The following is a 144,179-nucleotide window of genomic DNA, read 5'->3' as shown; positions in this document are numbered from 1 at the left end:
CACCTTGATATTCCTCATTCTCTGGCGCTGAGGAGGCTTTATATTATGTGAACTGATAGCCTGCTTTGTCAAAGTGGCCGAAGGATACTGGTTGCAAAGCCTTGCCCTGAGAGAATGTGACCAGCTCAAGATGCTGGTGAAATCCTTGCCGGCAGGACCAGCTCCTGACAGAACAGCTCTGCACTGGCTTCCCCACCCTTTTGGCCTTTCTCTAACCTTTCCCGAAAAAGGTGGGGCTGATAACAGGTAGTCCAAGCCCTACAAAGCTCTCTGCCCCCGTTAAGTCTCTGCAGTCCTTGTAACAATAAGGTGTGGTGGTTGAGAACAAAGCTCTAGTCTCTGCCACTTTACTAGCTTTGTATCCTCTCACAAAGTTATTTTTTAACCCCAGTTTCCTTATCTATGAACGTGGGATCGTGATACTTACACGGTGCAGAGTTGCAAGAAGCAATAAATGAGCCACTGGGACATGGTAGGGGATCAATAAATATGACACTTCAAAAGCAGTAGTGGTGTGGTTTCTCAAAAGCAGTTTCTCAAAGTCATGGGTGAATTCAAGCCCTCAGGCCTACTCTATGACACCCACAAAAATAAATACAAAAACAAAAAGAAAAGGAAATGATGAAAAAACAAACTTTAAATTGCCTCATTCTCTTATTTGCCCTTGGTTGCATTCTAAAACTATCTCCAGCAGGTTTCAGTGTCCTTTTGCTGCCCTGTTTTTACCATCCCATTGACCTTGGCTCAGAGGGCCCTCCCACATGCACCCTGGCACACAACAGTTAAATCCTGCCTCCCATTACATGAAACTCCCACTGTCTCTGTGGCTTTGGTCAGCAGACACATTGGACCGGCCCTGGGCACTGGCAGATCACACTGCTACCTTCAAAGGATGATTTGAGGAGGGCAAGAAGAACATGCACTTCCAAGGTTCTCCCCCACTGGTCTGCTACAGAGCATTTCTTTTGTCCTTACTGGCCTAAAGTGCCCAGTGTGAAACCTCCAGTTCAAGCAACATTGTCCCCCATAAGCTACTATAGAGATGTTCATTTATCACATGGACAGCAAAGGAAAGCCACTTCCCTTACTAGGGAACCAGTAAGCCATCAATTCCCCAAAATTGGTCAGACTGGTGCATTGAAAAGGGAGCCAGGTGAAGGAACTGAGCTTTGGGATGGGGAAGTTTTGATGGGACCCCAGGGAGAAAACATTTTACTGCATGAAAATCAAGCAGCTCTCCAACCATAACTAGAGGGGGAAGAATGAGGGCTCAACAGCTGGGGGCTTAGAAGGTAAGATGCCCAAGGTTGTAGGGCTGAGCCAGGGAAGGTCAACTTCTCCCACTTCCCCTTCGTATTGCCCAGGCTCTGCCTTGCAGAACCAGAAGGCAGCAGCTGTCTGGCTGGATATGCATATTCATGGTTGCTGCAGACAGAAAGGTGTGAATATTTTAAACCTATGTTTTCTGTTTCTGTCATGAGCTTGAAATCTTTTGCAGCCAAATTGCAGAAGGCAGGAAGTTTGAACGGAAAAATCATTACCTTCTTGGGCTTAAAGATTCATAAACTTTTTTCATCTGCAGGGACTGTGGGGTAACTGATATCCAGGGAAAGGGGTAGGGAATACTCCAAGTGAGGTTTTTGTCATGCCCCTGTGGTGGGTCACCTTATATGGAAAAAGAAATAAGGGTAGAAAGAACAATAGTAAACGCAGACAGAACAACACAGGCTTTAAAAATTTTTCCAGTTCGTGTATGTGTATATGTATGTATGTATGTGTATGTGTATATATATAGATATAATTTTATTTTTTGAGATGGAGTCTTGCCCTTGTCACCCAGGCTGGAGTGCAGTGGCATGATCTCGGCTCACTGCAACCTCCACCTCCCAGGTTCAAGCGATTCTGCTGCCTAAGCCTCCTGAGTAGCTGGGATTACAGGCACCCGCCACCACGCCTAGCTAATGTTTATACTTTTAGTAGAGACAGGGTTTCACCACGTTGGCCAGGCTGGTCTCAAACTCCTGACCTCAGGTGATCTGCCTACCTCGGCCTCCCAAAGTGCTGGGACTACAGGCATGAGCCACCGTGCCCGGCCTAAAGTTTCTCCAGTTCTAAAGTCATTACTTTATGTTAGCTGAAGCACTTGAATTATCAAACATAATTTTTATTGACTTCCACAAATGCCATTAACATTTGGCATATTCCTCCCCAATGCTTCCACACCTAAAAATAAGAAGAAAATAAGGCAGGTAGATATGTTAGGATAACAACCCTCCTCAACTGCCAAAATCTCAGTGACTTGAGAGATAAAAGTACCTCTGAAGGAAATTAAAATATTTTACCCCATCCGGACATGATGGCTCCTGCCTGTAATCCCAGTACTTTGGGAGGCTGAGGCAGAAGGATCACCTGGGCACAGGAGTTCAAGACCAGACTGGGCAACATAGTGAGACCCCTGTCTCTACGAAAATATGTATATATAAGAAAAAATATTTTATGCCCAATTATATTTCTTTATTTTCTTTTGAGACAAAGTCTCACTCTTGTCCCCCAGGCTGGAGTGCAATGGCGTGATCTCGGCTCACTGCAACCTCCCCTTCCTGGATTCAAGTGATTCTGCTGCCTCGGCCCTCCCAAATAGCTGGGATTACAGGTACCTGCCACCATGCCCAGCTAATTTTTGTATTTTTAGTAGAGATGGGGTTTCACCATATTGGTCAGGCTGGTCTAGAACTCCTGACCTCAGGTGATCCACCTGCCTCGGCCTCCCAAAGTACTGGGATTACAGGTGTGAGTCACCACGCCTGGCTGCCCAATTATATTTCTATGACATATTTTGAAATGGCTGTGGCTTGGCCATCCTGACAGAAGTGGCCTTTAAAAGCTGTCTTAAGTGGGGAAATTTTGAATCTGTATGGAGTCTCCAAGAATGAAGCCCATCCTCCCCTTTCTATCTGGATCTGGATCCCCAGATCCAGAAGAGATTGAGAGTCTGACACCTTTAAAGTCTAAAATGAAACTTTAACCATCTATTCTCTCTGAAGGAGGCTTCATTTGCATAGCAAGGCCACCTTTGCTAGCCAAGCCTCTACTCCCCCTCCTATAAACTTTTTTTTATCAGAACCTAAGCCCTTATTATTTCTGTAATCTCAAAATGGTATCTATGTTTCTGTAACTCATTGCAAACTTGGGTCTTCATTCTGAAGGCTCCTGTGTATATACATTAAATAAATTTGTATGCCTCTTCTCCTATTAACCAGTCCACCTCATATCAGTGATTTTTACCAAACCTTTAGAGGGCCAAGAACCTATGGCTCCCACGCTTCTCATTTCATCCAAGTCCAAGTGGGATGCCATCGCTCAGGTGCTTGTATCCTTCCAGCAGATTCTCTATATGGAACCAGCCAATAAGGGAGAAAAGAGGGATCATAAAGAAGGCTCTTCTGCACTTAACCAGATGTGACTCAACATTGAAACCACCTGAATAAAAATTACACCAGTGAGAGAATTATAGCAGTGGGGGGGGCTCTCATTTAGCCAAGTCCCCTCTTGCCTTTAGCCTTCAAGCTGCCCTTAATTATTCCTGGATTTAAGCCAACCTGACTTTGGGAGACATTTCACTTATAGTTTAAATGATAATAGCCCTTCCCCAAAACTCAACTGCCTTTGTAAAGTTAATGAGAGACTACCAGGCTAGGAGGATACAGGAGCTTGAATTCTGCTAAGGTGTAAACATAAATGATTGCTGCTATTATTCCAGAGTTGAAAAGATATGCAACTTCCCCAATTACTCCTACAAATAACATCACTATTGTAGAACCTAAGATTGGCCTTTTAAGGTGTCTTTTCCGGGCCAGGTCCAGTGGCTCACTCTTGTAATCCCAGCACTTTGGGAGGCCGAGGCAAGGAGGATCATGAGGTCAAGAGTTTGAGACTCAGCCTGACCAACATGGTGAAACCCCATTTCTTCTAAAAATAGCTGTCGTGGGAGGCAGAGGTTGCAGTGAGCTGAGACCACACCATTGCACCCCAACCTGGGTGTGGGACTCCCTTTCAAAAAAAGGAAAAGAACAAATGTCTTTTCCGGTTTTTTATACGTCTGACATCGATGGCTCCATCTGGATCTGCCAACCACTCCTGTGGCCCCACCCAGAAGCAACTCAGCACACAGGAGGACAATTTTCCACACCCCAATGATTAGATCCCTGATCAATCAGCAGCAAGCCCCAGTTGTCTAGCCACCCCCACCCTTTTCCCCAAACCACCTTTGAAAAACCTCTAACCTGGCAGAGAGTGGTGCCTCACGCCGGTGAAATCCCAGCACTTTAGGAGGCCGAGGCGGGTGGATCACCTGAGGTAAGGAGTTGAAGACCAGCGTGGCCAACATGGTGAAATCCTGTCTCTATTAAAAATACAAAAATTAGCCAGGCATGACGGCGGGTGCCTGTAATCCCAGCTACTCAGGAGGCTGAGGCGGGAGAATACTTGAACCTTGGAGGCGGAAGATGCAGTGAGACGAGATCGCGCCACTGCACTCCAGCCTGAGCGACTGAGCAAAACTCTGTCTCAAAAAAAGAAAAAGAAAAGCCCCTAACCTCCAAACATTGGAGGAGACTGATTTGAATAATAATAAAACCTTGGTCTCCCGTTCAGCCAGCTCTGCATGAATTAAACTCTGTGTCCGTTGCAATTTCCCTGCCTTGATAAATCAGCTCCATCTGGGCAGCGGGCAAGAGGAACCCACTGAGCTGTTACATCATCATTGTAGCTTACATTACACTGTGGGTAACTGTGGCCCAAACTTAATGCAAAGGGGCTGGAAAAACATAATGCAGCTGTGTGCTGAAAATGGATTGGTGAAAAGAAAATGGATTGGCAAGCACCTAGTCTCTCCCACAGCAAGTGACATTAACTTTGGCAGCTAGTCAGTTTCATATTTGGTTTTTCTCTTCATTGGCACAATATATAATGCAGACATGGCTGGATTGAGCAAGATTGATGTTCACAGGAGCCAGATAAATCATCTTCCTCTAGATTGACAGATATTTGGCAGTTGGCTGTCACTTCTTATTTCCTGACCATAGCAGTTACAGCTAATTAATCGTGACACTCCTTCCCTATAACTGCAGTCACAGTCACATAACCCTTCTCGGTATAGAGCTATGGACAGTCAGAACCAATGGATCAAAGTCAGCATACAACACAAACCTATTGGCATCTCGATTCTCTTTACCCCTTACACTTTATAGGTGAGGAAACTGAAACCTAAGGAAGTAAAATAATTTTATTATTGACAAAATTATAGTGAGTTCCTACTATACACTAGACACTCTGCTATGCTCAAGCAATGTTACTTTAAACAAGAAACAGGCCTTCCTTCAGGAAGTTAAGGGAGAGAAGGAAGTCAGATTGTTAGAGTAGGCAGTTAGGCAGATGTGAGCAAGGCAGGAGAGTGCCCAGCCCCTCAACCATCACCACCAGGTGATGGCAGTTGTTACACTGTTTCGCTAATGTAGTCATTAGTTGCAGCTGGTGGCAGGGAACAGCAGTCTTGCAATACATAGAAAACACCTGAAACTGGTGATCAGCAGCTTCCCCTGATAAGATCTCAAAAATTGGGTGAGTGGGCTCAAGTATGTGCACTAAGAGGCAAAAGGGTGGAGTTTAACAGGTATATGACCTTCCTCTAGCAACACTGGACTAGTAAGGAAGAACGCCCCAAGTGAGGAAGTGCACCACTTCAGTAACCACACTGAGCATGCGGCCCCTCCCAAGTGCTGGCAGGCCACTGTGTATGCGGACAGCCCACCCCCGGGGAAGAATCAGAGAAGAGACACAAGACCCCAGAAGCATGCCAGTATATAAAACCCCACGTCAGAGGTCAAACCATGGACTTGACTCTCTCAAGTCGCTCGCTTGGCCCTCTTCCACGTGTATTTCACTTCCTTTTGTTCCCGCTCTAAAATTTTTTAATATGCTTTCATTCCTGCTCTAAAACTTGCCTCGGTTTCTCCCTCTGCCTTGTGCCCCTTGGTCAAATTCTATCTTCTGAGGTATGGATTTGCTGCTGCTGACAAGATGCGTGGACAGGAAATTACAATACAGCGTAACAAGTGGAAAGAAGAGATGAAGGTAAGATGCTATGAGAGAACCTTGAAACCGCCTTTGCGAAAATTGTAACGGTGAGAATATTATGACAGTCACAGAGATCTGACCTGACTGACTCCATCTTGCCTCTAATTGCCAAGCTGTCCTTGTTCATTCCTGGGCATGAACTTAGTTTATAGTTTAACTCTGAAACAAAGATGATAATGGCCCTTTTCTGAAACAAACCCTCTTCTTGCCTGGGAACCAGACTGCCTTTGTAGGACAAACAAATTAGCCACAAGATTAGAAATTAGGGTTTAGGAATTACGCAGCCAGAGGCCACAACATTCCAAACCTCCCTAATTGCTACCAGGGATAACAGCACTATTGTAAAACCTAAGATCAGGGCTCTAGATACTTTTCAGACCCTGCATTTTGATGCAGCAGATGGCGCCACCCAGACCAGTAAACCGACTCCTCTGGTCTTGTGGCCTCTACTCAAAAACTGACTCAGCACAAGAGGACAGCCTCGACTTCCTATGAGTTTGTCTCCCACCCAAACAATCAGCACTCCCCACTCCCTGGCTCCCTACCCACCACATTATCCTTTAAAATCCCCAGTCTCTGAATTGTCAGGGAGACTGATTTGAGTAATAATAAAACTCTGGTCTCCCATTCAACCAGCTCTGTGTGAATTAAACTCTTTCTATATTGCAATTCCTGTCTTGATAAATTGTCTGTATCTTTCCAGTGGCATATTAACCTGTTGGGTGGCTACCTGACAGTGGTAAATGAAATGAATTATTTTGATCCTGATAAGGAACACTTTATTCAAAAGACTACTGTAATGGGGTTTTGCAGTAGGGGAGGGAGATTGGGCACAACTCCAAATACGACAAAAACAAAAGTGGGGATTTTGGCCAAGAAGCAGGGCAGAGGCATGAATGAATGGGAAATCACTAAGAGGGTAGGATAATTCTTGCTAAATTAACCTAATGGGATTCTTGCTAAAGGCAGGCCAGGGTGATCAGATATCGAGGGTGAGGATTCTCTATAAACTTACTGTCTTAGTTCGTTTTGTGTTGCTATAACAGAATACCACAGACTGGGTAAGTTATAAAGAAAAGAAATAGCTGGGTGCAGTGGCTCACACTTGTAATCCCAGCAATTTGGGAGACTGAGGCAGGAGGATTGCTTAAGCCTACGAGTTCAAGACTAGCCTGGGCAACATAGTGAGACCTTGTCTCTACTAAAAATAAAAAATTAGCCAGGCATTGTGGCACACACCTGTGGTCCCAGCTACTCAGGGAGCTGAGGCAGGAGGATCGCTTGAGCCCAGGAGGTCAAGGCTGCAGTGAGCCATAATTATCCCACTGCACTCCAGCCTGGGTGACAGAGCAAGACCCTGTCTCAAAAAAATGTAAAAAAGAAAAGAAAAGAAATATTTCTCACAGCGCTGGAGGCTGGGAAGTCCAAGGTCAAGGGGCCCACATCTGGTGAGGGTCTTCTTGCTGTGTCATCCCATGGCAGAAGGTGAAAAGGCAAGAGAAGAGGCTAAGCTCAATTTCTTTTTTTTTTTTTTGAGACGGAGTCTTGCTCTGTCACCCAGGCTGGAGTACAGTGGCACGATCGTGGCTCACTGCAACCTCCTCCTTCCAGGTTCAAGAAATTAACCTGCCTTGGCCTCCTGAGTAGCTGGGACTAGAGGTGCATACTGCCATGCCTGGCTAATTTTTGTGTGTGTGTGTGTGTATTTTAGTAGAGATGGGGTTTCACCATGTTGCCCAGGCTGGTCTCGAACTCCTGAGCTCAGGCAAACTGCCCACCTCAGCCTCCCAAAGTGCTAGGATTACAGGCATGAGCCACTGTACCCAGCCTGAGCTCACTTTTTAAATAAATTCATTCTCATGATAACAAAAGCACTCCTGTGATAACAGCGTTAATCCATTCATGAGGGTGGAGCCCTCATGACAAAATCACCTCTTATTAGTCCCCATCTCCCAACACTGTTACATTGGGGATTAAGTGTTTCCAGCACACTAGCTTTTGAGGACACATTCAAACCACTGCACTGACTTAACAAGATTCTTGCTAAAACTCAGTGATGTGAGTCCAACAAGGATGGACTCTGAAGCTCAAGGCCTCCAGGATTTAGAGGAGCCTGACCAGAGTTAGGTCCAGGAGGGATCTTTTGCCAGTAGTGACAGCTAACCTAGTCATGATGAGAGAGAAGCAAAACTTGCTGGGAGAAGCAAAACACATCTATGCCAAATCCTGAAACATGGATACACTTTAGCCAAGCAGAGTGTAAAATTGGAAGATAAGAGCATCTCAGCCAGAGGAACCCACCTGTTCAAAGGCCAAAAGTAAAAATAAGGATGGCACACACAGAAAACAGCAAGAGATATAGCCTGGCTAGAGCCCACGGTGTACAGAGATGGAATTAAGGGTGTACCAATTAGCTATTGCTGTGTAACAATCCATGGCAAAACTCAGTGGCTTGAAATAATAATAGCATTATTGTTGCTCATGAGTCTATGGGTCAGGTGAACAGTTCTTATTTCAGTCAGGCTCATTCATGTATTGGCAGTCGGCTGAGAGCTGGGCAGGCAGATCTCTCTTGCATGCCTAGGCATCAGCTAGCTGTAGACTGGTCTAGGATAGCCTTGGCTGTGACGACTGGGCTGTCTTCCAAATAAGCTCCCATTCTCCAGTAGACTAGCCTGGCCTGTCCACATGGTGGTGGCAGGGTTCCAAGACAGAGCAGAAGTACTCCAGACCTCTTGAGACCTAGGCCCAGAATTGACACAGGACCACTTCCAGTGTATTTTAAAAGTCAAAGCAAGTCACATAGCCAGCCTTGAGTCAAGGGGCAAGGAAATAGCCTCCACCCCTTAATGAGAGAAGCTGCACAACCATTTTGCAAATCATGTGAACACAAGGAGGGAGAATTTGGTCTTTTTTTTTTTTTTTTTTTTTTTTTTGGTGCCTCCAAATCAATCTACTGTAGAGAGAGAGGAGTGGCAACAAGTCAACCAAGAGAGATGGACAGGCTCAAATCAGGAAAAGTCTTGTTTGCCAGACTCAGGAGTTGGAGAGGAAATGGGGAGCCATGAAAGAGTGACATGATCAAATATCAACTCTAGACAGGTGTTGCTTTAACCCAAAAGGTAGTTGACCAGATTGAACAACATAGTAAGATACCATCTCAACAAAAAACATAAATTAAAAAAATAGCCAGATGTGGTGGTGTGTACCAGTAATCCCAGCTACTCAGGACGCCAAAGCAAGGTAGGAGGATTGCTTGAGCCCAAGAGTTCAAGGTTGTAGCAAGCTAGTTAGTGCCACTGCACTTCACTCTGGGTGACAGAACAAGACCTTGTCTCTAAAATAAAAAATAAAAACAGTTGATAAAGCCCTGGATAATGGCAGGAGAGATGGAATTCAGTCATTAGATTCAAGAGAACCACAGATGTACTACCTGCTGTGGGGGTGAAATAGGGGAAACACCTAAGGTTGCATAGCTGGTGAGTAGCAGAGGGAGAGTAAAGCAAAGCTTAGCCAGGTGTGGTGGCACGCACCTGTAATCCCAGCTACTTGGGAGGCTGAGGCAGGAGAATTGCTTGAACTTGGGAGATGGAGGTTGCAGTGAGCCGAGATTGTGCCATTGCACTGCAGCCTGGGCAACAAGAGCGAAACTCTGTCTCTAAAATAAAATAAAATAAAATAAAATAAAATAAAATAAAATAAAATAAAGTAATAAAGCAAAGTCTTCTACATCCCAATCTGATATCACTGCCATTCCTCTTCTGGGTGCAGTATTTTAAGTTCAGGGATTTTTCCATCCCTCTCCTATCAGTTGCAGTGTTGCCTTGGCCATTTTCTGAATCTGTCACCCGGAAACAGACACACCAAGGCCATTCTAAGACATAAACCTCATGGAGATATAAAGTTCAGTTTATCACAGCTAACAGTCAGAGACCTAATGCCTTTAGAGATAAGGAAATAACAATAAACACTAATAACTAGCATGTCTACCTGGCGCGGCTTGGAGAATCATTAACCATTGTTAGATAAACAAATCTTGGCTGTTACCCACCTACATCTATGCTTCTCAGGGTTGTTTATGTGAGAAGCAGCTCAGTTGCAAATCAACACCTGTCATTAGGAGCATCCATTCTTTGACTTTCAATTTGGGTCTCATATTTGAGGCCAGTTTGTTCACTCTGCCCACAGCATCTTAATCATTACTTTGGCACCTCCTCCCAGCCAGCCAGCTGTGCACCTCGGTTCAATTTCAACTGCTCTACTGAACGACTTCTCCATAGTTCTTCACAGTGAATCGCATGTTTGCCAAATAAATACTGCCTGTGTTCTATGTGATCATTGCAAACACACCTTCCAAATCAGATTAAATCTACCTAATTGATTTTACACATCACGATGATAAACAAAAACTACTTCTGTTTATAGTAGAAATTTGCACCTCCACCTTAACTGCACAGCACTTTTCTGTAAAGTGGCTCAAAACACTTCGTGAACATTATTTCATTTAATATTACACCTTTGAAGCTAGGCACGAACCAGATTTCACTACTCCTTTTTATTCAGGTCCAGTGTGTTAACTGATTTGCAAAGCTGGCCTCAGTAATTCCACCCAGCCCGAGTATATACACAGGCAGAATTTGTTTCCCCACCTCGTGAATCTGGCTTGGCCTCATCACCTGCTTGAAGCAATAGAATACGGCATAAGTGACATTGGGCAACTCAATAGGCTTTGCAGCTTCTGGTGTGGCTCCTCTGGAGCTGCTGCTGTGTTAATTAATGAGAACCTGCCAGACATCAATAACAGCCTGTCAAGCCGGCCTTCTGGAGGATTAAGTAAGAATGTGCATGCTAAGCCCCCGGCACATAGTAGGTGTTAGTTTCTTGCCTCACTTTCTATAGCAATCATTTTTATCTAGAGAAGGCTGGAACTAAATTAATAACTTTTGTATATTTTTTTAAAGAGTAAGAGAATAGTTTTTTCCTTTTCTTTGCTCAGAAATGTATTTAGAACCTGGTGTGATGATGGCCAGTTGAAGTGTGTCAAATATGATTACCATCTGAAGGACAGCAGCAGGGTTCTTCAAAAACCCTCTGCCCCTTACTGGGAGAAAGGGTTCACTTTGTAATACATTCGCAAGCAATGAGAACAGAGAGTACTTTGAGTTCTGAATACTAAGTATAGTTCAAAAATTCAACTCATTGGAAAGGAGAAAGGAAAATCACAGGTTTTACAACAAAGTCACTTTTCAGGTTCTCAGAATCACTTGAAAAGACCTATTTTACTGTTTGCCTGACAAACTCGAGTTTTTTGTCCTATGGCTGCTAACCACATAGGTCTCCATGGGTCACCAGGGCCTCAGAAGCAGAGGGACTGCATTGCCTTAGCAGGAAAAACCAGTCAAGCTGGTGGAGGGCAGTGCAGCAGGTGGCAACTTGCTTCCTCCTTGGAGTTTTTTGAGGCTTACAAGGAGAAACGGGTGTGATAGGTGGATGGGGTCATGCAAAGGGTGCGGTGACATTCTCTTGCGAAGACTGGGTGTGTGACAGTAGCAGCAGCAGAGTTGATAACAGCCAAAAATCTGGATAGCCATTAATAGAAAAAGATATGGTCATGCTAAAACATCCGGACCACCATCAGGAAATGCAATCATCCAGGCTCAGCAGCCTTTCAAAGGCACCCAACCGAGACTCTCCTTTGTGCGCTTCCATTCTCTGGGACCCTGCCAGTACATAGGGTACTCTCGGTACTAGGGACTGAGCGTAGACAAAGAAGGAAGTGACAAAGTCGGTAACACCCACAATCAGGTGTTTCAGCTAGGGCAGTGGGGTGGGGAAGGTTACTCCTATGCCAGTTTTCTTTGGCATATGACTAGGAGCTTGCCAATACTTGCACTATAATTTATAAATTGAAGTCTATATGAAAGTTACTTTAATGAGTAGGTGACTCAATACTTCAGGTTTGAGCAAGGTCATATGCTTTTATTTATTTATTTATTTGAGACAGAGTTTCACTCTTGTCGCCCAGGCTGGAGTACAGTGGCACCATCTCGGCTCACTGCAACCTCCGCCTCCCGGGTTCAAGCGATTCTCCTGTCTCTGCCTCCCGAGTAGCTGGGATTACAGGCACAAGCCACCATGCCGAGGTAATTTTCGTATTTTTTAGTAGAGATGGAGTTTCACCATGTTGGCCAGGCTGGTCTTGAACTCCTGACCTCAGGTGATTCACTCGCCTCGGCCTCCCAAATTGCTGGGATTACAGGTGTGAGCCACCATGCCTGGCTCTTTTTTTTTTTTTTCTTTTCAGATGGAGTTTCGCTCTTGTTGCCCAGGCTGGAGTACAATGGCAGGATCTCGGCTCACTGCCACCTCTGCCTCCCAGATTCAAGCAATTCTCTTGCTTCAGCCTCCCAAAGAGTTGGGACTGCAGGCTCCCACCACCATGCCCAGATAATTATTGTATTTTTAGGAGAGACAGGGTTTCACCATGATGGCCAGGCTGGTCACGAACTCCTGACCTCAAACGATCTGCCCACTTTGGCCTCCCAAAGTGCTGGGATTACAGGTGTGAGCCACCGCGCCCGGCCCATGTTTTTATTTTTCTAAATCCACCTTACAGCCCCACATACTGAGGTCAGTGAGAATTGCTACCATGCTAATTGCTACCATGTCTGTGACTTTCTCTTTGAGCATGGGTGCTGATGCAGTCCGGGAGAAATGGAAGCGAGAGTTCTAGTCATCAGTCCCTCACTGTCATTACTATCACCACTGCTCCTTCTAACTCACACACCGCGGTTGAGAGCTGCTCCCTCCATGTCTTGGTGCTGGCTGCTCTGTGTTCTCCTTCAACCTTCCTCTCCCTTGTTCCTAGGCCGCAGGAGCCACGACATTTTTCCCAAGTGCGCCATCTACACCACCGCCCTCTAGCCAAGGGACTGAAATGCTCTGTACAAGAAGCAGCCTAGATTTCGGACACCCTACAAAGAAATTCACTATCTCTATCCCTTCCCAGTATCTAGGAAGGGACTTCAATACAGCCTTCCTCCTCTCATCTGCAAAATGAAGAAAATTGTTGGCTGGGCGCCGTGGCTCATGTCTGTAATCCCAACACTTTGGGAGGCGGAGGTAGACAAATCACTTGAAGCCAGGAGATCGAGACCAGCTTGGCCAATGGTGAAACCCTGTATCTACTAAAAATATAAAAATTAGCCAGGCATGGTGGCATGCACCTATAATCCCAGCTACTCGGGAGGCTGAGGCACAAGAACTGCTTGAACCCAGGAGGCAGAGGTTGCAATGAGCTGAGATTGTCCCACTGCACTTCAGCCTGGGTAACAGAGCAAAGCCATTTCAAAAAATAAAAGAAAGTCTTACATCTGTAATCCCAGCACTTTGGGAGGCTGAGGCAGGTGGATCATGAGGTCAGGAGTTCGAGACCAGCCTGACTAACCTGACCATCTCTACTAAAAATACAAAAATTAGCCAGGCATTGTGGCACGTGCCTGTTATCCCAGCTACTCAGGAGGCTGAGGCAGGCAAATCACTTGAACCCAGAAGGCGGAGGTTGCAGTGAGCTGAGATCACACCACTGCACTCCAGCCTGGGTAACAGAGCAAGACTCTGTCTCAAAAAAAAAGAAAAAGAAAAAGGAAAGTTGTTGGCCAGGCGTAGTGGCTCACACCTGTAATCCCAGCACTTTGGGAGGCTGAGGCGGGCAGAACACCTGAGGTCAGGAGTTCAAGACCAGCCTGACCAACATGATGAAACCCATCTCTACTAAAAATACAAAAATCAGTCGGGCGTGATGGCACATGCCTGTAATCCCAGCTACTATGGAGACTGAGGCAGGAGAATCACTTGAACCCGGGAGGCAGAGGTTGCAGTGAGCCAAGATCGTGCCATTGCACTCCAACCTGGGCAACAGAGTGAGACTCTGTCTCAAAAAAAAAAAAAAAAAAAAAACCAAAAAAGTTGTCAATGTGTCATGCACCTATGGAGCAGGGGAACCCACAATTCAAGATTGCCTGTCTTTCCTTAGAAATGGAAAATTTACCTATTCATGCCTTGGTCCTGATTCTACCACAATGAGTAAAGCAAAGCAAAGCATAGGTTAAATAATTATTGACAGTCTGCCAGTCTGCCAGATATAGAAACATGGCTGTCTCTCCCTCCTTCCATATATTTGTCTGTTCTCACATCCCTATAACGACATACCCAAGACTGGGTAATTTTTAAAGAAGAGAGATTTAATTGGCTCACAGTTCTGTATGGCTGGGGAGGCCTCAGGAAACTTAACAGTCAGTGCAGAAGGCAAAAGAGAAGCAAGCACTTTCTTCACAAGGCAGCAGGAGGGAGAATGAATGCAGGAGTAACTATTAATACCAAACATTTATAAAACCATCAGATCTCATGAGAATTCACCTGGTATCAGGAGAACAGCATGGGGGAAACTGCCCCCCACGATTCAATTTCCTCCACCTGGTCTCTCCCTTGACACGTGGGGATTATGGGGCTTACAATTCAAGATGAGATTTTGGGTAGGGACACAGCTAAACCATATCATCCCACTTTTGGTAAATAACAGTAAATCTTTGTTGATAGGCATAGAAATGCAAAGTCGCTTACACAAGTTGTTCACGCTTTCTTTGCCCGTGCCAATATGGCCTCTAAAACAGTAAATTCTCAAGGAGTCACCGTCACGTTTACTTTTTAGTATAATTACAATATGATACAAAGCTAGGCTGTTGTTTATAATAACTAGTAACTATCATCATCATCTTGTATTACCATTTATTGAGAGCCTATTTTGCGGTAAGCATTGTATCAATATCTGTGCATGCGTTACCTTATTTATTCTCAACAACCCATCGAAGTAGGCATTTTTATCTCCATTTCCCAGTTGTAGAAATACAATTCAGAGAGATTAAATTGCCCAAGATCATTAGCTAATATGTAAAAGAACTGGGGTCAAGAACATGTTGTCTGGCCAGCACAGTGGCTCATGCCTACAATCTGAGCACTTTGGGAGGCCAAGGCAGGTGGATCACCTGAGGTCATGAGTTCAAGACCAGCCTGGCCAACCTGGTGAGACCCCATTTCTTTTTTATTTTATTTTATCTTTTTTATTTATTTTTTATTTTTTATTTTTTTATTTTTATTTTTTTATTATTTTATTTTTTTATTTTTATTATTTTATTTTATTTATTTTATTTATTTTTTATTTTTTAGTGAGACCCCATTTCTACTAATAATTACAAAAATTAGCCAGGTGTGGTGGCAAAAATTACTAGTAATTACAAAAATAATTACAAAAATTAGCCAGATGTGGTGGCAAAAATTACTAGTAATTACAAAAATAATTACAAAAATTATCTAAGCATGGTGGCACATACCTGTAATCCCAGCTACTCTGGAGGCTGAGGCAGGAGAATCACTTGATCCCAGGGAGGGGGAGGTGCCAGTGAACCAAGATCACACCATTGCACTCCAGCCTGGGTAACAAGAATGAAATTCCGTCTCAAAAAAATAAATAAATAAATAAACAAAATAAAAACACGTCCGATTCCAAAGCCCAAGCTTGGAACTTCTATGATACATAACATAGTCTTCCTGCCACATATAGGAGGTATCCAAATGTTCCTTACTAGGACCTAAGGGATCTAGCCCCTCCTGACCTCTGCAGACTATGTACTGTCACACATCATAGATGAGGTCCATCAAAGAACTTACAATGCCCTGAACATGCCCTGCTGTTTTACACTGCAGAGCCTTAGCATGTAGAGTCCCTCCACCATGATCACCTGCTCCCTACCCCTTTTGCTATGCAAATTATTCCCCTCACACAAGTCAGCTGAGCCATGAGCTTCCCTAGGAAAGCTCCCCAATCCTTTCCCCAGGCTGGGTTTGTGTCCTCACTCTGGGGCCCCCTTGCACCCTAGGCATTCTTCAGTCATTGTCCTTACCACATTTTATTGTAGCGTTATATTTCTTGTTTAGTTATCTGTCCTCCTAGACTTTGAGAGCCTTCAAAAACAAAATCACACACACATACATATATACATATATATAATCTCCAGCCCTTAGTACATCAAGTGCATCACTATTACATGTTATCTACTCAATAAATACTTGCTGACTTGTATTACCGATGATGTGAAATATATTTCCAATGCTTATGCTTATCTAAAAGTATCATCCACTGCTTTCAAACCATAGGTAAAAATAGTAACCATTTAACTCAACCAATATTTACCACCAAGTCACTAAAAGAGCAAGAAGGACACTTAGAGAAAATTTAGTTGATGAAGTATATAGATGAAAAAATTTGGATTGGGAAGCAAGGATCGGAGTTCAAGTCCCTCTTGGCTACTTTCCAGCTCAGGCAAATCTCTTGGTCTCTCCATGCTTTCTCTGGTTGGTTCATCTGTGAAACAGGGTTCATCATGTCTTTTCTACTACAAATGTTTAGTGTGAAGTTTGAGATGATGTTTATGGATATTCTTTGCATACTGAAAACCTTATAAAAATAAATTTTTTTTTCTTTTTGCTTTTCATAGAGTCTGGGACACGGTTAATGTTCAATAATTGCCATTAAAATAAACTTGTGATTATACTCTTCATTTCCTGGTTGAGCTATTGGAGAGCTGATTAAGTAACTTGCTTAAGATTCCTTATAACCATAAGACCCTAATTAGCAAAAATTTTAATTTTTTTTTTTAGAGATGGGGTCTTACTATGTTGGCCAGTTTGGTCTTGAACTCCTGCCCTCAACTTAACATCCCATCTTGGCTTCCCAAAGTGTTAGGATTATAGTCATGAGCCACCATGCCCAGCCTTAAGCAAAAGCTTTTAATCCCCAGCACCAAACACAATGCCTGGCTCATGGTAGGTGCCCCATGAGTGTTTGTAGGAAGAAAGTGATGGAGGGAAGAAAGAATATCATACATCTGGGAGTGATCGAAAGCCCAGGGTGCTGATTTCCTTGTCATAGGTTTTTACTATATCTCTGCATTTGGTGCTGTAGGTGCGGTTCTCAAAGTACGGTCCTGAACCAGCAGCAGCAGCATCACTTGGAAATTTGTTAGAGATGCAAATTCTAAGGCCTCACTCTAGATCTATTGAATCAGAAACTCTGGGGTGGAGCCCAGTAAGCAATATGTATTTTAATCAGACCCCAGTTGATTCTGATGAATGCAAAAGTTTGACAATTTTGCAGGAGGAGAAACTCTTCATTCTCTGCTTATATTTGATAATAAATGGACAGAAAAAATGTGAACTTATTAATAGCTTTTAAATAATTTATTACAAAAACCTAAAATATGTTAATTATATTGTCATTTCCTGCTAACCCAAACGTTTATGATACAAGGGGGATACATTTCTGTAAAGATTGCATCAATAATGTAGTATATTTTTGGTTAAAAAATAATACTTACTGAATTGTTTCCTAGGGATAGAAGACTACATGTTCATTGCTAATAATATGGATAATACTAGAAATTTTAATGATACTTATATTGTGTGTACTATGTGCCAGGCACTATTTTAGCACTTTTCCTGTTTTGTTTTTGTTTTTGTGTGTGTTGTTGTTATTGTTGTTGTTGTTTTTAGACTGAGTCTCACTCTATCATCCAGGCTGGAGTGATGTGGCACAATCTCAGCTCACTGCAACCTCTGCCTCCTGGGTTCAAGCAATTCTTGTGTCTCAGCCTCCCAAGTAGCTGGGATTACAGGTGCCCACCAGCTGTCTAATTTTTGTATTTTTAGCAAAGATGGGGTTTCAGCATGTTGCCCAGGCTGGTCTCAAACTCCTTGACCTCAGTCAGGTGATCTGCCCACCTGGGCCTCCCAAAGTGCTGGGATTACAGGCATGAGCCACCACACCTGGCCAGTTTTTCTGTTTGTTTGTTTGTTTTTTTTTTTTTTGAGACAGAATCTCACTCAGTCGCCCAGGCTGGAGTGCAGTGGCGCGATCTCGGCTCACTGCAAGCTCCGCTTCCCAGGTTCACGCCATTCTCCTGCCTCAGCTGGGACTACAGGTGCCTGCTGCCATGCCCGGCTAATTTTTTGCATTTTTAGTAGAGACGGGGTTTCACTGTGTTAGCCAGGATGGTCTCGATCTCCTGACCTCATGATCCGCCCGCCTCGGCCTCCTAAAGTGCTGGGATTACAGGCGTGAGCCATCGCGCCCAGCCTCAGTTTTTCTGTTTTAACTAACTTATCACTCAAAACAATTCCAGAAGGTAGGTACAATTTTTTTTTTTTTAGACAGAATTTCCCTGTTGTTGCCCAGGCTGGAGTGCAATGGCGTGATCTCGGCTCACTGCAACCTCCACTCCCGAGTTCAAGAGATTCTCCTGCCCCAGCCTCCTGAGTAGCTGGGATTACAGTCAGGCACCACCACAGCTGGCTAATTTTGTATTTGTAGTAGAGATGGGGTTTCTCCATGTTGGTCAGGCTGATCTCGAACTCCTGACCTCAGGTGATCTGCCTGTCTCGGCCTCCCAAAATGCTGGGATTACAGGCGAAAGCCACCGTGACTGGCCATGGTAGGTACAATTTTTGTCATCCTCATTGTGCAGAGAGGAAATTGAGGTATGTAGAGGTTATGAAATTTGAAAAAGATCACAGAGCCAGCAAATGGTAGAACCAAGATTTGTATCCATGCAGGCCAGCTCCAGAGTCCTAAAGATAAACACTGATTACTATTATTTATGGAAATTTTATATTTTCTTTCATGTTGGTAAATATGTACATATATAAACTATATGCTGGTAAATATATTTATTTATTTACAATTTATTTATTTTAGGATGGGCATGGTGCCTCACACCTATAATCCCAGCACTTTGGGAGGTTAAGGCAGGGGGATTGCTAGAGCCCAGGAGTTCAAGACCAGCCTAGGCAATATAGCGAGACCCCCATCTCTAGCCATCCACCCAAAAAACACACACATACAATGTATTTATTTTAGCGACAGGGTCTCATTCTGTCACCTAGGCTGGAGTGCAATCGCATGATCATAGCTCGCGCAGCCTCCAACTTCTGGGCTTAAACGTTGCTCCTACCTCAGCCTCATGAGTAGCTGGGACTACAGACATGCACCACCACACCCAGCTAATTTTTAAAATGTTTTGTAGAAACGCGGTCTCACTATACTTCCTGAGCTGGTTTCAAACTCCTGGGCTCAAGTGATCCTCCAGCCTCAGCCTCCCAGACTGTTATGATTACAGGCATGAACCACAGCACCTGGTCCACATGTAAATAATTTTTATACAGTTTTTACATTTTTACATATTTCTAACAAATATATTTATTTTTTATTATTTATTTGTATGATTTATTTATTTATTTGTTTATTTTTTGAGACAGAGTCGCCCTCTGTCACCCAGGCTGGAGTGTGGTGGAACGATCTCAGCTCACTGCAACCTCCGCCTCCAGAGTTCAAGCAATTCTTCTGCCTCAGCCTCCCGAGTAGCTGGGACTATAGGCGAGTGCCACCATGCCTGGCTAATTTTTGTATTTTTAGTAGATACGAGGTTTCACCATATTGTCCAGGATGGTCTTGAACTCCTGACCTCGTGATCCGCCTGTCTCAGCCTCCCAAAGTGCTGGGATTACAGGCGTGAGCCACTGAGCCCAGCTATTTATAATTTTAAAAAGGAAGTTGAATCATATGCTGCTGTAACCTAATTCTTTTATTTAATAATATAAGCCCATTCTAATATTATTGGAACTCTAAAATAATTGTAATAGCTCTAATGAATTCTCTTCTAATTTATTTAATCAATTCTCTATTCAGATCATATTTAATTTTTTGCTTGGCAAATACCACTGTAATGAACATCTCTAAACTTAAAGTGTGCTTATTATGCACTTCATTTTTTTTTTTTTTTAATTTTACTTTAAGTTCTAGGATACATGCGCAGAACATGCAGGTTTGGTACATAGGTATACATGTGCCAAAGGTATACCTATACCTAAATAGGTGTTTGCTCCACTATCAACCCGTCATCTAGGTTTTAAGACCCGCATGCATTAGGTATTTGTCCTAATGCTCTCCCTCCCCATGCCCTCCACCCACTTTGCGCTTCATTTTTTGTTTTTGTTTTTGCTTCTAATTTGAGACGGAGTTTTGCTCTTCTCGCCCGGGCTGGAGTGCAATGGCGTGATCTCAGCTCACTGCAGCCTTTATCTCCGGGGTTCAAGCAATTGTCTTGCCTCAGTCTCCCTAGTAGCTGGGATTACAGGCACCCACCACCCCACCCAACTAATTTTTTTGTATATTTAGTAGAGACAGGGTTTCACCATGTTGGCCAGGCTGGTCTCCAACTCCTGACCTCACGTAATCCACCCACGTCAGTTTCCCAAAGTGCTGGGATTACAGGTATGAGCCACCACACCCGGCCTCATTTTTTAAACTCTCCATCATTTCTTAATATGGGCCAGCTGGACCCGATGGCTCATGCCTGTAATCCCAGCACTTCGGGAGGCTGAGGCAGGAGGATCACGTGAGGCCAGGAGTTTGAGAACAGCCTGGGCCACACAGGGAGACCCCATCTCTAAAAAATTTTTTTTTAAAAATTAGCTGGGGATGCTGGCATGCACCTGTAGTCCTAGCTACTTGGGAGGCTGAGGCAGGAGGATTGCTTAAGCCTGGAAGGTCAAGACATCAGTGAGCTGTGATTGTGCACTGCACTCTAGCCTAGGCAACAGAACAAGACCTCATCTAGAAAAATAAAAATAAAAATAAAAAAGCCCACACAAGTAATGAAAAGTAATTCTTTCCAGATAGAACATGCAGGGTATAAACTTTCTCACTTCAATACTTTATGACAACGAAACCAAATTATACCCCACTGCCCAACAGCAGTGCTATCTTATAATTACACAGGTCATTTAAAAATGCTTTGACAATTTTATTAGCTTCATATTAAGGAAACCACTGGTACTATATTATCAGAGATTCAGAGATGTAGCAATGGAAGAACTGACTAGCAATAAAATGTCAAAATATTTATGAAGGAAAGCAAAAGTTCTCCTTGAATGCAGATTCATCTCATGGGCTAGACAGTATCTAGAACGTTGCAGATGTCCTGTGAGTGAATGACTATCCAGGCCCAGATAAACAGATAAAAGATAAACAGGTAAATGACTATTCAGGCCCAGATAAACAGATAAAAATGTGAGGGAAACCAGGGAAAGGGAGAAAAAGGGTCTTTTCTAACTTTGCTGAAAAAGGCTATTCATTCCATTGTGGCAAATAACTTGAATATGATTGACATATTAACACTAGAGAGAAGAAATAGCAGAGTAATTTATTTGTACACTACCACATTCCTGAAGCAGCCTTCCAGGTGCCTTAGCATGTTTGGATCTGGCCTGTGTGTCTCCTAAATACATCTCCTGGAGAACTTAGTAGAAACCAAAATGTCTACGCCAAATTGGAGGGGCCCATGAGGTCCGCAGTAAACTAAAAATAATAGGATCTCTGTGTCCATACCCATCACAGTGGGAAGCAGAGGTGTGACTCTAATACTCCAGACCCAACCAGAGTGTCAGTGCTTGGAAAAATGTTTGAGGGAGGAGATGGGTTGGTATTGCCAAAAATTTCAAGCAATGCCCTCTTTCTCTGTGTGCTGTGTATATGGGGAATCTGGAAAATGACCCACCCAACAGCTCCCAAAGCCAAAAGACACTACAGTACATAAGTGAGGTCTTATATTCTGCATCGATGTTATACATGAAATTGGAGAAGAAAAAAATAATTGTTAAAATAGATGTATACTCCTGGGAGCAAGCAGGTCCTTTTAATGTCAGGATCTAAGGAGAGCTCTTGCCATAATTATCTCATTCCCTTTCTTGCCAAAAGAAGATTTCATATTGCAGAGACAGGTTCTTCTGGCATAACTAATCCTTCTGGATTCTGTAACTAAACTGAAAGGCATTTAAGTTGACTTAAATGCTTGAGAAGCCTAAGGTGCTGAAGTTGAAAGGACTTTAAGGCTCAAAAAATCTTAGTCTAGTATTTCTCAGTCGAGGAGATTAAGGCCCAAAGAGATGAAGTGATTTTCCAGAATCTCAGAGCAAGTTAGTGGCAAAGCCAGGACAGGGGCCACAGTCTCGGATTCTCACTCCTGCCCTCCAGCCATCCCTGTCTAGTGAACGGCACTGCCTAGACCTGCTGGCCCATGTCTGTGGCCTCATCTGCAGTAAAATTGTCTCCTTCAGACATTAGCCAACAAATATTATTTTACTCAAATGCTGCTACATTCTTTAATTGAATTTAGTTTATTTAGTTTTTGTAAAGACAAGGTCTCACTATATTGCCCAGGTATTGCTGGTAATGCAGGTATTTTGCTGGTCTCCAATCCCTGGGCTCAAGGGATGCTCCTGCTCAGCCTCTGAAAGTGCTGAGATTACAGGCGTGAGCTACCATGCCCAGGTTTAATTGCTTTCCATTCCTTTACTTAACATGTATTTTACTGGGCACTCTCTACCTGTCAATATTCTAAACAAGGTAAGAAAGTAATTAGCAAGATAGGTGCTTGCCTTCAGGGAGGAGAGGGTGAAGGTCAGGGGGAGAACAGCCTTGAAGCAAGAAACACACATACAAGATAAATTCAAGTAGTGCTGGATGCACTACTTGCTGGATGTATTGTGAAGACAATACAACGGCATGATGTAGCAAGGGGTGTGTGGGTTTAAGAAGGTTTAATGAGGGCGGTCAAGAAAGGATTCTCCGGGCAGGTGACATTTGAGGTAAAACTTGAAATATGAGTAGGAGTTTGACAATCAATGATCTATGTGAAAGTTATTTCAAGCAGGGAAGAAAATAAGTGCAAAATCCCTGAGGCAGCAGTTCCTGTTCCAGGTAAGACCGTGTAAGTACATTCCATCCTGTCTCTCCCCATGAATGTAGCTATAAAACCCAGGCAGAAAGCATGGAGCTTTCTTAATTTAAGCACCAGAAGGCAGACTGGAGAAGATTATAATCTGAAATACCACTGAACCAGCTGTGGATTTCCCTTTTTGTTGTTGTTCTGATTTCAAGACATCCTGATGCCCAGAGTTGGGCACTGGGCACAGAGAAGGTGCAAGGCAGGAAAGCCCCTCTAGTTTCAGTTTCAGGAGAGAGAAGGGAATGCCTAATGCTAAGTAGAATTAAGATTCTTCTTTTCATGACTGGACGCAGTGGCTGATATCTGTAATCCCAGCACTTTCTTTTTTTTTTTTTTTTTTTTGAGACGGAGTCTCGCTCTATTGCCCGGGCTGGAGTGCAGTGGCCGGATCTCAGCTCACTGCAAGCTCTGCCTCCCGGGTTTACGCCATTCTCCTGCCTGAGCCTCCCGAGTAGCTGGGACTACAGGCGCCCACCACCACGCCCGGCTAGATTTTTGTATTTTTTTAGTAGAGACAGGGTTTCACCGTGTTAGCCAGGATGGTCTCGATCTTCTGACCTCATGATCCGCCCGTCTCGGCCTCCCAAAGTGCTGGGATTACAGGCTTGAGCCACCGCGCCCGGCCAATCCCAGCACTTTCAAAGGCCAAGGCGGGTGGATCATGAGGGCAGGAGTTCAAGACCAGCCTGGCTAACATGGTGAAACCCTGTCTCTACTAAAAATACAAAAATTAGCTGGGTGAGGTGGCACGCACTTGTAATCCCAGCTACTCGGGATGCTGAGGCAGGAGGATCACTTGAGCCCAGGAGGCATAGGTTGCAGTGAGCTGAGATTGTTCCGCAGCACTCCAGCCTGGATAACACAGCGAGACTCTGTCTTGAAAAAAAAAAAAAAAGATTTGTCTTTTCTTTTCTCTGTTCTCTCATATGCCAGCCCAAGGCAATCCAATGGTCACAACAGTTGCAATGATAGCCACAGTAACAGCAGCGGAGGCGCCCGGGGCCTAACCTTCTGAAGAGGTGAACCATCCTCTCCAGTCAGAGGGGCTGTAGTCCTAACAACGTGGGGAGAACACCCGCTGCTTTTGTTTCTCTTGCTGTGCTCCCACCACCTGGTCAGCGAGGACAATAGCACAGTTGCAGGAAGTACACAGCTGAGTGTTGTTCTAAAGGCCTAAGGACTGAACAGGATGGCAGCAGGGACCTGAGAGGCCTGGAGATCACAGATTGGAGCAGCCAGGAAAGGCGTCCACCACAGTTGTTAATGATGGACCCCAGTTTGCTGATCATTCACAAAGAAAGAGCTAAATATAGAGAAAAGACCAACCCTATAGCAAAATAGATGAGAGACAAGAACACAGGTTACAAAAAAGAGAAATGTGAATGACTTTTAAACACATGAAAAAATCAATCTTGCTCATAAGGAGAGAAATGTGGCGTGAAGCCATGATAAGATACCATTTCTCATCTATTGGACAGGCAAAAAAAATCCAAAAGATTGAGAACATGTTCTGTGATGGCATTCTGAAAGAGATCTTTTCATTTGTCGATGGCAGGAAGGCAAAAGGGTACAATTTGTATAGAAGAGAATTGGCAAGATTTATAAGTTTCCTTTGCAGCCGGGTGTGGTGGTTCACACCTGTAACCTAGCACTTTGGGAGGGCAAGGTGGGCAGATCAATTGTGACTAGGAGTTTAAGACCAGTCTGGCCAACATGATGAAACCCCGTCTCTATTAAAAATACAAAAATTAGCTGGACACGGTAAAACCCCATCTCTACTAAAAATAAAAGAATTAGGCCGGGCGCGGTGGCTCAAGCCTGTAATCCCAGCACTTTGGGAGGCCGAGGCGGGCGGATCACGAGGTCAGGAGATCAAGACCATCCTGGCTAACATGGTGAAACCCCGTCTCTACTAAAAAATACAAAAAACTAGCCGGGTGAGGTGGCGGGCGCCTGTAGTCCCAGCTACTCGGGAGGCTGAGGCAGGAGAATGGTGTGAACCTGGGAGGCGGAGCTTGCAGTGAGCTGAGATCCGGCCACTGCACTCCAGCCAGGGCCACAGAGCGAGACTCCGTCTCAAAAAAAAAAAAAAAAAAGAAAAAAAAAAAAAGAATTAGCTGGGCATGGTGGCACATGCCTGTAGTCCCAGCTATTCAGGAGGCTGAGGCACAAGAATCTCTTGAACCTGGGAGGGACTCCAGTCTGGGTAACAGAGTGAGACTCAAAAAAAAAAAAAAAAAAAAGTTTTTTCCTTTGCATTTTTTCTTTGACCCAGAAACCCAAGTATCTGTCCCCAAAATACACTTACAGAAATATGAAAAGCTGCACATATACTATGCCAAGTATAAGCTGGCATTAATAAGAATAGCAAAAGACTGGAAACTGTATAAACTTGGCTGAATAAATAATAGCACATGCCTGCAATGGAGTTGTAAAAATGCTGTGAAGTGATATCTAAGGTATAACAACGAATGAGAAAGCAAAGCAGAGACAAATATTTTAATAAGCTACTGTTTAGATACATATGCACTTGGCAGGGCGTGGTGGATCATGCCTGTAATCCCAGCACTTTGAAAGGCCGAGATGGGCAGATCACCTGAGGTCAGGAGCTCAAGACTAGCCTGGCCAGCATGGTGAAACCTCATCTCTACTAAAAATACAAAAATTAGCTGAGTGTGGTGGCACATGTCTGTAATCCTAGTTACTTTGGAGGCTGAGACAGGAGAATCACTTTAATCTGGGAGGCGGAAGTTGCAGTGAGCTGAGATCACACCTTTGTACTCCAGCCTGGGCAACAAGAGTGAAACTGTCTCAAAAAAAAAAAAAAAAAGATATGCATGCAAATATGTATGCACTTGTAAGTATATTACGTGAACCTACACACACTAATATGCTTATATATATATATATATATATATATATTTTTTTTTTTTTTTTTTTTTTTTGAGACGGAGTCTGGCTGTGTCTCCCAGGCTGGAGTGCAGTGGCGCGATCTCGGCTCACTGCAAGCTCCGCCTCCCGGGTTCATGCCATTCTCCCACCTCAGCCTCCGAGTAGCTGGGACTACAGGCACCCGCCACCACGCCTGGCTAATTTTTTGTATTTTTAGTAGAGACGGGGTTTCACCATGTTAGCCAAGATGGTCTCGATCTCCTGACCTTGTGATCCGCCCGCCTCGGCCTCCCAAAGTGCTGGGATTACAGGCTTGAGCCACCGCGCCCGGCCTGCTTATATATATTTGAAACAGAGTTTTACTCATTGAGGAAGGGGGAATGGGTAGAAGGGATAAGGTGAGAAACTAGTCTTCTTAATATAACTTTATTTCATAGATTTGACTTTCAACCATATTGTTTAAGTGATTAGCTAATAAAAATAGAAGTACTCCCTTTTATTTCACAAAACTATTAGTTTACAAAAACTAACAGCACTTTGAAAGGAATTATTTCACATGGCTTTAGTAATCTGACTACATATCCCCAGTGGAATATCTTGAAGGAGAGAAAAAACTACAACAATAATCTTAAACTATTTTCAGTAATTATATTGTTAGTAGTAATTTTGCTATTATTATTCTGAAGCTGTTATGCTCATTGTAGGATAAAGCAAGTATGTCATTTTTGTTTGTTTGTTTTCTGGGGTTTAAAAAATTTTTTTGCTCTGTCGTCTAGGCTGGAGTTCAGTGGCTTGATCATAGTTCACTGCAACCTCCACCTCTCAGGCTCAAATGATTTTCCCATCTCAGCCACCCAAGTAGCTGCCACTACAGGTGTGCACCACCATGCCCAGCTAATTGTAGAGAAGGAGTCTTGTCATGTTACCCAGGCTAGTCTCGGACTCCTGTGCTCAAGCGATCCTCCCCATTCAGGCTCCCGAAGTGCTGAGATTACAGGTGTGAGTCACTGTGCCCGGCCATAAGCCACTGTTAATATTAAGAATCAAGATTTTCAGAATAGGAGAAAAAAATACAAATAAAAAATCAAAGAATTAACACCCTGTAATGATAAATTTTCAATTATTACAAACTCTTGCCTTTCCTCTTAAAAATAAAAAGTATTTCCAAGCTCTGTCAATGAAAAGGTCCTAGAAGTAATACTAAACCCAATGGAAATGATCACTGCTAATACTCAGAGTGTGGCATTTAAATACGATTTCCTTAGAGAAATTTTTGACTTAGCCGGGTGTGGTGGCTCATGCCTGTAATTCCAGCACTTTGGGAGGCTGAGGTGGGCGGATCACCCAAGGTCAGTAGTTTGAGACCAGCCTGGCCAACATGGTGAAACCCCCACTAAAAATACAAAAATTAAGGCCGGGCGCTGTGGCTCATGCCTGTAATCCCAGCACTTGGGAGGCTGAGGCAGGAGGGTTACCTGAGGTCAGGAGTTCGAGACCAACCTGGGCAACATGGTGAAACCCCGCCTCTACTAAAAATGCAAAACTTAGCTAGGCGTGGTGGCAGGTGCCTGTAATCCCAGCTACTCGGGAGGCTGAGGCAAGAGAATTGCTTGAACCTGGGAGGCAGAGGTTGCAGTGAGCCAAGATGGTGCCACTGCACTCCAGCCTAGGCAACAGAGTGAGATTCCATCTCAAAAAAAAAAAGAAAACAAAAATTAGCCAGGTGTGGCAGTGTGCACCTGTAGTCCCAGCTACTCAGGAGGCTTAGGCAGAAGAATCGCTTGAATCCGGGAGGCGGAGATTGCAGTGAGCCAAGATTGCACCATTGCACTCCAGCTTGCACAAAAGAGCAAGCATCTGTCTCAAGGAAAAAAAAAAAAAAGATTGACTAATGTTGGGGCCTGCCCAAAATGAAGATAAGCCTGGATATCATGTTGTAATAAAAAGCAAGGAAGCCATATATATATATATATATATGTTGCTGTTGTTTGTTTGTTTTGAGACAGAGTTTCACTCTTGTTGCCCAGGTTGGAGTGCAATAGTGAGATCTAGGCTCACCGAAACCTCTGTCTCCTAGGTTCAAGCGATTCTCCCACCTCAGCCTCCCAAGTAGCTGGGATTACAGGCATGTGCTACCAAGCCCAGCTAATTTTGCATTTTTACCAGAGACAGGGTTTCTGCATGTTGGTCAGGTTAGTCTCGAACTCCCGACCTCAGGTGATCCACCCATCTCAGGCTCCCAAAGTGCTGGGATTACAGGCGTGAGCCACCCACCCACCCGGCCTAAGGAAGCAGTATTAAAGAAGACTTGTGTTGTATCAGAAGGACTCAGTAGCTATGGTGAAAAAGCTCCCATGGCAAAAACTGGGATAATGTAAATATCAAAAAGAGCAATAACTAATTGATTGAAACAGGTCCAATGTATTAAATGTCATGAGTTCAGTTAAAAAAAAAAAAAAAAAAAAACACTACTCACTTTTGAAAGATACTAGGGAACCAACTCATTATTCTGAATACCTGTAAATAAAGAGACAGAATCAAGTATTTATCCTTGTTCTCAGAATTCTAAATAATTGATGAGGGAAAAAATCATCTTTAGAAAAGAATTCCAGTTAAAAGATATGAAAAGAAATGAGAGATTTAGAGCATGACCGGCCGGGCACAGTGGCTGATGCCTGTGGTCCCAGCACTTTGGAAGGCTAAGGCAGGCCATTCACTGGAGCCCAGGAGTTTAAGACCAGCCTGGCCAGCATGGCAAAACTCCATCTCTATCAAAAATACAAAAAATTAGCCAGGGACCGTGGCATGTGCCTGTAGTCCCAGCTACTCCAGAGGCTGAGGTGGGAGAATCGCTTGAGTCCAAAAGGCGGAGGTTGCAGTGAGCCGAGATCATGCCACTGCACTCCAGCCTCGGTGACAGAGTGAGACTTTGTCTCAAAAAATGTATATTATAATAATAATAATAGAATTAGAGCCTGACCACTTTTGCAAACTCCAAATGAGATAATGGATCTAGGAAACAATGATCAATGGCAGCTAATATTACCATAGAAAGAGACATCCCATACTATGTGCCTCCTAATGGACATTCCCATCACCACCTGTACTAGTTTCTAGGGCTGCTGTAACACAGTGCCACAGATTGGGTGGCTTAAACAACAGAAGTTCATTTTCTCCAGTTCTAGATGCTAAAAGTCCAAGATCAAGGCATAGGCAGGGTCGATTTCTTCTGAGGCCTCTGCCCTTGGCTTACAGATGGTCATCTTCTCTCTGTGTCATCATGCGGCCTTTCCTTTGTAACTGTCTGTGTCCAGATTTCCTCTTCTGAAAAGGACACCAGTCATATGGGAGTAGGACCTATCCTAATGACTATATTTTAATCAAATTACCTCTTAAAAAACCTCATCTTCAAATACAGTCACAGTCCAAGGTACTGTGGGATAGAACCTCAACATATGAATTTTGCAGGGGTACAATTCAGCCCATAACACCACCCACAAAATAGTCTTGTCAAAAACTAGAATGTGAGGCCAGGTGCGGTGGCTCATGCCTGTAATCCCAGCACTTTGGGAGGCCGAGGTGGGTGGATCATAAGGTCAGGAGTTCGGGACCAGCCTGGCCAACATGATGAAATCCCATCTCTACTAAAAATACAAAAGTTAGCTGGGTGTGGTGGTGGGTACCTGTAATACCAGCTACTCAGGAGGCTGAGGCAGGAGAATCACTTGAACCCAGGAGGCGGAGGTTGCAATGAGCCAAGACCCTGCCATTGCACTCCAGCCTGGACAACAAGAGCAAGCCTCTGTCTCAAAAAATAAAAATAAAATAAAAAACTAGAATGCGAGGCCGGGCATGGTGGCTCTTGCCTGTAATCCCAGCACTTTGGGAGGCTGAGGCAGGCAGATTGCCTGAGGTCGGAAGTTTGAGACCAGTATGGCCAACATGGTGAAACCCTGTCTCTACTAAAAATACAAAAATTAGCCAGGCATAATGGCGGGCGCCAGTATTCCTGCTGCTCGGGAGACTGAGGCGGGAGAATCACTTGAACTGGGGAGGTGGAGGTTGCAGTGAGCCAAGACGGTGCCATAGCACTCTAGCCTGGGTAACAGAATGAGACCCAAAAGCAAAAAAACGTCAAAAAAAGCAAACAAACAAAACCAAGAGTGTGAATCAAATCACGCATTCAGAACTAAATACCAGTTTACAGAGAATATAGAGGGGAGAAAAACATGTTAAACAACACAAAGGGAATGCAATCAGCAAAATTCAGAATTTGGAAAACTCTTCCTGACAATTGACCTTTCTCTATAAAAAGTAAACTGCAAGGGCAGAAAAAAAGGGCCGGGCATGGTGGCTCACACCTGTAATCCCAGCACTTTGGCAGGCAGAGGCGGATGGATCACTTGAGGCCAAGAATTTGAGACCAGCCTGGGCAACATGGTGAAACCCCGTCTCTACTAAAAATACAAAAATTAGCTGGACTTAGTCGTGCATACCTGTAATCCCAGCTACTCTGGAGGCTGAGGCAAGAGAATCACTTGAACCCAGGAGGTGGAGGTTGCAGTGAGCCAAGATGGCACCACCGCACTCCAGCCTAGGTGATGAGGTTAAATTGAGAAAGAAAGAAAGAGAGAAAGAGAGAAAGAGAGAAAGAATGAAAGAGAGAAAGAGAGAAAGAGAGAGAGAGAAAGAGAGAGAGAGAGAGAGAGAGAGAAAGAGAGAGAGAGAAAGAGAGAGAGAAAGAGAGAGAGAGAGAGAGAGAAAGAAAAGAAAAAAGAAAGGAAGAAAGAAAAGAAAGAAAGAAAGAGAAAGAAAGAAAGAAAGAAAGAAAGAAAGAAAGAAAGAAAGAAAGAAAGAAAGAAAGAAAGAAAGAAAGAAAGAAGGAAAGAAAAGAAAAGAAAGAGAGGTCAGAGGGTGCCTGTAGATCACCAGAGACTTAAGAACTATATAGCCGGGCGTGGTGGCTCAAGCCTGTAATCCCAGCATTTTGGGAGGCCAAGACGGGCAGATCACGAGGTCAGGAGATCGAGACCATCCTGGCTAACACGGTGAAACCCCATCTCTACTAAAAATGCAAAAAAAAAAAAAAAAAAAAAAAAAAAAATCAGCCGGGCGTGGCGGCGAGCGCTTGTAGTCCCAGCTACTTGGGAGGCTGAGGCAGGAGAACGGCGTGACCCGGGAGGCGGAGCTTGCAGTGAGCCGAGATTGTTCCACTGCACTCCAGCCTGGGTGACTGAGCGAGACTCCGTCTCAAAAAAAAAAAAAAAAAAGAACTATATAAACCAAATGCTAGATGTGGGCCTTGTACGAATCCCAATTAAAACATATACTTTTTTTTTTTTTTTTTTTGACAGAGTTTTTTTTTTTTTTTTTGAGACGTAGTTTTGCTCTTGCTGCCCAGGCTGAAGTGCAATGGCGTGATCTCGGCTGACCGCAACCTCCGCCTCCGAGGTTCAGGCGATTCTCCTGCCTCAGCCTCCCAAGTAGCTGGGATTACAAGCCTGAGCCACCACACCTGGATTTTTTTTTTTTTTTTTTTTTTTTTTGAGGTGGAGTTTTGCTCTTGTTGCCCAGGCTGGAGTGCAGTGGTGTGATCTCGGCTCACTGCAACCTCTGCCTCCCGGGTTCAAGCGATTCTTCTGCCTCAGCCTCCCGAGTAGCCGGGATTACAGGCATGCGCCACTATGCCCGGATAATTCTTTTTTTTGTATTTTTAGTAGAGATGGGGTTTCTCCATATTCGTCAGGCTGGTCTTGAACTCCCGACCTCAGGTGATCCACCTGTCTCAGCCTCCCAAAGTGCTGGGATTACAGGCATGAGCCACCACACCCGGAAAAACAAATACTTTTTAAAAAGATAGGCTATGAGACAATTGGGAAATCTGAGCGTTAACTGATTCTGAATTGTTTTACAATACTAAGGAATTATTGTTATTTTTAGATTGATAATGGCATTGTGGTTATGTTTTTTAAACCAGTCGTGGTCTTTTAGAGATACATATTGATACATTTACGTGGATGGTTTGATGTCAGGAATATATTTCAAAGTAATTCAGTACGGGAGGAGACAGAGGGAGTATAGGTGAAATAAAAGCAGCAATGAGTCAGTGGTTGTATCTGGGTGATGGGTACCTCGGGGTCTGTTATACCATTCTCTCTACCTTTATGTTTATGTAAAATTTTCCATGATAAAATGTTTATAAACGAATGAATGAATAAATGAACAGAAGGATAGATGGGTGATTATGTCATGCATCCCTTTGGGCAAAGGCAAAACCATTGAGATGAAAATAGGGAAGACTGATGTACTAAAGGAGCAAAATTGGAAATAAAGCATGGCTAACAAGTAATAGAAGTTACCCTTTGTAGAGAACCAGCGAGGTTCCAGGGCGGGCCCTAGGCAACATTATCCGTCTATATTTATAGTTAAAAATCTCTATTGCATTTCATTTTTATAACTTTCCTGCAGCAGGGGAAAAATGGGTCATCCGCATTTTACATATAGGAAATCTAAGACTCAGATGCCTAAAACTACAAGCTGGTGAGGACCTGAGATAGACCAGCACCCAGGATTTTGGTCTACAACGTGTATGTCCTTTCCCTTACCCCTTTCTGCATCTAGAGCTCAAAAAAGAATGAAATAATGGCAGATCCTTGAGTCAAGAGACAGCCTCAATCTGGAAAAAACCCTTCAGTTTTCTTTCTTTGTTTTAGGAGCTTACTTTGCCTTGTCTTCTATTAGTGCTTTATTTATTTATTTAATTTTTTATTTATTTGAGGCAGGGGTCTCATTCTATCACCCAGGTTGGAGTGGAGTAGTCTGATCTCCACTCACTGCAACCTCTGCCGCCCAGGCTCAAGCAATCCTCACACCTCAGCCTCCCAACGAGTAGCTGGGTCCACAAGTGTGAGCCTCTCGACTCACTGCAACCTTCACCTCACCTCCTAGGTTCAAGTGATTCTCGTACCTCAGCCTCCCGAATAGCTGGAATAGTAGGCATGCACCACCACAACTCACTAATTTTTGGGGGTATATTTTGTCGAGACTGGGTTTGGCCATGTTGTCCAGGCTCGTCTTGAACTCCTGAGTTCAAGCTATCTGCCCACCTCAACCTCCCAAAGTCCTGGGATTACAGGTGTGAGCTCCAGCCAGTGCTCTTTATTTTTGAAATATAAAAAACTAAAACAAAGACAAAAAACAACAAACAAACAAAAAGCCCACTTAAGAATGGCTCTCATACAATAGAAGTGCTTACAGTCACATTTATTCTGCAGGTTTGTTTTTATTTATTTATTTTTTATTTTTTTTATTTTTTTTTTGAGACGGAGTCTCGCTCTGTCGCCCAGGCTGGAGTGTAGTGGCCGGATCCTGGCTCACTGCAAGCTCCGTCTCCCGGGTTTACGCCATTCTCCTGCCTCAGCCTCCCGAGTAGCTGGGACTACAGGCGCCCACCACCTCGCCCGGCTAGTTTTTTGTATTTTTTAGTAGAGACGGGATTTCACCATGTTAGCCAGGATGGTCTCGATCTCCTGACCTCGTGATCCGCCTGTCTTGGCCTCCCAAAGTGCTGGGATTACAGGCTTGAGCCACCGTGCCCAGCCTAGGTTTGTTTTTATAGCAATGAATACCAAACCTTCTCTATCCTCAAGATGACAAATGTTGAGTTATGATACTGACATGAAAATATGAAGGAAGCACGGAGCGGGAAAATATGTGTGCATTCTTATCTTCCGCCGTGAGTTTCTAGATGCTCCTCTACATCAAATGAAACTACTCAGACATGATTCACTTGCACATGGTATCTCGAATAGAATATCAATCGTTTTCATTTGGAGAGTATGCTTTGGTTCTGTTTTTTATTTTCACTACCCTCTTTTTAATAATACAGGGAAGTAGCTTCATTTTAGAAAGATTTCCATCAAAACAGATAAAAATGAAAGCTTCAGCCCAGGAAACTCAAGTTCAGCTCTCCTGAAATATTCCACAACCAGGCATTACTCAAACTACTAGAATGTCAGTATTTCTATCCCTCCAGATTGTTACCTTCCTCATGAATATTAGGAAAGGAGTTTGCCTTTTCCAGAATCATCTTGACACTGCCCCTTCAAGCTGCTTATTCTCTGGCCACTCCTCCATCTACAAATGTGGTGTGGAGGGGTCTGAGGAGTAGGGCCTCTGATTTCCCTTTATCAGTCTGTGTGGAGGGGTGCAAAAGAGTTTCGGCCAGAAGCAGTGGCTCACGCCTGTAATTCCAGCACTTTGGGAGGTCGAGGTGGGTGGCATGCACATGTAGTTCCAGCTACTCAGGAGGCTGAGGTAGGAGGATCCCTTAAGCCCAGGAGTTCTAGGCTGTGGAGAGCTGTGACCGTTCCCCTGAAATCCAGCCTGGGCAACAGAGAGAGACTCTGTCTCAAAAAAACGAAAAAAACAAAAAAACAAAACAAAAAAAAACATGCAACTCATTCATGAAAAGACTAAAAAGTTCCCTTTAAAGTTATTTCCAAGCTGGGTGCAGTGGCTTATGCCTGTAATCCCAACACTTTGGGAGGCCGAGAAGGTGAATCACTTGATGTCAGGAGTTCAAGACCAGCCTGGTTAGTATGATGAACCCCATCTCTACTGAAAATACAAAAATTAGCTGGGCGTGGTGGCGCACACCTGTAACCCCAGCTACTCCGGAGGCTAAGGCAGGAGAATTGCTTGAACCCAGGAGGCAGAGGTTGCAGTGAGCAGAGATCATGCCACTGCACTCCAACCTGGGTGATAGAGTGAGACTCCATCTCAGAAATAATAATAATAATAAATTTAAAATAAATAAATGAATAAAAAATAAAGTTATTTCCAAAGGAGGTCATATACAAAGATAGAAAGGCTGACAGAACTGGAAGATGTTGATGTTTAGCTTTAAGGTTGTATCTAATCCCTGAGCTACAGTGTTCAGAGTACGCAATTTGTATACTGTGTAAATACCCTGCAGATAGCACAGTTTTATTTATTGCTTGTATCTTTTTGTGTTGCAAAGTATTAATTTGCTATATGTAATTTTTTTTTTTTTTTTTTTTTTTTTTTTTTTTTTGAGCTCTGTCACCAGGCTGGAGTGCAGTGGTGCAATCTTGGCTCACTGCAACCTCCGCCTCTCGGTTCAAGCGATTGTCCTGCCTCAGCCTCCTGAGTAGCTGGGACTACAGGCGCGCGCCACAGCACCCAGATAATTTTTGTATTTTGAGTAGAGACAGGGTTTCACCATGTTGGCCAGGATGGTCTCGATCTCTTGACCTCGTGATCTGCCCATCTCGGCCTTCCAAAGTGCTGGGATTATAGGCGTGAGCCACTAAGCCTGGCCTATGTAAATGTTTTTAAAGCATACCACAATATTTTGAAGTCTTATTTTGTAATTTCCTTATTTTTTCTTACAAGTAGTCTCAAAAAATGGAAGTGGCCCTGGCTTCTCTCAATATCTGAAAGGCCTTGAGGAAGATACCTGAAAGATATCTGAAAGACCTTCCTGAAGAGGAAGAAGAGGAGAAGGTGTTGTGGTTAACAGCTGCAACAACAGTTAGCACACACTGAGCACTTCTCTGTGCCAGGCACTGGCACGTGTCCTAACTTAACTCACATTTATTAGCACATTTAACATGCAGTAATTCATTAAATCTTCAGGACAACCCTATTTAGGCAGGAGAATAAAGGGTCTGGAGGCAGGGAACCTAAGGTCTATTCGAACTGACTTCCTAGAACTGAATCAAAAGGAAAACCCCACCTTTCTTCATATAAGAATCTTCTATCATATTCTGATAGAAGAGCACTGCCTTCCTCTCTACAAAATTCCACCCTTCCTCATAAGATATTTTCTTGCCCCAGGCCAGCCCTCTTCCTCCACCAGTTGAAATGTGTTCCCCACAGGGGAAAAATAGCCAAGTGTGAGTTTAGTCTAGAATAGCACTGAGAAAATTGGCAGGGGGAATTGTTGGTATTCCAGTTGTCCGGTCCTCTTTGGTGTCTCTCTAACATGGTAGTCTCAAGTAACAAAAGGATCAGAGGCTACTCCTTTTGCACTGCCTTGCAGATGAAAAATGGAAAGTACCTCTGACTGGTCCCCCCCTGCAACCAATCAGACTGGTTGCAGGCCTAGTCTTCATTTGCGTAGGGGTGTAACTTTGTAACTTCAATTCAGCCTCTAATTGGTCACTTTCCACAAACAATCAGACTGCTCACAGGCCAGTACTTCAATTACATTGGGTATAAACCAAGTAACCAGTGGGAAACCTCTAGAGGGTATTTAAACCCCAGAAAATTCTGTAATCAGTGCTCTTGAGCTGCTAGATCATTCCCACTCAGTGCAGTGTACTTTCATTTCAATAAATCTGTGTTTCCATTGCTTCATTCTTTCATTGTTCTGCTTGTGCATTTTGTTCAATTCTTCGTTCAAAATGCCAAGAACCTGGATGACGACTTGTAGTCAAAACCCTCCACTGGTAACACTATGAAGAAGATATCTCCAATTTACAGATAAGGAAACTGGAAACTGAGGCACGGCTAGTAAGCAGCTGTGTATCACATTTTACTGAGAGGTTGTTGGAGGAAACTAAGGGGAATTGCAGACTATGGGGAAATACTTTAAAACTATATAGAAAGTATAACTTTACAGGGAAAGTACCTAAAAGTTTAAACAAAGGGAGTTTCCTTTTGGGAGCTCTAAAATCTTAACCTTATTTCTTGATCCTCATATTCTTTTATTTATTTATTTATTTATTTCATTTTCTCTCCTTTTTTTTTTGAGATGGAGTTTCACTCTTGTTGCCCAGGATGGAGTGCAATGGTTCGATCTCGGCTCACTGCAACCTCTGCCTCCCAGGTTCAAGTGATTCTCCTGCCTCAGTCTCTCGAGTAGCTGGGATTAGGGGCATGTGCCACCCACACCCAGCTAATTTTATATTTTTAGTAGAGACAGGATTTATTCATGTTGGTCAGGCTGGCCTCAAACTCCCGGCCTCAAGTGATTCACCCGCCTCGGCCTCCCAAAGTGCTGGGATTACAGGCATGAGCCACTGTGCTCAGCAATCCTTATATTCTTATATGAGAGCACTGCCTTCCTCTCTGCAAACTTCCACCCTTCTTCATAAGAGATTTTCTTGCCCCAGGCCAGCCCTCTTCCTCCACCAGATGAAATGTGTTCCCCACAGGGGAAAAATAGCCAAGTGTGAGTTAGTCTAGAATATCACTGAGAAAATTGGCAGGCGGAATTGTTGGTATTCCAGTTGTCCGGTCCTCTCTGGTATCTCTCTAACATGGTCGGTGACAGTTAAAGATCTTTGTTCTATCATGGCCCGTCAATATTTGTTGGGTCATACTTGCATCTCCCAAACATTAACATTAATTGTCAGAAGCAGTTTCGTCTTAACCAACCCACAAGGATGTCAACAAAGGTCCTTAAATACTTCATAATTTGCAAATGTATCTTCCTCAACAATGGAGTAGGTGCTATGGAATACTATGGTTAGTCTATTTGATTCACTGTCCTCTTCCCTTCAAATTAGGATTCCCTTGGGCAGACTGTCTTCCTCCCCATGACTGCCTGGGATGGGAGGTGGGGTGGTCTTCCAACTCCACCACCATGTGAATAAGGTCATCTGAGATTTTTTTTTTTTTTTTAACATACTTTCTCTATGTTGTAACTGACAAATAAAAGAAAGACTCTGGTTAATATTCTTCCTGGTCACATTCTATCCCAGCACCAAAACTATTAACAGAGAGTTCCCTGAGGGCCTGGTTGTTATTAAACCCTGCATAAACACTTTCTTTGAGCCAAGTATCAGGCTCTGATCCTTACCCAGTTAAAAGGTGAAAAATTTCATGTTAATGTTTTATTGTGGTAAACATTACTTGGGGCTGGCCCCAAGGAAAGGAATCAATCCAGCACTATAAACAATTCAAAGGCAATTTTTAGAATGAAAGCAAGCAATTCTCTATGAATCCTTTACAATGCCCAGAATAACAAGTTAAGTGTTCCAAACCACTTTTACACCTACTACATTGCTTCAATCTCACAATAACCCAAAAAGGTCATTAGACTTGGCATCATTACCTACATTAAATAGACCAGGAAATTGAGACTGGGAGAGTTTCAGTGATTACACAAGGTTACCCAGCTAATTAATCACACAGCAAAGCTTGCTTTCGATATCCTAGTCCAACTTTTGCCAAAGCATTGAAGTTTGCCTTCTTTATATCTGTAAAACATTTTACAATTATTCCCTCTAATGCATAGTTATATTGACAACTTTTTAAATTCCTTTAGTCCTCACAACCACCCGGCGGGCAACTATTCTTTTTTTTTTTTTTTTTTTTTTGAGGTGGAGTCTCGCTTTTGTTGCCCAGGCTGGAGTGCAATGGCGCAATCTCGGCTCACTGCAACCTCTGCCTCCTAGGTTCAAGCGATTCTCCTGTCTCAGCCTCCCAAGTAGCTGAGATTACAGCTGCATGCCACCATGCCCAGCTAATTTTTGTATGTTTAGTAGAGACAGGGTTTTATCATATTGGTCAAGCTGGTCTTGAACTCCCGACCTCAGGTGATCCTCCCGCCTTGGCCTCTCAAAGTGCTGAGATTACAGGTATGAGCTACTATGCCCAGCCAAGTATTCTTATTATCCCCATTTTATAGATTAGGAAAGCTTACAAAGTTATTCACCCACACACCCTTATATAATCACACTTGGAGTGCCCTTCTGGCACCTTAGGGTGTTTAGTGTTGCATTAATCAAGATTACAAATTTGAGATCCTGGAATGATCTCTGAAACAAATGTGCTCGAAGGGAAAGGAGCAAAGGTTCTTAATATAAACCAGGAGCCAGCAAAAATTCTAGTGATTATTATTAACATTAGGAATAACTCCTGAGAGTTATCAATTAATTTTTAACCAAGTACCAAAATAATTCATTGGAAAAAGAATAGTCTACTCAAGAAGTGGTGCAGGAACAAGGAACAACTGGATGTCCACATGCAAAAGAATGGAGTTGGGTCCCTACTTCATAGCATATATAAATATTAGTTCAAAATGGATCAAAGAACTTAATATAAGAACTAAAACTATAAAACTCTTAAAAGAAATGTAGGGCTGGGCGCAGTGGTTCACGCCTGTAATCCTAGCACTTTGAGAGACCAAGGCAGATGGATTGCCTGAGCTCAGGAGTCCAAGACCAGCCTGGCCAACTTAGTGAAACCCCGACTTTACTGAAAATACAAAAATTTGCTGGGTGTGGTGGTGTCCATCTGTAGTTTCAGCTACTTGGGAAGCTGAGGCAGAAGAATTGCTTGAACTTGGGAGGCGGAGGTTGCAGCGAGTCAAGATCTCATCACTGCACTCCAGGCTGGGCAAAAGAGCAGGACTCTGTCTCACAAATATATAAATAAATAAATAAGGCAGGGTGCATGATGGCTCATGCCTGTAATCCCTGCACTTTGGGAGGCTGAAGCGGGCAGATCACCTGAGGTTGGGAGTTCGAGACCAACCTGACCAAAACGGAGAAACCCCATCTCTACTAAAAATATAAAATTAGCTGGGCATGGTGGTGGGTGCCTTTAATCCCAGCTTCTCGGGAGGCTGAGGCAGGAGAATCACTTGAACCTGGGAGGTGGAGGTTGCAGTGAGCCAAGATCACGCCATTGCACTCCAGTCTAGGCAACAAGAGCAGGAAAAAAAAAAAGTACAAATGGCAAATAAGCACATAAAAAGATATTCAACATCACTAACCATCAGGGAAACATAAATGAAAACCACAATGAGATACTACTTCACATCTACCAATAAAAAAGACAGATGATGGTAAGTTCTCTTTTCTCTTTTTCTTTTCTTTTCTTTTTTTTTTTTTTTTTTTTTTTTGAGACCGAGTCTCGCTCTGTCACCCAGGCTGGAGTGCTATGGCCGGATCTCAGCTCACTGCAAGCTCCGCCTCCCGGGTTCACGCCATTCTCCTGCCTCAGCCTCCCGGGTAGCTGGGACTACAGGCGCCGCCACATCGCCCGGCTAGTTTTTTGTATTTTTTAGTAGAGACGGGGTTTCACCGTGTTAGCCAGGATGGTCTCGATCTCCTGACCTCGTGATCCGCCCGTCTCGGCCTCCCAAAGTGCTGGGATTACAGGCTTGAGCCACCGTGCCCGGCCCTTTTTTTTTTTTTTTTTTTTTTTAACCTCATGATGCAACAGTAGATAATATGTTGTAACCAGGATGTGGAGAAATTAAAACTCTCATACATTGCTGGGAAGAATGTAAAATGGTAATGCTACTTTGTAAATCAGTCTGGCAGCTACTCAAAAACTTAAATATAGACTCCAGAGGCTGAGGTAGGAGGATTGCTTGAACCCAGGAATTTGAGGCCAGCCTGGACAACATAGCAAGCCCTTGTCTCTAAAACACAAACAAGCAAAAACACAGAGTTACCAAGTGACCTATCTGTTCCATTTGTAGGTATAAGTCAAGAGAATTGAAAACATTTCTGCAGAAAAATTTGTACACAAATGTTCAGAGAAGCATTATTCATAGTAGCCAAAAAGTAGAACCCAAAAGTATATCAATGGCTGCATGGGCTGGGTATGGTGGCTCGTGCCTATAATCCCAGCACTTGGGAGGCTGAGGCAAGAGGATTGCTTGAGGTCAGGAGTTCAATACCAGCTTATGCAACACAGCCAGAATATTTTTTAGAGATCTTGTTTCTAAAAAAAAAAAAATTTTTTTTAATTAGCCAGGTGTGGTGGTGGTGTGGGCCTGTAGTCCTAGGAGTACTGGGAAGTTGAGGTGGGAGGATTGCTTGAGTCCAGGATTTTGAAGCTTCAGTGAGCTATGATTGCACCACTTACTCCAGCCTGGGTGACAGAGCTAGACCTTGTCTCTAAAAAAAATTTTTTAATGAAATAAAATAAAAACTGATGCATGGGACAGTGGCTCATGCCTATAATCCCAACACTTTGGGAGGTCGAGGTGGTGGATCACTTGAGATCAGGAGTTTGAGACCAGGCTGGGCATCATGGCAAAACCCTGTCTCTACTACAAATACCAAGAAAAAAAAATTAACTGGGCACAATGGCACAGGTCTGTAGTCCCAGCTACTTGGGAGGCTTAGGCAGGAGAATTGCTTGAACCAAGGAGGTGGAGTCTGCAGTGAGCTGAGACTGCACCACTACACTGCAGCCTAGGAGATGGTATGAGACTCCATCTCAAAAAAAAAAAAAAAAAAGATTCACGGATTAAACAAAGTATGGATATCATACAAGGGAATAATAATCATACATAAAAGAGAAATGAAGCAATGATACGCGCTACAGCATGCATGAATCTTGAAAACATCACCCTTAGTGCAAGAAGCCAGACACAAAATACCACATATTATATAATTCCATGTATATAAACTGTCCAGAATAGGCACATCTATAGAGATAGAAAGTATACTAATGATTGCTAGGTGTTGGGGGGAAAGAGGGAATGGAGGTAACTGCTAATGGATATTGGTTTTGAAGGGAAGGTCATGATAATGTTCTGGAATTAGATAATGAAGTGGTTTCATACTTCGTGAATATACTAAAAAAAATCACGGAATTGTCACAAGAATGAATTTTATCATATGTGAATTATGTCTCAAGGCCGGGCGCGGTGGCTCAAGCCTGTAATCCCAGCACTTTGGGAGGCCGAGACGGGCGGATCACGAGGTCAGGGGATCGAGAGCATCCTGGCTAACACGGTGAAACCCCGTCTCTACTAAAAAAAATACAAAAAACTAGCCGGGCGTGGTGGCAGGCGCCTGTAGTCCCAGCTACTCGGGAGGCTGAGGCGAGAGAATGGCATAAACCCGGGAGGCGGAGCTTGCAGTGAGCTGAGATCCGGCCACTGCACTCCAGCCTGGGCGACAGAGCGAGACTCCGTCTCAAAAAAAAAAAAAAAAACTAATAAAAACATTTCAAAGAAAAAATTTGAAGAAACTGAATAAATCTGTTTTAAAAATGATACTGCTACTACTTGCTATCTTGCTTTCCACTCCCTCCCCTCCCCATAGGTATTTGAATCTGTCAGATGTTGGATTTCAATCAGTGACCCACCACTTTTCAGGATGAATCATCAAAAACGGGGAAATTCTAGGTTTGAATACCACCCACCAGAGGCCATAAGATGCAAGTGATAATCCCGGAGAACTGCCAGCACACAGGAAAATCAGTTTCCATGGGCAGACACCACTTGCAAACAAAGCAAAACAAAAGTCATGACACTTATATTCTCTAATAACAGGGTGTCACCAGAACAGATACGTAGCATTAAAAATAAGAAAAAAGTATGTTCTGAAATTAGTCAAATTAACACAGCAAAGAATGAGAATATCAAGAAGTAAGCTCACTGCAGGGAGGGCTTGTAAACAAATTGTGAACCAAACCTTGGTGACTTCCAAATCTAAACAGAAAGTCTAAAGCTCTACAAAAATTCCGTCAATACCCTGAAGACTGATTCTCAGGAAGGATTGGCTAGAATATAAATATGATATAAAAGAGAATGTACAGAAGTCCCTTTTAATCCACAGTTTTGCTTCCCACACTTTCAGTTACCCACGCTCAACTGCACTCTGAAAATATTAAATGGGAAATTCCGGAAAGAAACAATACATAAATTTAAAATTGCTCAATGTTCTGAGCAGCCATTCTGAGTAGCATGATGAAATCTCTTGCCATCCAGCTCCATCCCGCCTGGAATGTGAATCGTTCCTTTGGCCAGTGGATCCACACTGTCTACCACTGCCCATTAGTCGTAGAGAGTGTCTGCTCCTGACATCCAACCATGGATATTGTCATGGCTGGATGATCCAGGATCACCTGAAACAGACGCTCTTCCTTCTGATGATTCATCAGAAGGTCAATACTAGCCTAATACTACCCCACAAGGCCTATGACATTCACCTAACTTCATTTCATCACGTAGGCATTGTATTATCTCACATCATCACAAGGAGGTTGAGTATGGTACAACAGGATCTTTTTCTTAATTTAGTTTTTTTGCTTTTTTTTTTTTTAGAGACAGGGTCTCGGTATGTTGCTCAGGCTGGTCTCAACTTCCTAGGCTCAAGCAATCCTGGCATTGTCCTCCTAAAGTGCTGGGATTACAGACATGAGCCACCATACCCAGCCAACAATAGAATATTTTGATAGAGAGAGAGAGAGAGAGAGAGAGGAGACAGACTACATTTACATAACTTTTATTACAGTATATTGTTACAATTGTTCCCTTTTATGATTTAAATTTTTTGAGACAGGGTCTCATTCTGTCACCCAGGCTCAAGTGCAGTGGCACAGTCTTGGCTCACTGCAACCTCTGCCTCCCAGTCTTAATCTATTCTCCCACCTCAGCCTCCCAAGTAGCTGGGATTACAGGAATGTGCCATCATGCCAGGCTAATTTTTTGTATTTTTTCATAGAGATGTTTCACCACATTGCCCAGGCTGTTCTCAAACTCCTGGGCTCAAGCCATCTTCCTGCCTCAACCTTCTCAAGCGCTGGGATTACAGGAATAAGCCACGACACCTAGTCAGTTGTTCTATTTATTATTGTTGTTGTTAATCTCTTACTGCATGTGTTAGTCCATTTTCTTTCTTTCTTTTTTTTTGAGATGGAGTTTCACTCTTGTTGCCCAGGCTGGAGTGCAATGGTGTGATCTCGGCTCATCGCAACCTCTGCTTCCCAGGTTCAAGTGATTCTTCAGCCTCAGCCTCCTGAGTAGCTGGGATTACAGGCATGTGCCACCATGCCCATCTAATTTTGTATTTTTAGTAGAGATGGCGTTTCTCCATGTTGGTCAGGCTGGGCTCGAACTCCCGATCGTAGGTGATCTGCTCACTTCAACCTCTCAACGTGCTGGGATTACAGTTGTGAGCCACTGTGCCTGACCAAGTCCATTTTCATACCGTGAAGAAGTACCCGAGACTGGGTATTCATAAAGAAAAAGACATGTTTGTTTGTTTTTTGAGACAGAATCTCGCTCTCTCACCCAGGCTAGAGTATAGTGGTGCCATCTTGGCTCACTGCAGCCTCTGTCTCCCAGGTTCAAGGTATTCTCATGCCTCAGCCTCCCAAGTAGCTGGGCTTACGGGTGCCTGCCACAACACCTGGATATTTTTTGTATTTTTAGTAGAGACAGGGTTTCACCATGTTGGTCAGGCTGGTCTTGAACTCCTGACCTCAAGTGATCTGTCCACCTCAGCCTCCCAAAGTGCCGGGATTACAGGTGTGAGCCACTGTGCCTGGCCTGAAAAAGAGGTTTAATGGACTCACAGTTCCACATGGCTGGGAGGCCTCACAATTATGGTGGAAGGCAAAGGCATGTCTTACATGGCAGCAGGCAAGGGAGTGTCTGCAGGTGAACTGCCCTTTTTAAAACCATCAGATCTTCTAAAACTTACTCACTATCACAAGAACAGCACAGGAAAAACCCACCCCCATGATTCAATTACCTCCCACTGGGTCCCTCTCAAAACACATGGGGATTATGGGAGCTACAGTTCAAGAAGAGATTTGGGTAGGGACATAGCCAAACCATATCACTGTGTTTAATTTATAAATTAAACTTTATCATAGGTATGTATGTATAGGAAAAAACATAGTATATAGAGGGGTTGGTACTATCTGCAGTTTCAGGCATCTCTTGGAATATATCGTCTCAGGATAGTGGGAAATACAGTACTGCCACACTGTCAATGACCAATTTTTCTGGTAACTGCTGAGCCTATGGCCACCACACCCCCTCTTTCTGGGAACTGGCCTTGAGTCCCAATCCACAAGGGGTCACAGTATCAGGTATAGACACCTGGTAGATCAAGTTTGGATTCCAAGTGGCATGGGGAGCCATGGAATTATTTTGTGCAGATAGTAACGTGGTTGAATTTGTGATTCAAAAGGCTTTTGGAGTCCAGGTGCAGTGGTTCACGCCTGTAATCCCCGCACTTTGGGAGGCCGAGGTGGGTGGATCACTTGAGGTCAGGAGTTCGAGACTGGCCTGGTCAACATGGTGAAACCCCATTTCAACTAAAAACACAAAAATTAGCCAGGCGTGGTGGTGGGTGCCTGTAATCCTAGCTACCTGGGAGGCTGAGGCAGGAGAATCGCTTGAACCCAGGAGGCGGAGGTTGCAGTGAGCCGATTGCATGGCTGCACTCCAGCCTGGGCGACAGAGCAAGACTCTGTCTTAAAAAAAAAAAAAAAAAAAAAAAGAGAGAGAGAGATTTTTGGAGAGACAAGTACAGGTATTTGCAATAGTTCAGATATCTAGAGAGATGATTGTGGTTGACACTGGCAGCAAAGAAGGAGAAAAGTAAGCCATAAACACCCCACCCTGCCAATATCTAGAACCTGGGAGAGAAAAAAGGAAGGTTTTCCAAGGAGCCTGAAATACAAGAAGAACCAGAAGATTCTGGGGCCATGAAAGCTAAGAGAGGAGTTTTGAGAAGGAAGAAGTAGTCAACTGTAGCTTAGGAAGTAATGAAGAGAATGGCGGGTTCACGCCATTCTCCTGCCTCAGCGCCCTCCACCATGCCTGTTTGTGAAGAGGACAGCCTTCTGTTACAGGGAGCAGAGAAATGGGGCTACAGCTGGGAGAAGATAAAGGGACACGGAAGTAGCTATAGCATGTCTGTAGCTTCCTGTTGCACCTAAAATAATCTAAGAAGGCTGTGTCCTTAACTTGACATACAAGTCCCTCCATGTTGTGACCCCTTATGTTAGTCAGCGTCCCAGCAGGAAACACTGGCATTCTCAAGAGTGTAGCCAAAGACCCCGTAGTGAGGAGACAGTTTACTGCAGTGCCAGCAGGGTGAGGAAGCCAACAGCATTTGGGGAAGCATTCAGGGGTTCGCATCATGGTGAAGACATTGCCACCCAAAGCCTGAAGAGACAAGGGAAGGAAACTCAGAAGGGGAGCTGCCTGATACCAGCAGTGGCCACAGAGGGCCCAATGCCAGAAGCATGTGACAAAGCAGGTGTGCAGGGGAAGAAGTACCATGACTTCTCTTTCTTCCATCTTTGGATCCCCTCACAAAATTGGCAGAACCCTCTGGAAGCCAGAAGCCATGAGAATGCAGGTCATGGAGCTCTTAGAGGTCAGAAGTGCAAGGGGCAGGACAGAGGATAGAGAAGGGATTGCACAGGCAAATAACCAGCAGGTCCACGCTAACCTTCCGGGCTCATCTCTGCCCATCTCCCCACCCCCAGCCTCAGGGGCCTTCCTTCAGGTTCCAGAACATACTGAGCTGCATCCTCCCTGAGGCGTTGGTGCAGGCTGGTCTGTCTATCTGGAACGTTCTTTACCTCATCAACTCAAAATTATCCTTCCACTCTCATCTTAAATGTCACTTTTTCAGATAGGCCTTTCCTGGGTCATGTCCCTCCCCAATCTAGATAAAATATCACCGTTATAGTCTCTCATAGCACCTTATTCTTTTCTTCTATAGCATTCATCATGGTTTGCGATGATAGATTTATCATGGCATTATTTGTTTAATATCCATCTCCTCTATTAGACTGCAAACTCCATGAGAACAGGAATTATGTCTGTTTTTCACAGTACAATTCTTAGCAATGGGCAAAGTGCCCAAACATTTATATTTATTTAAATACTTAACGAACCTGCTCTAACACTCTTTCCCGCATTGCTGAGATCTCTGGATACAAACAGTTTAGCAGTAATGGATCTTTTTTAGTCCCTGTTACACTCCAGGTGCTATGCCGGAAATTTATGTCGCTTCATTCACTCCTCACAACAATCCAATGAGACAAGGACTCTTACTAGCCCCATTTTTCCAATGAGGGAGCTGAGACCTGAAAAGTCAAGTTCACACTTGACCAAGGTCACACAGCTCTGTGGTAGAGCCGGTTTGAATCAAAGTCCTGCTGACACCAAAGCTAGTGTTCTGAACTCCTCCCCACATACTGCACTGCCTCCTTAAATATCTTACTGTCATTTGGGTTTGCTTATATGTCTATCTTTCATATTAGACTGTGTGGGGACCCAGGTGGCCCCCCAGAGTTGGTATAAAGATTATTTTAAGCTGAAGACATTTGAGATTCAACAGATGCAGAAAGAAGCCTTCTTGGAGCTTCTCTTGTCTGACTCAAGGCAGAAACTCTACGCACCTTGCACGTATAAACGAATTCTTCCTTGCTCATTGGTTATTTGTCTGAGTAATGAAGACTGCCGTAAATTCCTTTTCTGGGGCAGCTTCTACCCCTAGGAGAGAGACCAAGAATAAATCTACCAGAAAGCCCTTCTCTGGGAAGTTTCTTGGCCCTAAAGGAGACAGAAAGACTATTCATATCTATATAGAAAAACATGGTCGGACGTGTTGGTTCACACCTGTAATCCCAGCACTTTGAGAGACTGAGGCAGGAGGATTGCTTGAGCCCAGGAGTTCAAGACCAGCCTGGGCAACATAGTGAGAGCTGAACATAGTGAGAACTCATCTCTACAAAAAAAAAAAAATATATATATATATATATATGTATACACACACACACACATACATATATATATATTTATTCCTTCTACTTATGTATTTTATATACATATATTTGTCTCTACAAAAAAATATATATTTGTACTTAAAGAAAAACACGATCACAAACTTTCTTATCTCCCATTTGTTCTCCAAAAAAACCTATTTGTGTTTCCAGGGGAAACCTACTTGTTCTTCCCATAGGAATCTTTTCTCCCTGCTCCTCTTCCCCTACTAAATTAGGTATCTAAGCCTCACATTCTAACCACCGCTTTGAGTTACTCAAGTTACTTATCACTGAGCACTCCCTCTTGTATGCACACTGTACACATAAACGAATTCTTTCCTGGTGATCTGTTGTTTGTCAGTTAAATTCACAGGCCCCAGATACAAATATCAAAGGGTAGAGGAAAAGTTTTTCCTTCCCTACAACTATAAGTTCCTTGGGTAACAAGTGTTAGTTATCTCTTTAACCCCAATGCACATTGCAAGTGCTCAATAAACGTTAAATATTGACTCCCACCAACAGAGTATGGCTATGCTGACTGACCTCCCCGCCCCACCCAAGTCTTTAGCCACATGTATTCTGTTTACTAAAGAGCAGCGGTCTGTGCATCAGTCTCTTTTGAGCTCTATTTTAGTAAGCTCTTTCTCTATAGCACAGTTCTTTTCTTACTTATGTATGTTTTTAAATATTGCTTTTTCTTTTTACTTTTTTTTTCTTTTGAGATGGAGTCTCGCTCTGTCGCCCAGGCTGAGTGCAGCGGTGCTGTCTTGGCTCACTGCAACCTCCGCCTCTTGGGTTCTCGCCATTCTCCTGCCTCAGCCTCCTGAGGTAGCTGGGACTACAGGTGCCCGCCACCATGCCCAGATAATTTTTTATATTTTTAGTAGAGACAGGGTTTCACCATGTTAGCCAGGATGGTCTCGATCTCCTGACCTCGTGATCCGCCTGCCTCGGTCTCCCAAAGTGCTGGGATTATAGGCGTGAGCCACTGCGCCCGGCCTTAAATATTGTTTTTTCAAAGAAATTGTTGTTTTGTGTTTGAGACAGGGTCTTACTCTGCCGCTCAGGCTGGAGTGCAGTGGCGCGATCACAGCTCACTGCAACCTCTACCTTTCCAAACTCAAGCAGTCCTCCTGCTCAGCCCTCCGTGTAGCTGGTACTACAGGCATGAGTCCCCATGCCTGGCTAATTTTTTTTTTTTTTTTTTAGCTATGTTGCCTAGGTTACTCTCAAACTCTTGGGCTCAAGTGATCCACCCATCTCAGTCTCCCAAAGTGCTGAGATTATAGGTGTGATCCCCGCACCCGGCCTAGAGCACAATATTTTTATTTTTTTATTTTTGAGATAGAGTCTTGCTCTGTCACCCAGGCTGGAGTGCAGTGGCGCTATCTCGGCTCACTGCAAGCTCTGCCTCCCAGGTTCACACCATTCTCCTGCCTCAGCCTCCCAAGTAGCTGGGATTACAGGCGCCCACCACCACGCATGGCTAATTTTTTAAAAATATTTTTTAGTAGAGACAGGGTTTCACTGTGTTAGCCAGGATGGTCTTGATCTCCTGACCTTGTGATCTGCCTCCCTCGGCCTCCCAAAGTGCTGGGGTTACATGTGTGAGCCACTGTGCCCGGCCTAGAGCACAGTTCTTTTGATGAACTGATAAGAGTTCAGGTTCTGTTGGAGCTTCAGTGTGAACTTGACACTTAGGAGTTTTCTAACCTTGTCCAGAAGGACCCTGCCTCAAAAACCAGCCAGCCCATCCTTTCTGAAATCCACGCCACTCACCCCTGACTCCGACTTGACCACGCTGGATAAATTCCCACAGTCACAAGCGGCCTAGTTGCTTCACTGATGGCACTTTCCTATGAGTGGCATTTTCAGAGGCCTAGACTTTAGGAACAGCACATCCACTCCAGGCTCGCCTGTTTCAGGAGACAGAAGACAGAGCACCCAGGAGGCAGGGAAATGATTCTAAGAACATTTCTGCCTCTATCTCTCCTCCTGCTGGAGCGTGCCCATTCTCACAGAAGGAATGCAAACATGTTAGCCCTTTAGAGCATCTATCAAGCTTTCTGAATAGGCCCACCTGAGCCCCACTGACAGCCCTGAAAGGGGACTGAACGTCAGCCAAGAAGAGCCCAACTGTCGGCAGAACAGGAAGAAAGGCATGCTTCATCATCAGTCTACCTGCTGCAGAATGCCAGCCGTGCCACAGCAGCCTCAGCACCACAGCAGCCTCAGAACACTTCACTCCTTCCTTCTGCGTTGCTTCCTTTTCTTTTACGCTGTTCCTACTGGAGTTTTTTCCTTTTGTTCTTTCTCTCTTTTTTTGAGACAGAGTCTTACTTTGTTGCTTAGGCTGGAGTGCAATGGCACAATCTCGTCTCACTGCAACCTCTGCCTCCGGGGTTCAAGTGATTCTCGGGCCTCAGTCTCCCAAGTAGCTGGGACTACAGGCGTGTGCCACCATGCCCTGCTAATTTTTGTATTTTTTGTACAGATGAGGTTTCACCATGTTGGTCAGGCTGGTCTCGAACTCCTAACCTCAGGTGATCTGCCCTCCTTGGCCTCCCAAAGTGCTGGGATTACAGGTGTGAGGTACCACGCCCGGCCTCCCCATGATAGTCTTCTTTGTTTGATCTTCCCAACCCAGCTACTTTTGTGGAATTCCAAGAGCTGGGAAGGACCCGTGTCATCTAGCCCAGGGCATCACAAACCCTGGCAAAATCACTTAGAAGGTTTTTTCAAAGTACAATTCCCAGACCCCACCTTACATTCAACAGTTAACAACTCTTGCTTTTGTCTGCCAGAGCATGACTCTCTTCAGAGTTCCTTCAGAGAAGTCTTCCTTCCCCACTCCATGTGGTTCTACTAGAGCTACCAGTTCTGTAAGGCAGGCCTCTCTAGAGGTGATAGGACCCAAGATATGCACATAGTCCAAACTGGGCCAATCAGAGTTATCTTCTGAGATGTCTGAGTCAGTGTATGAAAGATCAAAGTGCCTCTTCCCCCTTGGATGCCTAATAGAAAATGTGGTTACAGCTGGGTGCAGTGGCTCACGCCTGTAATCCCAGCACTTTGGGAGACCGAGGCAGGTGGATCACCTGAGGTCAGGAGTTCAAGGCCAGCCTAGCCAACATGGTGAAATCTTGTCTTTATTAAAAATACAAAAAAAATTGTCCAGGAGTGGTGGCTCACACTTGTAATCCCAGCACTTTGGGAGGCCGAGACAGGTGGATAACCTGAGGTCAGGAGTTCGAGACCAGCCTGACCAACATAGTGAAACCCTGTCTCTATTAAAGATGCAAAAAACTAGCTGGACTTGGTGGCAGACGCCTGTAATCCCAGCTACTCAGGAGGCTGAGACAGGAGAATCGCTTGAATCCAGGAGGCGGAGGGTGCAGTGAGCTGAGATTGCACCATTGCACTCCAGCCTGGATGACAGAGCGAGACTCCATCTCAAGAAAAGAAAAGAAAAAAGAAAAGAAAAGAAAAGAAAAGAAAAGAAAAGAAAAGAAAAGAAAAGAAAAGAAACCAAGTATTCTGACCTCTGGAGATGAGCAGTCAGGTAGTCAGGTGTGATCAAAAACAAGACTCATGAGTCCAATACTGAAACCAAAGTGCAAATGTTCACCTGCTGTGTCAGTTTGGGTACTACAGGAAACAGAAGCCAAGATGGAATTAGAAGTATAAGATTTATTAGGGGAAATGCCTATGAAGGAAAAAGGGAAGTGAGAGCAAGAGCAGGTGGGGATGGTCTGAGACCACAGGGAAGTTCTGACACCTGTCAAGGAAGAGAAGGAAGGAAGGAAGATTGGGTAGGAAGAGTATCCGATTGCAGCAAAGCTTTGAGGAAATCTGGACCAAGTTGACGGAAAGCCCAGGTCAATGATTGCCCAGTGAAGGAGTCCAGCACTGGGCAGAAATGGCTGGTTCCAGCACACCTTTCTCAGTCATTGCTGGGAATAGCCCCACAGAGAGTATGCCCTTGGCATAAATAATCCCAAAGGAAGACAGCAGGAAGCTGTCAGTCAACCACACTCCTTGCAACTGGTTCTCTTGAAAGTAGGTCTGGATGGTGCTTTTCCATGGCTGCCATACCCATGTACCATGAATTAAACTCCCCCAAGGAAACTCTAGGGAGGTGACCACATGAGATAAGCAGTCAGTGTCCATTGTCTACCCTGCTTTTCACAACACACATCATTAACGTAACTGAGTATATATATATATAGAGAGAGAGAGACGGAGTTTCGCACATGTTGCCCAGGCTGGCAAGTAGTGGCACAATCTCAGCTCACTGCAACCTCCGCCTCTCAGGTTCAAATGATTCTTCTGTCTCTGCCTCCTCCCGAGTGGCTGGGATTACAGGCACGTGCCACCATGCCCCGCTAATTTTGTATTTTTAGTAGAGACGGGGTTTCTCCATGTTGGTCAGGCTGGTCTTGAACCCCTGACCTCAGGTGATCCACCCGCCTTGGCCTCCCAAAGTGCTGGGATTAGAGACATGAGCCACTGCGTCCGGCCTCTTTTTTTTTTTTCCTTCAAAACATGTATTGGTTTGGCCTTACTAAAAGTGTCAGCTCATTTAGTAAAAAATATATGCTATCCTGAAGAGGAGTGGGTGGAGCATTTTCTCATTTATTTTTCTACCATGAACATACTTGAATTGCCACAAAGAAGTTACTATGGAAACTGCTCTCAAACTTGCAATATAAAAGGTAAAAATGGAACACTTTGTTGACATGCAAATAGTCTCTAGAGACCACTTTTTAACAAACTCTCCTGGTCTGATTTTTCTGAATCTTTTAAAGTCTCTCTTGAAGTAAAAGTAGACAGGCAGATTTTTTGGTGTTACATTCCAGATGGCTCCAGCTGACTGTGCAAATGTCACAGGTGACAACTCTAGGATGGGTCTAGACACACACAAACTTGGTTTTGGAATGAGCAAAGGGGCTGACAGTGTCCTGCTGTGAACACCCAAACAGGCCCAGGGGAGGGAAGGTGGTTGTTTTTGGGCCAGGCCCGGTCTGCAGGTGTACTCTGGACTCATTTGTTTGAAAGTTAACTTGCTGAGCTCTTATTTATGCAAAGTAGTTTCTCTTTCTTATCTCCTCTGGCCACATTCCATCTCTGGGATCTTGAGCTGGATAGTCTTTTCAACAAAACAACACAAACTTCTTATTTGAAAGCCCTATTCCTCTATCTCTGCTCATCTTTACCTGCCTCTCCCCACCCACCTCTCCAACTTACTTTGTATCAGCCCAAGTACTCCTATCATTACAGAACTCTGAGATAACTTTGGATTTCTGCTTGTTGTACTTTTCTGCCTATCAATTCCTTCAACCTTGCTTCTTTCTCTTGGGGCCTCAATCCGAAAGCCTTACTGAAACGTTTTTCAAAGCTGCTTTCAGTAATTAAGTGAATGCAACTTGGAGAGGGTTTCCTGTAGTCTCAGCTAGTTGAGAGACTGAGGTGGGAGGATTGCTTGAGCCCAGGAGTGTCAGACCAGCTGGGGCAACAGAGTGAGACCTCCAACTCAAAAAAAAAAAAAAAAAAAAAAAAAGAGGTGGTTTGACTTGAGGGACCCGGGTCAGAGGTTGTTTATTTGGGATTATTGTTACCTAGCTTCATGACTAGCAACCCTCAATTTCACTTCTTTGTGAATCAGAGTCTTTATCTGATCCTTTCAAGGGATCCTCCCATTTCAGCCTCCCAAGTAGCTGGCCTCACAGTTGTGTGTCCCAACACCTGGTTGTTATTTTATTTTATTTTATTTTTTGTAAAGACGGGGGGGTCTCACTTTGTTGCCCAAGCTGGTCTTGAACTCCTGGGCTCAAGTGATCCTCCTGCCTCGGCCTCCCAGCCTCCCAAAATGCTGGGATAACAGGCGTGAGACACTGTGCCCGGCCTGTAATGAACTATCGTAGAACCTAAGATTAGCCTTCAGGCTTTTGCATTTCTGACAAACGGATGGCCCCACCCAGACCAGCCACTCCTCTGCTGGTCCTCCACCCAGAAGCCGACTCAGCAAAGGAGAACCATTTTCCACACTCCTCTGATTGCATCCCCAACCAATCAGCAGCACCCATGCCCTAACCCTCTGCCCAACAAACTATCTTTGAAAAACCCTAGCTTCCAAATTTTCAGGAAGATTAATTTGAGTAATAACTCTGTCTCTCAAGTGGCGTGGCCAGCTTCATGTCAAACTCTTCCCTGCAATGGCTTGGTTGCAGCGAATTGATTTTATCTGTAAAGCGGGCAGAAAGAACCCGCTAAGCGATTACCCTATATGCAATTGCCTTAAATGTTTCCTTGATTATTACATGTTTCTTCCAATTACCTTTAAACTCCAAGAGAGCTGGGTCTCTAACTGTATTCCGCACTTCTGGAACACACAAGATGCCCAATAAATATTTGTAGAATGAAAAGAACTGTAAAATTTCATCAGACGGATCAAAGGAAACTTAAGGTTGCTTGAAGCTTTAACAGGAGCATTGATAAAAATAAGTGGAGAAGGAAGTGATGACAAGCATTGCAACAAAGCAATGAAAGGAATGTGCATATTTATCCTTAAAAAAACACAAACCAGTCACATATATGCGTATGTGTGCGTGTATATATAATGTTGGCTTTTTAGTTTCCCTTGGAGTGTGAACTGAGTTTCTGAGGTTTATAATAAAGTATTTAACAAGGATTTCAGGTAGTTGTCTAAATATAAAACATTGTATAATAGAATTAGAGCAGAAAAGGATTTAGAATACAAGTTCTTCAATTTTACAGGGGTGGAAACTAAGGCCTAGAGATCTAAGTGTACTTGGGCATTGGGAAATAAATACAGCGATGTGTCTGTCGATGAGGAATACATATGCCAATCACACTTCTGTATAATCATTACTAATAACATAGCAATACTGCCTTACATTTGAAAAGTGTTTGAGTGTGACTAGATCCTGCACCTGAAACTTGAGCGTGATCAGAATCACCTGGAGGATTTGCAAAAGCACAGATCGCTGGGCCTCACCTCCAAAATTTCCGGCTCGGTAGGTCTGGTACAGGGGACTGGGAAAGCTTGAGAAAAATTATCCCAACTCCTCTTAGCTCTCGCAACTGAACCGGCCCCGCTCGGCACTCAGGGAAAACTACAAGTCCCGGCGTGCCCCGCGCGCAGCGGCGGAAAGCCGGGCACTTCCGCTCCACGCAGCGCCTCTGCTGCCGCGTCTCGACGTGTCACCGGCGGCGCCGCTGCTGTGGCAAAGGAAGGAGCTGACTGGGGGAGTTCTAGGCGGTGGGCGGCGGTGACCCCGGCCTGGAACGGCCCCGGTACGGAAGTGTTCCAGGGTCCGTGGGGAGCAGGAGAGGGAGGCGGCGGCCCGTCCCGCGCGGGACACGATGTTGAACATGTGGAAGGTGCGCGAGCTGGTGGACAAAGCGTGAGTATCGGGGGGCAGTTGTGGCCGAGGCCCACGTGGGGGAGGGGGGAGGGGGAGACGGAGCTGGCCTTGGGCTAGGGGTTGCCCACGTCACGCCCCCCGGCTCTGCCAGTCCCATCATGGCGGCGACCCACTCCTTCCCGGCCCCGGCCCTCATCCCCGCTGGCGAGGCTGGGGAGGGACCCTCCCTCGTTTTAAAAAACATCATCTTGGCCACCCTTCTCTCCTTTCCAGGCCTTCCTGTCCCTTCCCCTATTCCAACCCCTGGGTGCCGACGCTTTGGTCATAAGGGGCGCGTTGTTTGACGCTGGGTCACTGCCCTGGCCGGAGGACTGTTTTGGCCCCAGGCTATGGGCTTTGCCTCCTGGGGAGCAGAGAAGGTTTGGGGTTGGGGGGCACAATGCACTGGTTCTCTGTGTCCCTCAGGGTGTAGTACGGAGAGACCTTAGACCTGGTTGGATTGTGTCTTTTACCTTCTTGGCCTCCTCTTAATTCCTAATGAACCTGAAGTGTTGGAGTGGGTGTTAGTAGTGTAACAAGTGGCTATTGTGGTCAGCCTGAAGTTACTCAAAAAGAGACTCATCCTTTGCTTTTCTAACACTAGTGAAAGTAGATCACTATATAACTTCTTGCGATTTTTTCTTCTGTTTCTTTTTCCACTACACATCATTTTTGGTGTGCTACCTGTTCCATTCGATTAAATTAAGAGGTCATTAAGAAATTTCCCCTTAAGAAAAAAACGCAGTTTTACATCCTGTTGATCTGCTTTTAAAAGCAGGTAAAACGACCAGTACGTAGTTGATTTCCTTTAAGACTGAAATAACTTCAGTCTCTTACTTGCACAAGGAAAACCTTAACTTTTAAAATGAGTATAATCAGATATAACAGTGGTTAAGTAAGGTCTTCTAGGCCAGCAGGAAATAAAGTTTAAGAATTTAGGCAGTCCTCTTCCTTTTGGGTTTTAATGATTATGCAATAAGTGTGGTGAGAAAAACAGTTCATTTGTGCCACCCACCTAACCTAAAATCAGGAAGTATAGATAACAAACTGTTTTCTTGACACCAGGAAACAAAGTAATTTCCAGTGCCTTGTCTGATACATGAGATAGAACTTAGAGCTTGATCATATTTTTATATTTTCTGTGCTACTAAGAAGGCAATAGAGTGCCCAAGGAGCATAGGTTTCAGAACCTGCAAAGCTGGGTTCAAGCTTTGTAACCTTAGGGAAGTTACTTATCCTCACAGTGCCCTAGTTTTTTCTGGTTCAAAATGAAAATGCAACAATACCTACCTTAGCAAATGTTTTGCATTTAGAGATAAATCTCTTTAAGAGAGAAGCTTCAAGTTTGAAAAGTGATTTGCTTTAATAATTTTCCTTTATAACAACTCATTTGGCTATTAAGGCTTCAGCTGTTTATTTTGTACTCTTTAGCTATTTATATATTCTTTGCTTTTGCTTACCAAAGTTGAAATAAACTAATAGTTCTTTTCCAGATCCAGGTTCATTGGCTTTTTTTTAGTATATTGTGTAAAGATTAGGATATCAACTTAAATAGTTTTTTAAAGGCCAAAAGAAGACTAAAAGCTGCCTTTTTTTTTTTTTTTTTTAATTTTGACAGGGTCTCATTCTTTTGTGTAATCATAACTCACTGCACCCTCCAACTCCTGGATTCAAGTGATCCTCCCGCCTCAGCCTCCCAAGTGGCCAGGACTACAGGCATGCACCACCGTGCCTGGCACTGCCTCTTTATTTCTAAGTCAGAGGTCAGCAGAATAAAACCATTAAGAAACACCTTGTTCTCTTAGAGGACTAAATTTGTGGTACTTAAAAATTTGAAGAGGCTGTACATTGTTTGTAAGACAGAAATTGAGGCAGTATTCCTACTATTGTTGTACCTTTCATATTTGCTTATCACACTTGTTACTAATCTTCATGGGCTTTAGGTTAAATTTACCATGTAAGTAGTTATGTAAAGGAAAAGCTATTGTTGAAAAATATTATCTGTCTTTTTACTACCCAATTTAGGATGTAGACTTCAACCAGATTATTCGAGAACATAGAAGAATGTTGCCACCAAAGACTTTTTAAGGCTTTTGTGGGTGTCTGACACATTAAGATTAGAACATGAGGTTAATTTACTGATGAGTACTCGGGATTTTAATTTTCGTCTTTCACTGGCAAGAAGAGAAGAAATTCTTCCACCCAAATGTAAGCATCTTACAGAACTGTGGATCTGTTAGACTGTGCACCTTATAATGCCATAATAGATGTGCACCAGATCCATAGAATGGCTGGTCTGATTATCAGAGATACAAAATGATGAAGGAACTTGCAAATGAAGAAACAGTGAAGCGATTAAGGACTATTCAGATAGGTAGATCAATAGAATGAGGGCTTATATGAGATAAAGATTAGGGGGTTTAACTATCTCGTTCATATTCTGGCATTACCTTTTTAATTAGCTGTATGTATGATTTGAGACAGAATCACATGAATCTCCAGATGTTGCATTCCTTATCTGTAAAATGAGGGGACCTGGCTAGAGTAAGACTTTTTCCACCTTTAATGGCTATTGGAGAAATGTGTTTCGATCAAGGAAAAGTAGTTGGAACTAGTTTTTACAATAGCAGACAAATTTTTTAGCCATTATCCTCTGTAGGCAATTTAGGCTGAAAAGGGAAATTTTCTTAAAAAGTGGTAATAAGTGTTATACTTAAATATTTTGTGCAGTAAATACACACCATGACTCAGGAAGACTAGGACTTTTAGTGTGTATTGATACCCAGTGAGGTTTTACTTCAGAAAAAAAAAAATGTACTCTTTGAAAAATGTGTTTCCTGGAGCCACTCTTAGATTCAGTATGGTAGCGGCTCTTAAGTATGATGATGTATTTATTTTACCTTATTTTATTTTTTTTTTGAGACCGAGTCTCGCTCTGTCGTCCAAGCTGGAGTGCAGTGGTGCGATCTTGGCTCACTGCAACCTCTGCCTCCTGGATTTAAGCGATTCTCCTGTCTCGCCCTCCCAAGTAGCTGGAACTACAGGTGTGTGCCCCCAGACCTGGCTGATTTTTTTAATTTTTAGTAGAGACGGGGGTTTCGCCATGTTAGCCAGGATGGTCTCGAGCTACTGACCTCATGATTCATCCGCCTCGGCCTCCCAAAGCGCTGGGATTACAGGTGTGAGCCACCGCGCCTGGCTCTTTTTTTTTTTTTTTTGAGATGGGGTTTCGCTCTTGTTGCCTGGGCTGAAGTGCAGTGGCGTGATGTTGGCTCACTGCTGCCTCCACCTCTGGGGTTCAAGTGATTCTCCTGCCTCAGCCTCCCTAGTAGCTGGAATTACAGGTGCCTGCCACCACAGCCATCTAATTTGTGTATTTTTAGTAGAGACAGGGTTTTGCCGTGTTAGCCAGGCTGGTCTCGATCTCCTGACCTCAGGTGATCCATCCATCTCAGCCACCCAAAGTGTTGATGATGTATTTCAGACATTGGCTTTTGAGACCTTGAAGACTTTCTGGAAGTGGGGGCATATTTTCCACAATCGCTGCACCTCCTAGTGGCAGTAGAGGGATTTGTTTTGCACAACATTGTGGAACTGAGAGGAAGCAGATAAAACCATAGGCCTGCCAGAGCTTGTGATGCCAGTATCTTCCCACTCGTCAAGTTGCATAAAAGGCGATGTGGCAGGAAAGGATAAGTGGCACCATTCCCACCAACTAGGAGCACTAGCTTAACCACTGTCATCCTATGACCTGTCTGTCTTTACTTGTGGCTGTAATAAAATTGGACATGTTTATATTTTGTCATCCTATACATGGTAAAATTGAAAGTTGCTGTGGTTCTATTTTCTCTCCAGGTTTGAGGAATGTAACGAAGATGACACTTCATTACATAGTAATGGTAGTGGTAGATCAAAACTGCTACTTATTTGGTTAAGCTCAGCAAATCCTTCTCTTTCCTTGCAAGGAGTAATATTAGTGGTAAATCTATTTCATCAGTGGCCCGTCCCCCCTTCTTTCTTCGGAGACAGTCTCACTCTATCCCCCAGGCTGAAGTGCAGTGGCGTGATTTCAGCTCACTGCAATCTCTGTCTCCTGGTTTCAAATGATTATCCTGCCTCAGCCTGCCGAATAGCTGGGATTACAGGTGTCTACCTCCATGCCTGGCTAATTTTTGTATTTTTAATAGAGATGAGGTTTTGCCATGTTGGCCAGGCTGGTCTCAAACTCGTGACCTCAGGTGATCCACCCACCTCGGCCTCCCAAAGTGCTGGGATTACAGGCATGAGCCACCTTGCCCAGCCTCAGTGGCCCTTTTTATGATAGTGATTCAGACAGCTCTGGCTTAGGTCCTAAGGCAACAGCTATGGGTAGTCCATTTTAAGTTATTCTTCTAAGCATAGCTTGCATTTTCCCTCATAAGTTGATTTTTATTAATGTATATTTGCGTGGTTTTAGTTCCTGAATGTTTAGATAATGTAATAGAGTTGTAGAAACTACTGTTCTAGTCTCCTGACTCCAGAGGGAGAAACTTTGCTTTTATGAAGAATAGTACATTCATTCATTTTAACAGACAATACATTTATTATTTACTGGATTAGTACTCTAGTTTCTTTTTATTTTTTATTTTTGAGACAGGGTCACAGTCAGTTGTCCAGGCTGGAGCACAGTGTCGCAAACACGTACACTGCAGCTGGGACCACAGCCATGCCTCCATGCTTGGCTAATTTTTAAAAATTTTTTTGTAGAGAAGGGTTCTTGCTATGTTGCCCAGGCTGGTCTTGAACTCCTGGGTTCAGGCAGTCTGCCTGCCTCAGCATCCTGAAGTGCAGGGATTACAGGCGGGAGCCATTGCACCTGGTCTAGTACTCTATTTTCCGAACTTGAAACATTCAATACCTGCCTTAAAGAACCTTGCCACTACAGATATGCTACAACTTGAACGGATTATTTGTTTTTCTTTTCTTTCAGTCTTCAGATGTCATCCCCTTTATTTTCCTTATCTTACCAGTAAATCTCTGCTCAGTTTGCTTCTTGGAATTTGAAAGCAGAGATGGTAAGATAGTTGTCAGCTTTTCTAGTCTTCCCATGTCAACTTTTCTTTGAACCAACTGTAAGTAATTGTTATTGCTGAAACAATGAATTAAGTATTCTCCTTTTCTAGTAACTGGATACAAGTAGATACTAAGAATTTAATTCCAAAGAAAGATGAGTTTGGTTTATTTCTGCTAGCATTTCTTAGGGGTAATTTTCTGTAGTTAAATCTATTTAGTACTACTGTCAGGGTGCTTTTAAAAAGTACTTAACTGCCTCTTACATTTTCTTGCACGCTTTAGTTTTAGTTTACAAGCAGTTTTTCTTTTTTTTTTTTTTTTTTGAGAAGGAGTCTCGCTCTTTTTGCCCAGTCTGGAGTACAATGGTGCGATGTCGGCTTGCTGCAACCTCTGCCTCCTGGGTTCAAGCAATTTTTCTGCCTCAACCTCCTGCGTAGCTGGGATTACAGGCACGTGCTACCATGGCCGGCTGATTTTTGTACTTTTAGTAGAGACGACATTTTGTCATGTTGGCCAGACTGGTGTTGAACTCTTGACCTCAGTTGATCCGCCTACCTCAGCCTCCCAAAGTGCTGGGATTACAGGCGTGAGCCACTGCGCCCGGCCTACAAGGCAGTTTTTCATCTGTTTACTGATAGGTCCATTGACAGTACTTAGCCTTTTTTATTTTGAGTGCCATTTGCTAGTACTCAAGGTTTCACAGTATGGCTCCACAGTTGAATCTTTTTCTGTACTTTTTTTTTCTTGAGATGAAGTCTTGTTCTGTCACCCAGGCTGGAGTGCAGTGGTGTGATCTCAACTCACTGCGACTGGCCTCCGCCTCCCGGGTTCCAGCGATTCTCCTGCCTTAGCCTCCCGAGTAGCTGGGATTACAGGCATGCGCCACCATGCCCAGCTAATTTTTGTAGAGATGGCGTTTTGCCGTGTTGGCCAGGCTGGTCTCGAACTCTTGACTTCATGTGTTCCGCCTGCCTTGGCCTCCCAGAGAGCTGGGATTACAGGTGAGAGCCATCATCCCTGGCCTTCTGTATTCTTACATTATTTTCCTACTTGTTTCCAATGTTTGTTTTAGTGAAGATCACTTTACAGATTCAAAGTACGTTTTTAGTACTTTTGAAGGTTCTTATATACAGTTAACCTTTTAGTCTCAGCTACCTTTGGTGACAACATATTTTACTGTTTAGTCTTCTCTGTTTTTCAAGTTAACACTTCATGTGAGCTTTTCTTGTTTGGCTTGATTATGTGTTTGTCCATCCATGTATTTTTATAATAATTTGCTAGCCAAACGTACTTTGCCACTAAGGTACCTCCAGATGGTGATTAATAAATCTGGGACTAGCTAGTGGTTCACAGGTGAGAACTGGATTGAAATCTTAGTTCTTCTACTAGAAACGGTGATCTTATGTGTTAGAATGGTATCTTTATTTCTCTGTAAAATGGAGATGATATTTTACAGGATTGTGAGGATTAAATGTGAAACAGTATAGTACTTGACATACAGTAAACTCTTGAAACATCTATTACTATTATTACTGTTACACACAAAACAGTATAATACTAGAAAAATCAAAGGAATACAGTGTTTGAGAAAATAAAGATATCGTTGTCAGACTAGGTTATTTACAAGTATGTAGGAACTGTATCTTCATCCATGAAGTCATTATTTTCAGTGAGTACTCTCTCTTAAGACTCAGTGTAGCCTACACATAGGACAGCTTATTTAAATACCTCTGTTGTTTGTGCCTTGTATTGTTTTTGCTAAATCATAAGTGGCTTCCACTTTAATTTTGCAAAGCATATTGCAGAAATACCCTTTCAAAAGACATGTTGAGGAATAAAGTCTTTAGAAAGACACGTTGTGAGTTCCATCTGCCAATTCTTAATATTTTGTCTAGCTTGTTTTGTGTATTCTCAAGAGTTTAAAGTAACTGCTAATGTAAAACATTTCTAAAACCTAAAAAGATTTATTTTATAAATGCACATTGAAGCAGACAATTTATTCTTGAGACCGAACAATATCAAGAAAAATAATTCTCTAAAATATGTGATACCAAATTCATGGTGTTTGACAATGGGCGAACAGTACATACAAGGAAAGCACATTGGAGAAAGGGCCTTCCGGTTATTCAACCCCTCTTCCAAATTGGCAAGAAATTATTTTGGTTTTTTCAGGGCTCTTTTGCCTGAAAATTAAGTACAGGTAAAGGAACGTAATATATTCCCATGTTAGAGCCAATTTATAGCTATTTATTACTCATGGATATATTTAGCTAACAAATTATTAAATGCGAGTGATTTTGTTAATGTGCAACAGTGCACATGAATGGTTTGTACTTCATTTAAGAAGAGTCTAGTTAGCTAATTTTAGATTTTTTTTTTTTTTTTTTTTTTTTTTTTTTTTTTTTTTTGAGACAGGGTCTTGCTCTGTCGCCCAGGCTGGAGTGTAGTGGTGCCATCTCAGCTTCAGCCTCCCAAGTTTAAGCGATCCTTCCAAGTAGTTTAAGTGATCCTCCCAAGTAGCTGGGACAATAGACACACACCACAACGCCCAGCTAATTTTTGTATTTTTGGTAGAAATGGAGTTTTGCCACATTTCCCAGGCTGGTCTCTAACTCCTGAGCTCAAGCAATCTACCCACCTTGGCCTCCCAAAATGCTGGAATTGCAGGTGTGAGCCACTGTGCCTGGCCTAGGATATTTGTTTTGACGTGAATTTTATTTAGCTTCTCAATTCTTAGGACAGTGTTTAAGTTCTAGATAACTTTAATATAAATAATCTTTTATTACAATTTTGCATGCACTCACCATTATGTGGTAAATGTGCGTGTATGCTTTTTCAACAATTACTGAATGAAATGTTTCAAAAATTCTCATTCAAATAGGCTATATTTTTATAGTAGAAAAAAAGGCATGCATTGAAAATTCAATTTTGGTGTTTTTTGTTTTTGTTTTTTCCATTTGTTTTCATGCATTTTTAGTAAGTCATTAAAGAACAGTGCAAGGCCAGGTGCTGTGGCTCACGCCTGTAATCCTAACACTTTGGGAGGCTGAGGAGGGAAGATCTCTTGAGCCCAGGAGTTCAAGACTAGCCTGGACAACACAGACCTTGTCTCTACAAAAAAATTTAAAAATTAGCCGGACATGGTGGTGCATGCCTATAGTCCCGGCTATGTGGGTGGCTGAAATGGGAGGATAACTCGAACACAGGAGTTGAAGGCTGCAGTGAGCTGTAATCGTGCCACTGCACTCTAGTGTGGGCAACAGTGAAACTTTGTCTCTCAAAATTTTTTTTTAATATGAAAAAAAGGACAATGCAAATAAGCATACTGAGCCTTTTTCTATTAATTTTTCTCATACTCATTTTTCATTTGTCACTTTTTAAAGTGACTTAGGTTATACGGATGAAATTACATGTCTTAATTTGTAGTTAAACTCCATGGTTAAATAATACTTTTTTTTTTTTTGAGACAGGGTCTCACTTGTCACCCAGGCTGGAGTGTAGTGGGACGCACGCTCTTGGCTTACTGCAGCCTTGACTTCCTGGGCTCAATCCATCCTCTCGCCTTAGTTCCCCAAGTAACTGGGACTACAGGTGCGCACCACCATGCCCGGCTAATTTTTTGTAGAGAAGGGATTTCACCATGCTTCCCAGCCTGGGCTCAAACTCCTGAGCTCAGGCAGTCCGCCCACCTAAGCCTCCCAGAGTGCTAGGATTATAGGCGTGAGCCACTGCACCCAGCCAGTAATATCCTTAGTTTGATGTATTTGGCTTATAAGTTCAGTACTGAATGGGCTTTGAAGGATGGTCTGTTTCTCACGAAGCCATGTAAAATGTTTAGCCCTATAGTCTGCTGTCCACTCAGCAGCGAGAGGGATTCTTTAAAAATACTAAGTCAAATGGGTTCAGAACTCTCCAGTGGCTTCTCATCTCATTGTTTACTGGCTTGTACAGATCTGGCTCTTTGCTGCCCTGCTCTGATCTCTTCTCCCACCGCTGGCCCTCACTTTCTCTGTTCTGTTCAGCGGACCTCCTATATTACATAGTATGCACTCACACTCATCACTATTTTTTTCTGTGCTTGCCTTCCCCTGTTACACGTATTCATCTGCTGCCTCTGATATGCAAGTTCCTTGAGGGCAGGAATTTTGTTTTGTTTACTGCTGTATTACTAACACTTAAAACAATTATGACACAGTAGGTGCTCACATATTTTGGAATGAATACATTACATTTGGTAAGTTGATATTTGTTACAGAGGATATCCTTTAAATCCAGATATTTCTAATAATAAAAGCTAATAGTTATTGAGCATTTGCCATGTGCCAAGAACAAAGGTGACAACATTGTTATGTTCAGTTTTCTGGTGAGGAAATTGAGCGCAGACTGCCAAGAGCGTGTCACAGATAACACATCTAGAAAATAGTCTAGATTTAAATCTAGATGATATACTTTCAGAATACGTATTTAACAGTTTATGCTAATCTTTTACAAGACATCATATAAACAAAAAATTATTGTACAGGCATATCTCAGAGATATTCCAGGTTTAATTCCAAACCACTGCAGTAAACTGAATATTTGAATAAAGCAAGTCATACAAATTTTTAGTTTCCCAGTTCATATAAAAGTTATGTTTCCGGCTGGGCCTGGTGGCTCACGCCTGTAATCCCAGCACTCTGGGAGGCCAAGGTGGGTGGATCACCTGAGGTCAGGAGTTCAAGACCAGCCTGACCAACATGGTGAAACCCCGCCTCTACTAAAATTACAGAAATTAGCCGGGTGCTGTGGCGTGCACCTGTAATCCTGGCTACTCTGTAATCCTAGCTACTCCGGAGGCTGAGGCAGGAGAATCGCTTGAACTCAGGAGGCGGAGATTGCGGTGAGCCGAGATCAGGCCACTGCGCGCCAGCCTGGGCGACAGAGCAAGACTCTGTTTAAAAAAAAAAAGAAAGTTCTGTTTCCACTATATGGTAGTCTATCAAATGCGCAGTGGTATTATATTTAAAAATATTTTATTGCTAAAAGCTACAGCCATCAGAGCTTTCAGCAGATATTTATCCTTCTGCTGCTGGAAAACCTTGCCTCCATGCTGATGGCCGCTGACTTATCAGGGTTGTGGGATTGCTGGTTTGGAGTGGCTGTGGCAGTTTCTTAAAGTAACAATGAAGTTTTCTGCATCATAGATTCTTCATTTCACAGATGATTTCTCTGTAGTGTGCAATGCTGCTCGATAGCATTTTACCTAAAGTAGAACTTCTTTATAATTGGAGGCAGGCTGGGCACGGTGGCTCACGCTTGTAATCCTAACACTTCGGGAGGTCAAAGTGGGCAAATCACTTGAGGTCAGGAGTTTGAGACCAGCCTGGCCAGCATGGCAAAATCCTGTCTCTACTAAAAATACAAAAATTAGGCCAGGAGCAGTAGCTCACGCCTGTAATCCCAGCACTTCGGGAGGCCGAGGTGGGTGGATCACTTGAAGTTAGGAGTTCGAGACCAACTTGGCCAATGTGGTGAAACCCCATCTCTACTAAAAATACAAAAATTAGCTGGGTGTGGTGGCGGGTGCCTGTGATCCCTGCTACTCAGGAGGTTGAGGCAGGAGAATCACTTGAACCCTGGAGGCAGAGGTTGTAGTGAGCAAAGATCATGCCACTGCACTCCAGCCTGGGGGACAGAGTGAGACGCCACCTCAAAAAAGAAAAAAATTGGAGTCAGTCCGCTAAAGCTTTGCTACTGCTTTATCAGCTAAGTTACCCACTGCAACCTGGGCAACAGAGCGAGACTGCATCTCAATTAAAAAAAAAAATTCTCAGGCCTTGGTGCAGTGGCTCATGCCTGTAATCCCAGCACTTTGTGAGGGAGAGGGGGGCGGATTGCTTGATTGCTTGAGCCTAGGAGTTCAAAACCAGTCTGGCCAATATGGTGAAACCCCATCTCTACTAAAAATATAAAAATCAGTCAGGAGTAATGGTGGGCCCCTGTAGTCCCAGCTACTCGGGAGGCCAAGGCAGAATTGCTTCAGTCTGGAAAGTGGCGGTTGCAGTGAGCCAAGATTGTGCCATTCCAGCCAGGGGGACAGAGTGAGACTCCATCTCAAAAAAAAAAAATTTTTCTTTTTTTTGGCCAGGTTGTGTTGGCTCACACCTGTAATCCCAGTACTTCGGGAGTTTCAAGGCATGTGGATCACTTGAGCTCGGGAGTTGAAGACCAACCTGGGCAATGTGGTGAAACCCCATCTCTGCTAAAAATACAAAAATTAGCCAGGTGTGGTGACGTGTACCTGTAGTCTCAGCTACTCAAGAGGCTGAGGTAGGAGGATTATTTGAGCTTAGGAGATCAGGGCTGCAGTGAACAGTGATGGTGCCACTGTACTCTGGCCTGGGCAGTGGAGTGAGACGTCATCTCAAGAAAAAAAAAAAAAGGCTCTGTTGTCATTTCAACAATGTCCTTCACTGGGAGTAGAGTCCATCTCAAGAAACCACTTATTTTGCTCATCCAGAAGAAGCAACTTATCATTCAAGCTTTATCATGAGATTACAGCAATTCAGTCACATCTTCAGGCTCCACTTCTAGTTCTAGTTTTCTTGCTGTTTTCACCACATCTGCAGTGACTTCACTGAAGTCTTGAACCCCTCAAAGTGATCCATGAGGTTTGGAATCAACTTCCAGACTCCTGTAAATGTTGATATTTTGACCATGAATCACATTTTTTTTTTTTTTTTTTTTGAGACGAGGTCTCGCTCTGTCACTTCTCTTTTGCCCAGGCTTAGGCTGGAATGCAGTGGCACTATCAGCTCACTGCAGCCTCCACCTCCTGGGCTCAAGTGACCCTCTGGCCTCAGCCTCTTGAGTAGCTGGGACAACAGGCATGTGCGCCACCACACCCAGCACCTGGCTATGTTTTTAATTTTCTGTGGAGACAAGGTTAAGGTTTTGGTATGTTGCTGAGGCTAGCCTTGAACTCTTGAGCTTAAGCAGTCCTTCCTCCTGCCTTGGCCTCCCAAAGTGCTAGGATTACAGGTATGAGCTGTGCCCAGCCACTAATATTCTTAATGGCAAAACTAGTATGGTGAATTCTTTCCAGAAGGTTTTTTTTTTTTTTTTTTTTTTTTGAGATGGAGTCTCGCTCTGTCACCCAGGCTGCAGTGCAGTGGCTGGATCTCAGCTCACTGCAAGCTCCGCCTCCCGGGTTTACGCCGTTCTCCTGCCTCAGCCTCCTGAGTAGCTGGGACTACAGGCGCCCGCCACCTCGCCTGGCTAGTTTTTTGTATTTTTTAGTAGAGACAGGGTTTTACCATGTTATCCAGGATGGTCTCCATCTCCTGACCTTATGATCCGCCCGTCTCGGCCTCCCAAAGTGCTGGGATTAAAGGCTTGAGCCACCGCGCCTGGCCGCTCCAGAAGGTTTTCAATTTACTTTTCCCAGATCCATCAGAGGAATCACTAGCTAAGCAGTTACAGCCTTATGGAATGTATTTTCTTAAATAATAAGACTTGAAAGTCAAAATGACTTCTTGATCCATGGACTACAAAACGAACATTGTGTTAGCAGACATGAAAACACTCGTCTCTTTGTACATCTCCATCAGAGCTCCTTGGTGACTCCTCGTCCATGTGAAATAATATTTTGAAAAGAATCTTTTTTTCTGAGCAGTAGATCTCAACAGTGAACTTAAAATAATCAGTAAACTGTGCTGTAAACAGATGTGCCATCATTCAGGCTTTGTTGTTCCATTTCTATAGCACATGCAGAGTAGATTTAGCATAATTCTTAAGGGCCCCAGGATTTTCATAATGTGCAGTGAGCACTGGCTCACAGCTGTGTTAGCCCATAAGAAGAGAGTGAGCCTGTCCTTTGAAGCATTGAAGCCAGGCACTGACCTCTCTTGCTATATGTCCTATATGGCGTCTTCCACTGGAAGGCTGTTTCATCTCCATTGAAAATCTGTTTAGTGTAGCCACCTTCATTAGATGATCTTAGCTAGACCTTCTGGATAACTTGCCGTAGCTTCTACATCAGCACTTGCTGTTTCACCGTACATTTTTCTCTTGTGGAGGTGGCTTCTTTTCTTAAACCTCATAAACCTCTGCTAGCTTCAGCTTCTCTTCGGCAGCTCTCTCAGCCTTCATAGAACTGAACAGAGTTAGGGCCTTACTCTGGATTGGGCTTTGGCTTAAGGGAATGTTGTGGCTAGTTTGATGTTCTGTTCAAACCACTCAAATTTTTTTCATATCAGCAGTGAAGCTGTTTCATTTATCATTCTTGTATTCACTAGAGTAGCACTTTAGATTTCCTTCAAGAACATTTCCTTTGCATTCACAACCTAACTTTTTGGCACAAGAAGCATAATTTTTAGCCTGTCTCAGCTTTCGACATACCTTCCTAAGCTTAATCATTTCTAGCTTTTGATTGAAAGTAGGAGGTGTGCGGCTCTTCCTTTCACTTTAACACTTAGAGGTCATTGTAGGGTTATTAATTGACCTAATTTCAATATTGTGTCTAAGGGAATAGAGATACCCGAGGAAAGGGAGAGTGGCAGGAATGGCCAGTCAGTGGAGCAGTCAGGACACATTAAACATATTATCAGTTAACAGCACGGTTCATGCTATCCCCAAACAATTAAAATAGTAACATCAAAGATCACTGATCACAGACTGCTATAACAGAAAGAATAATGAAAAAGTTGGAAATATTGTAAGAAGTACTGAAATGCTTAATGCAGGGTTGCCACAAACCTTAAATATGTGTAAAGCACAGTAAAGCAAAGCACAGTAAAATTAGGTGTGTCTGTATTTCGCTATCAGAATGGTGAATTACTGGTATATACCTCACGCAAATTAAAAATTACTTGGGAAAAATTTATAGTACTTAAGTTTTATTTTATTTTATTATCATTATTTTGAGACAGAGCCTTATTCTGCCGCCCAGGCTGGAGTGCAGTGGCACGATCTCGGCTCACTGCAACCTCCGCCTCCCGGATTCAAGTGATTCTCCTGCCTCAGCCTCCCGAGTAGCTGGGATTACAAACGTGCGCCACCATGCCTGGCTATTTTTTGTATTTTAGTAGAGACAGAGTTTCGCCATGTTGGCCAGGCTGGTCTCGAACTTCTGACCTCAAGTGATTCACCTGCCTTGGCCTCCCAAAGTGCTGGTATTACAGGCGTGAGCCACCACACCCAGCATACAGTACTTAAGATTCTGAACCGGCGGGGCGCGGTGGCTCAAGCCTGTAATCCCAGCACTTTGGGAGGCCGAGACGGGCGGATCACGAGGTCAGGAGATCGAGACCATCCTGGCTAACACAGTGAAACCCCGTCTCTACTAAAAAATACAAAAACTAGCCGGGCGTGGTGGCCGGCGCCTGTAGTCCCAGCTACTCGGGAGGCTGAGGCAGGAGAATGGCGTGAACCCGGGAGGCGGAGCTTGCAGTGAGCTGAGATCCGGCCACTGTACTCCAGCCTGGGTGACAGCGAGACTCCGTCTCAAAAAAAAAAAAAAAAAAAAAAAGATTCTGAACCAAATTTAGTTAGAGTGTGTTCTGTTTTCCACCTATGCACCTATCATAGAAGGAAATTGTTCTGGCCCCTTGCAGTATTCTGAATAATGTCTGTGAGGTCGATGACCCTTAATGAGAGGGAAGCAAATAGATGGTTCCATAGGTGAAAAAGAAAATCTTCATTGTTGTTACAAAGGTGTTCTCCATAAGCAACTGTAAAAAATATTTTTACATTTGTTGAGCTGTATTATGTGCTTCAGAATCAGTAGTCCTCTGTGACCAACTTTTAAAAGTTTCATAACCCTGTGATCTTTATATTGTGGTCACTTTGACATGCCTCAGTGTGTGCTGTGTCATATGAATTGGATTTATGCACAACTTTTTCCAATTTTTCTTATGTTCAGAGTGGATAATTTGGAATAATGTTCTTTAATCGCTTTGTACCATCTCAGTACCATTTTTCTGGCATAGGGTGTAAACATCTAGACATTATACAGAATCTCAAAATACATTATTGATATTCTTACTAATCTTGGCTGACCTTGTAAGGGTCCTTCACTGAGTGCTTATTAAATAGCAACCATGAGCCCTGTAGAGTACTATAAGACGTGTGACAGATCGTAGGGTTCCAGTAAGCAGCTTACGGTTCTGTAAGGCATATGCACATGAAAACCGCATGAAAAAGAAATAGAAAATGACACAAGATGGTGTATCAGTGCGTGCTTTCTTAGAAGCTGGTTCTGTTGTAAAAGAAAGAAGGTCCCTATTATACCCTAATCAAATAGTCCAAAATAAATAATTTGAAATATAAATGTGTCTTTTTTGAGAACTTGAGGGGAAAATACACTATAAAGGTCTTCAAAATTTCAGTAGACAGGTTCTAGAAACAGTTCCTTCATGTCAGAAAAGTCAAGTCTAGTTTTTGAGATTGGATAATACATCTAAGTTTAATCACTGGTGAAAAATGAAAAAAACTACAGCCTACTTAATTTAAACAGAGTATCAAGTATTTGAGTTTACAAAGAGATGGTATCACTCTTACCATGTTGAGATACAGGATTTTTCGTTTTATCATTTTGTTAAGATTTTTAAGAGTTATATACTTTTGATTAGCATCTGATATTTGGCAATACATGTGAATTTAATCAAGCAGAAGAGAATCTATAGATGATATAACGAGACTGTACAATATCAAGCCTGTGTCTGCAAAGATGTAATTTTCACATATTGTGCCAGTGCAGGATGTCTCATATTATCATTCTCTTAGAAGGATTTTATGCCTTTTTTTAAAGCTAACTGATTTTACTACTTTTTTTTAGGTGTTGTCCTGAGGAGCAAGATAATACAATTCATAAAATTACCTTAATAGAGTGTTTTAATTGGAGCACCACCTTTTTAAAGATAACTGGTTGTATGAGTGTGCCACAGTTGATCAAATTTCTTTGGGTTTTAGTTTTGTTTTTTTTGTTTGTTTGTTTGTTTTTAAATGAAGAGTGGGAAGGGTAAGTGGAGGAGGGACATGAGTCAAGATACTTCCTCTACTTCTGCTGTATAAAATGAGGATGAGGGTCTACCTTCCAGGGCTGTTAAGAGAATTAAATAAGCTAATATGTTGTGAAAACATTTACCATTGTATTGTCAGTAAATTATTATTCTTTACTTTTGTTTTATTTCCTTAGTTTTGTCATTGTGAGGCATTTTCTGCAGTTGTTAAAAAGTTTAAAATGTAGATGAACAAAGGCCATTTTTAGGTTCTAATTAGTAGGAAATAAGTTGGGAAATAAATTTTTATAAAATTTAAACCCCTTTAACAGAAAAATTTTTACTCTTAAAATTATTTTAGTGACTATCTTATACCTGTGAAAACTAGAGTTGGGATCTAAAATACAAATAAAACTTAGGCTCTACTCATTTTTGAGTACCTTGGATATTTGATCTTCTTGTGAAACCAGTCTAACATATGATACTTCTTGGCAAGAAAACCACCTCACTGTCCTTGCTTTTATAAAACAAAATCGATGAACTTTAAAGAGCAAATAATCTGTGCAAGTGGCCTTAAGCAACTGCCAGCAATAGGAAAATATATTTCACAGTTAAACTTACAAAACAAGGTGAGTCTGAAGTTGCTGTAAGTACAAAATAGGAGTGTTTTGCTTGTTAAATAGAAATAGTATTTTTATACTTTGTTTCTGTAAATGAACCCTGGGAACTTAAACTTTTAAAATTTACTGGATTTTGCATTTGAGGAACTTGTACTGGAATAGATAATGTGTTCCACAAGATAGGCAGTTGAATTTGTAATGGCTAGTATTTGCAAAGCAACTTTCAAATAAATATTTTATGGTAAATATTTAATTAAGTTTTTCTAGCAAGTGGGGATGGATATTCTAGTTATTTAGAGTCATAAATAGTGTGTTACCATCATATCCAAATATAACATCTCGCTAGTGTTTATTAACTTCTGTCATTAACTAGAACAATTATAAGAGCTTTTTAAAAGTGTCCTGGAGTCTCACTCTGTCACCCAGGCTGGAGTGCAGTGGCGTGATCTCGGCTCACTGCAAGCTCCGCCTCCCGGGTTCACGCCATTCTCCTGCCTCAGCCCCTGGAGGGTATTTTTGCATATTGTTGAGTAAAATGGCTTTTAAGATTTTTGACTCATAAGTACTTAAGGCTGCTTGACATACTGACATGGCTTTGGGATATTGTTGGTAGAGGGTGTCCCAAAAGAATAAAGTTTGCATAACTTACGCAATAGTGATTGTTCCTTTTACTGTAACTTAGCTATAAAATAAGTTTTTAATTATCACCATCAGGTAAAAGTATGTGTTTTAACTCTAGTAAAATTTCCTTTACATTAAAACTTACATCTGTATCTAAAAGCGTAATGTTCATGCTGCATTTTAACTCTTCAGTGAGTTAGTGGAAGAATGATTACACTTGAGAGCTAGTTACTGTCTAGTTCAGCTCTGAAATAAATGTTCTTCAGATTGTAAAATCAGGAAAATGATAGCTCGACTGGACGTACTGGCTCATGTCTGTAATCCTAGCACTTTTGGAGGCTGAGGAGGGAGGATTTGTTGAGCCCAAAAGTTTGAGACTAGCCAGGGCCACATAATAAGACCCTGTCTCTACAAAAAAAAAATTAGCCAGGCTCACAGATTATGTGCTGATGCACACCTGTAGTCCCAGCTACTCAGGAGGCTGAGGCAGGAGAATTGCTTGAGCTCTGCAGATGGAGGCTTCAGCGAGCCCTGATTGTGCCACTGCACTCCAGCCTGGGCAACAGAACAAGACACACACAAAAAACCCAAAAGAAAATTATAGCTCAGAATGAAAAGGAAACCAATCCTTTTTCTTTTTCTTTTCTTTTCTTTTTTTTTGAGACTGAGTCTCACTCTGTCATCCAGGCTGCAATGCAGTGGTACATCTTGGCTCACTGCAACCTCTGCCTCCCGGGTTCAAGCGATTCTCCTGTCTCAACCTCCGGAGGGGCTGGGACTACAGGTGTGTGCTGCCACGCCCAGCTAATTTTTGTGTTTTTAGTAGAGACGGGCTTTCACCATGTTGGCCAGGCTGGTCTTGAACTCCTGACCTCAGGTGGTCTGCCCACCTTGGCCTCCCAGAGTGCTGGGATTATAGGCATGAGCCACCGTGCCTGACCATTTTCTTTTCTTTTTTAAACACACGCTCTCGCTCTGTTACCCGGGCTGGATTACAGTGGCACCATCATGGCTCACTGCTGCCTCAACCTCCCGGCATCAAGCAGTTCTCCCACCCCAGACTCCCGTGTAGCTGGATCTACGGGCATATGCCACCATGCTGGCTAATTAGTTTTTGTATTTTTTTGTAGAGACGGAGTTTTGCCATGCTGCCCAGGCTGGTCTTGAACTCCTGAACTCAAGCAATCTGTCTGCCTTGGCCTTCCAAAGTGCCGGGATTGCATGTGTGAACCACTACACCTGACTACAGCCAATCCTTTTCATGAAGTTTGACCTTGTTCCAAGTATATGTTACTTATTGAGGCACATTAAAATATATATATTTATATTAATATATAATATAATAATATATTAATATATATTTAAGTATATATATATATATACTTAAACACTTTTTTTTTTTGAGAGATGAGGTCTCACTGTGTTGCTCAGGCTGTTCTCCAACTCCTGGGTTCAAGCAATCCACTTATCTCGGCCTCCCAGAGTGGTGGGATTACAGGTGTGAGCCACCATCCCAGCCAAAAATATATTTTTTATTGAGAGAAGCGACACATAAAATTAACAATGAATAGTGAAGAGAATACATATATACTTTTTATCCATATTCATCCGTTTTTAAGATTTTGCCACCTTTGCTTGTCATTCTTCTCCCTCCCCCATCCCCATCTTTTTCTGTTTACATACACACACACACACTCTCTTCCCTCGTCCATTTGAAAGTAGGTTATATACATCATGCCCCCTTTGCTTCAGTTCTTCAGTGTGCATTTCCTGAGAATAGGAATTATTCTCTTAGATAGCCACAGTATAGTTTTAAAAAATACAGAAAATTTAACATTAAAACAATAGTTTTACTTCTTCCATATCCCAGTTTTGTCAGTTGTCCCATTCCAGGATTTCGTTTAGTAGCATGTGTTGTATTTAATTGTCATGGTTCTCTAGTCTCTTTTAATGAAGAATTTCTTAACCTTTCTTTGTCTTTCACAACAGGCATTTTGGAAACTACAAACCAGTTTGGTTTTTTTAAAAAATAGAATATTCCTCAGTTCTTCCTCTCTTTTTTCTTTCTTTATTTTTTTTGAGACAGTCTCACTCTGTTACCCAGGCTGGAGTGCGGTGGCACAATCTCTGCTCACTACAACCTCTGCCTTGTGGGTTCAAGCAATTCTCCTGCCTCAACCTCCTGAGTAGCTGGTACTATAGGCCCACCATGCCCAGCTAATTTTTTTTGTATTTTTAGTAGAAACGGGGTTTCACCATTTGCCCAGCCTGGTCTCTAACTGCTGAGCTTAGGCAATCTGCCCGCCTTGTCTTCCCAAAGTGCTAGGATTACAGACATGAGCCATGGTGTCTGACCTCCTCTTTTTTCTTTTGAGCACCCTTAGCTTCTGATACAAAGATGTTTTAGGCTTATCCTGTACTTTGACTGTTTCAGCCCTGGAATCAGCCATTTCTCTGAGGACCCCTGGTTTTGGTTCCACTTAGTGGTAAAGCATATTTTTAAAATAGAGATTATACGGTTGATTATATGTACATATATAGATAGATAAATAGATAGATAGATAGATTTTTGTCGTAATTAGATGATTACTAGAACTTCTTGGTATGCAGGATCACGTGTAATTCAGAGTTGGCACATGGGACAAAGGTCTGTTTTTTTGTTTTTTTTTTAAGACTGAGTTTTGCTCTGTCGCCCAGGCTGGAGTGCAGTGCATGATCTCGGCTCACTGCAACCTCTGCCTCCCAGGTTCAAGCGATTCTCCTGCCTCGGCCTCCCGTGTAACTGGGATTACAGGTGCCTGCCACCATGCCCAGCTAATTTTTGTATTTTTAGTAGAGATGGGGTTTCGCCATGTTAGCCAAGCTGGTCCCGAACTCCTGATTTCAAGTTATCCATTGACCTCGGCCTCCTAAAGCGTTGGGATTATAGGTGTGAGCCACTGCACCTGGCCTGGGACAAAGTTCTTTGGAAGTGTGGTGATGATACTTTTCTCTTGAGTAAAGCTTAAGGTTTTATTTTCATTTTTTTATTTTTATTTTTATTTTTGAGACGGAGTCTCGCTCTGTTGCCCAGACTGGAGTGCAGTGGCCGGTCTCAGCTCACTGCAAGCTCCGCCTCCCAGGTTCACGCCATTCTCCTGGCTCAGCCTCCTGAGTAGCTGGGACTACAGGCGCCCATCATCTCGCCCAGCTAGTTTTTTGTATTTTTTGGTAGAGACGGGGTTTCACCGTGTTCGCCAGGATGGTCTCGATCTCCTGACCTCGTGATCCACCCGTCTTGGCCTCCCAAAGTGCTGGGATTACAGGCTTGAGCCACTGTGCCCGGCCTTATTTTCATTTTTTGATTGTTTTGTTTTGAGGCAGGGTCTCCCTCTGTCACCCAGGCTGGAGTGCAGTGGGACGATCATGGCCCACTATAACCTTGATCTCCTGGGCTCAGGTGATCCTCCCACCTCAGCCTCCCTGGTACCTGGGACTGCAGGTGTACGCCACCGCATCTGGCCAATTTTTGTACTTTTTGTAGAGGTGGGGTTTTGCCATGTTGCCCAGGATAATCTCGAACTCCTGGGCTCAAGCAAACCGCCCACCTCCCAAAGTGCTGGGATTGTAGGCATGAGCCAGCACACCTGGTCTGTTTTCATATTGTTAAGTCTAAAGAGAATAAGATTTGTGAAGAGCACTGCATTTCTGTTCTTTCTATTCTCACTACTTCTGGCAATGCTATTTGGTTTTGTAAAATTAGTTGAGTATGAATAGACAAAAAGCATATGCTACACAAGTGTATGTATTGTAGATAATGGTTGTGATTATGGCAATAACATGCTCCCATAGCATGTATTCTTCCTAACAGTATTTCTTGTTACAGCCTTTCACCCGTAATTCATAGTTCTGTTATATTGCAACTGCTTTTGGCTTTTGAATTGTTTATACCAGCAACTGATTACTGAGTAATTTAAGAGTCTGCCTTAATTATGGCAGCACTATTCTAATTAGATGTTCGCACTTTATTTTGCAAATAGAAGTGTCAAGTATCCACATTTGCAAAATTTGTAGAAAAAAGTATTGAGAATTTATAGATAATCTTAAGATGTACATATTGAGCATGTACTTAGGCTGGCTTTACTCACAGAGTAAATATATAGTTCATTTGAAATATGAAATCCTTGACTTAGGCTGGGTGTTGTGGCTCACACCTGTAATGCCAGCACTTTGGGAGACCGAGGCAGGCAGATCACTTGAGGTCAGGAGTTTGAGACCAGCCTGGCCAATGTGGCAAAACCCAGACTCTACTAAAAATACACAGATTAGCTGGGCGTGGTTGTGGGCACCTGCAGTCCCAGCTATTTGGGAGGCTGAGGCAAGAGAATTGCTTGAACCTGGGAGGCAGAGGTTGCAGTGACCCGAGATCATGCCATTGCACTCCAGCCCCTGGGCAACAGAGCAAGACTCCATCTCGGAAAAAAAAAAAAAGAAATCCTTGACTTAAATTGGATTAAATTGGCCATTTGTTAAAAGTGGTGTTTTTCCAGCAGTTAAGAAAAAAATTATACAAAGCTGAAAAATTACATAATTTTAAGTAGAACAAATAATATGTTCTTAATTTGAACATTAAGAGGTAAAAGAGCTCAGCTGGGCACAGTGGCTTATGGAATGGCTGGGATTACAGGGTGCCTATAATCCTAGCAATTTGGGAGGCGAAGGCCAGCGGATCATGAGGTCGAGAGATTGAGACCATCCTGGCCAACGTGGTGAAACCCCGTCTCCACTAAAAATACAAAAGTTAGCAGGGCATGGTGGCACGTGCCTGTAGTCCCAGCTACTCGGGAAGCCGAGGCAGGAGAATCACTTGAACTCGGGAGGTGGAGGTTGCAGTGAGCCGAGATTGCGCCACTGTACTCCAGCCTGGGGACAGTGTGAGACTCTGTCTCAAAAAGAAAAAGAGATTAAAAGAGCTTGAGAAATTAGCTGGTGAGACAACACGGATTTTGAATTTAATGTAAGTAGTATCCTTGTAGCCTTTTTCGGATTTTATAAGGAGTAATTTGAAAATAGCACATAATTGACATTTCTTTTAGACCGATTGCATTTCTCAAGTGTGAGTTTTTAGAATACATGATGATAAACATCTTTTAGTTAATGAGTTATTGTGTGTGTGTGTGTGCGCGTGCGTGCGTGCATGCGTGCATGCGTGCATGTGTATATATTCCATCCTTCCTTCCTTTCCTTTCTTCTTTGGACAGGGTCTCACTCTGCCATCCAGACTGGAGTGCAATGGCACAGTCTAGCCCACTGCGGCCTTGACCTCAACCTCCCATGTAGCTGAGACCACAGGTGTGGGCCACCATGGCTGGCTAATTTTTTTATTCTTTGTAGAGGCAGGGTCTCTCCATATTTCCCAGGCTGGTCTTAAACTCCTGAGCTCAAGCAGTCCTCCCACCTCAGCCTCCCAAAGTGCTGGGATTACAGGTGTGAGCCACCACACCTGGCTTCCAGTATATTCTTAATGCTTACATAATCTCTGATAAAGAAGACTCAAATAATAGGTATGCATCTCATGTCAGATACTTTTATCCCAAGGGGAATAAAGTGTTATAACCAGAAGTAACAGGAAGCCACAGGATAACCTGGCTTTTTAATATAGTGAGGATTTATTGATCATCTGCAACTCTTGCAGGTACTTGAAAATACAACTGTAAACAAGTTTTGGTAGAGAGAGGTAAATAAAAAGAACAAGTAAACAAAATAATTATACATTCTGTGTTACGAAGAAAAGAGACTGCAGTTGAGAATGATGAGTGGGATTATTTTAGATAGAGTGGCCAGAGGAGGCCTTTCTGAGGATGTGGCACCTACATTAAGACTGAAAAGCAGAGTGAATAAAGTCAAGGAAAGTGTTCCAGGGAGAGGATATTTTAGAATGAGCAAGGTCCTGGATAAAGAAAGAGCTGGTGAGAAAGTGGCAGTGCAGTGTGGCAAGAACATGGAAGAAGAGGGGTAGCTTCAGAGGTTTGTAAGTCACTGTGTGGAGTTTGGGTTTATTCTAAGGGTCATAAGCAGCTGATGAGGAATTTTGATAAGGGAGCGAAATGACACCACTTAATGTAACTTACTCTTGATGCTGAGTTGGATAGTGGATGGGAAGGGAGAACAAGAGTAGAAGGGGATAGTGGCTGAAATCATGATTATAACACAACAATTAACAGCATGGTCTCTGGACCTTCATCTATGGAATCAGCCTGCCTGGGTTCATGTTTTGACACTTAATGGTTGCATGACCTCTAGTGAGATACTTAACCTCTTTGTGCCTCAGTTTTCTCATCTGTAAAATGGGGATAGTGATAGTAGCTGCCTCATAGAGTTGTTAGGAGGATTAAATGAATTGTCGGTGGCTTAGGACAGTGCCTGGCCCTTTAGAGTTATGTGTATTAAAAAACCAATAACCAAACAAATATGGCTGTATTATGGAAGAGAGTGTGAAGTATGAGAAAAGTGTCCTATACAAGAAGTCTTGGCTTTGTACAGTTCTTCTGTGGTAACAGATTGTGCAAAAGAAGAAGAGGGTTCCAGTATGTACAAGTTTCAGTTGACAACCTGCCAGAAAAGTGGAAATTGCTTATGTAAAAGAATTGCCACATCTATAGAAATGAAATTCATGATGGCTCCCAAATCCATAGTTTACACTCAGCCTGGGTAGGAGAAGTTTTTATGTTTTTGAAGTATGTTTTTTAAACTCAGGTTTCATTTAGTTCTTCAAATCTTTCTGTGGGACACAGAAGACTTGTGCCAAGTTATCTTAACATTTTAAGTCTTGGCAACAGATCAGTGAGTTAATTTCAGGGGATATAATAAATTAATAAATCTTTCTAGTCATGCCCCCAAAAGACCTGGCTTTGTGTGTTTGTTGAGTAGAGGGTGTTTATTTTAGTTCCCTTGTTCATATCTTGGCCTCAGCTCCCCTTTCTTCCTTTCTGCCTCTCTCTTCTCTGTTTCCAAGATATCATGGAGTTCACTTGTATGTTAATTAGTCAGTTTTTCACAACCCATTTTTTGTCAGACATTCATTGTTAGGCACTGAGAGGGAAAGAAAACTGCATAAGATACAGTGTAGTCAGTTCTCGTTATTTGAGGTAGCTATGTTTTATAAAGTCACCTTGAACAGAACCATTGCTTCTAGGGGAAAGGACAGGGGTAGGTTCCTGTGAGCCTCTGGTGACAACATTTTCTTTAGCCAGTCCATACATCACTTTGTTTTTTTATGTGTGTTTTTGTTTAAAGACATCCTTTTTTTTTTTTTTTTTTTTGGAGATGGAGTCTTGCTCTGTCACCCAGACTGGACTGCCGTGGCTATATCTCGGCTCACTGCAAGCTCTGCCTCCCGGGTTCATGCCATTGTCCTGTCTCAGCCTCCTGAGTAGCTGGGACTACAAGGTGCCTGCCATCGCGCCTGGCTAATTTTTTGTATTTGGAGTAGAGACAGGGTTTCACCGTGTTAGCCAGGAAGGTCTCAAATTCCTAACCTCGTGATCCACCTGCCTCAGCCTCCCAGAGTGCTGGGATTACAGGCGTGAGCCACCGTGCCCGGCCATCTTTTTAAATATGTATTTAAAAATTGCTGATTTATTAACATTGAACTCACTGCCAACAGCACTATAACTTATGCCTGAACAAAGCTTATCTTGCACACATTTTTTTTTTCTTTTTCTTTTTTTTTTTTTTTTGAGACGGAGTCTCGCTCTGTCGCCCAGGCTGGAGTGCAGTGGCCGGATCTCAGCTCACTGCAAGCTCCGCCTCCCGGGTTTACGCCATTCTCCTGCCTCAGCCTCCCGAGTAGCTGGGACTACAGGTGCCCGCCACCTCGCCCGGCTAGTTTTTTGTATTTTTTAGTAGAGACGGGGTTTCACCATGTTAGCCAGGAGGGTCTCGATCTCCTGACCTTGTGATCCACCCGTCTCGGCCTCCCAAAGTGCTGGGATTACAGGCTTGAGCCACCGCACCCGGCCACATTTTTTTTTTTCTGTAAGGTATATCACAGTCTTCCTGAGCTTAGGAGCACTTGAACACTATGCTCAGGGCCATTTTAAACAGCCAAATTACCAAATTGCCAATATAAAGCATAAAAATGTGAAATACATTGCACCAAATAGTTTATAGAAAGGACACTTGTTTATGGTTTGAGAACTGAAACAAGAAGGCAAAGTGTCACCTTGTTTGACCGCGGACGGGAATGTGTGCTCTGGACCCCTCAGGTTTTTTGCTCCTCTGCTTATGTTCATGAACATGAAAGCACCATGAATACAGATTTTGAGGTTACATTTTAGTGAGTAGGCAAATTTGCGTATATGGAGTCCATAAATTATGAGGATCAACTCTATTTGCTTTTTAAAAAGTGATAGTATATTAAGGTAATTAAGATAAATTCATAAATAGCCATTGTACGGGCAGAATATAATGCATACGAGTTAAAAAATGTAATGTTGGATTTGATCAAAGGAAGGGCAAATTATGGGTTGGAAAGAACAGGAAGGCTTCATTTTTGCATCTTTGTTGAAAACTAGGTTTAAAAAGAGATGGGGATTCCGGAAGCACATGGAGTCACTGAGGTAAGAAAGTAAAGGGCGTGTTGTTAATGCAGTAATGCTAATCAGCTAGTAAAGCAGTATAATTATGCCACAAAGGAAATGAAACAGAAGGAATAAGAGAAAAGGCTAGATAGGTAAGTTGAGGCCAGATCATGCAGGTTCTGATTACGAATTCAATCAGGACTTTTTTTTATAGTCCTAAAGAAGCTATTTAAGAATATTTGTCCTTTTGTTCTTTTACCCAGTAAATACTCATTGAACATCTGCTGTCGCCAAGACTAATCCAGGAACTGGAGATTTTTTTTTTTTTTTTTTTTAATCACTCTGTTGCCCAGGCTGGAGTGCAGTGGCGCAGTCTTAGCTTACTGCAACCTCTGCCTCCTGGTTCAAGCAATTCTCCTACCTCAGCCTCCTGAGTAGCTGGGACTACAGGTGCAGACTGCCATGCATGGCTAATTTTTTTATTTTGTTTTAGTAGAGACAGGATTTCACCATGTTGCCCAGGCTGGTCTCGAACTCCTGAACTGAGCTCAGGCAATCCACCTGCCTTGACCTCCCAAAGTGCTAGGATTACAGGTATGAGCCTCCGTGCCTGGCTGGAACTGGAGATCTTTAAGAGAGCAAGATTATTTTGTGTCCCCAGGTATATGGAATCCAGAGGGGGAGACGGGCAAATAAACAGACATGCCTGTTACAATACATTGTTTTTGAGGCAGGGTCTCACTCTGTCACCCAGGCTGAAGTGCAGTGGCATGATCCCGACTCACTGCAGCCTTGACTTCCCTGTGTTCAAGTGATCCTGCCCCCTCAGCCTCCTGAATAGCTGGGACTGCAGGTGCACACCACCTTGCCTGGATAATTTTCGTATTTTTTTGTAGAGACGAGGATTCACCATGTTGCCCAGGCTAGCTCGGACCTCCTGAGGCTCGAGTGATCCACCTCAGCCTCCCAAAGTGCTGGGATTGCAGGTGTGAGCTGCCACACCAGTCTGATAACACTGGTTTTAGTTGTAATTCTAGCTAGTAGAAAGCAAAGGGTGCTATGAAGAGTGTGTACGTAGACTCCCAACTGTTTTGGGAGTTAAGGAAGATTTCTTGGAGGAAGTGACATTCAAGCTAAGACCTGATGATCAGGTGGAGTTAGCTGGAGAGCAGGGACAGAGAGAACAGCCTGTCCAAAAGGCCTATTCAGATGAGAATGACACATGAATGGGACTGAAGAAGTAAACTGGTATCTCACATGAAGGATTTTTTATATCTTGTTAAGGAATTTGGACTTCCTCCCTTTTTTTTCTTTTTTTTCTTTTTTTTTTTTTTGAGACAGAGTTTCTCTCTGTCACCCAGGCTGGAGTGCACTGGCGCGATCTTGGCTCACAGCAGCCTCCACCTCCCAAGTTCAAGCTATTCTCCTGCCTCAGCTTCCCGAGTAGCTAGGATTACAGGCATGCGCCACCATGCCTGCCTGATTTTTGTATTTTAAGTAGAGACAGGATTTCACCATGTTGGCCAGGCTGGTCTCGATTTCCTGACCTCAAATGATCTGCCCGCCTTGGCCTGCCCAAGTGCTGGAATTACAGTAGTGAGCCACTGCGCCTGGCCTGGACTTCTGCTTAGAGGCAATAAGGAAGCCTTTACTAGATTTAAAATAGGAGCTCAATTAGTTAGGATTTGTCTTTCATCAAGAGCTCCCTTTGGCCCTAGTCTGGTAGAAGATGAGTCGAAGCAGAGAGACTAGTTACAAAGCTGTTCCCAGTAATCCAGGTGAAAAATAGTGGTGACCCTGGATTAAGGTAGTGTTGGTGTGGGTAGGGAGAAGTGGGCGGTCATATTTGAGAGGTACCTAGGGAATAGAATTGCAAAGACCTGGGAGTAGATTGGATATTCAGTGGGAGGAAGGGAGAGAAGTAATCTCTGAAGTGATGCTCAAGCCATAACCTTGGATGGTACTGTCCACTGATACAGTAGGAGGAAAATGAGGGAAAGTGGTGATGAATTTGTGGTGCACTAACATGGCCAACACTAAATATTAGGAAGATTAATGTAGTCATGGTTTAGAAGATGAATGAAAAGAAGATACCCCAGAAGTGGAGAGATAGTTAAATGGCTTTTGTAGCAATCTCAGCCAGAAGTAAGGGTCTGTATTCTTAGTGCAGAACTAACAGGTTTGGGAAAGTAATGGGAGGTAAACACCAAGCAAATAGTTCCCCAAAGATGGTATCAAATATCCCAGTGATGGCTTGCAGCCAGCTCAGGTTTATGATATGCCCCTGAGATCATTTTTCAGGACGAAAAGTAGTGAAATTACCTTTATATGTTACTTCTCAAATATACATAGAAAGTAATGTTTAAAAAGCAGCTCTGGCTGAGCACAGTGGCTCAAGCCTATAATCCCAGCACTTTGGGAGGCTGAGGCGGGCGGATGACTTGAGGTCAAGAGTTGAAGACCATCCTGGCCAACATGGCAAAGCTCCATCTCTACTAAAAATACAAAAATTAGCATGGCAGCACGTGCCTGTAACCCCAGCTACTGTGGAAGCTGAGGTATGAGAGTCGCTTGAATTTGGGAGGTGGAGACTGCAGTGAGCCGAGATCCTACCACTGCACTCTAGCTTGGGGGGACAGTGTGAGACTCTGGCTTAAAAAAAAGTGGCCTGGCGCAGTGGCTCACACCTGTAATCCCAGCAGTTTGGGAGGCCGAGGCGGGCAGGGGCAGATCACAAGGTCAGGAGATCAAGACCATCCTGGCCAACATGGTTGGCCCGTCTCTACTAAAAATACAAAAATTAGCTGGGCATGGTGGTGTACGCCTGTAGTCCCAGCTACTGGGGAGGCTGAGACGGGGGAGGCTGAGATGGGAATCTCTTGAACCTGGGAGGTAGAGGTTGCAGTGAGCTGAGATCGCACCACTGCACTCCAGCCTGGCGACAGAGCAAGACTGTCTAGAATAGAATAGAATAGGGTAGAGTAGAGTAGAGTAGAGTAGAATAGAATTTTTCACTCTTGGGACTTGATAAAGCTAGTTTCTTTTGATTCTCTCCTATACATATTTAATTGGCCTCTATGAACAATGTTACCTCTTTATGAGGGGACCCAAAGAAGTAGCTGCTCGTGTGAGAGTGAGAGATCATCCGTCTTTTCTATTGTGCTTTTTGCTGTTTCTTTGTCCTGCTGTGTGTTATAAGTAAGACGGGCGCAGTGGCTCACGCCTGTAATCCCAGCACTTAGGGAGGCCGAGGCCAGAACCCTGAGGTCAAGAGTTGAAGACCAGCCCTGCCAACATGGTGAAACCTCGTCTCTACTAAAAATACAGAAAAATGAACTGGGCGGGGTGGCATGTGCCTATAGTCCCAGCTACTCGGGGAGGCTGAGGCAGGAGAATCGTTTGAACCCAGAAGGCAGAAGTTGTAGTGAGCCGAGATCCTGCCACCGCACTCCAGCCTGGGCGACAGAGGGAGTCGCCATCTCCAAAAAAAAAAAAAAAAAAAAAAAAAACTAAAACATGAAGAAAAAAGAAAACTGTTTAACATAAGGTTATTAAGTGAGGATTATTAAGCAATTAAAACTTAAAGCTAAAAACAGGTGAGAATTTTGAAAGGATTGCAATGAAGTTTAAACTTTTTTTTTTTTTTTTTGAGACAGGGTCTTGTTCTGTCGTCTAGTCTGGAGTGTAGTGGAACTATCATGTCTCACTGCAGCCTCAACTTCCCAGGCCCAAGCAGTGTTTCCACCTCAGCCCCACCCTCCACCCTCACCTCCAGTAGCTGGGACTACAGGTGTGTCCTACCATGCCTGGCTAATTTTTAAAAATCTTTTGTAGAGGTGGAGGTCTCACTCTGTTGCCCAGGCTTAAATGTGTGTGTATGTGTGTGTGTGTATATATATATAGAGAGAGAGTGTGTGAGTGTGTGTGTGTGCAGAGACAAGGTCTCTCTATGTTGCCCAGGCTGGTCTTGAACACCTGGGCTCAAGTAGTCATCCCACCATGGCCTCCCAAAGTGCTGAGATTATAGCCGTGAACCATCTTGCCAGCCCTTAGGTATTTTGTTTAAACCCAACGAAAACCCATGTTTTTGAAGTACCGTATTTTTAAAAAGCAATGTGAAGCATTTACTCTTACGAAAATAATAAAGCAGATGACATTTAAAATAAGCAAAGTAGGAAACTAAGATTAACAGTAAAAAACAAGAGTTTTAAAAAATGAGATTTAAAGCAAAATGAAAGGCTGAAAGCTAGCTAACAAGAATATAAAAACGTAAAAATAGAAGACTAAAGGAAAACCTATTCATAAAAAAAAAAAAAAAGAAATAGCAGATAACCAAAAACAAGAATGGCAAGATGAAAGTATAAACTAAAAATATTTTTGGAAGTTTGAAGAAAAGGACAACTGGTCGCAGTGGCTCATGCCTGTAATCCCAACACTTTGGAATGCAGAGGTGGTTGGATCAGTTGAGCCCAGGAGTTCGAGACCAGGCTAGGCAACATGGTGAAACCCCCATCTCTACAAAAAAATACAAAAACTAACTGGTGTGGTGGCATGCACCTGTAGTCCCAGCTACTTGGAAGGCTGATGTGAGAGGATCGCTTTAGCCTGGGAGGTCGAGACTGTAGTCAGGCATGATCGCACCACTGCACTCCGGCCTGGGTGACAGCAGGACCCTGTCCCTAAAGAAAGAAGAAAAGGGTAATTTTTTAGAATCGCATATACCAAAATGAGTTTCTTGGGATACTAACAAGATAGTAACAGGAAAAGGATAAATTGTCACAAAAGTTTTAGAAATGTTAAATATTGGCGGGGCACAGTGGCTCCTGCCTGTAATCCCAGCATTTTGGGAGGCCAAGGTGGGCAGATCGCTTGAGTCCAGGAGTTTGAGACCAGCCTAGGCAACATGACAAAACCCTGTCTCTACTAAAAATTACAAAAAAAAAAAAAAAAAAAAAAAAAAATAGCTGAGGGTGTTGGCGTGCACCTATAGTCCCAGGTACTTGGGAGGCTGAGGTGGCAGAATCTCCTGAGCCCAGGGAGGTCGAGGCTGCAGTGAGCTGAAAAATCACACCACTGCACTCCAGCCTGGGCAATCAGAATGAGACTCTGTCTCAAAAAAAAAAAAAAAAAAAAAAAAACAGTAATGTCTCTCTTGGAGACTCACAGTGCACCATTAAAGTAATAGTCTCTGAGAAGTGTTACATGAATAAAGTTGTCTTTGTTTAAACATTTTCCAGACCTTCCCTGGAACCCTTTTTTGACATAGCACCTATTATATCTTCCAGGCAGAGTACTTTTTACAAAACATCATTTAGACTACTGTTATAAAAAAAATTAAAATGGAAATCTTGGAAGTTTTAAAGAAACATGCTAAGAGAAATCAGCTGGAAATAGACATAGTTTGAGTTGAGACTGTCATTTCCAGTCTTTCCTGTTGAGGGCACAGTGTTCCACAGTTAGCCTAGGGGCAGAGAGCAACTTGACACGCTTACCTTCTGGCCCCTCCTCCACCCAAAGCTGTCTTTTTAGTTTTTTTTTTTTTTTTTTGAGGTGGAGTCTCGCTGCGATGCCCAGGCTGGAGGGCAATGGTGTGATCTCCACAGCCTCCCAGCTTTAACCCGATTCTCCTGCCTCAGCCCCCTGAGTAGCTGGGACTACAGGAGCACTCCACTATGCCTGGCAAATTTTTTTTTTTTTTTTTAGTAGAGACAGAGTTTCACCATATTGACCAGGCTGGTCTTGAACTCCTGATCTCAAGTGAGCCGCCTGCCTCGGCCTCCCAAAGTGCTGCGATTACAAGCGTGAGCCACCGCCCTTTTTATTTTTTATCTGTGCAGGTGGTGCACTGATAGAATACAGACTGCTGAGCCAGGGGAGTTAGGGGTGATCCCCAGCAAAATTAAGTCAGCCCAGGGATACTTCCTTAGCAATTTGAGAGAAGTTTTACTGCAAGTGCTATTTTAGTTTTCTTTTAAAAAGTCAATTTTTAAAATTGTATAAATAAAAAATTTTTAAATTTTTAAACAGATGCTCCCCCTTCACCCCACTCTAGTTATTACCACTCTAACACAGCTGTTTTCATTTGGTTTTTTTGGTTCTTCCAGGCTTTGCTCACATGTACATGTGTTTTTATATAGTTGTTAGTGTTCGTATACTTTTGTGTTATGAGGCCTCTTTTTCTATGGCCATGGAAGGAAAGGAATTTTCTAGTGGTGATTGTCTCTGCCTGCTCTGTTGCTTACATTGTTCCAAGTACCATTGCTGCCACATTTTGGAAGCTATTTTTCATCCTACTTCCCTTAATGTCACAGTTTGTTCTTCACTTTTGCCAGCCACAAAACAGCCCCTCCTGCAGTCTTACTGGTGCCAGAGTGCCTCTGTGGAAAACAAAAACGACTTAGCATTGTGGGACTAGCCTGTCTTAAGACAGTTTTTCTGTAAGCCTGTCATCTGCCCAGGTCGTAATAGCAGGAGCACCTGTGCTAGAGAGGGAGTAGAAGGGCTTCCATATACAACATAATAAATAATAACAGAAAACTAAATGCTTTACACATGTCATTTCATTTAATCTCCATAATGGTAATAATACATAGGGGCCTTTCAGATGCGGAAGCCGAGGCACACAGTGGTTGATGTGTCCAGGGATCAGGTAGTGTATGCCAGAGACAAAATTCAGGCCCCAATAATCACTTAAAAAATTATTGATTGACTAATATACAATATTACTTTGCATTTGCCACAAAAATAGCCATAAAAGATGAAGCAGTTTATGAAAAATACGTAAGTGTGCAATGTTTTCCTTTAGCGTGGCCTTGTCTTTTGGAACAGTTTCTGGGGTCTAGATTCATTTTAATATCTGAAAATGGCAAAATCTGAAAATTTGGTATTGGTAACCATTGAAGTTGTAAGGAAGGGGAAATAGTTTTATAGTTTCTTCCTTCCACAGGTCATAATTTAGCTATGGACATTAGGATGTTTTTCTTGGCTTATCTCATTCGTGTAGTTTTCTTTGCACATCTGTTACATAAATTACTAAACTATTTCCTTGAAAAGTTGCCAGTTTAAGTCATGTTTAATAGCAATCAAGAGTTGTTGCTTTTGGGGAAGAAGAATTAAATGACAGACTTTAAGGGGCAGAAATCCCACCATTCTCCTGGTTTAAATTTTTTTTTTTGGATCAATCCCTGTATTTTTTGAGGCATTAAAATAATTATGTGGTTTTGGGTGTTTCCCAAAAGACTTTATGTTGGACTATAAACATTTAATGACCTTTTATATAAAATGAGTTATTTTAGTCCTTGCTTCTATAAGTTCCTAACTTTTCAGTTATCGTCTTATATAGACATTTTGGTCTGACAAATTGTCATTTGAAACTAAACTTGAAGGGTTGACTTCTTTAGTGATTGTTCATACTAGGTAATCTTTTCTGACCTTGAATTTTTCATAAAATAATTATTTTCTGTGGCTTGCTTTTGGAAAAAAAGTTTTCAGATTTATTCTTCTAGTTATATTTTAGGACAAACATATTGGTTGTTGGAAATCTCAGAAATTTAAAAGTGAGTCTGGTTAATTTTGCCCCATCCAAACTGATAATTGAATCAATACTGGAAATTTTCCTGGAATGTTAGGTAAACTCTTCTGTAAGCAAGGTACCATGTATTTCCTAAATGTACAGTTCGCATTTGTCAGGATTTGGAAACTGGTTTTTAAGCTTGAAATTTTTAGGTAAAGACTATTTGTAATACAAATAATCTGTACTGGGTATTTTTAGAGATTAGAAGAGAAAGTATGGTATAAAATAGGTTAATGTCAGCTACTCATCAGATTGCTCAGATTAAATTTCTTGCATTACATTTCCTGCTATGAAACCATTCTTTGTGAAATGCGGTAAGTTTTTGGTAGATTTTTCTGTACAAAGTTTTGACTTTTTAAAACATCTGGAAGGTTTGTCACAGGAAATTTATAATTATGTTATGATCTCATATGCATGTATGGAAACATGTCACTTGACTAAACCAGTCCCTGACATCCACCTCACAGCTTAGCTTTGTTCTCCAGCTTTGAGGCTGTGGTACCAAATTATTTCTGTATTTAAAAAAAAAAAAAAGTGACTCAAAGCCAGCCTCTTGTGCTGGTAGTTAATGTGATAGGGTCTAAGAAAATGATAATTCATGGGCAGAAAATAAATACTTTACATATATTTGAGGAATACATCGAGTTTGGCAATAACTTGGATTGATTGACACAGTCAAATCTATGTGGAATCCGTAAATTTATGAAGTGTTCTGCTATGCAAAAGTTTCTTACCTGAGAAATAAGACTTTGGTGACAATGTGTATTTGTTACTCAGTGGTGAGGATAAGCACAGGATCTTTAATTTATGGATGAATGTGGGAGATTGTTAACAGTCTGTACAGACATTTCCATTTTCATAATTTTGAAGATACACACAAGGGTCTTTAATCTTCCTTGAATGTTGGGAGTTCTTAACAGCTTTTTGAATTTTCCTACTTGCAGAGTATTGCTCGGTGTTTCACTTGCTCCCCCTCCTCCTCTCCCTTCTTCCTCAAACTGAAAAATACTTACATATAAAACAGTTCTATAATATTTATCTATTTTATCTATAAGTAGTACAAATACAGTCTAAAAATTTGAATTAAGATTACAAGAATATTGAGCCTTATCAATCAGCAGTGTTCAGTGGTATTAAAACACCAAGAGTGATTAAAATTCTGTGGTTCATTTCTCTGCCTTCATAATACTGGACTCAACGATTATTGAAATTGAGGGCAGGCCGGGCACGGTGGCTCAAGCCTGTAATCCCAGCACTTTGGGAGGCTGAGATGGGCGGATCACGAGGTCAGGAGATCGAGACCATCCTGGCTAACACGGTGAAACCCCCTCTCTACTAAAAAATACAAAAAACAAGCCGGGCGAGGTGGCGGGTGCCTATAGTCCCAGCTACTCAGGAGGCTGAGACAGGAGAATGGCATGAACCCGGGAGGCGGAGCTTGCAGTGAGCTGAGATCCGGCCACTGCATTCCAGCCTGGGTAACACAGCGAGACTCCGTCTCAAAAAAAAAAAAAAAAAAAAAAAAAAAAAAGAAAAGAAATTGAGGGCCAGCATTAGTCAGGATGAAACAAAGAATCTGATAGTAGAATTGATGTAAGAGTAGGATTGGTTTAAAAAAAATACAGTACTTAATTTTCTGACAACTTAAACAATTATAATTTTAAAAATAGTTGTACCAGTTTCTATGGTCTTATCTCATGTCGGGAGGAAACAATTGGAAGTGGTGTTTTTAAACATTAAGACAGCATTTTCTGTAATTTTAATCTCATACAGACAGGCAGCTAGAGTTTGGACTTAGGCAGTTTGGCATGTTTTAAAGATGTATTAGGTACTCAAGTAACTATCTTGATCTTTCTTTGAGTATCCAGAATTATTTTAAATAGGTTTAAAAGGTATTATGGGACTCCCCTCCTCCTTCAAAGCCTGGTAGTAAGTTGTTCTTTACTTATTTGATTGTAATTTTTTTTTTTTTTTGACTGAGAAAGCTAAACGCTAAAAGATGGGATATAGTATTTTTGTGCAAATTCCTGATGGTTACTTTTAAAAGCAAAGTTTTGTATTTCAGCATTTAGGAATTTAGTGTTCCCTCTTGAAAAGTAAGAGGAAACAGAAGATGCATAATCCAGCATAGTCTTTTGTGTACATAGTTGAAGCCATAAATAATATGCATCCCATATACATATGATATCATTGGATTGAATAGGTTATATGTTTTAGGTATTGATAACTAGGTGTACTCTTTTCTGAAATCCTGTTATTGCAGAATGGGTAAAAGAGCTTCAGATTTTAGATGTCTCTCATTTCAGTTTTTCCCTAATCAAACTGGTATTTTCTTTACTTTTAAGAGTACATGTATAAGAGGAGAGACATAGGTTTCCTCCCTTTCAATTAGATGGTTTGTGTTTAATATTTACTAAAACCAAAGAATATGTGATTTCCGTGACTGAGAATATATCTTTTTAAATATTTATTCAGCATATAGCTCCTTTGTAGGATAATTTGTGATGCTGCATTTGATATCATCTTAGACCAGAATATATTCTATGATTTTAGGACAGTGTGACATAATAGAAAATGGGCTTTGGAATGAAAAGACCTAATAGTTTTTAAATCTGCCATTTACTAGTTGTGGGATTTCGAGTGAGTTTATTTAGAGGAAGCGTCCAGGATTGTGATATTTGTTTCTTCTGTACTTTTCTAAACTTTATTTTATTGGAATTCTTGCAATATGGAGGGAGTACTATGGTTTATTATTGCTTTAACAGTATGACTGTTTTATAACATGTTTACTATAGCAAAATTATCTCTTCTACTGAACCATGTTGTCACTTGTGTTAAGACTTTCAGTGCATTGTATTTCATTTGCATTTTCAGATCAATGAGAGACTTTTTTTTTAATGGGTGGCGAATATCCCACCATGTGGACGAGTCAATTTTTCCACCTCCCCACATCATTTCTGTAGAGCCCCAGATATTCTGTTAACAGTGAAAGTAATCTACCTATTGAATTTAGGAATAGTAGACTTCTTGGCCGTTGACACAGTACATTTGATACTCTTCACAGGACTGTAATGAGATATAACTTGGTATTAAAATATGAGCATTGAACCTGTAAAATGTTCAACTTGCAAATAAGGGTAATGTGGTGGAGGCTGTCTCCGCTGATAAAAAATGAATATCACAAGGTTCATTATCTAGCTTCTAGAGTTATTCTTAAAACTATTTCTGTAATGTTATGGATGGAAACATAAAAAAAAGAGCAAATGTTTCTTTTGTTACTTGAGGAAACTGTCTTCTATAGCAGTGGTCTCCACCCTTTTTGGCACCAGGGATCAGTTTTGTGGAAGACAATTTTTCCACAGACCAGGGGTTGGGGAGGATAGTTTCCAGATGAAACTGTTCCATCTCAGACCATCAGGCATTAGATTCTCATTAGCAGCACACAACCTAGGTCCCTCATGTGCACCGTTCACAACAGGGTTCACGCTTCTGTGAGAATCTGATGCCACTGCTGATCTGACAGGAGGCGGAGCTCAGGCAGTGATACTGGTTTGCCGCTGCTCACGTCCAGCTGTGCAGCCCCATTCCCAACAGGCCGGTCCGCAGCTCTGGGGGTTGGGGACCCCTATTCTACAATGTTAATTTTATGGGTGTTTTATGGTTAAAAAAATTATCAAGAAGATTGATACTTAATAAGAGCATAACTGTTCTACAACACTTAATTTATAAAGGTATCTTTTCTGAAACCTTTGTGGCATTGAGGTAAAAGGTGACTTTTAAATACAGGTTTTGATGTCAAGAATTATTCATCCCTAATACAGTTTTTAAAAATCATATTAATTCCAAAATTGGGTACTTAAATTGTTCTCTGTGGTTTTGCATACATAGCACTTAGTGTACATATTTTAGTGTGTATGCATATATTTTAGTTACTGTTTGCTGCACTTATTAACCTGATAAAACAAGATGTTGGAAGTACAAATAATATTCACGTGGTCTACTATGATGTTTGCTTGCCTATAAATAGTTAAAAATGTAGCTAATGATGATACAGTACTTACGTTTTTAGTGGCCTTTAGTAGTTTAACCTTGGTTACAATATAATACTTTGAAAAAATTTGGAAAATACAGGAAAATATTAATATAAAGAAAAAAATACCATTATTTAAAACTGTTGCTTGGAACTAAGTTATGTTTATTTCTGTCTCCAGATGTTTCTGTCTCTGATTATCTTAGTATGGGTGTGTGTATGCATACATATATCAAAACACATTTACAGGTCTCAAATAAAAGACTGCCTGATCTCAGGGTGAGTGAAGTCTTGACAATAAGCTTAAAACAAAGAAGAAACCATATTAAAAATATAGATTCCTTTGACTTCAGTTTTTTAAAAAGGAATGAAATTTTAAAGGCAAACTGGGAAAAATACTTCTCAATCTGTTTCAGTTTCCTCCTTATTCCTTTGTTAGCAGTTAGTACCACATTATACCTATACTTTACCTTTTCCCTTGGTATATAGTTCTGTTTTAGCAAAGCATATTCTTGAACTTTTAAGAGGAAAAGATATCAATAAGGACTGCTCAAGTTCTTTCTTGTTAATTATTTTACCGATGATTCTTAATGTAGATAAGAAGTATTGACTATCTGTAAGTAAAAGCCTCGTTTTAGCTTTTAACCAATTCTGCCTCTAAAAACGGGACTGAAACTTATCAAGTAAAATAATTTTATATTATATGAGTGTCAAGTAGTCAAATAAGCAGAAAATGGGGAATAAAGAGGAGGGCTACAATGAACACTAATAATTTATAAACTGAATAGTTGACCCTTGACTAACTGAATATTAGCTGTGTTTACATAGCTGTGGAAGCATATGTTAGTCCATTTTCATGCTGCTGATAAAGACATACCCAAGTCTGGGACGAAAAGAGGTTTAATTGGACTTACAGTTCCACATGGCTGGGGAGGCTCCAGAGTCATGACAGGAGGTGAAAGGCACTTTTTACATGGCAGCGGCAAGAGAAAATGAGGAAGAAGCAAAAGCGGAAACCCCTGATAAGACCATCAGATCTCCTGAGACTTATTCACTACTAAGAACAGTATGAGGGAAAACGCCCTCATGATTCAAATTATCTCCCACTCAGTCCCTCCCACAACACGTGGGAATTATGGGAGTACAATTCAATATGAGATTTGGGTGGAGACACGGAGCCAAACCATATCAAAGCGTGTGTGCAAAACTTGAGGACGGTAGCTTCTCACAGTTGGCACTAAAGATCTAGTGAGTCAGTGTTGCTGAGTTGTACAGAGTTAAGTTACTGGAGTGTTCTGAGAAGCAAATGTGAAAATGGGTAAAAGACTGTGAAAACAACAAACAGTTTTATAAATATAAACAATAATGATTGTGTCTATGGATTTTATTCTTGTATTCTTCATTCTTTGGTCATTCCATCTTTCATTCTCTCTGTTAACTTTCTTTTTGGCCTAATATTAGAGTCCGTTAAGATTTGGTATTGTTACCCGGTTATACTGCTGAACTACCCAGTAGTTGTAACTGTTAAATTTAAACAGTGTGATCCTAATAATTACCTATCTTTATCAGGACAGAGAAACCTACTCTTCAGGTCACTCATTTTCAAGACTTTTGTTTTAAGCAAAGAGAAAGTTAATATATTGAGTAAGCCTAGATAGAACATATGTGAGAAGGGCTCATTTTGTACTTTCTGGTGACTATTAGATTGTTCTCAAAATTACAGATACTTTTTAATACTGGTGAAGAAATGTCAAAATTACAGCAACATTTTTCCCCCTGGTTTACATTCTCTTGTGAAACAGCAGCATTTCTTAAAAGTTATTTTTCTTCTTTTACTTTCCCTCCATTATTACATTCTCATGTCTGTTTATGTTTGCAGAGATGAAATACAGATAAAAATCTAGAGATAAAAGGTTATTGATGGCGACAGCAGAAATGTTAAAAATCATTAGTTATTTTGTGGGTCAAGTTTTCTTTTGATAATACTGTCAAACTGGTTTAAAATAATATACAGAAAAATTTTTTGGTGTTATCAAAGTATTCTTGGTTACTTTCTTAAGTGTTATAATGATAATTACATGAAAGGAAATGTAAGTAGAAAAGCCTGTATCCAAAGACTTTTAGCCTTCAACAGAAGGTCATAATAATGGCCTATACTTGAAAAAAACAAGAACTGTGTGTAAAGAGATAACTTTTTAAAATTTCAAGTTAGGAATCTCAATTTAGGATTAGTGAAAGTCCGTAAGTCACTTGTTTGACTGTAGTGTTGGTTTAAATGGTATGAAATTTATTGGGAAGCGGGGTGTCTTTTTCTGTAATTTTGTTTGCAGTTCAAATTCTAGACCTTTGTCTGGAGGATTGTTTGTGTGTGTGTTTAAGAAACCGTTGAGAGTGCCCCCTCTAGTGTCTGTGATATATTCTTAAAACATCCATGTCAGAAGTTTTCAGAATTAAAAAGCCGTTTTTTTCCTTTCAAATCTGGACATAAATTTTTATTTTTATTTTTAGCGCGGAAGAATTGTTTTTTTTTTTTTAAAAGGTCACTGGAATTGTGGGTAGGGCATAGATTGAGGGCGGTAGAAAACATGAGAAAGGAAGGATCAAAATACCATTTCTACCTTTTTAGAAATAGTTATTTTTAAATGACCTGGAATAAGACCAAACCATACAGTGTTGTTTTTAGTTTACGTTTGTTTCTGAATTAATTGAAGCTTAAAATACTTTGTTTTGGAATTCTTTATACCATCAGATCTCATCTTGAGGGGGGTTCTTTGCAGTTTCTGAAAGCAACAGCTTCATTGGAAAATGGCTTTTTTCTGGGGAGGGGAGTAGGAGACAGGGTCTTGTTCTCTGTCGCCTCAACCTCCTGGGCTCATGCAGTCCTCCCACCTCAGTGTCCTGAGAAGTTGGGACCACAGGTAGACGCTACCACGCCCGGCAAATTTTTGTATTTTTTGTAGTGACGGAGTTTTGCCATGTTGGCCAGGCTGGTAAGTGAACTTCTAGACTCAAGTGATCCACCTGCCTCATCCTCCCAAAGTGCTAGGGATTACAGGTAGGAGCCACTGCACCTGGCCTGGAAAATAACTTTAAAATAGATCTGGATTCTTCGTGTAAGCGTTCTGTTATTTTTTTGTTTTGTATTTGCCATATCCTTCTGTGGTTATACTTAATAACTATTTCGTGAGTATGTGCTGATGGCTCCCATTGTTTTTCAACCAAAGAAATGACATTCTTAGATTATTGGCTCTCTGCCACCTCTCCCTCTAAACACAGCACTTACACAGGCCTTCAGCTAAGAATCTTGTGAAGGGTTACGGAAACAGAACCTTTCTTATTTGACCCATGGGCCTTTGTCGGTTGAACAAGGAAAGTAGTGTTCTGAAAGCTACAACATTTATAAAGGCTCTGGTGAAAATATTTCATGTATATGGACTGGAGATTAACTTCTTTCATCTTGTTCTCCAACAAATTAAACAATGCAAAGAGATTTCAAGTGCATTCTTGGTAATGAAATGCTTGGGTGAATTATAATCCTAATTGCTATTGTTCATTTTCACAGCTGCATTTTGACACTTTTAACTGCCTAAGCCATGCATTCTTCAGCCACCAGGATAAACAAAAGCATTCTGAAATTCATCTTTTTGTGGCATCTTAAATTGTGAATCTGTTATTGGCTGCCTTAGTTTTATTTTGGTTCCATGGTTAATAAAATTAAGAGGAAACTTATTCTTCTACATTTATACATAAAACTGTTGTAATAGAACCATTACTGGATTTTAACGAAAATGTATTCCTTAGTGGTCTTAACATTTTTAAGTGGGGGTGGGCAGTGGAGATTATGGATTTATTTTAGTCCTGGGGAAGGAATTTGTATTTATTTTATCACATTAATTGGTATCTTAGGAGGCAGTTTTCTCCAAGATTTGAAAGAAAATAATAGGATTTTGCTTTTCTTCCATAGAAGAACAGTGTCCTGAATTTAAATCTGAAAGCCAGATTGATTCAGTTTTTTGGCAAGTCACACTTATATGCATAATGGTTCCTTTAAAATTTGATCCAAACCTGTTTGTTGGTCTGTTCTATAAACATGAAGACATTGAAGTGTTTGCAATAAATTTGAAATTTATATTTAAGAGATTTGAGTGCCAATTTCAACCAAACCTTCCTTATTCTAAAAATAGAACTTTCTGATGACTGAAAAGCCATATAGCAAAAGTGGGGTATATGTATGTAATAGTTACCAAATTCTGATTTTTCACTATTTCTAAGACTTAATGCTAAGTTGAAGAATTGAGTTGGCCGGGCGCAGTGGCTCAAGCCTGTAATCCCAGCACTTTGGGAGGCCGAGACGGGCGGATCACGAGGTCAGGAGTTCGAGATCATCCTGGCAAACACGGTGAAACCCCGTCTCTACTAAAAAAATACAAAAAGCTAGCCGGGCGAGGTGGCTGGCGCCTGTAGTCCCAGCTACTCGGGAGGCTGAGGCAGGAGAATGGCGTGAACCCGGGAGGCGGAGCTTGCAGTGAGCTGAGATCCGGCCACTGCACTCCAGCCTGGGTGACAGAGCGAGACTCCGTCTCAAAAAAAAAAAAAAAAAAAAAGAATTGAATTACCATATTCACAGACACCTGTTATAACAATTGTTTGGTAATAATTGGAGCTTTCGATGTCAAATGAATACTACTACAGGATGTCACAGTTTTGCAGTATTTCTTTATTCTCAAAATGTCTTTGAATCCTTAAATTCATATAAGCATGAGAAACTCCATTTTGACAACCAAACATTTTGCCATCTCATGTCTTAATTTTATTTTTTCCAAAGTAAATTCTTTCATATAAAAATATTATGTGATGTTTTTAAATTCTCCTAATAGATGGTTATTTTATATATATTACCTTTTGTGTTTTGGAGACAGGGTCTTGCTCTGCTGCTCAGGCTGGAGTACAGTTGGGTGGTCATGGCTCCCTGAAGCCTTGACCTCCTGGGATCAAGCAATCTTCCCACCTCAGCCTCCCTTGTAGCTGGGACTACAGGTGCACGCCAACACGTCTGGCTAATTTTCAATTTTTTGTTTTTGTTTTTAGAGACCACGTTTCACTGTGTTGCCCAGGCTGATGTTGGTTATTATATTTAATAGTAATAATAGCTAACATTTACTGAGTACTTCCTGTATGTCAGACACTGTGCTAAATAAACACCATTTGCTGTGCTAGCCTTTGAGGTAGTATGCTTATTTATTCCCATTTTATGGTTAAGGAAACTGAGATTAAGATAATTAAAATAATTTTGCCAAAGGTCACATAGTAAGTGATTGGAATCAGATCTTTCTGACTCCTGAGGCCCAGATCATTGCCAAAGTCCTAAGGGAAAGTTAAGTGTGCATCATACATTCTCCTGATGGAATATTACGCAGCCAGTAAAAGTGAGGGTTACAGTGAATATATGACATAGAAGTGCATATGATAGAGTAAACGAAAAAAGACTAAGAGATTACAGTTCAACATTTATAGTGGTTCTAAACATCTGTAGGTATCTTTGATTTATTCTTTTTAAAAAACGTGATATAGATACTGTTTAGCTGTTACATAATTTTGCCTAATTTATAGGATTTCTATAAGCAGGAAACATAAGCCTGCATTGCATGTAAACCAGATCTGGTCAAGAAACTTGACAACTTAGTTTTATAATAGACTCTAGCATGTTCATTTTTTTTATTTTTAATTTGACCCTCAGCCATTTTTTACTGGACTTATGCCAGCTCTAATGCAGTCTCTCATCTGTATTCTTGAAGACTAATGGAATAGTAAAATCTGCTTAAAGATAACTTAAGTGTGTTACATAGTGTCCTTGGGGTAGCTTGTGCACAAAAGATGTTTTCTCTCCCACCCTGTAGAGGTAGCTCATTAAGACACCCTGTAGTGTCATTATTAAGTTTTCATGTGTTTCTCAGTTTTGATGCTAATCTTTGTGCGTATGTGCGTGCATTTTTTTCCTCTGCAGCACCAATGTGGTTATGAATTATTCAGAGATCGAGTCTAAGGTTCGAGAGGCAACGAACGATGATCCTTGGGGACCTTCTGGGCAACTCATGGGAGAGATTGCCAAGTAAGTGATAATTTGACTCAGCAGTGCAGAAAAAAATCAAAGTATCTTAACACAGAAATGTGAAATTTGCTTTCAGATTTAAACTGTTTGGCTGCCAGAATATAAATTTTGCATAATCATTCAGATAGTAATGTAGAAAGTTTCAGATAGTAATGTGGAAAGTTTTATGCAGTCCATTCCCCTTAAAAATTTGGCTCAAAAAAGAAACCCACAATGTATCTTTTTCAATTAAGTTTTGAGATATGCCGTAGCTCACCATGTAAAATTTTGGCAAATATATATAAAATAATTTGCAGTGCAAGTTAGAAAAATTTTTTTCTGTGAACATCTGGGACACTGTACCAGTAATGAAGAGCTTGCAAATATGATATTAATTAAATTATTAATTGCGAAGTATTGATTAATTAGTGGGACTTACATATGTGCCAGGTAGTGTATAAAACATAGGGAAAACATTTTCAAGGAAGTACATAATCTTCTAAATTTTTTGAATTATGTTTATTAATTTTTAAAAATGCTTCGGGGAAACACCAAATTAGAACAAGTCTGCCATCTACTGTCAAAATTAATATACTGCAGACTCTTAAAAGAAAATGATTCTTTTTTCAGGGCTACATTTATGTATGAACAATTTCCAGAACTTATGAACATGCTTTGGTCACGAATGTTAAAAGACAACAAAAAGAATTGGAGAAGAGTTTATAAGGTATGAACACAAATCTGCTTTAATTACTTGACATGTTGAAAACAAATGCTGGAAATTTAAAGTGTATATACATAGGTAGTTTTGAAGTATATTAAATCCTAGAATAGAATAATCGAAAACACATGAAAGAAATAGATTTGTTATTTGTGTTCTATTTTCTAGTCATCATGAACAACTGTTCTGAATGAGAAATTCTTAATACTTCTAAATGTTGATTATTTCTTAAAATTTTTCCTACTAAAATGTTTATGCATGTCAAAAATAATGCATCTATAGTAGTGTGCATGTTTAGTGTATGAGCAGTTAAGATGAATACCACAGTCTGAATGGCTTGTCATCTACATAGACATTTACTTAATTTATGGTAGTATTCTCACAGTATTCTGTATCACAAATGTTCAAAATGTAATTCTAATTTTAAATTTGTGAATATGAACTTTTTATCAGATTCCTTTTGTTTAGTTCTGATCTCATATAATGCAGAATTCTATAGTAATATAGTCATCTGTGCTTCTATACCTACCATATTTTCTTGCTTCTTCAGAATGTTTTTCTTTGCTATCCAAAATGACATAATTTGGCTTTTAGGATTGAAAATCTATGTGTTAGTTTCATGTTTTTTTATGTTATTTCTTTCTGAAAACATTCAGTGTCATTCCCTTAGGTTGCATGGTAGGTGTGATGAAATAATTGAAATGTCGTAAATTAAATTTGCTTTTGGTTTTTTGTTTTTTTTTAATTCTTGGGTAAACTCCTTTTTTAAAGAATACAGTCATATATACCACATAAGGACATTTTAGTCAGTGATGGTCTGCTTATATGACAGTGGTCCCATTGGATTATAATACTCTGTTTTTTCTGTACTTTTTCTATGTTTAGATACAAAAATACTCAGCATTGTGTTACAGCTGCCTATAGTAGTCATTACAGTAACAATGTTGCACAGGTTTATAGCTGAGGAGCAATAGGTTGTCCTCAGTGTGTAGCAGGCCATACCATCTCGGTTTGTGTAAGTACACTCTGTGATATTAGTATAGTGACGAAATTTCCTAATAGCACATTACGCAGAACATATCCCTATCATTAAGTGACACATGGTGTAAATTACTGGTAGGAGGAGGTTTTGTGTCCCTCAGTTTTACCAACCTAACTAGATTTTTTTTTGTTTTTGCCACCCTCTCCTCTCCGCCTAACTAGATTTTCATATACCTAATCAAGTGAGGTTTGTTCCAAGCAATGTTAAGTTCAAAATGTACAATTTATTATATAGTATATTCACAACGTTTTGTAGGAGTAACTACTATCTAATTCCAGAACATTTTTGTTACCCTATGAAGAAACCCTATACCCATTAGCAGTCATTCTAAATTTACATTTTAACAAAATTTAGTTTGGGGCTAGGGGTTGGTTGTTGGTTGTTTGTTTTTGAGACAGTCTGGCTTTGTCACCCAAGCCAGAATGCAGTGGCGTGACCTTGGCTCACTGCAGTCTTGACCTCCTGGGCTCAAGAGATCCTCCTGCCTCAATCCTCTAAGTACCTGGGACTATTGGCGTGTGCCTCAATCAATACCCAGCTATTTTTGTTTGTTTGTTTGTTTTGTAAAGACATCTCACTATTTTGCAAAATTTTCTACAGGTTTTATTATTATTATTATTATTATTATTATTTGGTAACAACTTTTTTTTTTTTTTGGAGACAGTCTCTCTGTCTCCAAGGCTGGAGTGCAGTGGTGCAGGCTCAGCTCACTGCAACCTCCACCTTCTGGGTTCTAGTGATTTTTGTACCTCATCCACCTGAGTAGCTGGGATTACAGGCGTGGGCCACTGTGCCCAGCTAATTTTTGTATTTTTAGTAGAGACGAGGTTTCACCATGTTGCCCAGTCTGGTCTCAAATTCCTGACCTCAAGTCATCCGCCCACCTTGGCCTCCCAGAAAGTGCTGGGGTTACAGGCATGAGCCACTGAGCCTGGCCACAACCTTTTAAAACAAAAGCCACATAATTAACCTCAAAATTAAATTTTATCTGGGGAAAATACTATAGGATTGCTTAATTACCAAATAATTTCTGGCAATTCAGTTCCATAATGCTCAGATAAAAAGTAAAAACTGAGTCAACTTTCTAAAACCTTATTGTCTATTTATATCATACATTCAGATATTTTGAACATCAGAGTTTAAGTCTTTGACACATAGTATCCAGATGATTTGTAATTATTTACTATGCTTAATATAAGAGGAACTTCAAATTGATTATGTAAGTTCTAGATTATGTGTTTAGAGTCTAATGTAAAGAAACCTCACCACCAGCATGAAGATTCTTTGTTTGCTGTGTTAGAATTATTTTTTTTAACCATTTACCAAAGCTCTACTGACTTTATTTCATTAAATCATTTAGTGCTTTGTATTTTTACAGTCGTTGCTGCTCCTAGCTTACCTCATAAGGAATGGATCAGAGCGTGTTGTTACAAGTGCCAGAGAACACATTTATGATTTACGATCCCTGGAAAATTACCACTTTGTAGGTGAGCAATAGAAAAACCTTATAAGCAAATTAAAACAGTAGTTGGAGTTGTCAGTCACCTGAACCAGCTTAGAAGCTTCTCTGCTCTAATTAGAATGTGACTGTTGCTGGTTGTGTGACGAGTGCAGAATCCAAGACGTGGGGCCCTAGAGTATTAATTAGTGAAGACAAGAACTTGCAGAAAAGACTGGCTAATAACAACAGAACCAACACAACATGAGTGTTCGGGTTTATATTAAAATATGCACTGGAGACTGGTCCCCTGTGGTGTCCATAAAGGAATAGCTTTAATCATATGGGAAGAAAAGGTTAGAGCTCCAAAACACACACATCTGTTTGAAGCTGGGTTTTTTTTCCCCTCCCACCAAATAATATTTACTGTGCAAAGGCAGCAAGGCCACAGTGTGTTTTGAATGTGAAAGAGGCTGGAGAATGAAGCACATTTCATTTTGTAGCGTACCCCAGTTGTAAGCACTTTAAAAATTAAGTTTTTGAGCTACACTAAAACCTGATAATTAGTGTTGCAGACTTGTACTGGAGAAACCAAGACATTTGTGTGCTTTTCAGTTATTAACATGCTAAAGTGATTCTTCCTTTGGTTTGTTTTCTTAAAATATGATAGAAAAACACATTAGCACTTATGGATATGTCTATTTTGTGTGGTCATCATCAGTAATCCTTTCTAGTGAATCTTTAATTGACCTTGCATAGTACCGTTGTCTGTGGTCCTTTTTAGTTCATCTTTACATGCTCTTATAAGCCAAAATTCCATTTTAGAACTTATAATTTGCTGAGGAGGAAATGACAGAGTTAAATAGCACAACTTGCTTCTTTTTATTGTTTTTTTAAATATTGAAGGTTTCTTATGTTGAAGTTTTTGTGTCTGTTTTTTTATCTTAAAGAGCTTAATACATATTAAGTGAATTCTTAGGTTTTGCTTCTCTCTTACCATCCTCATAGATGAGCATGGCAAGGATCAAGGTATAAATATTCGACAGAAGGTGAAGGAATTAGTTGAATTTGCCCAGGATGACGACAGACTTCGTGAAGAGCGAAAAAAAGCAAAGAAGAACAAAGACAAATATGTTGGGGTTTCCTCAGACAGTGTTGGAGGATTCAGATACAGTGAGTATCAAAGACAAGCTGACACCTAAGCATCAGCTTAACTTCTTGAGTATATTTTAAGAATCAGTGAAATACCAAAGACCAAAATGCTAATTTTCTTTTCTAGGAATACATAGAATACTAAAATACACGCAGTACTAATTTTGGCTTCTACTATCACATGAGTCTTCCTATTTTTTAACTTGTGGGTTTGGCAATAGGATTTTAACCATTAATGGCTAATTAAATGACTGCGTACTTTGTGGTGACATACAGAGATTAAAACACATGTATACCCTTCCCTCTTAGGCTTACCATTCTTTTAAAAAGAAGGGGGAAGAAAGTTTCTATAACTTAGAGTTTAGAGTATAAAAATATAAAGTTTGATCAGGAGATTCATCTTTCTAATTTGAAACCAATTTAGCTGTATTTTTGGCCCAAACCAGATAAGCTTCCTGTCAGTCATTCCAGCCTCAGTCTTTCTCTTACCTTATTTAAGCATTGCATAATTTGACATATAAAAGATGACTGACAGTACTCTCAGATTTTCATCTAGGCCTATTGCTTTGTTTATTCTTCCCAATACATTTAAGAGCAGCTAGAACATTCATCTTTCATGTTTATTTTTAATGTAATAATGTAGTTTCTCTAAAATAGGGCATAGGTGCTTGAAGCAGATACACAAAATCAGAACTGTCTTTCACGACATGTCCCTTTGGACTTGTTCTGTCTTCTGTGAGCTCTGACAATCTCTTGGTCATTTTGTGTATACGCAGACAGGCCAGTGCTGTGTATTTTAGCAGCTGTTCACTGAGGCTTTCCAGCTCCCCCTACCCATATATGTTTATATTTGGATTATATTGAGGTCTCGTATCTCCTTCAGTGGAACCAAGTAAAAATCTTAATATATAAAATATACTTACTCATTTGTTCCTCTGCTTTCCGCTCTCAAAGAAAAAATACTGCATTTAGTTAGCTGTTTAAGGATGTTTCTAACAGCAGAAAAATTCCCTTTTTTATATTGAAACATCATATGCAAGTCAGGTTTTTCTTTTTCTTTTTTTTTTTTTGGACAGGGCTAATTCATAGGCAGTGCAACCAGAGTCAGCCACAAGTCGGTTTTTGAATTGGGCAAAAGTATTTCTCCTAAAGCATATAAATAATGTTTTGGAGTTTCTATTTGGGGAAGTCTGAAGTTTTTGGATTATTTACCCAAGTAGTAATTTTATTCTTTAGTTTTTTCAAAGTAGTTATAGCAACTTAATGTGTTTTTTTTAATTATTATTATTATTATTATACTTTAAGTTCTAGGGTACATGTGCATAACGTGCAGGTTTGTTACATATGTATACTTGTGCCATGTTGGTGTGCTGCACCCATCAACTCGTCAGCACCCATCAACTCGTCATTTACAACTTAATGTGTTCTTAATAGAAATTGCTATTTGAAACTTATTTCCACACTATTCTTGCTTATATCTTTCTTTTTGCCAGTATGATATATAATTATATCAGCTAAACTTAGAAAATTGAATATGTTTTCAAACTCAAATGCACTAACTGCAGCATCTGTATTAAAGGTAGAGTTGGATATCCTATGTGTTTGCATCACATTCTTTTGCTAAGTTATTGTTCATGGTTTATATTATTCAGACTTAACTAATCACTATTAGCAGTTTTGTGTTTTTTCTTTTCTTTCTTTTCTTTTTGAGATGGAGTCTCGCTCTGTCGTCCAGGCTGGAATGCAGTGGCACCATCTCGGCTCACTGCAAGCTCTGCCTCCCAGGTTCACGCCATTCTCCTGCCTCAGCCTCCCGAGTAGCTGGGATTACAGGCACCCACCACCACGCCTGGCTAATTTTTTGTATTTTTAGTAGAGATGGGGTTTCACCATGTTGGCCAGGATGGTCTCGATCTCCTGACCTTGTGATCCGCCCACCTCAGCCTCCCAAAGTGCTGGGATTATAGGTGTGAGCAACCGTGCCTGGCCTGTGTTTTTCCTTTTTCTTTCTTTCTTTTTTTTTTTAGGAGTCTCGCTCTGTCACCCAGGCTGGAGTGCGGTGGTGCAATCTCAGCTCACTGCAACCTCCGCCTCCCGGATTCAAGTGATTCTCCTGCCTCATCCTCCTGAGAAGCTGGGACCACAGGCGGGAGCCACCATGCCTTGCCGATTTTTGTATTTTTAGTAGAGACAGGGTTTCGCCACGTCAGCCAGGCTGGTCTCAAACTCCTGACCTCAAGTGATCCACCCACCTCAGCCTCCCAGAGTGCTGGGATTAGAGGCGTAAGCCACCATGCCGGGCCAGTTTTGTGTTTTTTCATTCTGACATTAGATAATGTCTTGCCAATATCTAGTATCTTTAGCACTAATTCAGTATGATATTGACCATGCTAATCAGTTTGGTTTTCATCCACTTCCATTTTTTGTGTAAATTTGTTTCTTTCCAAAGTCTAGTTCATCACACTGTTGTTGAAATGTACATACACATGGTTGGAAAATCACTTATTTTTTAAAAATCGTCCTGTTTTAAATTTTGTCTAGAAAACTTCATTTTGTCGTGTTTTCTTTAAGTTGATGGTCACTTCCAGATTCAGTAAATATGTTAAAATCCTTAAACATTTACAGAAAATTTTAGCCTTGCAATTTCAGCAGGCAATTCAGCAGAATGATTTTGTTCAATCTCCAAAGGCTGTGTATACTTTTAGATCCTATAAGCAAATGTTCAACACAAAAGCTTCATTAGCCACTTTTCAGTTATTTTGTTGTTCCTCATTGTCCTCCTTTTCTTCCAACCTGCCTTAATTTTGAATGTTTTCTTTTTTTAAAAAACCTCACGTGCTCTCTGTACCTTCTACTCTTGCTTCTTAAGTTGAATGTGGACATGGAAATAAAAGAATTTCATTTTGTGTCCATAATTCCTATGTCTCTTTCAGGGCCCTAAGGGCAAGGACTAAAACAAATCTTGACATTTTGGGTTTTTGTTTACTACCAGTATCTATTCTCTGCATTCGCAAATTCACACAGAGGCTCTAGGTTTCACCAGTCTCTGCATATGTTTGGAATGGATGTTTGAATTGGTTGACACTGTTCTGAACTATTGTTTGAGCATACTTCCTGATTCTAGCGTGTGTACTTTTTGGTAGTTAGAGTAATCCTTTCTTTGTACAGTAATGATGGAATGCTTTCCCATCCTTTGAAAATTCATTGAATTATTATTTTAGTTTGATACTGAGGAATGACAGTTATTGAGACCTTTTAGCTTATTGGGACATGTGGCATTCAGAGTGGAGTTCCCTCAGATTGTATTTTTTAAGACACTGTTGCTATCCAATACTTTTCTGAAAATTGGGAAACCATTAAGGGACAGGAATAAAATATATTAAGTGGCTTTTGTAAAAACAAAAAGATTTTCATTTCTCTTTTGCTTATATAGCTTGTGTTGGTTTTGAATTTTCCACTGCTACTTTCAGTAGCCTTTAAGAATTTCCTGATATGCTGCGCTGTGCATTAAGGTTGTGTAAGTATTCATAAACAAAAGCTTTTGAATCTGCATTCCTGCCACTTAATGACTGGCATTACGTGCTATGTCTTGCTGTAATTGTGTTGATTCAGCACTGTGGGAGCTTTCTGTTTTCCTTTGAAAATGATTTTATTATGAGGAAAAGCCTGAGAAATAAGGACTTGTAGATACCTTTTGAATTTAATGTCCTTAGAGTTGCTTGTTTTTTAATGCTCTATATAGGTGAAAGATATGATCCTGAGCCCAAATCAAAATGGGATGAGGAGTGGGATAAAAACAAGAGTGCTTTTCCATTCAGTGATAAATTAGGTGAGCTGAGTGATAAAATTGGAAGCACAATTGATGACACCATCAGCAAGTTCCGGAGGAAAGATAGAGAAGACTCTCCAGAAAGATGCAGGTATTTTAACACTTTGTCTCCCAGGTCTCTTAGAAAGAGTCCTAAATTTATGCCACTGGGTTTTTGGTTTTTTGTTGGTTTTGTTTGGGGTATTAACATTATCTGAAATTGGGCCTTTTTTTTTGTCTTTTTTTTTTTTTTTAAATAGACTTCATTTGTTTTTAGAGCAATTTAAGCTCACAGAAAAATTGTGCATAAAGTACAGAGAGTTGCCATATGCTCATTTCCCCTTCATAACAGGTTCTGTGAACATCTTGCATTACTATGGTGCATTTGTTGACAATTGAAAAGTCAGTATTGATACACTTATTAGCTAAAGTCTATAGTTTACGTTGGGGTTTCCTATATTGTACACTTCTATGGGTTTTGACAAATGCATAATATTTCTCATTACTGTGTCATATAGAATAGTCTCACTGCCCTAAATATGCCCTGTGCAGAAATGTGGAACAAGTCTTAAATGTGCAAGTCATCCTTGCACAGGGAGCCTACTAATCTTCCCTGTATTGTTCTGGTTTTAGTATGTGTGCTGCCGAAGCAAGCACTGTGCAACTATTTTTAAGATGCTAGGTTATACACTACTTGCAATTAGTATTGACATACTTTCCATGTTGCCAGTGTCTACTTATTTTTGAAGTTGATCCTGTGTATTTTTATTCAGGCTGGTAGTCTTCCCTTGGATTTTTTTTCCGCAGTAAAAACTTGTATAGATTATTTTGCATTTGAACCTTAGATGATCCAGGGACCTAAGATGTTAAGGGATAATGAAGTTTATATATTAAGTTTAATTAAACATAAGTTAAAGGATTTGAAATTTAGTGGTTCCTTGACATTTCATTATGATTCTGTGTCAGTGTGTACCAGAAAAACAATCCAAATGGATTTTGAACCGGTTTTTGAGAACAGATCTGTATTTTTATAAACTACATTTTCTGATGATAGGGCATTCGTATTTCGTTTTACATGGAACAATACTTTGAACTTTGCAGCATTTTTGTTCTTACCTACCAATATAGTTATAAACCAGTTTTTCTGACAATGTAAAGGGTAATGCATATAGCACTTAATTTACAAAGCAAATTTTACTTTGTAAATTTGACCCTTATCATTTGTGCCTCACAATATCTCTGCTAGAGTAGCATAAGAATTTTGCCTTTATTATTTATAAGTAAAACCTAAGATCCAGTCACACTGTGTGGAATTGCCTAAGTAACACAGTGATGGAACCAAGCCTTCAAGTGAGTTCTCGTAACTAAATACCATCTCTTTTTTTTTACCCTGTGCCAAAAATCTTAATAATTCAGAATTAGGGATCATTAAAAAGAGGCCCAAACAAAAATACAATCTAATTAGTGTATTTTAAGGATATTTTCATATCTTTTAAATCCCTGGAATGTCTCTTCAGGAAATACCAACAGAATAATGACCATAATTTCAATAATGTTTTCCAAATCAAGCCAAAATTTTTACAGGCCACAAAAACATTAATGAAGAAAACAACTCCATATATTTGGAATGGGCACCATTTCCCTCCCAATGTTTAGTGTTTATAATTATCATATGCATCCTTTTTCAGTATAAAAAAGCTAGATATATAGTTGTAAAATAGTTTTATTCAAAGTGCTAAAAATAAGTTCTGGCTCTTCAAAGATCACATTCCACAGTCTTGAAAAAGAGGCATTCCAGGGCAGGCTCAGTGCCATCACTAACTGTGTTACTTTAGGCAGGTCCACACAGTCTGATTGGGTCTTAGATTTTACTTATAAACAATAAGGCTGTGTAGGCTGGTTAGAAATCTGTGTGTGTTCTGTATTGTTACTTTCTCTCCTTTGCCCTTCTATCCTTAGTTTTTTTCTTTCTTTGTCTCCCTTCTTTTATTTCTGTTTCTTCCATGATTTTTATTTTTTATGTAGCCTCTAAGACAGGATCTCCTAGAGTTTCTAAATCTTTAATGAGTATTTAGGTTTAAAAGAGTGAAAATGCAGGGAACATGATTTATCATGATAATGATAGGGCACACCAGGAACTTCTGATCTTAAAGTATGTGTGAGAGAAGAGTAGATTTTTTGACAAAGCTGCATGTGACCTCAATCTCAATGGCACGTTACCTGAATTTCATACTTATTAGTTCACTGTTACATTCAGGAATTCTTGAACATTGATCAGATATGGAGCTTCCATTTATTTCATTGTGTGCTAGTCAGATTTATATTTTCAACTTGTAAACAAATTATTTTGCACTGAAATAAAATTGGGCACCAAAAAAGTAAGAAATTTCAGTTTTACAGCCGGGCGCGGTGGCCCAAGCCTGTAATCCCAGCACTTTGGGAGGCTGAGACGGGCGGATCACGAGGTCAGGAGATCGAGACCATCCTGGCTAACCCGATGAAACCCCGTCTCTACTAAAAAATACAAAAAAACTACCTGGGTGAGGTGGCGGGCGCCTGTGGTCCCAGCTACTCAGGAGGCTGAGGCAGGAGAATGGCGTGAACCCGGGAGGTGGAGCTTGCAGTGAGCTGAGATCTGGCCACTGCACTCCAGCCTGGGTGACAGAGCGAGACTCCGTCTCAAAAAAAAAAAAAAAAGAAATTTCAGTTTTACTTATAGGACTGATGGGAATCTTCAGGTCATTTGTTGTTGAGAAATTAGTAAGGGCTTTTGAATGCGTATCAGAACTTGTAGGTTCCTTAAAATGTTTATATATAAAAATATATTTAACTTCTTTGCTCTGTGTGGGAAGTCATTCTTGTTGATCTTTGATTTATACAAGTTCCAAGTTGGTTTATATTTAAGTACAAGTTGCTGTAGTTCAGTCTGAGGTAAATTGTATCAGCAGTAGTCATAGTTTAAAGGAGAATTTTAAATATTATATTCCAGGATATTTATAAATTAAACCACCTGCTCTAAAATTAAGTAGTATAAGTAATGGAACATGTTTCAAGTAATTTTTTTCTCTCTTTCTGTCTCCTACTTACAATGACGTGTTCCTGGAGAACAGACTAGGGCTGATATTTTCATTCCTAGCATATGAAAAACCCAGGTTTTTACTCTTTAGTTTTTGTTTTTTTTTTGTTTGTTTGTTTTTTGTTTTTTTTTTTGAGACGGAGTCTCGCTCTGTCACCCAGGCTGGAGTGCAGTGGCCGGATCTCAGCTCACTGCAAGCTCCGCCTCCCGGGTTCACGCCATTCTCCTGCCTCAGCCTCCCGAGTAGCTGGGACTACAGGCGCCCGCCACCTCACCCGGCTAGTTTTTTTGTATTTTTTAGTAGAGACGGGGTTTCACCGTGTTAGCCAGGACGGTCTCGATCTCCTGACCTCGTGATCCGCCCGTCTCGGCCTCCCAAAGTGCTGGGATTACAGGCTTGAGCCACCGCGCCCGGCCTACTCTTTAGTTTTTAAAATCTTTTTCACTATTAAAGAAAAAGGAAAGAAAATTTTTTTGAATGTGGCTGAAGGATAATTATCTTTAAAATATTTTAAATATAGTTGTTTTCTATAAAGCATTTTCTATAGTTATGTAAAAGTTTGATCTCCTGATACTATAGTAAAATAGCACAGTTGCAAAGTGCATTCCCTTATATTTTCATGCATTTACAGATGAGAGTTTAATTATTTGAATTAAGACGTATGACTTTTTTTAGCATCCATTGAAATTTTAATATTTTGTACATATATTAGTCTTTGAGAGTTGATGCAGAATTGTGTTATAAAAGTGGAACTATAGCTATTTGCACATAATCCATGTCAAGAAAATAATCATCAAATGCAAGTGTTTGAACTCTCAGGGTCTTATCGTGGATTCTGATACCATATCCTGCCATTTTATTTTTAAATTAAGCTTAAATCTGTAATAAACAAAAACTTGAGTTATTTTGACATTTTTTATTTATGCACATTTATGTAAATACTTTTTTGTAGCAGTGTTTTAGACTTATGTAGGATATTCTCTGTGTTTCCACTTCCCCTCCCCAGCACATGCATATCATTATTCAGACAGCTTAGATAACATTCTGTTGATCCCTGTCAAATAGTCAAAGTGTGAAATTTTGGAGTTACTGCATTTGAAATTCTTTAGCTCAAATCACTGAGGGACCCATTTTAAAATAATCCCATCTTATTATTTTGCTTCATTTTTAATATCTTTTAGCGACAGCGATGAGGAAAAGAAAGCGAGAAGAGGCAGATCTCCCAAAGGTGAATTCAAAGATGAAGAGGAGACTGTGACGACAAAGCATATTCATATCACACAGGCCACAGAGACCACCACAACCAGACACAAGCGCACAGCAAATCCTTCCAAAACCATTGATCTTGGAGCAGCAGCACATTACACAGGGGACAAAGCAAGTCCAGATCAGAATGCTTCAACCCACACACCTCAGTCTTCAGTTAAGGTGGGAATGGCGGTAGTTTACACATTATACATGGTTTTATTTTTATAAACCGCTCTTAGAATTTCTGCATTAGTAGGCTTGGGCATTTCTAGGCAATCATATTAATTATAGATCATATGGCATGTATTACCCAGAGACATTAATAATAAGAAATCTCTTTGAGGGAAGAAACCTGTCCAATTGCTGAATAATTGTCTGGGTACTTTCTATGAAAGTAGAAATGACACTTTTGGTTCATTTGGGGAAGGTTGTGAATCAGAATGTAGTGCATCTGTTCCCTTCTAGACAGCACTGGTTACCAACCACAAGTAGATTCACTAAAGAAAACATTGGAAGTATTTGGAAGTTTTAAGAAATGACAAACGAGGGAGTAAGAAGAGATATATAGGGGCAAGTTATCTCCTTTAATGTAGAAACATTGCCTATAAAGGGAGGTGTGTTTGCCTCACAGTCATTACTGATTGGTACCAGAAGAAGCACTGCCTCTTGTACCGTCTTCGTTTGTTTTTATTTACCATAGACATGAAATCCACCTGCTAGGCCAAACCCTAGTCTTTTCAGCAGAAATCTGCCAAAGGGGGAGATCTGCCTCAAAAGACTAAATTATTGTTTTTATCACTTTCCCCCACTACTGTTTCCCCAGTTTGTGTCTTTGCAAGAGAAATAGCTACAAGCTGGGAAAAACAATTTTCTAATGTATCCAGCAAATTTTAGGTGACTCTAAAAATAGAACCAGGCCTACTTAGTTGCAATAACAAATACCGTGTCAGCTTTTGCCAGATATCTGTTTAATTTTTTTAATAATAGATTGAGAATTTTATCACGTATCTTAAAGGATTTTAAATAACAGTTTGTAGTATAGCCTGAATATATGACACTGTGCAATAAATATTTTATATTTGTAGTACAAGCTTCTTCTTTTTTATTTTCATTTACCCTTCTCCCCCCTAAAATGTCTAGAAGGTTGAAGTTACCCAACTCATTTGAATCTCTTTTTTAAGGTGTTTTGGAATCACAGTATATAGTATTTTAATCTTCCAAGTTCAAATCAACATGCCTAGGATCTTAGTGTTTCCCGATTGCCTAATAATTGAGTTCTAATTTAGCATGTATGTATCGAACATACAGGACATAGGTATTTTGGTATCAGGGTGCTTATTAGCTCTGTGGAGAAGACAAAAATAGTATTACAGGTATAGGCCTCACAGTTTAGTTGGGGAACTAAATATGAAACAGATTCCAGAATATATCAAATAACATAGAATTACACTAACTTGTGTGATATACAAACAATAAGGATTGCTAAGATTCATAGAAATTTAGAGCTGTTTAGGATCTTGACCTCTAATCCAGTGGATCTCAAGCCTTGGAATTATCTAGGGAGCTTTCTTGTAAACAGGCCAAGGTCTTGGCCTTTTTAGTTTATACCTGGGCAATTATGACTCAATATATTGTATGGGACTGGTACATATGCTAGGGTTTTTTTTGTTTTTGTTTTTAAATGAACTGATACATAGCATTAAGATTTGAGTGGGATCTGGCACTTACGTTTTCCAGAGTGAAATGCAGTCAGAAAAGTGAGGTAGGAAACAAAGTGTCGATGTTAAGAGATTTTTTCACTGCTGGGAATGTAGTTACTTAAAGGTGCTTACTGCCTCTCCATAAGGATTCAAGGTCAGTACTCTTTCTCCAGAAAATCCTACCCTTATTAAGCTAATTACAGGTATTTATGTCTAAATTGAGAATTAGAGATGGATAGAGCTGATTTTAGAAAAACAATCTTTTCTAAGCTCCTGAATGTTATGTGTGTGTTTTCAGACTTCAGTGCCTAGCAGCAAGTCATCTGGTGACCTTGTTGATCTGTTTGATGGCACCAGCCAGTCAACAGGTAAGCTTCTACATTGGCCTTTTGTTCTTGGTAACCTTGGTTCAAGAGTCATTTTTTAAAATGCCAAATAAAAGATAGGTTGAAAAATGAAATCATATATTTGCATTGGGTTCATTTTTTATGTGAAATTAGTCTTGAGCATTATTTGGAATCATTGTGTTGTTACTTTTGCTTATCTTTTTATATGTACACCCATTTCTCTAAGTTATCCCTAATTTATACCTTTTTCTGACTGACCCTCAGACTAGCAAAGCTTTATTTGTGGTCAATACTTATTGGAGGTTAATAATAGTATCCTCAGTTCATTATCATACTTACATTTTAATGACTCCTCATAACCTGATGTAGTGCGTCTTCCCTAATTAATAATAAATAGTATTTCAAGGCATCATATACTTTTCTGAAATTTTTCATCAAAGATTTTGGAATATGTAGTTTCCATTTTTACTTTTTTAAGATTAACTTGGAGAAACAAAAAAATTGCATTTAAGCTGTTGCCTTTACTTTCTTTATAAGCAAAATGTACTGCTCTTCACATTTTACCATCTTTCCCTAAATTTTAATTGTGGCTGCCTTGGGCATGCCTAGAGATCATTTAACTTTTTATTCTTTTAATTCAACAAATATTTGTTGAACCAGACATTGGTCTGAGTGCTTGTAGATGTTAAAACAGAGTTGTTGTCCTCATGCAAAGGTCAAGTGGAGAAAATAATCATTAATCAGTTACAAATAGTTATCTAGTGATAAACAATGGCAAGTGTTTCAGTCAGAGGAATGACATTCTCTGAAAGTATGTAACTACCAAACATATATAAAGAGGGCAGCTGGGCGCGGTGGCTCAAGCCTGTAATCCCAGCACTTTGGGAGGCCGAGGCGGGTGGATCACCTGAGATCAGATTTCAAGACCAGCATGGCCAACATGGTGAAACCCATCTCTACTAAAAATACAAAAATTAGCCGGGCATGTGGCGGGCACCTGTAATCCCAGCTACTTGGGAGGCTGAGGCAGGAGAATTGCTTGAACCTGGGAGGCGGAGGTTGCAGTGAGCAGAGATCGCGCCATGGCATTCCAGCCTGGGTGACAACTGCAAAAAACTCCATCTCAAAAAAAAAAAAAGAGGGCTACAGCAAAAGAACTGTTTACCTTGAATTCTCATAGATGAGAAATCATCAATCCCATCTATGGTTTGGGATTTCTTCAGTTTGATTTCCAGTATATGCTAGATTTTGAGTCATTTCTGATCAGTTGTTTTCAAGAAAATTGGTATTTTTAGAGTTGCATTGGATGACTTTGGAGTTTTAATAAACTATTGTGTGACATGTCAGAACAGCTTAACAAATACAACTTCTGTTTAAAGACAGTCTTTTCCAAGCCTAAGTTCATTTCGCATTAAAATGTAGACAGTAAGATTGGAGTATGACTAATGTGCAAAGTAAATTTATTATTCCCAGTTGTGTGTAATGATTTTTCAAAGCCGAATTGTGGCTCTGCACAGTGGCTCACACCTGTAATCCTAGCACTTTGGGAGACTGAGGCAGGCAGATCACCTGAGGTCAGGGGTTTGAGAGCAGCATGGCCTACATGGTGAAATCCTGTCTCTACTAAAACTGTAAAAATTAGCTGGGCGTGGTGATGGGCACCTGTAATCCCAGCTACTCAGGAGACTAAGGCAGGAGAATCGCTTGAACCTAGGAGGTGGAGTTTGCAGTGAGCTGATATCACGCCACTGCATTCCAGCTAGAGCGACAGAACAAGACTCTGTCTCAAAAAAAAAAAAAAAAACCAAAACTTTAAATTAACATTTAAGTGTAAGTCTATGTGGAAATTACTTTTCATTGATAGTTTAGTATAATTAATATAATATAAAGCCCCCTGTTATTTCCTCCTCTTCACATACTATGTTAAAATTATTGGATTAGACATGAACTTTATTCAAGCAATTCTCCTGCCTCAGCCTCTCGAGTAGCTGGGTTTACAGTCACCTGCCACCGTGCCTGGCTAATTTTTGTATATTTAGCAGCATTTCACCGTGTTGGCCAGGCTGGTCTCGAACTCCTGACCTCAGATGATCTGCCTGCCTCAGCCTCCTGAAGTGCTGAGATTACAGGCGTGAGCCACTGCACCCGGCCCAGGCATCTGGTTTGACTCCCCTTCCCTTCCCTTCCCTTCCCGTCCCGTCCCTTCCCTGTCCCTCCCCTCCCCTCCCCTCCCTGTCCCTCCCCTCCCCTCCCCTTCCCTTCCTCCCCCCCGCCCCCCTTCCTTCCTTCCTTCTCTTTCTTTTCTTTCTTTCTTAGAGTTTTGCCCTTGTAGCCCAGGCTGGAGTGCAGTGCACAATCTTGCCTCACTGCAACCTCTGCCTCCCAGGTTCAAGCGATTCTCCTGCCTCAGCCTCCTGAGTAGCTGGAATTACAGGCATGCGCCACCACACCTGGCTGATTTTTGTATTTTTAGTAGAGACAGGGTTTCTCCATGTTGGCCAGCCTAGTCTCGAACTCCTGACCTCAGGTGATCCACCCGTTTCAGCCTCCCAAAGTGCTGGGATTACAGGCATGAGCCCCTGCGCCCGGCTGGCCTACTTTCTGAAATTCTTCAATTCCCTTTCCTTTTTTTCTGTAACTGCCAACTGTTCCTAAAATTATTCTTTAAACTTGATTGGACTGTAATGTCCAAGGTTACAGACAGCTACATTAGTCGTTTAACAATTTATGTGACATATTTTTATATGTTTAAGATTTGAACTGTAGAATTAACTGGTAGTTAGCATGTAGTCATATAATACAGATATAGTGTCACAGAATATCAACTATTTTGGACTTCCTGGTGTGAAATATTTAAAGGGCCCCTTTCATGCATCTGTACAAAGTTTTAATGGAGCAATCAGAGAAGAATTAACTAGGAAGGTCAGATGGGTGGATGTAACTTTTCCTCCCTGACATCAAGATTGCTTTGAACAGAGAGAATTATTAAATACCAACATGCTTCCTTTACTTGGCAAGGAAACTTTGAGTGGTTTTTCTTCTCTAGTGCAAACAGTAGTTTGACTAATTAAATAGAAGTAGCAATTAATATTAATATAGTAACTGAGAAAGTTTGAATGAAATCTAGAAGGTTTCTTGCCGTAAAGTTTATTTTGTCTTAATAAAAAGCAACTAATAAGATTAATATTAGAAGAATTTTTTAAAATTAAAGTTATCTCCTATTTGAAACCATATGTTTAACCAGTTTGTGCAGTTCCCTCTTAAATCAGTACATAAATTTAGTTACTCCCAATCTCTATTTAAATATTTTAATAATATCTTTTAAATTGAATTCAGCAGTGAAAGGAAATTGGACATTAAATCTTTAGCACTTACACATGAGAAGGTATAAGAATCTACCATATTAACATTGGTATTTGGTATGTCATTTGGGTGTCATTTACCAGATGTGCCTATATTTATAATAGTACTGTCATGCAAGTAATGTGGGCACAAACTGTAAAGCTAAGCAGATATGGCATCTGTACCACTCACCAGATAAATATATCCTCTGAGAAAATGCTTAGATTTTCCTGTGTGTGTCTGTGTGTGTGATTACATGTTCTTAGCATTCTCAAAAGTATATATGGTAAAAATCATTGTAGAATATCTTACCAAGTTTAAAAATATATATGTAAAACCTGATTATCAAGATTTACTTGAGACTGTCTTTTTTTTTTTTTTTTTTTTTTTTTGAGACGGAGTCTTGCTCTGTCGCCCAGGCTGGAGTGCAGTGGCCAGATCTCAGCTCACTGCAAGCTCCGCCTCCCGGGTTCCCACCATTCTCCTGCCTCAGCCTCCGGAGTAGCTGGGACTACAGGCGCCCGCCACCGCGCCCGGCTAGTTTTTTGTATTTTTTTAGTAGAGACGGGGTTTCACCGTATTAGCCAGGATGGTCTCGATCTCCTGACCTCGTGATCTGCCCGTCTCGGCCTCCCAAAGTGCTGGGATTACAGGCTTGAGCCACCGCGCCCGAGACTGTCTTATATCTTAATAAATGTCCCATTGTGGTGATTTTTTTAAAAAATCTGTACTCAAATGGTGTTTCAGTGGCTTTTACATAAAGTACCTTTCTAAGTAAACATTTTAAGAAATGAAAAGTAATTTAAAGTACAGTCATGGACTGCATAGTGTGTGACCATGGTTCCACATACAATACTATATTTCTACCGTACCTTTCTTATGTTTAGATATATGAACACTTTCTATTGTGTTATAGTTGCCTACAGTATCCAGTATAGTGACATGATGTACAGATTTGAAGTCAAGGAGTGATAGGCTATACCTTATAACCTAGGTATGTAGTAGGCTAAGTAGGTTTGTGTAAGTACACTCTATGATGTTTGCACAATGACAAAATTGCCTAATGCCCCAATGCATTCTGTCATTAAGAAATGTGTGACTATATTTAGAAAATAAGCCAATTGGAAATAGAATGCCAAAAACTGTGCCATTTCTTTTTTTTAGTTGATCTCACCTCTTTAAAAAGAAGTCCAACTTGTCCCCTTTGTCCCTTTGTAATTAAGAAATGTAGGTCTTGATTAACATACTGTTACACAAGGTATTTCTAGTACAATAAATGAGGTTGAAGAGAAAATTCAGCATAATCAATACAGATAGAACTTAAAAGACTTGCAATATATCTTGATTTTTTTTAAGTTGAAAAGAAACATTTGAAAGGATTAAGGTATATCAAATCCAAAATGTATATTACATTTACATTTGAACCTGCTGCTTTGTACCCAGTAATCACTAGTTGAAGACATTTACCTGAATATGTAAATACTCACCTTGTTCCACTCTTAGTGCACCAACTTATTTGGGTAGGGGTTGTCTCTGGTTTTAAACTAAGTTTACTGAAAATAAAATTTTTTCAGTATATTCTCATGCTCAATTTGGTGGAAAACAAGTGATTTGCCATAATTTAGACACATAAAGTATGTATCTGCTGAATATCTTTTTAAAATACATTTTCTACATATTCCATGAATGTAGTTATTTAAGCATTTATTATGTGGCCAATCTTTTTCAGGCTTTTAGATATGACTTCATTTGTTTGGATTTTTCTGGGTTTTATTCATTTCTTTATGTATGTTGATAAACTGCTTTTCACCTAAGATCTCACGACCATTTTCTTATGATAGTTGGTATTCTTTTATAATACTTTTCATTGCTTTATAATCTTACATTGGGTGGCTATATTATAATTTAGCCAGTTAGTCCCTTGTTTTCTAGATGTTCTTTTTTTATTTTTCCAAAATTTTGTAGCACAATAGCATCTTTTAAAGCTTTTTCAGTTTGGTAAGAGAAAACAATATTTCATTTTATTTTGCGTTGATGATTGAGTTTGAACACTTCATATTTTTATGGGCCAGTTGTTACTATCTATTCATGTTCTTTGTTTATTAGGAGTATTCATCCTTATTGATATTCTAAAATTTGTGTATTATAGATAATAACTCTTTGTCATGTATTTACATATTTTATTGTACTTTGCCATTGCTTTGATGTTGTGTGTATTAGAATTCTTCATGCAAAAGTTTGTCTTAATGTGATCTAGATTAAATTTTTTTGTCAAAGAAAATTTCCATTTGTCGTTTAAGTACTGTCTAGTTTAGCTGTATTTTCTTGTTCACAATATTGCTTTGGGAAATAACATGTTCCCAGCTGGTGATTGTAAATAACCTCCTTGCCGCCCTGAAAAGGCAGATGGAAATGGCTCATTTATAATGACAGTTCTCATGTGGGAATCTTGAAGGATAGCACTTGTTGTGAAAATCAGCAGTCTTCCACATGCAGCAATTTTTGGTAGAGTCTTATTTATATTCCTTTAGAATATAAATTTAGATGGAAGTTATCTGGGGAAATGCTTAAGTATAGAAAATGAATGTGGAATTTGGTATGCGTATCATACATACAGATATGGATAGTCCTAGGAGAGAGAAACATTTTCTAAATAAAGAGATTTTTAATTTTTGAGAGTTTTCAAAGTTGAAGATCACATTTCTTAAAGTACCAGTAAAAGCATAGTATGTGGCACTTTAAAAGATTAGAGAGAAAAAACATTTTCAGAGAAAGACAACTTCTATTTGTAAAATAGTTACATGCATCTTTCCATTCTTTGCTCTCAATATTCTTTTTTTTTTTTTTTTTTTTTTTTTTTTTTTGAGACGGAGTCTTGCTCTGCCGCCCAGGCTGGAGTGCAGTGGCCGGATCTCAGCTCACTGCAAGCTCCGCCTCCCGGGTTCACGCCATTCTCCTGTCTCAGCCTCCCGAGTAGCTGGGACTACAGGCGCCCGCCTCGTCGCCCGGCTAGTTTTTTGTATTTTTTAGTAGAGACGGGGTTTCACCGTATTAGCCAGGATGGTCTCGATCTCCTGACCTCATGATCCGCCCGTCTCGGCCTCCCAAAGTGCTGGGATTACAGGCTTGAGCCACCGCGCCCGGCCTATTGCTCTCAATATTCTTAAGCTACTCATGTTGGAATCGAAATCCCTGTGATATGGATGGAGAGGAATACTGTTTGCAGTAGATAAGTTATGAACATCATATAATTTCTGTTTTGGTGATAGAAGGAGGATAATTATCTGAATTACTAAATACAGGGTATGTCTAAAATAAAATTTCTTACCAGTTTGAAGTTGTGATCTACAGCTTTTATCCTCAACGTGTATTTTCTTTGTAGCCTAGACTGAATAAGATTTGAAAATCCCTAACACTGCCAGACGCGGTGGTTCATCCCTGTAATCCCAGCACTTTGGGAGGCCGAGGCAGGCAGATCACCTGAGGTCGGGAGCTCGAGACCAGCCTGGCAAACATGGCAAAACCCCATCTCTATTAAAAATAAAAAAAATTAACTGGGCATGGTGGCGGGCGCCTGTAATCCCAGCTACTCGGGAGGTAGAGGGTGGAGAATCACTTGAACCTGGGAGGCGGAGGTTGCAGTGAGCTGAGAGCGTGCCATTGCACTCTAGCCTGGGTGACAAGAGTGGAACTCCGTCTCAAAAAAGAAAAGAAAATCCCTAACTCCTAACTTGTTTGGTATAATAAGTTATATATCAATGTTTATTTACTGCTTAAATGAAGCAAATTAAAATAATCTTTAATTTTTAAATCCCTTAATGTTGTATTAATTGATTAACTATCATTCTGTTACCCAACAGTATACTTGACCAATGTTTTTAACATAAGGAACTTCACAGAAAACAAACTTATGAATATTAAGCAGCAACTGTTTGAAGCATTCATTTACTTGCTAGATTTTATTAATATGTGTGCTTGTTTAAATGGTTTAAACATATAACTCATTGAACTTTTGTGTTCCTTGTCACATTTTGTCACAATGTTTGTACCTTTAAGGAAGAGAAAACCAGATCACTGTGATACTCTCTTTTAGATGAAGTAAAAATTAGACTAAGCTGTAGGGTTGATAGAATTGAAGCACCTTCACTTTGGTTGGCATTAGTCAACTGGTGAGGGAGGATATATATATATATATGTGTATGAGTATGTACATCTGTGCTGAAGCAATGAGGAATTAGTTATGCCTGCTGATAGTTACCTACAGTAAATGTGCATTAAAAAGAAATACCAAGTACACACATATCAGAAACTGATTTGTTCCTTTTATTACTGTTGGCCATATATTAAGAAGGGGAGATGGTTCTAGTTTAATTAACCCAGTTGAGTGTAGCAGATGGGGCAGAATGTCTTGCAGCGATAAGACAATTCAGAAATGGCACCAGATGTTGGAAGCTGTCCCTAGTGGTGTTTGAGTGCAACCCAGATGTTCTGGTCCCACCTGGCTAGTTTCTAAGCACTGCAGGCTAAGCAGCTGTGATGTAACCTATATAATGTTCACATAACACTAAAAGCACCATAATTGAACTGCTGTAGACTTCTAAGGTTGTGACTATTCAGAGGTGAAATCTTTAAGGACAGACAAAAGTAAGGACAACTATTTAAAGTTTCAGATATTGGGCTATTTCACTACTTAAACTGAGAAAAAAAAAGGAGTATTACTTGAAATAATGTCATAATTGAAATTATAAGTAAAAGTAAATATTCTTACCCATGTAGTATTTACAAATATAATTTTATGTCAGAATGTAATGTTACGCACACAGAGGTTGATTTGCAGACTTATAATTTGGGTCTTACCCTTTTAAAAACACCTATCTAGAAGTAGCAAAAAAGCTATTTTTTTTCCATGCATTAAAATTACAAAATACAAGTATTTACTCTTTTATGGAGTAAACACTACGGGAGGAGAACATTCACCAAAACTATTGTATTGATATTTCTCCCTCTCTCTGCTTAAAATAATTTTTTTTGTTTTATTTTGTTTTTTGTTTTTTTGAGACAGTGTCTCACTGTGTCACCCAGTCTGGAGTGCAGCAATCTCGGCTCACTGCAGCCTCTGCCTCCTGGGCTCAAGCAGTCCTCCCACCTCAGCCTCCTGAGTAGCTGGGGCTACAGGTGCGTGCCACCATGCTCAGTTTAATATTTTAAGGTTTTGTAGAGACAAGGTCTCACTATATTGCCCAGGCTGATCTCTCAACTCCTGGGCTCAAGCAATTCCCCCACCTCATCATCCCAAAGTGCTGAGATTTACAGGCATGAGCCACCACACCAGACTCTAAAATGATTTTATACAAGTGGACTTTATCTTTCTAACTTTTTATTTTTAAAAATTCCAAGCCGGGCGCGGTGGCTCACGCCTGTAATCCCAGCACTTTGGGAGGCCGAGGCGGGCGGACCACAAGGTCAGGAGATCGAGACCATCCTGGCTAACGCGGTGAAACCCCGTCTCTATAAAAATACAAAAAATTAGCCGGGCGCAGTGACGGGCGCCTGTAGTCCCAGCTACTCGGGAGGCTGAGGCAGGAGAATGGCGTGAACCCGGCGGCGGAGCTTGCAGTGAGCCGAGATCGTGCCACTGCACTCCAGCCTGGGCAACAGAGCAAGACTCCGTCTCAAAAAAAAATTAAAAAAAATAAAAAAATAAAAAAATAAAAATAAAAAATAAAAATAAAAATTCCAAACGTACAGAAAATTTGCCCCGTTTTCTTTATCTCTCTCTCTGGTTCTTTTTTATTTGTTTGTTGTGTACTGTTTGTTCATCCATATCATTTGAGAGGAAATCGCAGTCATGACATTTTGCCCCTAAAATACTTCAACCTATATTTCTTTACAAGGACATTCTCCTTTATGATCGTGATATAATCATACTTGGGATTTAACATTAAAACAGTATTAATGCTAATATACAGACCACATTCAGATTTCCCCAGTGTCTCAATTCTGTTATTTCAGGATAGCAATTAGAAAAAAATTCGGGGTCCAATCAAGGATCCTGCATTTTATTTACTTGTTTTGTGAATATCTTATTCCCCAGCAGCATTTTACTCAGGTTTTAGAATCCATCGAAGACTCTTATAAAGAGCATAATTGGCTGGATAAGTTGTATTCTTTCCATATTATGCTCTTGAAATATTAGATAATTTTAACCACAGATACAGTGTAATTTATCTTACTAGATACAGGACTGAGGAACGGAAAAGAGTCTATGGTAGCTCATAGGGAACATAGTGACATGAAAATCTAGGTCAACAGACTAGTTTTTATGAGGCATCTGGGCCTCTAATATTAGGTACTTTTTGTGTAGCACTAAAATGGCCTCCAGAAAGTATTTACAATTGTTCTCTAGTTCTAACAGTTTTACCTTTTTCTTAACTTCTAGGAGGATCAGCTGATTTATTTGGAGGATTTGCTGACTTTGGCTCAGCTGCTGCATCAGGCAGTTTCCCTTCCCAAGGTATGATTCTATTTGATTGGCCAGAAGCCTGGGGTGGTAAAAAGGTCATGAAAAACAACTCCCATTCCCCCCAAGTCAACTTCTTTCTGTCATTTTTCTACTTGTAGTATTCATAATTCATAATTCCTAAAGAACTTACAAGGTGTTTTATTGGGCAGATGCCTTAAATGTGCCAAATGAATTACTTTGGTCACAGACTACTCCGGTACATCTAAAGAAAATTGCCCGTATTCATAGGTGACTCTTGTTTAGCTTTTTTGAAAGGGAAAGGAGGATGTGAGTATCTCTAACTAATCTCATTTTGTTTAATAGCAGCAAGAATATCATGGTTTATGTTTAGTTTAGCTTATGATTTTCATGAATGAAAGTTAGGGACATGGGGATCAGACCAACTATCTTACTAAAATGTATTCCTTTTTTAATTTAGATATGTTAAAAGTATTTATGTGAAAAATAACCGAACTTCGTTTTGACATATCCTAAAATAATGAGCAGTTGAACCTTAGGCAAAACTTTCTCATTCTTTATTAGAATAGAATTTTAAAACAAAAAGCAGCATTCAAACAGGATACGGACTTAAACATCAAGGATTGAGGTGAAAGGCCTGTTTCTTTTTTTAATTAATATTTTTATCTTATTACCTACCCCAGCCATATGGTAACTGTTTAACTTTACGAAAGCCTCTGAACCTTCAACTTTTTAAAACTAGGAACTGTATTACTTGTCTTGGTTATTTTTGAGGATAGTGTCTACAGAGGTATGTATTAGGTTGGTGCAATTATTGCAGTTACTCTTGCACCAACCTAATAAAATAGGGGCTACATTCATTATTAAGTGTCTGTTTAATTTTTTTTAAGGTTGTGAAGAGGTTGTGTTATTTGTTTTATAAAATCTGGTCAGTCTGAAGTTTGAGAGAGAATATTTTTAAAATATAGCTATGAGAATCTTAAACATGAGGTGAGGCAGGGAGAAAAGATGTAATTTAACCGAGTTAGTGTTATTACTGATCACAAGTCAAATAATCTATTGCCATTATATTAAACTGGATTAAAATTTATATTTAGTAATATCTGGTTAGGTTTGTGAGGAGTCAGGAAAAAAGATACATAGCTTATAAAATGATTTGGGGTTATTTTGACAACTTATTTTTGTAAATTCCAAGTATTTTCCAGAAACTAGAATTGTTGAGTAATTTTCTGCTTCATTTTTAAAGTGTGATTATGCCCTCTAAGGGTTGACGCCTTACTTTAGGCAAACCAAAGTGGAAGGTAAACGTTACCCTTATTTTACAGCTTCCTTGTGTAATTCTCAAAGTTTTTATGTATATAAAGTTGCCTACTATGCAAATAATTTAAATATGTTAATGTTGCCTAAGTGATACATCTCTTCATCTGTATGCATGTGATTAATATAACCTGACCACCTTTATGCAGGGGGCTGAAACCACTGCAACAATGATTAATCATTTCTGAACAATACATGCCCCACTAGAAATCTTTTCCTCCCGTGATTAATCATTTCAGATATGAAGTTTTCAGGTGGGGCAACACATTTTGCCCCAGTTTCCATTCATATTCTGCATTATAGATCAAACAAATAGAAAATCAGCATAAAGTTTACATTGACCCAACAGCCTTACTTAGTTTAAATTTTTTAATATCTAGAGCTAATTGTAAAACTCTTAATGCGGTCTCTTTAAAAAAAATTAAAAAAGAAGATCAAAGACATGTATTAGTAAAACCCTGAGGTAAAGAATATTAGTCCAATTCTTATATTAAATTGTTAGTAGAACTTAGAGTTTCTAAGTGAATTACTTTCTTTTTCAAGGGTGCTTACATTTTAATATGGTAATGGAAGAATGTAATTTTAAAGACTTCACATTATTATTCTCTTAATATTTAGCATAATGAGACATGGTATTGTAGTGGTTGGTCACTTTAGGCTAGACAAAATGTATTTCCAAGTTGTAAATGAACATGGAGTGCAAAGAGATGGTGTTAATTAACTTGGAAGGTACATACTTACTATTTGCTTTCAGATGACAGTTTTTATGTAGCTCTTTCTTCACCTTTTGCTTTTTCAAATTCCATTTATTCATATTTATCTATTTGTTCCTTTCAATATAAAAATTGATTAGAGGTTAATTGATAAGACTATAGTGATTAAGAGTATGGATTTTATGCATTCAACCTTGCACTTGCAAAGTATAGTGATAGGGTTTTGCTTGTTTCTGGCTTGGTTGTGTTTTTTAATATTACATGAGTTTTCTTCCTCTCTTTTATTGTAAATAAACAGTCCCAGTTGAAGCGGGCAATGTGCTAAAGTTATAGCCCTTGTGTTGTCAGTAGAAGTATGGCCAAATAAGTGAGAAATTCTTTTTTTTTTTTTTAGACGGAGTCTTGCTCTGTCACCCAGGCTGGAGTGCAGTGGCACAATCACTGCAGCCTGCACCTCCTAGGTTCAGCCAATTCTCGTGCCTGAGCCTCCCGAGTAGCTGGGACTACAGGCGCTTGTCACAACACCCAGCTAATTTTTTTGTGTTTTTAGTAGATACTGGGTTTCTCCGCGCTAGCCAGGATGGTCTCAATCTCCTGACCTTGTGATCTACCTGCTCGGCCTCCCAAAGTCCTAGGATTACAGGCGTGAGCCACCATGCCTGGCCATTTTTTTTGTGGTAAATTCAGTGTGTCACCTATAGAGTTGCCAAGAGATGGATTTTCCTTTATATTTGGAAGAATTTTTTTTTCTTTGCCACCTTGTTACTCTCGTGTAATATTCATGAGAAAGAATACTGTCCAGATGGAGATGGTAACTGCAGATGTTAATCTGGGTGGACTCAAATCAGCTCTAATTTGTTTCAGTTCATAGATTGTTATATTTGTTCTGTGCATTTCATGAAGTTTCTTACCCTTAGAGTTATTCCTGTCTTAGTAACAGCAGCAAGTGGGAATGGAGACTTTGGTGACTGGAGTGCCTTCAACCAAGCCCCATCAGGTCCTGTTGCTTCCAGTGGCGAGTTCTTTGGCAGTGCCTCACAGCCAGCGGTAGAACTCGTTAGTGGCTCACAATCAGCTCTAGGCCCACCTCCCGCTGCCTCGAATTCTTCAGACCTGTTTGATCTTATGGGCTCATCCCAGGCAACCATGACATCTTCCCAGAGTATGAATTTCTCTATGATGAGCACTAATACTGTGGGACTTGGTTTGCCTATGTCAAGATCACAGGTAAGTTGTCTGGTTCCCTTGGAAGTTGTTATTTATAATCTTTGAGATGCTCTAACTCATCTAACAATAGATTAGTGTAAAACAGAAAAATAAGCAAGTCCTTTTTATGTGTATGAATACGTGTCTGTGTGTATATATATACACGCATTTGCACATTTCATTTACCTTATACTCTTTCCCCTAGCATAGTCATTTGCATTCTGGAAGGCAAGACCTTCTCCCCCATCTTGTAGTTACTGTAAAGCCAAGCATGGTGCCTTTGTACAGAGGAGGAACATGGCAAAAATTTATTCTTTTAACAAATTGGTATTTGATAGTTTTTTAAATTGTCTTTAAGAAAAAGAAGTAGGCCAGGCGCAGTGGTTCACCCCTGTAATCCCAGCACTTTGGAAGGCTGAGGCGGGTGGATCATGAGGTTGGGAGATCAAGACCATCCTGGCTAACACGGCAAAACCCCGTCTCTACTAAAAATACAAAAAATTAGCCAGGTGTGGTGGCGGGCACCTGTAGTCCCAGCTACTCAGGTGGCTGAGTCAGGAGAATGGCATGAACCTGGGAGGCAGAGCTTGCATTGAGCCAAGATCGCACCACTGCACTCCAGCCTGGGCGACAGAGTGAGACTCCGTCTCATTAAAAAAAAAAAAAAAAAAAAAGGAAAAGACATAGAGATATTGTTTCACTCCTGGCAAGTATCCGTTTAGTAAAATTTCTGGTCGTGTCCCTAAAGAAATATCACTGATTGGTTGTAAATAATCAGTGCTAATATGGAAAATTATTCTGTCAAATGGTGAATGTTCTTCCCAATTCTGGACCTGCTCTACATTGTGTAAGTGTTTTATAGGCTTGTCTTTCAACTTTCATTTTCATAAAGAAAAACAACTAAAATGGGAGCTTCTTAATTCACTATTTTATTTATAGTTAAATCCAAATTACCTAGTACTAGCTTAGAATTCAAACAAGTGCAGGCTTGGAAAATATGTGTCTGAATGGTACCAGGAACTTGCTATTTTTGACTCAAACTATTGAGAACATGTGTTTATGATGCTAATTACTCATTTTAATGTGTAGATTCTCGTCTTTGGGGTATTAGGATGAAGGAAAAGAAGAAAGAAGCAGAAAGGTGACTACTCTGTATAACAGAAATAAGACCTAATGTATGAGTTAAGCATAAAGCCAGTCTACTTCATTTGCAGTCTTAATTGTAACTGTCGTAATTCTTTGCATTGGTACATTTTTAATTATTCTTCCTCTTCTTGTTCCTTTTTTCTGTCCTTTTCACAGTTATCCTCAGTAACCATTAGGAACCTCTGCTTCTTTCTCCTGAATTTCTTCTTTCTCCTACATTGGTCCATATATATCAAGTTCATTTAGTGTTACTCACTTTAGGTAGTAAAAGTATACACAGAGCAGGGAAATGCCAGTCAGGATATGTGAGATATAAATTGCTTTTTCATGGTTTTGCCTTATATCCTTGTATAATGTGAGATGTCATATCCTGAATTCTCTGTTTTGTTGTGTTGTTTTGAAACAGAGTCTCACTGTGTCGCCCAGGCTGGAGTGCAGTGGCACGATCTCTGCTCACTGCAACCTCCACCTCCTTGGTTCAAGCGATTCTGCTGCCTTAGCCTCCCAAGTAACTGGGACTACAGGCGTGTGCCACCATGCCTGGCTAATTTTGTATTTTTAGTAGAGATGGGGTTTCATCCTGTTGGCCACGCTGGTCTTGAACTTCTGACCTCAGGTGATCCGCCCACCTTAGTCTCCCAAAGTGCTGGGATTACAGGCATAAATCACTGCGCCTGGCCTCTGAATTCTCTTTTGAAAGGATAAATTTCCACTTGTGTATCTCCTTAAAGCTATACTAACCTAAAGTTGGTAGTTCCCCTGGGCATTTGCCAGGAATGGTGGCTTCTAGACTTTGAGTGTTGGGAGAATAATTGTTAGTGTAGGTAAATCGTTGGTTTTATCCACCTCAAATCTGATTGGGACTTCAGAGGAACCTCTTTGGGAAGCTAATGATTCAGGGTATAGAAGGCATTAGGATAGAACATTTGTGGTTCTCTTTGTTTCAGAAGTGCATTGTTGTGATTAAATTGCCATCTGATAATTTTTATAGAACAGATGCTTAATTTTTAGAGCATTTTTCTATTTTCCAGCCTTTGCAAAATGTTAGCACAGTGCTGCAGAAGCCTAATCCTCTCTATAATCAGAATACAGATATGGTCCAGAAATCAGTCAGCAAAACCTTGCCCTCTACTTGGTCTGACCCCAGTGTAAACATCAGCTTAGACAACTTACTACCTGGTATGCAGCCTTCCAAACCCCAGCAGCCATCACTGAATACAATGATTCAGCAACAGAGTAAGTTACCTTAAGACGTCCCACTTCTTTGTGTACTTGCAGTCTTTTGCCTTAATGCTAGGACTACTACAAACTATGAAATAAAAATACATCACATAAATTGTAACTAACAGTTAACCAAATGCCTGTTCACTTAAGATATTTTCACATAATATTTACTGGATATTCCTCCTGGCACATTGAATTACTTTATATTCTATTCTTGGCCTGATAACATTTATTGTATTGTGGAGAGTTTTGAGGACTTGATCACTAAAACAAAAATTTGCTATACAGATGTTTTTTAAAACATATAGGCAAATATGATGGACAGACATATGTCTGATTCTGCCATTGAGTGGTAATCACCATTCATACATATTTCTTTCTATCTTTTCTTTTTTCTTTTTTTTTTTTTGAGATGGAGTCTTGCTCTGTCGCCCAGGCTGGAGTGCAGTGGCGCAATCTTGGCTCACTGCAGCGTCCACCTCCCAGGTTTAAGCGATTCCTTGCCTCAGCCTTCTGAGCAGCCAGGATTACAGGCATGTGCCGCCACACCCAGCTAATTTTTGTATTTTAATAGAGACAGGATTTCACCATGTTGGCCAGGCTGGTCTTGAACTCTTGACCTCAAGTGATCCACCCGCCTTGGCCTCCCAAAATGCTGGGACTACAGGTGTGAGGCACCACGTCCAGCCACTTTCCATCTTTTCTAAGCATATTTTTATTTTTTATTTTTATTTTTTTCTTTTTTTTTTTGAGACGGAGTCTCGCTCTGTCACCTAGGCTGGAGTGCTGTGGCCGGATCTCAGCTCACTGCAAGCTCCGCCTCCCGGGTTCCTGCCATTCACCTGCCTCAGCCTCCGGAGTAGCTGGGACTACAGGCGCCGCCACCTCGCCCGGCTAGTTTTTTGTAGTTTTTAGCAGAGGCGGGGTTTCACTGTGTTAGCCAGGATGGTCTCGATCTCCTGACCTCGTGACCCACCCGTCTCGGCCTCCCAAAGTGCTGGGATTACAGGCTTGAGCCACCGCGCCCGGCCTCTAAGCATATTTTTAATACTTGGGATCATTCTCTCTATGTTGGTTTGTTTCTTGCTGTTCTTATTCAACATTAAGTCATCATTTTCCCTGTGTGGAATAATATTCTTAGGAAAAATGATTGTTAGCGCTTGATAGTTATCATATTAGTGTATGATTTCCCTTGCTAATTATTTCAGTTGTTTCCAGCTGTTATTATAAATCAAGATTTTGTATAAATCTTCATACTTTGGTTTTTTTCCTTAATAGAATGTTCTAAAAATAAGTCAATGGATATAAACTTTTAAAAGATTTTTGTATAAATCTTCATACTTCTGATTTTTTAAATAGAATGTTCTAAAAATAGAATAAGTCAAAGGATATAAACTTTTTAAAGATTTTTGATACACACTAGCTCTTGACAACTTGTTAAGTAGGATTTAACAGTAGGTTTTGTAGGAATGTTTTTAAGTTGGCTGTTTTTCCCCAGTCTACTCTTACTGTTTCTACATCTCTGGGGAACCAGAGCCAATAGTCACTGAATATATTTCTCAAGAGGAACCAGTGCAGAGTAATATAAAATCACTTCTTATAAAATCACTGTAAAGGAATTTTAATGGGGGTAAAGAAGTACAGATGCTCAAGAAGTTATTAATTCTCTGCTCTATGAACCTAAGAATTTATTGTGGTAAAGTTCTTCTGTCTGTTTTCTTCTGGTAGATATGCAGCAGCCTATGAATGTGATGACTCAAAGTTTTGGAGCCGTGAACCTCAGTTCTCCATCGAACATGCTTCCTGTCCGACCCCAAACTAACACTTTGATAGGGGGACCCATGCCTATGAGCATGCCCAGTGTGGTGACTGGCCCCATGGGAATGGCCCCTCTTGGAAATTCTCCAATGATGAACCAGAGCATGATGGGCATGAACATGAACATAGGGATGTCCGCTGCTGGGATGGGCCTGACGGGCACTATGGGAATGGGCATGCCCAACATAGCCATGACTTCTGGAACTGTGCAACCCAAGCAAGATGCCTTTGCAAATTTCGCCAATTTTAGCAAATAAGAGATTGTAAAAGAAGCAGATTGAATGAAGAATTTTTAGCTGTGCAGATAGGTGATGTTGGGATGGAAAATGCTAATCAACTACCCTTTCTTTTATCAATTAATTAAAGTCTACATAAAGAACCAAAAAGGCTGTTTTATAAAAGTGAAATATCCAGTATTTCAGAGGGCCAGGCAAGAGCACTTCAGATGAGGCAGTCAGAATCATTTTTTCCAGTGAGGATAGACCACAAGTGGGTGGTGAGGCCATTGAAAGCCTTTGTCAACTGAGGAGCCCATTTAACAGCATAATTTGTGGGAAGATTGGTATAGGGCTGAATAAATGTGTTTGAATATCTAATTTTATACTTTCTTTTCCTGAGGAACTTGATTTTTCTGTCCCTGGATCGCCTTGTCATAATTGGGTCTGTTCCTTTTACTACCACTCTTGAGTCCATATATGAAATCATTAAAGTTGGATGATCAGTTTTTTATAAAAATATATATTTTTGTCCAAAAAAGGCATACATACATGATTATGGCTAAATCAAAGGTAACTGGAATGTATATACTTTTGCTAATGTTCAGCAACACTGCTATTATACTATCCAAATTTTTATTGTAACAAAACCTCTTTAAGCAATTGGTGATCGCTATGGGACTTTTCCCATGTCTTCTGCTGTAATTATCCTGTGCAGAACTAGGAAAATTTTTTTTTCAGGACTGCTCTATGGTTTCCTTTAAAAGAAAAAAAAGTCTGTTTGTTTTTAGCCGTCATTATTTACAATTTGCAGTGATTAACTTGGCAAGGCTTCCTTCCGTGTTTATCCCTGTAGCCATCATTTAAGTCAGGAACACTCAAAAGAGAAAAATATTTATTTTATTTTTTTCGGGGGGGTGTCTGAAAAGGTAAAAATCCATTAAAACCTTAAGTTAAATATAAATGTTACAACTCAAATGTTTGCTTTTAGATTTTATACAGTATTTGTTTTGTTTTGGTTTTGAGTGTATATAATACAGCATTAGCAGTATGGTTCCAGTAGAGGAGTTAAATATATATTATTAAAGGAGACCTGTAGCAGTCAAAGATTTTATTGATTTAACAACAAAGGAAATTAATTAAAATGTTTTCATTTTTCTGCTGTAATTCTGCATTAAGCTCACATGAAAATCATGATTCTAGAGTTTGGAATGCAAAATTAATTGTTTTACCCTCAAGCTGGGAATATTTTTCAAAATAAATACTATAATATAGATATCAAATTATTACCTCCCCATGTTATGTTGAAAATTTTTTTATTAAATTGATAAAACTTTATTTCCATTATATTCATAATGTTCTGTTATACATAACATTAAAATGTTCATTAAAATCAATGTTGAACTGCTTTTTCTTTCATTCTGTTAGACATTTGAGACCATTGTATAATTTGGGCAAAGTAATCTTTATAAATAATTTAAAATTATTTAATGACTTCTCTATTCTTTCCTATCAGAGTCTACTGTTAGGAATTAAAAATGAAGTAGCAAAGATATCCTGACCTGCTCCATTCTTGCTAATGTTCCATCTACAACATTTCTAATTAGGCAGAAATTCATGTACTTCAGCTAAGTGGTAATGAAAAGTGATTCATTTGCTGAATAAGAGATGAGAGAGAGTGTAATTAGCTGACTGCGGTTTTTAATCTTTCAGCAATTCAATGTGTTTAACTTAGTTTCAAAGAAGAGGAGCTTTCAAGTGTTGTTACTTCAGAGCAGTCAAGCCCCCCTCTGGTGGCAGCAGTAGAATATGGTCCCTGATGTTTAAAACCTATAATCTGAAGTAAATTTTTTCTTTAAGAAGTGTATCTTCACTTCCTCAAATATGTGTGATTCTTAGATGAAATGTTTATCTGAACCTTTGTGTTTTAATTCTTTCTCTAATCAGATTGACCTCTAAAGCATTTTCTGTATCATGCCCTCCTATGTTATATCTTCTTTTTTCTTGAACTTCAACCTACAGTTTCTTATCAGTATTTTTCTTTCAGAGCCCATGAAAGAGAAAAACAATGGTGGTTTCACTGAGTGTCCAGTTTAATGATTTGTCTCCGAAGGGGTAAGTTATACTTGAAGAAAAGCATAAATACCCCTAAATCATTTGGAATTGGGAAGAAAATACTCTTCCTTTCTTTCACTGTTGGGTTTCCTTCAGCCCATCCTCTATACCCTTTCCTTCTTCAACCAAAGTTTTTCTGCTTGTATCAAGTTTTTATTCTGCCTAATGGTGTGAGGGGAAAGTTAATACTGTTCCAGCAATTTTTGTATGGTGAGTCTACACAGCCACTCCAGATTTATTTTTGTTTCCTTCCCTCTAGGGTTTTTTTTTTTTCCCTCCACTTCTCTGGTGTCTTCAAGAACCACATACACTGTTTTTAAATAGTACTTTGGTTAGATGTTTCCTTTTTTTTTTTTTTAATTGCCTGAATGATAACCATAATACTATCGGTTTGAGGGTAATCACTAGCTCACTAGCGAGTTGAGGCCTACAGTTATGGTTGGAGGGAAGGGTTAGTACTTTTTTTCCTCAAATATTTATGAAACAGTTTTTCTTTTTGGCAGATGAATTAAAGAATTTGCCATCTTTCTGAACTTTGCACTGTCTCATTTTGAAGATAAAGCATGGTGGCATAGTTTCCTAGCTGAGATATCAGGAAATACAGCTAAATCTATACTAAGCATGGAGCAAACCTTATATTAAGTGGATTTCTGAGGTAAATGCTGTGTGTTTCAGCTCTCCTGGAAGACAGCACTGACTGCATTGTGGAAAGACCATGTGCTGGGAATCTCATTTTAATCACCCACCATCTGTGTGACCTTGATAATTTACCAGACCTCTCTGGGCCCTCATTTTTTCCAAAATGAACTTAAGTTGAAATGTTGGATAATTAAATAAATGATGAGTGAGATCCACCAGCACCGACATATGTGCAGTACATGTTTTCCTGCCTCCCATTCTTTGTTTGTGTAAATGCTTACATATCAGCAACTTTTTTTGTGCCAGTCACTCTGCTAAACACTTCACGTGTCAGTTTACACAGCAAATTCAAAAGTTCGTATTCCTGTTTTATTCTTAAAAGCAGAGTATAGTAAAGAAAGCCTGAGAGACTTGTAAGTTGGTTTCTAATTAAGGGGTTTTACTAGCTGCATGAATTTAACTCCACTTTTTTTTTTTTTTAACTGTCAAGGAAATTGTAAATGAATTGTTCTGTGAATGTTTTGAGTCATTTCTTACCACATTGGTTTAGATATGAGACAGAGAGCTATTAAAGTGAGCTCCTGGTGTAGGATTTGCCACACAATTCTCATTAGAATGTTCTCCACTTTTACAAGCTTTAGAGATCAGTTTTTTAATTGATCGACTTGCAGTTTTGTTGACTAGGATCTTGCTATTCTAATACCCAGATGAGCAATCAGATAAAAAGACTAAATAAAATCCATGAAAGGATTTTTTGTTTAACTCACTATGACCTTAATTCCTTTTTTGTTGTTGAAACAGGGTCTTGCTCTATCACCCAGGCTGGAGTGCCAGTGGCACAATCACGGCTCATTGCAGCCCCAACCTCTTGGGCGCAAGCAATCCTCACGCATGAGCCTCCCAAGTAGCTGGGACTATCAGTGTTGCGCCACACACCTGGCTAAGTTTTTAATTTTAGTAGAGACAGGGTCTCCCTATTTTGCCCAGGCTGGCCTTGAACACGTGGGCTCAAGCAGTTTGTCCACCTCAGCCTCCCGAAGTGCTGGGATTATAGGTGTGAGCCATCCTGCCCAGCCTATGACCATAATTCTTGTGTCTTCCTTCTTTATTAAATGGCAACCTTGCCTAATACATTGTTCCTGGGCAGCCATGAGTAGCTACTGCAGCCCTTTCCTCTGGGCTTGCTTATCCCTTTGGGCAGCAAATCAGCACATGGCCAATTCAAGGCTTACCTTCCCAGGGATTTGAAGCCCCGAAGGGCAAAAGTGGGTTTTGTTTCCTGTTCTTTAAATCTCATTTTAAATAACTGAATTATGAACTATGAAATCCTACTTTTCCTTTCCATTTGATTTTTCTTTCTTTCTTTCTTTTTTTAATAGAAACAAGGTCCCACCATGTTGCCCAGGCTGGTCTTGAACTCCTGAGCTCAAGTGATCCTGCCGCCTTGGCCTCCCAAAGTGTTAGGATTACAAGCGTGAGCCACCACACCTGGCCTAATTTTTCTTAACTGTACATCCTGCAGTTGTGGTCTTTAAATGCTCCAAGCACACTTTTTTCTTTTTTTTTGAGACGGAGTCTCGCTCTGTCACCCAGGCTGGAGTGCAGTGGCTGGATCTCGGCTCACTGCAAGCTCCGTCTCCCGGGTTTACGCCATTCTCCTGCCTCAGCCTCCCGAGTAGCTGGGACTACAGGCGCCCGCCACCTCGCCCGGCTAGTTTTTTGTATTTTTTTGTAGAGACGGGGTTTCACCGTGTTAGCCAGGATGGTCTCAATCTCCTGACCTCGTGATCCGCCCGTCTCGGCCTCCCAAAATGCTGGGATTACAGGCTTGAGCCACCGCGCCCGGCAACTTTTTTCTACTTTATAATGAAGTAAGAGTGCTTACAGTTGGTATGCGGAGCATTTTGGTCTCAGATCCCTCTTTACACCCTTAAAAACTGAGGACTTCAAGGAGCTGTTATTTATGTGGGTTGCATCTATCAATATTTACTGTATTTGAAATATGAAGTGCAAAGCTTTGAGAGTATTAATTGGTTTCACAATAACCCATTATTACGTGTTAACAAACTGCAACTTTATAAGCTATATTTTCCAAAATAAAAACTTCTGAGAACAGCGGCATGGTTTTACATTATTGCGAATCTCTTTCATACCTGACATAATGCCAGGTTGGTGCAAAAGTAATTGCGGTTTTTGGCTTTTCAATGGCATTTGAATTTTTGGCATTTGAATGTAGCTGGGCTCTTGTTTCTGCATTCAATCTGCTGTGATAGGTTATTTTGGAGGAAGTTTGTGAAACAAGTCTGGTCTCGGGTAGGTGGCTGAAAAAGATGGGAACTTGCAACTTCTGGGAATGGTCTCAGGGCCCCTCAGTAGTCCCCAGCCTGGGCGTGGCAACTACAACTATGGAGAATTATCAGATAAGATGATTCCCTAGTATACTATGTATCATTTACTTGATTTTTGTCTGGTTATAAGATGACCTGCTTGAGGTACAAAGAATTTAGCTTTGCCTTTCACTAGTCATCAGCAAAATGCCTGTCACATGAGATTTGCCCCCTTGGATTCTGAATATGAAAAATTGGTGACATCATAACCTTTGTTCAGTTTTCGAGATGATTTTTCTGGTACACAGTGCATGTCTACTGATTTTATAGTTTTATAGTTGTGTTACGTATTATGCTAACTGGAACAGAAACTCACTTCTAAGATCACATGGAAGTGTGGACAGGTGTTAAGTGTTCTGAAGGAGCTAGTCATGGTGCTGTTAGAAAAGAATAGGAGCAGAGGCCTAATTTAGGTGGGATCACTCCAGATGCCCCCACTGAGAAGGGAGCTTTTACACAGAGATCTGAAGAATGATGAGAAGGGGACAGCCATGCTGAACCAGAAAGAGTGTCGATCGACCATAGAGAACTCCATGTGTGAGGACTCCTTGTGGAGAAAGAGCTACCAGAGAAGCTCATAGGTGTAGCTGGAGCTCCGCATAAAAGGAGTGGAATTGGGGAGATAGGCAAGGACTATGTTAGTAACTGGCATTTAGTGTGCTGAGATAAGTAATTACTTTATTCTCCTCAAAAGTTTCCCAGAGGGGGGCTATCACCACCAGAAATGGAATATTCTGAAGGCCCCTTTTGCTTTCCTTGCCATACTTGTCATATAGAATAGGGATCACTCTACTTGGGCTTTAAGAAACTTGAATGGAAAATTGGTAATATTGATTTGATATATTCACTATTTACCCTGAAATGCATTAATAGTTCATTTATATGTGAAAGATATGAATTGTTTGTAAGGGACCGTTTTATATGCAAATGTAGTATTTCAAATAGTGATAACTTGCATTTGCATATTACAGCTTACAGAGCGGATTCACACTCTTTTCTTGCCTGATTTTCACAATAACTCTAAGCCAAAAAGTTAAGACACTTATTTCCTTGTTACAGATAAGGAAACTGAGACTCTGACTGAGAGATCAAGGTAGTTACGAAAGCCACATTTCCTAGGACAGGTCCCTGGAATCCAGGTTCAGTGTCACTGCACTGTCCTCATTCCCCTCTATTAATATTTCAGATCTTTGAATTTAGAAATTGTACATGCCACACAGATAAATTGTCAGCTTTTTCTTGCATATCCCTGCACTCTAACCACGTTGTCCCCAGATGCCATGTTAATGTTCCATACATGGTAGACAGCTAGTAAAGGGTTGTTAACTAATATGTTTTTAAAATAAGCGCTGAAATGTTTATGCACTCTATTTGCATTTTCTAAAGGTCAACAGCAGGAGATGGGCCACAGAGCAAATAAAAACTGACCTCTTCTGAAGGGTAAATCTTTTGTCTTGTAGAAATGGTGATATAACTTAGCATAAGACATTAGCCAAATCCAGTAGCAGAAAAATCCAGCAGATTTGGAGTAGTAATATAACACAGAGGCACCTCAAGGGCTCAAAAGGTAAGTTAAGAGTAAGCCGCAGGCTAAAGGTGGATGGGAAGGAATTGCTTGACTGAGGAAACATTTCAAAAAGTGCACTCAAGAATTGGAAACATTGTGTGCTCTTGGCCATTTTTCATCTGCTCCTGTGATTCTTGCACTTGAGAAATAGAATTGAGATGTCCAGCTACCAAATAAAAGTAGAAATGGAATTTCTAGATTTAAGTTCTTCTTCAGGGAATATTTGAGTAGGGTTTTAAAGAGCATTTAGAAATACCTGGCAATAAAAAAAAAAAAAAAAAAAAAAAAAAAACCTGGCAATTTGAAAACCCTATTTGGATTGCCAGTAGCTGAACTACCTTATTTTTGATGGAGGAAAAAAAAAATCTGTTTAATGGAAAATACACAATGAGGTTTCAGGCATGGGTTACACAAAGAACCATTTGTCATGTCCTCTTTTACAGGAAAGTAATAAAGTTAGATAAAAGAAATATTATTAAAGTACTTTAATTTTAACTAATTTACTAGGTTTATCACTTTTATCCCTTAGACCTAATTCCTGTGATGAACCAAGGAAAAGAATTTGTCAGTTAAGAATTTTGCACATACCTTTTGTCTACCCATATAGTATCTATCTGTACATAAAATACATAATAAAGATTGGCTCTTAAATACTGTCTCCTCACCAAAATTTTTAATGTCCCAAGAGTTATCAGATTTGAATGATAAAAAGAGTGGCATAAGGTACCGCTTTAGTAATTAACTGGTTCTTTAATAAGGCCTCAATTTGTTTCATGATAAGGAAAAAAAAAATATGTTCCAAGACAGAGTTACATTCGACATCTGGGAACCTCCTAACAGCTGGCTACCTAATGAATATGCATCTGCTTAAGAGGCTGTAGACCATTAATAAACCAATAGATGTAAAGCAGAAACAATCTTTGTCAGCTTCAAATGAGATTGGATGCAATGTGCTGTGAAGTGTCACTGTCACATTGAATTGAGTTTGGGAGGTTAACAATCAACTCTTAGCTCCTCATGTCTTTGTATCTCTACGCTCATGCTGACACTCTTCCCAAACTGGTGGCTGTGTTTCTGATGAACAATTTATTTTTCCTGAGAGCCTGATTTGAGGCTTACATATGTCTGTGTCTCAAAAATGTCTTCCATTTTGTTCCACTGAACTACATGTTCACCAAGACTTCTTAAAACAAAGGAGTCATCTCCAGGTGGAAAAGGCAGGAAATGTCAGCATTAAATTGGTACAAGACGGACTTCCAGTGAATTTGAAGATTCTTAGGATGAAATCTGCAGTTAAGTTGGAAACATCATTTGTTGGGTCCTTCAGAAGAAATTCCTCACTCCCTGTGCAGACAGTGATTCTGGTGTTAATTAACTGTTCTAAATGGGCCCTTAGAGTGAGTGGTGCTACCCCAACTGTGGTGTGGTGATGAGCACACTTCCCCAGTTTCTTGGTTGAGATGTCTTGAGGGACACTATATCCACAGAAGCCTTGTTTGAGAGGATATTCTGTGTGAGGGGAGACTAGACCAAGGTGAGCCTACACTTCCACAGCCAAACATGTACCCATCACTGTTCTCATCCGAGCGCTCACAGATACGTTTTAGGAGAATATTATGGTTAAGGGAGAAAACTGGAAATTCAAGCCCTGGGGAGTTCTTTTAACCACCTTCTGTATGCCATTTGGCTTATCTTTTCAAATTGTGGTAAAATATACATACTATATGTGTAGAATGTGGTAAGTGTATAATGTAAATATGTATGTGTATAGAGGTAAAACACATGAAATTTTACCATTTTAACCATTTTTAAGTACAGTTCAGTGGCTTACATTCACATTATTGTGCAACCATCACCACCCTCCATCTCCAGAGCTTCCCATCTTCCCAAACTGAAACTCTCTACACGTTAAACACTAATGCCCCAGCCCTCTCTCCTCCATCCCCCGCTAACCACCTCTCTACTTTCTGTCTCTATGAATTTGACTACCCTAAGTAGTTATATAAGTAGAATCATACCGTATTTGTCCTTTTGTGACTGACTTATTTCTCTTAGCATAATGTCCTCAAGGTTCATCCATGCTGTATCATGTTCTAGAATTTCATTTTTTTTTTTCTTTTGGTTGGCGTGATCTCGGCTCACTGTAACCTCTGCCTACCGGGTTCAAGCAATTCTTCTGCCTCAGCCTCCTGAGTAGCTGGGACTACAGGCGCCCGCCACTACACCTGGCTAGTTTTTTGGGGTTTGTTTGTTTGTTTGTTTGTTTGTTTGTTTGTTTCAAAACAGAGTCTGGCTCTTGTTGCCCAGGCTGGAGTGCAGTGGCGTTATCTCAGCTCACTGCAAGCTCCACCTCCCGGGTTCAAGTGATTCCCCTGCCTCAACCTCAGGGACTACAGGCACGTGCTACCATGCCCGGCTAATTTTATTTATTTATTTTATTTTAGTAGAGATGAGGTTTCACCATGTTGACCAGGATGGTCTCAATCTCCTGACCTCATCATCTGTCCGCCTTGGCCTCCCAAAGTGCTGGGATTACAGGCGTGAGCCATGGCGCCTGGCCAATTTTTTGTATTTTTTTTTTAAGCAGAGACAGGGTTCCACCAATTTGTACAGGCTGGTCTCGAACTCCTGACCTCTGGTGATCCACCCACAGCATCCTAAAGTGCTGGGATTATAGGCATGAGCCACCATGCCCAGTCTAGAATTTCATTCCTTGTCAAGTCTGTGTAATATTCCATTGCACGAATACACCACATTTTGTTTATCCATTCATCCATCAATGGATATTTGCTTCCACTTTCTGGCTATGTGAGTAATGCTGCTATGAACATGGGTATGCAAATATCTGTTGAAGTACCTGCTTTCAATCATTTTGGGTGTACACCCAGAAGTGGAATTGCTGGGTCATATAGAAATTTTTTTTTCATATAGAAATTTTGTGTTTAATTGTGAAGAACTGTCATTTGGCTCTTTTTTTGTTGTTTTTTTTTTTTTTTTTGAGATGGAGTTTTGCTCTTGTTGCCCAGGCTGGAGTGCAGTGGCACGATCTCGGCTCACTGCAACCTCCTCCTCCTGGGTTCAAATGATTCTTCTGCCACAGCCTCCTGAGTAGCTGGGATTACAGGCATGCACCACTATGCCTGGCTAATTTTGTATTTGTAGTAGAGACGGGGTTTCTCCATGTCGGTCAGGCTGGTCTTGAACTCCCGACCTTAGGTGATCCGCTCGCCTGGGCCTCCCAAAATTCTGGGATTACACGTGTGAGTCACCACGTCCAGCCTTGGCTCATTTTTAATTTCTGTTCTGCTTACCTCAACACAGCGTCTTTAACAGATTCCATTTTCTCACCGTGGCCTTTTCAAGGGGAAAGCTCGGTAAGCCCTTAGACTTCATTATTTTTTATTTTATTTTTTATTCATTTCATGGCTAGAAAACAAAGGAAAATGCACACCATGGGAGTAAGAAAATGGGAATTCAAGCTCACCTACTCCCCACAAAGAGAAGCAACTTATAACAAATGTGGTGTGCTATCACAAACTGAGAATTACGGTTGTCTCTTAAAGAACTCGCGGTAACAAATGTGTAAAAGGATGAGAGCGCTCGGTTGTGTGTGACTCCCTTGTTAAATAAAAGAAAACATCACCTTGAATTCTACGCAGAGATTATTACTGTATTTATGGGATGTAAGATCCCATTTACCCCCAAAACTATATAAAAATTACCAGCATGACTACCTCATCTAATATGCTCATATTACAGATGGAAGGTCAAACACCAACAACTTAAGATGACAGATTAGTTCAATGACAGAGGGAAGTGGTTCCGTAGGGAAGGACGGGTTGTACCGTTCATGTAAACAGGACAACATTCATATAAAAATCCAGCAGGGGCCGGGTGCAGTGGCTCATGCCTGTAATCCCAGCACTTTGGGAGGCCGAAGCGGGCAGATCGTGAGGTCAGGAGTTTGAGACCAGCCTGGCCAACATGGTAAAACCCCGTCTCTACTAACAATACAAAAATTAACCAGAGGTGGTGGTGGGTGCCTGTAATCCCAGCTACTGAGGAGGCTGAGGCAGGATAATTGCTTGAACCCAGGAGGCAGCGGTTACAGTGAGCCGAGACCATGCCATTGTACTCCAGCCTGGGCGGCAGAGTGAGATTCCGTCTCAAAAAATAAAAAGCCAATAAAATATCCAGAGTCTGCTCAGAAAATATACAGGATTATCACTGCCCTGAATCAACCAGTATCTTTCTATCCCCTCTGCTTCTGCTCTCATTTGAGCTCAGGATGACTTCTCAGTTTTGTGGCTGCCTCCTCACTGCTTTCCATGTTTCTAGCCTCTCCATCTTTTCATATGTCTTGTTCATCACTCCCCAGCTCCTGGACTATCAGTGGCTCCCCACTCCCATCTGAATCAAGTCCAGGTATTCAAGGTCATCTAACCATGGGCTACCTTTCCTGGCTTTTATTCTCCAGCTCCTCTCACACGTGCCAACCAAAGGAACCTGCTTCACCCTCTCAGCACATCTAGTGCCTGTTTCATCTCCCCTAACACTGCTCCCGGCCGGTCCTGGCACCAGGACCATGGAGGTCTTCGCCTGGACTCAGGTTCTGTCAGTTGAAAACCCATTTTTCTCTATGAAAACTCAGTAACTCTAGGGGGAGGGATGGCTCTCTCTCTCCGTCCACTTGGATGATCCTATCAGTAATAACCACAGAGTAGAGGCACTCATAGCTGATAGCTCCCTCCTGGATGGAAAACAGTAATAGTAACATTGTTACTGCGGTTACAGTAACCTTTATTGTCAGCCATGTGCCAGGCACTGTGCTCAGAGCTTTACACCATTATCCCATCGAATTCTCACGATGACTAGTGAGCTGGTATTAGAGTGAAGTTGCAGATTCTGTGTGGGTTTGATTGTAGAAGCAGGAATATGGCAGGTATTGGGTGGGATTAGACTTGCCCTTGAAAATTCCTTAAATTGCACGTGGTTTTGCATTAGTAACTCCACACAGCAATATATATGTATAAACATGCAGTTATGTACAACATACACTAAAGTGACTGAGTAGAGTACAATTTTATGACACTGGATCTGAGTTTGTTTTGTTTTGTTTGAGAAAGGGTCTTACTTGTCTAGGCTGGAATGCAGTGGTGCAATCTTGGCTCACTGCAACCTCCACCTCTCAGGTTCAAGAGATCCTCCCACCTTAGTTAACCTCCTGAGTAGCTGGGACTACAGGTGTGCACCACTACACCAGGCTAATTTTTGTGTTTTTTATATGTACATATATATATATATATATATATTTTGTTTGGTAGAGACGGAGTCTCACCATATTGCCCAGGCTGGTCTTGAACTTCTGGGCTCAAGTGATCTGCCTGCTTTGGCCTTCCAAAGTGCTGGCTTTACAGGCGTGAGCCACCGTGCCATACAGCATACATTTATCCTTCTCAAAAAAAATTTAAAAAAATAAAAAAAGAATGGGCTCTCTTCTCACCATGTTTCAGTTGCACTAGGCTAAGTAGTGTGTTAGTCCTCATTTACCAGAAGAAGAAAGTGAGGTTTAAAACCTGGTTGATAGACTGAGGAGAAAAGCATGGGCTATTTCCAGAGAATATGAAAGTAAATTTTCAAATATTTAGCACCACTAACACCAGATGAGATCATCTTTCTTAACACAAAACAGAGATCTGTGATATGGGAAGAGGGTCCTGGCCTACATCTCACTGATTTAGATCAGTGGATGGGTGGAGGAAGCGAGGCCTGGCCCCGTACACCACATCAGAGCCCAGGAACCCAGGCAGAGTGCCCAGCCCTGTCAATCTTACCGCCTCCAAATGGAAAAGGAAAGCACAGCATGGAGCTGAGGATATGGTCTGTGGCTTGATTACAGGTGTCATCAGGACAGCCTGCACAAACCCACTACAGGAGGACCTGGTAGGTACAGTGCTGGGTTTTCAGTAGCTGAAGGCAATGTTCCCCCAATGACTGGCACTTTGGGTTTTTTTTGGTTGGTTTTTGTTTGGTGATTTTGGGTAGATGAGTATTCTTAAATTTAATAATTACACACTGAACTTTCTTTTTTTTCTTTTCTTTCTTTTTTTTTTTTTTTTTTTTTTATGAGACAGAGTCTTGCTCTGTCACCCAGGCTGGAGTGCAGTGGTATCATTATATAATGTTCCCTCTAGCCTCAGTGATCCTCCTGCCCCAGCCTCCCAAGTAGCTGGTACCACAGCATGTGCCACCATACCTGGCTAATTTCTTTTTTATTTTTTGTAGAGACTGGGTCCCACTATGTTGCCCAGCCTGGTCTCAACCTCCTGGGCTCAAGCAATCTTCCTTCCTTGGCCTCCTGAGTAGCTGGGATTACAGGCATGAGCCACCACACCTGGCCCCACACCTAACTTTTTGATTACGTTTTTCTTTTTCGAGGTGGAGTCTCACTCTGCCACCCAGGCTGGAGTGCAGTGGTGAGATCTCGGCTCACTGCAATCTCCACCTCCCAGGTTCAAGTGATTCTCCTGCCTCAGCCTCCCGAGTAGCTGGGATTACAGGCATGCGCCACCACACCTGGCTATTTTTTTTTTTTTTTTTTTTGTATTTTTAGTGAAGACAGGGTTTTGCCATATTGGTCAGGCTGGTCTCGAACTCCTGACCTCGGGTGCTCTGCCTGCCTTGGCCTCCCAAAGTGCTGGAATTACAGGTGTGAGCCACTGCGTCCCCGGCCCTTTGAGTACTTTTTGTTTTCAGCAAGTGAGGCTGGCATTTGATTTATGGTAGCAATAGAAAGGATCCTTTTGAAATATATCCATCTAAGTAACCATGAAAAATTTAAATAAAATTATTTCAAAAATAACAATATTGCGGAACTCTGACACGGCAAAAACTGTGCTGGGAATATGAGAAAGGCAGAACTGTGGGAAACACTGGCCCGTGAAGTGACTGCTCGTCTCCTAGAGACCGCTGACCAGTACTCCCAAGGGAAGCTCCAGGGACGGTCAGAGGCCAGGCTTTTTTGTTTAATGCATTTTCTATCCAGCTTCTTATGCGAGAAATGCCTTAAATGCTCTGATGG

At 41.0% G+C, this 144,179-nt stretch overlaps 1 protein-coding gene and 1 non-coding gene across 3 annotated transcripts; one reads left to right on the top strand and one right to left on the bottom strand.

Annotated features, from left to right (window-relative positions):
• The first annotated feature begins 54,630 nt into the window (after nt 1-54,630).
• On the top strand, nt 54,631-131,787 carry CLINT1 (clathrin interactor 1). 2 transcript variants are annotated; one of them, XM_010363404.2, is made up of 12 exons: nt 54,631-54,871; nt 98,312-98,416; nt 99,026-99,122; nt 101,537-101,645; nt 102,605-102,769; nt 106,491-106,668; nt 110,815-111,061; nt 112,880-112,949; nt 122,710-122,784; nt 125,716-126,008; nt 128,219-128,369; nt 130,086-131,787. In XM_010363404.2, the coding sequence occupies exons 1-12, from the start codon at nt 54,831-54,833 to the stop codon at nt 130,430-130,432; spliced, it is 1,878 nt and encodes a 625-aa protein (XP_010361706.1). In that variant the 5' UTR covers nt 54,631-54,830; the 3' UTR covers nt 130,433-131,787. The 2 variants fall into 2 exon arrangements, with proteins under 2 accessions (XP_010361706.1, XP_010361704.1); XM_010363402.2 differs by having other exon boundaries at nt 128,165-128,369.
• Nucleotides 107,107-107,213, bottom strand: LOC115896622. Its single transcript, XR_004056537.1, has one exon. It is a non-coding gene; the product is annotated as a U6 spliceosomal RNA (small nuclear RNA).
• Nucleotides 131,788-144,179: the final 12,392 nt, after the last annotated feature.

The sequence above is a fragment of the Rhinopithecus roxellana genome, chromosome 3 (genome assembly GCF_007565055.1).
Source record: "Rhinopithecus roxellana isolate Shanxi Qingling chromosome 3, ASM756505v1, whole genome shotgun sequence".
Classification (NCBI taxonomy): domain Eukaryota; kingdom Metazoa; phylum Chordata; class Mammalia; order Primates; family Cercopithecidae; genus Rhinopithecus; species Rhinopithecus roxellana.
Note: the sequence above shows the minus strand (reverse complement) of the source record. Positions and strands in the feature narration are given on the sequence as shown.

Coding starts and splice junctions, on each gene's coding strand:
- CLINT1 (XM_010363402.2), top strand. CDS start 54,831: ATGTTGAACATGTGGAAGGTGCGCGAGCTGGTGGACAAAGC. Junction 106,669..110,814: donor GACTCTCCAGAAAGATGCAG/GTATTTTAACAC, acceptor AATATCTTTTAG/CGACAGCGATGAGGAAAAGA. Junction 112,950..122,709: donor TGGCACCAGCCAGTCAACAG/GTAAGCTTCTAC, acceptor CTTAACTTCTAG/GAGGATCAGCTGATTTATTT.